The 144,179-nt window shown below is 37.2% G+C and overlaps 3 protein-coding genes, 1 long non-coding RNA gene, 2 other non-coding genes and 1 pseudogene across 12 annotated transcripts; 1 reads left to right on the top strand and 6 right to left on the bottom strand.

Moving 5' to 3' along the window:
* The first annotated feature begins 3,906 nt into the window (after positions 1–3,906).
* Positions 3,907–28,666, top strand: LOC132098892 (uncharacterized). The gene is made up of 5 exons (XR_009422992.1): positions 3,907–3,958; positions 6,104–6,171; positions 7,733–7,864; positions 26,229–26,386; positions 28,478–28,666. It is a non-coding gene; the product is annotated as an uncharacterized LOC132098892 (long non-coding RNA).
* Positions 9,006–26,352, bottom strand: LOC132098891 (protein shisa-like-1a). Of its 2 annotated transcripts, XM_059505163.1 has the most exons (4): positions 26,216–26,352; positions 19,502–19,715; positions 16,074–16,367; positions 9,006–9,568 (listed from the first exon to the last, which is right to left on the bottom strand). In XM_059505163.1, coding segments are annotated over exons 1-4 (576 nt in total). In that variant the 5' UTR covers positions 26,283–26,352; the 3' UTR covers positions 9,006–9,567. The 2 variants fall into 2 exon arrangements, with proteins under 2 accessions (XP_059361146.1, XP_059361145.1); XM_059505162.1 differs by lacking the exon at positions 9,006–9,568 and having other exon boundaries at positions 16,070–16,367.
* A 6,404-nt stretch (positions 28,667–35,070) lies between the features above and the next one.
* On the bottom strand, positions 35,071–89,734 carry LOC132098890 (N-acylneuraminate cytidylyltransferase A-like; annotated as a pseudogene).
* On the bottom strand, positions 86,995–87,135 carry LOC132099306 (U4 spliceosomal RNA). Its single transcript, XR_009423080.1, has one exon. It is a non-coding gene; the product is annotated as a U4 spliceosomal RNA (small nuclear RNA).
* Positions 89,735–91,116: 1,382 nt separating the features above from the next.
* LOC132099305 (U4 spliceosomal RNA) lies at positions 91,117–91,257 on the bottom strand. The gene has a single exon (XR_009423079.1). It is a non-coding gene; the product is annotated as a U4 spliceosomal RNA (small nuclear RNA).
* Positions 91,258–92,538: 1,281 nt separating this feature from the next.
* On the bottom strand, positions 92,539–96,186 carry LOC132098888 (ATP-sensitive inward rectifier potassium channel 8-like). Its single transcript, XM_059505155.1, has 2 exons — positions 95,424–96,186; positions 92,539–95,052 (listed from the first exon to the last, which is right to left on the bottom strand). The coding sequence occupies exons 1-2, from the start codon at positions 95,774–95,776 to the stop codon at positions 94,152–94,154; spliced, it is 1,254 nt and encodes a 417-aa protein (XP_059361138.1). The 5' UTR covers positions 95,777–96,186; the 3' UTR covers positions 92,539–94,151.
* Positions 96,187–97,279: 1,093 nt separating this feature from the next.
* On the bottom strand, positions 97,280–143,631 carry LOC132098889 (ATP-binding cassette sub-family C member 9-like). 6 transcript variants are annotated; one of them, XM_059505156.1, is made up of 41 exons: positions 143,369–143,631; positions 142,189–142,469; positions 137,081–137,249; positions 136,144–136,285; positions 135,931–136,052; positions 135,565–135,731; positions 134,566–134,808; positions 134,241–134,429; positions 132,384–132,554; positions 130,109–130,264; positions 129,887–130,021; positions 129,638–129,800; positions 129,394–129,434; positions 129,170–129,312; positions 128,967–129,075; positions 125,919–126,020; positions 124,556–124,628; positions 117,653–117,758; positions 115,068–115,106; positions 114,855–114,890; positions 114,065–114,166; positions 112,791–112,875; positions 112,544–112,624; positions 111,791–111,928; positions 111,517–111,642; positions 111,172–111,271; positions 110,807–111,084; positions 110,564–110,715; positions 110,386–110,455; positions 110,046–110,203; positions 107,780–107,872; positions 107,422–107,524; positions 106,545–106,646; positions 106,320–106,440; positions 105,267–105,397; positions 104,409–104,487; positions 102,592–102,700; positions 100,837–100,940; positions 100,475–100,608; positions 99,848–99,910; positions 97,280–98,733 (listed from the first exon to the last, which is right to left on the bottom strand). In XM_059505156.1, exons 3-41 carry the CDS (start codon positions 137,223–137,225, stop codon positions 98,596–98,598), a joined length of 4,749 nt encoding a protein of 1,582 aa, XP_059361139.1. In that variant the 5' UTR covers positions 137,226–137,249; positions 142,189–142,469; positions 143,369–143,631; the 3' UTR covers positions 97,280–98,595. The 6 variants fall into 6 exon arrangements, with proteins under 6 accessions (XP_059361139.1, XP_059361140.1, XP_059361144.1 ...); XM_059505158.1 differs by lacking the exon at positions 114,855–114,890 and adding an exon at positions 99,171–99,353 and having other exon boundaries at positions 98,593–98,733; positions 134,241–134,426; XM_059505157.1 differs by lacking the exon at positions 114,855–114,890.
* Positions 143,632–144,179: the final 548 nt, after the last annotated feature.

The following is a 144,179-nucleotide window of genomic DNA, read 5'->3' as shown; positions in this document are numbered from 1 at the left end:
AAAAGCCCCCCAAAAAAAACAAATAAAAAAAAAACATCTTTTCTAGCAACTCAATGCCATGTTGTATCAATGAAAAATTAAAATAAGTAATTGGTGTCAACAAAAATTGAAACATTACAAAACTAAAGTTATTTGTGTAAAAGCGTATTGTTGATTATTGCCATATAATTCACAAAAGTTAATGGAGTTTGTTGTGGATCCTTTATGTCAGATACGGATTAAACAGCGCAAATTACAGACACTGATGCACAAACGCAGACATGTTCTACATTTCTACAGTATAAAGACTGAATAAAACGTATAAACTCCTTGATTTCTCTTAAGCAACTTAAAATATGCATGCACAATAAACTTTTTCTATTTTTTTGTTTTATTTTTATTTAGAAATTGTATTTTGTAGTGTTGTCAGAGCTGAGTACACATCACTGTTTACAAAAATCTGAAACGTTCAGTGACTAACTTGTAATTTTGCATGGTAAATCTACCAAACACTGTACAACAGAAAAAAAGTGATAAGATGCAACTTATGAGATTCTTGACTTCAAGAACATGGACGTTAAATTCCCCAAACGAGCACTTTGGTGAAAGGATGCTGCAAGTCATTTATCATTTTCTTTATTTACAGTTGAACTTTAAATTTTAATATTTAGTCTAAAAATTCAACCAAACTCCACTGATTTGTGCATGGTTGTTATTCTATTTTGACAATGGTTTAAGATTAAATTCCAGACAGAATTCCTCTCCATCTGTCCTGCTTGCACTTCTTGGTCCCTTCTGTACACCTCATGTCTGCCTTCTTATGGAGAATAGTGCAGAAGGATGTGATGCAGTATGGGATACTGGCAGATTTAGTTTCATCGGTGTCAGAGGCAGTTCCAGAATTGGTTAGTCGCAGACTTGGAGTTCAACTCTAGGTCTAGGCTTGAGCGCTTCCTGCCAATCCCTGACCCCCAGCAGGTGGGATGTCATGGTCGATCCAGATTCCTAGAAATTGTGTTTGAGAACTACAATCTATTATTTATTATTCAATCTGAACCTGCACAAACACTATTTTATCATCTTGTATCATATTATAATACAATATTGTGAGAAACTATCCAGTATATTCTAGATTGATTCTGAGGAGACCTTTAAGGAATATATTATGAATATTTTGATTACTGTGATTTCAACAGTGTAATTTTAGTTTTTTTTTTAACTTTTAGTTTTATTAGAATTGTTTTAGTAATTTGCTTTTATTTTAGTTTCATTTTTAGTCATTTTATATGACTTTTATATGAATAAATATTAAACACATTTATAGTTTAATATTTAAAAATAGTTTTTATTTTATTTTCAATTTAGCATTTTCAGGTTTAGTTTTTCTCATTTAGTAAGTTTTTCATCTATTATTTATATTTTAGTTTTTTTTTTACCACACAATATTTATTAAAAATGTTCTATTAAATTAGGTCAAAACATAATTGCATTTGTCCTGAGTTTGCTATTGCTAACCTTCAGGTTTCAGATTTTGGCCTGGCTTGGCCCACTGTTGCCTGTTTCTAAAGACTGTGAGGAGTTCAGTAGTCAGTCAGATCACCTAAAGACTGCATGAGCACTACAAAAACCTTGGACATCTAGATACCAAATGTGAGGTACATTTGGTGAGGTACAGAAAACAAGTGAGCTCATGATTTGCTTATTGTTGTTGCAGTATGCTTACAATCATAAGATATAACAAAAGTGTATATAAGAACATATTCTTGAACATATGTACGACTCCTAGTGTCTTCATTAAAACAAACTTGGTACAGAGAGCAAATATTGTTTATTATACTATAGATTATTGAAATTCATATCTGGGTAATGATGACTTACATGGGTCAGTGGCAAATAATAGTGTCCACAATACAGAAAAAAAAGGCTGTTCTAAAAGCAGTTCTTATCACCCTGAAGAAACAGTGCATCGCTGCAATGCATGTGGAAAGCACCTTAGATGTAAGATAGCTCTAATCAGCAGACACAAGCAGATCCACACAGAGGAACGACCCTATAAGTATACCAAATGTCAGTCTACCTTAATTTGCTCAACTTCATGCAAGCAACACATGCTGATCCATCAGCCGGAGAGACCATTCCTTTGCACCTGTGAGAAGAAAACATTACGTTGCATGGATTTCAGGAAGGGTTTTTTTCCCCAGGGGCTTTGGCGTGACACCAGACAACCCACTCCAAAGAGAAACCATGCCTTTGTGCACACTGTGGGAAGAACTCTAATAAATAGAGCACTCTCTTTGTTCACACGAATAGACACAGCACTGAGAAAACTTTTCAATGCACCTTGTGCGACAAGCCATTCGTGTTCAAGGCCAGCTTGACCTGGCATCAACTCACACACACCAGAGAAAGACTATTCCTTTGTGCAGACTGCGGAAAGGCCTTTTTCACCTTCGGAGAGTTGCTCAAGCACCAGCGTTACCACACAGGACATAAACCTTTCCAACGGACAGACTGCAAAAAGAGTTTTACAGAAGCCTACTTGCAGGTCGACATGAGGCACCACACAGGCATACGGCCTTATTCATGTTCTCAGTGTAACAAGAGTTTCTTCTTCAGTTCTTCCTGCCTTAAGAGGCACCTGCGTATTTACACGGGAGAGAAAACCTTCCAGTGCTTGAACTGTGGGAAAAGATTTCAACAGTCATATTATCTTAAAGTTCAATTCCAGACTCATGTAGAAAAGAGATCTGAAAGCAGGACGTCTAATGCTTCATTGATGGGATTAACTTGGGGGAAAGGAATATAAAGTATTAGGATAAGTGTTTACACACACATCGTTATTTGTTTTTTTTTTTTATTTCATATTTGTTCTCATACACACACAGGAACCTGTAATGTAGGTCAAATTATGTTTTATATCAACATTAAGTGAAAATATACCTTAGTCGGAGTATATACTTAATTTAATTTTTCAGAAGTGAAAATTATGTGATAAGGAACACGTACAGACTGTCCAATGAATGTTTATTTATTTTAGTGTTGCATCTTGGCTAAGGTCAATAAAAAATGCGTTGTTGATTTATAACAAAAAACTGTTGGGTTTTCTTAAAAAGCACATGCTAAAACATTTTAATTTTACATATCTGTGACCCTGGACCACAAAAGTAAGTGTACATTTTTCGAAACTGAGATTTATACATCATCTGAAAGCTGAAAAAAAAAAAGCTTGCCACACATGAATGTATGGTTTATTAGGATCTGACAGTATTTGGCCGAGATACAACTATTTGAAAATCTGGAATCTGAGGGTGCAAAAAAAATCTTAATATCGAGAAAATCGCCTTTAAAGTTGTCCAAATTAATTCTTAGCAATGCATATCACTAATCAAAAATTAGGTTTTGATATATTTACAGTAGGAAATTTACAAAATTTCTTAATGGAACATGATCTTTATGCTAATGTTTTTTTGGCATAAAAGAAAAATCTATACGATTTTTGACCTATACGATTTTTTTTTTTTGGCTATTGCTAAAATGATACCCCAGCGACTGAAGACCAGGGTGGTCCAGGGTCACATATAACAGTAACTACAAACGTTTCACATTATAACTTTTAATTATGCATTATAAGGGTTAAATTACCTTACAACCAAACTAAAATGTGACATAACGTAATAAAAGACGAACCTCGACTGTGCATCGAAGGTAAACTGGAAAGCTTTCCATTGTCTTATTAGTTTTCCAGTGTAAGTTTAAATCACATTATATACATAGACCTTTTTTAACGAAAGGAAGATAAAAAGATAATTAATGTGCCTAATAAACTTTTATCCACTGCACTACCTGTACTGTCCGCTAGGTGGCACCAACACAACGCCATTTAAATGTGTTCCAGGTGTTCTCTGTTGCGTCAGTGTGTACAGCAGTCAGCAGCACCAGCAGCTCTCAATAATAATAACAACGAAAAAGGTAGGAATTGGTACGAAAACATTATTTATTTTTATTTACTTTCTGGCTCTAGATATTGTTAGCAGCAGATGTGATGATTTTGAAACTCAAAGTTACTCAAACCACAGCCTACTAATCAGCAAATCTAATTTGGGTTCAGCTGTCATGTCTGTGGTCCATCAGCAAAGAAGCATTGTTGAAAATATAATCAAACTAAATAGACAACTGTGCAATTGTACAGTGGTTGCATTTGGCATTGTTTTCTTTAATAAAACAAACCTAGAATCCAGGTCTTAAAAGCATTTCGGTGCCCAGTGAACCCTCTGATTCAGAGACCCCAATCAGAAGAAATGCAGTGCTTTTCATTTGATTGCTTCTGAAATGTTGTCATGTTTAAATTGTAATAATGATTTATAATATATTAATTCTTCTGAATTCATATGCCAGCTTTGTCATTACTTTTAATGTTAAAGTAATATTAATGTTAATCTTTCCCTCCAGTGAGTTGTTAACTGAACATTATATCTGAAAATCTAGTCATTTTGGTTCCTCAAGACTTGGCTTTTGAAGACTTGGAATATAGTGCACGAGTGTCATGGACTGCTTTTGTGAATGCTTGAATGGTGCTTTGGCATCCCTTTACAAGCTTGAAAGCCCCAGTACCCCTCGATTTTTTTCTTTTCCTTTAGATTTCTACAGTTATCATTAATGGACAAAAAGTAAGATTCCTGCCTTTCTTTCCTTTTTTCCCTGACAGCAAAGCATAAAATCAATACTGCTGTATTAGAACACAAAACAGCAAAGTGCAGACACTTGTGGGTGGTTGTTTGGAGTCCCTTGGTCCATTCATTCTGTAAGTGTTTCCAGCTGTGATGGGAGAGGCCGGTGTCTGCCCAGCTGCTGCGCACTGACCTTCCACTTACAGCAGGAGGGACAGAGTCATTTACTAATGAAAGAAGCATAAGGATCCAAATGACTTTGAAATACTTTTTTTGATGAGTGCAATTTTTACATCAACCTTTAAATCAGGCTCCAATGTGTATATGAGTTTGTTTCTTGATGGGAACAGATTTGGCAAATTTAGCACTCCATCACTTGCTCACCAAAGGATCCTCTGCAGTGAATGGGTGCCGCCAGAATGAGAGTCTAAACAGCTGATAAAAACATTACAGTAATCCACACAGCTAGTCAATCAATTATGTCTTGCGAAGGGAAAAGCTGCGTGTTTGTTGGAAACAAATCCACCATTAATGCATTTTAACTTAAAATCATTGCTTCTGGCAAAAATCCATAATAACTTTTCCTCCAGTGAAAAAGTCCAGGCCCTATTGTCCTCAAAATCCACCTATATATTTATTTAGAACTGTTTTGGACTGTTTTCGCATGTGAACGGTCCCTGATCTGTGCATATTTCTCTCCCGTTTCAGACAAGATGACTCATTCATGTGGAAATCAATATAATGAACAGAGTATAGACATCTAAGTTGTGAATTTATTACAAACATGCAGCTTTTCACTTTACAAGATGTAGCAAGTGATGTTATGCTCCAAATCTGTTCTGATGAAGAATCAAACAAACAAACTAACAAATATACATATTGGATGGCCTGAGGGGTGAGTAAAATGTAAGCAAGTTTTAATTTTTAAGTGCACTTTTCCTTTAATTAAACACAAGACTGTAAGAGATCCAACTTGTACATGTGATTTAATTCTGGAAGGCCTGCAGTTCTCTATAAAAGTGTAATGAGTTTAATTAAAGATGTGAGTGAAAGGGGCACCAATTTTTAACTGACAAAAAGGCTATTTAAATGTTTGTCCAATTTAATTTGACACTCATCCGTAACTTTTCTTTGAGTCTTCTCCTCATTAGCTTAACTACAGAATTTTAGCCAACACAAGGGCACGGTTCCCTCTCCTTCCATATGTGTTATCATCTCACCCTCTTACCCTCTCATCTCAAACAATCAATTACCTGGCTGAAGTAAGCTGGAAATTGCGTTTGCACCCATGAAAGCCCAAATAAACAAGATTAGACAGTGGTGATCGAATTCCATAGAACTGAGACCCTGATGAGGACAAATTCCCTCATCTGCCAAACTCCTGCCGCATTCAGCCGATGAATCTGTGGGAACAGCTCACGAACTGTGTCTCTGTTTGTGCTTTTGCTTTGTTTCAGAGAACAGATTACCATGGAACCTGGTATTCTGGGGATTTGTTACTGAAGAAGTGAGGACAGAAGTGAAGGTGTGTGTGTATATGAGATCGAATTCTTCAAGCACTAGTATAACTAGTAATCTTCACCTTCACCTTCACCACATTCAAGTACATGCTTTGAATCAGTCAATCTATGTACAGTATGTGGTATGTAATATTTATGGATTAATTTTTAGGGAATTAAGATATAATTGAGTTGCATGAAAATTTAGGAAAAATAGATTTCCATACTGTATCTTATTTTTGATTCAAAGCTACTTACAGTTTCTAGTGTTACAAGGTGAATATAAATGTTAAAATCAAACGGTGTTATAGAATAATAATAATAAAAAACACATTTCTATATTCTCCAAAAATTCCAAAATACATTTACATTACATTTATTCACTTAGCTGATGCTTTTATCCAAAGCGACTTACAATTGCCACATATGTCAGAGGTCACACACCTCTGGAGCAACTAGGGGTTAAGTGTCTTGCTCAGGAACACATTGGTGTCTCACAGTGGATTCGAACCGGGGTCTCTCACACCAAAGACATGTGTCTTATCCACTGCGCTAGCACCACCCCATACGCAGAAGAATTCACAGTTTGGGAAGGAAAACAACCGTGTATTTGCTTTTAAAATGAGGCAGTTTAAACGCAGCAGCATTAACTTTCTTATAATTGATTATTTAACTCACGACATTGAATTTTAATCATCAGATCAATGTATTTTTACACCTCAAATCAGGTTGCTCTGAAATGTATTGTTACCCTAGTTGCATTTGTTCATAGAGCATCCTAAATACATTTGAACAGGTGTGCAGTGGTACAGCGAATAACCTTTGTGAAAAAGCAAAAAAAAAACAATTTGTGGAAAATTGTGTCAGAAAAGACATGCTGTTAAGGGGCACCACTGAAAGATATTTTAATGACACTCAAACTGGGGCACACAGTGCATTTCGGTTTTAGGAAGTCATTCGTTTATGAAAGAATTCACATACAATCAAACACGGTCCCATGTGGGTCGTTGCCTATATGAGATTAATGTAACTTTGGTTTGTGTCTAGTGGGCTTTGTGTTATTTAATAGCTCTTCTGAGACCATGATAAAGTTAGAATGCATACATAAAGAGCCCTGCCTCTGCTTAATGAGCTAATCCGTTTAATGCTAACTTCACACCCACCAAAGAATCGCTTCCAGTCTCCCCTTTAGACACGAAAGACGGAAGCAAGACTATAAATAGACCTTTAATAGATTAATGCAGTTTCTGTGATTTGTTGTTGAGGTCGGATCCGAGGCGACTAGTGAGAAATGAAGGTGTTTATCTGTTGCTCTTTCTCAATCTCAATTCCTTCCCCTGTTTTTTTTTAATCAATTATGAATCTTCGGAACTCTCTCTCTCTTTTTTGTAGTTTCACACCTGTGTTTCTCTGCACTTTTCTTGTCATCGCTCTGGCTTTAATGATAAGTCTTTCACTTTCAAACACACAGACAGGGCCGAACTACCAAAATCGGCAAGTGGCGGCTGGGCCACTTTAGTATCCTGGGGTTCTGTGTTCAGAAATAGCCGGTTGCACAAACTCATTTGAGCTGTGTTATACCCTCAGAGACAAACTTCCAGCCCTGGAACCAATTAGTGCAGGAGTAGCCCCTTCACAAGTCCACCAGACACATTTTGGGCATGGAGACAGAGGCAGGTGCTACTCTGGAGAAGTAATCAACAGCACCTCTGTTCTAAGGTGAGATGGAAAACTTTGGAGAGTGCTGAGTCACACTTGTCTGACAGACTGGCGTGTGAAAGAAATGTAAAGAAGTCTCAGAATTCTCCTTTGAGATATTTCAGAGGTTTCAGAGGACATTATCATATTTGTCTTAAAGGCACAGAAGCAAAAATGGATTTAAGAGACAGAGAGAGGATGTAAAATGGACAGTTTTTAACAGTAATGTATAAATGACCTTTTGACTAGGATCAGGAAGAGAAAGCAAGAGATCTGATAGACATTCAAAAACACTGCAAAAGATAAATCTTTATTTCTCCCAGATTATAACAATAAAAAGTTAACAAGTGCAATTAGAACTCCGCTGACTCCCACCCACCCACTGACCCTATAATAAAAACAGAGAGAGTTTAACAGGTGGACGGCCATATCACACTTCAACTGAGGTACCAACCACTATCACAGAACAAGGTGCTAGGCATGTACTACAGATTTACCGTAAGGCAGTTTTTAACCATTATAACTTATTACTCCAAAACATAACACATCTCTCTTCCCTCCACATTGAGAAAACTATTAGTTTCACCTTAAATATATAAACAAGATCACAAGAATTTCTCCTCTATACACAACACATCTCAGCACGACGCTGTGTGTTATTGCAGGTGAATACTCACAGCCTAACAGTGGCTACTTTTACCTATGTCTAGTTGGTTTCAACTCAGTGCACAAGTTCAATAGGGATAAAAATGTTTTTTTAAATTTATGCATTTAGCAGACACTTTTATCCAAAGCGACTTACAGTGCATTCAGGCTATCAATTTTTACATATCATATCATGTGTTCCCGGGGAATCGAACCCCCAACCTTGCTCTTGATAGCGCATTGCTCTACTAATTGAGCTACAGGAACACAATGTTCAAAGTTTCAAACAAAATGTTGCTGTATTTCTAAAATGAAGTGAACTCACAGGCATCTGACTATCCAGATCTACACTCCATGAAGTCAAGTTTCAGGTTCTTATGGTCAATAAATGAATGTTCTTCTTTATTATCTATTGCTTTATGTTGAAACTATTTCCCCGGCCTAAAATTTCTGAAGTAACAAAGTATGGTAAAATGGTGATGTCACTTCTTGGAAACAGAATTAGAAAATTGAACAATGGTAAATGTGACCGTGCCTTAACACACTGTATGAAATATTTTTTTTTTAATATTAACTGCAGTTTAAAATGTCTTGATCCTGTTGGGTTAAATTCAAATCAAAATTATAATCTTTTCACTACTTCAAGAAAAGCCAACCAATAGCTTCAGAGCAGTGCAAACATATACTGTAGATATTTATCGACACAGCGGCCTCTGCTCTATCTTTTAGCAAAGTCCTATTCCCTGCATCTAAGTCCTAACATCTGTCATGACAAGGCAAGATAGTGTGTGTCAAAGACAACAGTCTCATTAAAGTCCTTCAACAGCTGTCGAAAAGTAGATCCAGCTGAACAAGCCTCTTTTGATTGGGCAGAGAAACTCACTTGCAGCTTTCAGTCTCAGCATCAGCGTCTTCATGTGGAGAGAATGCCATCCAGCAGAGCTGCAGGAGGTAGCCAGCACAGTCCGTGTCCTAAATGTAGATGGGACCAGCAGAAGAGTCTCTGAATATAAAATCTCCATTTCCTGGCTGTCCCTCCTTTGTCATACTAAGTATATCCTTGGGATCAAAGCTGGATATCTAGAGAAATGTAGAGAGAGGAGATCAAGATTAACATTTAAATCTTATTATAAAGATTTATCTGTTAACACCCATATTTGAGGTTTTATTGAGAGTATTAAATTCATGCAGAATTTTAGAATACAAGTGTGTATTCTCTGTCAGTGATGTATGATGATCTTTAAAGGGAGAACAGGATCTCCCAGTGGAACGGATGTGTTGATTAAGCCCTGTGGATGCTTTATTATAATCAGACAGCAGCTCTGTAGCCATGGGCAAGCCCGAGCACGATTGAACCTTGCATTCACAAACAATCTCAACCTGTTTACATGCTGATCTACATCACTGTACAGAGAGACAGCATCCTCACACTGGAAGATTTTGGATTGCTAATAAGGCCCAAAACAGAAGTCAGGCTGACACAACACAGATCCTTACCAACACTTTCATGAACAAAATGAATGTATTTTGGGAACCTCAGCTCAACAGACTTTTTTTTCTTGCTTAAATGCGAGCTTATGTGACACACTTGTGTGGTTTCAATAAAAGTTCATCTTAAGTGACAGCATTTGTGGCATAATGTTGATTGCCACAAAAATGAATTTAATTTTGTCTCTTATTTTCATCTACAATCTTGGATAGAGCGTGCCACTTATGCAAGTGTCCAATCCGTAAATTAAAATACTCACCAAGTCAAAAGTATAACCACAAGACATAAACAATATGCATGTTAACATGATTTTAGCATGAAAACTCACTTTCTAACCTTTTCCTTGTAAAGTCATCTAATTTTACAACTTTGCTGCCATGGCAACATAACCAGCAAAACTCTAAAATTAACATAATATGATGAGAACAGCTTTATAGCTCAAATAATGCAAACTATTTAATAAGATTAATTTATGTCAATGCTTTTATAAAATAGTTCCATTGTAAGTGCATCGTTGTAACCTTGATTTTTGCTTTATGATAAAAGAAGAAAAGGACAGTACACCTCCACAGTACTCTCTAAACATGTTTAATAAACATTATGGTCTTCGTCAAGTTGTCAAAAACATTGAAACCTGAATATGTGTGGGCAACAAAAAGGTTAGCTGTTAACCAAGTGAAGTGAAAGTGACATTCAGCCAAGTATGGTGACCCATACTCAGAATTTGTGCTCTGCATTTAACCCATCCGAAATGCATACACACAGAGCAGTGAACACACACTGTGAGCACACACCCGGAGCAGTGGGCAGCCATTTATGCTGCGGCGCCCGGGGAGCAGTTGGGGGTTCGATGCCTTGCTCAAGGGCACCTAAGTGGTGGTATTGAAGGTGGAGAGAGAACTGTACATGCACTCCCCCCACCTACAATTCCTGCCGGCCCGGGACTCGAACTCACAACCTTTCGATTGGGAGTCCGACTCTCTAACCATTAGGCCACGACTTTCCTTTCCTTCCCTTCCCTTTCCTTCCCTTCCCTTCCCTTCCCTTCCCAATAAGCTGATAACACAAATAAGCAAGAAATCAACTGGGGAGGACACATTATGATCTCAGAATATGATACACACACACACACACACACACAAAATATGCCACTGTCATCATTTGGCACTTATGTTGTTCATTTGTTGCTTTTTCCATTTCCCATAATTATATACAGTACAGACCAAAAGTTTGGACACACCTTCTCATTCAAAGAGTTTTCTTTATTTTCATGACTATGAAAATTTATAGATTCACACTGAAGGCATCAAAACTATGAATTAACACATGTGGAATTATATATGGAATTATATACATAACAAAAAAGTGTGAAACAACTGAAAATGTCATATTGTAGGTTCTTCAAAGTAGCCACCTTTTGCTTTGATTACTGCTTTGCACACTCTTGGCATTCTCTTGATGAGCTTCAAGAGGTAGTCACCTGAAATGGTCTTCCAACAGTCTTGAAGGAGTTCCCCGAGAGATGCTTAGCACTTGTTGGCCCTTTTGCCTTCTGTCTGCGGTCCAGCTAACCCCTAAACCATCTCGATTGGGTTCAGGTCCGGTGACTGTGGAGGCCAGGTCATCTGGCACAGCTCCCCATCACTCTCCTTCTTGGTCAAATAGCCCTTGATGCCTTCAGTGTGACTCTACAATTTTCATAGTCATACAATTTTGGGAAGTCGTGGCCTAATGGTTAGAGAGTCGGACTCCCAATCGAAAGGTCGTGAGTTCGAGTCCCGGGCCGGCAGGAATTGTGGGTGGGGGGAGTGCATGTACAGTTCTCTCTCCACCTTCAATACCACGACTTAGGTGCCCTTGAGCAAGGCATCGAACCCCCAACTGCTCCCCGGGCGCCGCAGCATAAATGGCTGCCCACTGCTCCGGGTGTGTGCTCACAGTGTGTGTGTGTGTGTGTTCACTGCTCTGTGTGTGTGCATTTCGGATGGGTTAAATGCAGAGCACAAATTCTGAGTATGGGTCACCATACTTGGCTGAATGTCACGTCACTTCTTCACTTCTTAAAATAAAAAAAACTCTTTGAATGAGAAGGTGTGTCCAAACTTTTGGTCTGTACTGTATATATATATATATGAATGTTGTTGGTTCCTTGCTTTTGTTAGTCGATTTGGATAAAGGCTAAATGCATAAATGTAAATAACAAAATGTTTTCTCTTGAAGTGTTGCTTAGCAAACCTCCATCTTGGCAGAGCATGAACGCACACTTGCGACTGCTGGTACACTTGACTTGAGTTACTTCGAAAGAGAATAAACATTTGGATCCCACTGCCACTTGAGTGAGACTTGTGAGCTTCATAAATGGAAATGTCATATAAAGAAAGAACATTTAGTCAACCCGTTCCCACAAACTAATCCTGTTTGTAATGACGAATGCCTGACTCAATTCGACTGGCTGATCCTTGCACTCCTCTGGACTTGGTCAGATTTTTAAATGTAGTCTGGGCAAATGTTTTGGGAATGTCCAAAGCTCTGGCCTACTTTCGAGAAGGGGGTGTTTGCACAGAGCGCCATGCTCATTTATAATGCATTACAGAATGCTTTTAAGCAATGTAGGCCAGGAGTGCAGACAGGTTTGTTGGTCTTGGAGAACACACCTCTGAGGAACACACCACTGTACATGCAGTTGAAATGTCACACACAGGTCTTTCCTTACTCCACAGCTGTCCTAGAAAGTACTCAAAATGGAGCATTTTTTTTCGTGTTCTGTCAACAGCTTCATCAATTGCCAGTTGAAGACATTATTACATTCTTATTTAAGCATTACGATGATATTTAATGTAATCACACACACACACACACACACACACGCGTGTGTGTGTGTGTGTGTGTGTGTGTGTGCGTGCTCTTGTTTTTGTAACATATCAGGACACAACTCTGTATAATGACATGGGTATGACACAGGTATTACCAGGAGAGGGTGACTTATGAGGACATAACCCATGTCCCCATTTTTCAAAACGCTTATAAATCATACAGAATGAGTTTTTTTGAGAAAGTAAAATTACAAAGTAAAAGTTTCCTGTGAGGGTTAGGGTTAGGTGTAGGGTTGGTGGAGGGCCATAGAATATACAGTTTGTACAGTTTAAAAACCATTATGCCTATGGGATGTCCCCACTTTTCACAAAAACAAACACACACACACGCATACATTAAAAAACATTTATTCGTTTGCAAAAAGAAAATGTGAATATAACAAGCTGGATATATTGTTACAATATACATAAAAAGTATCCATAATAATTGGGGACAATGTACTTCTTTGTATTGTTTTAGAGGTAATGGAAATGCCTGTTAAATTAATGTCCTGGCAGAAAATTACCAGTAAATTATACCGCTATAATGCTGCTTGCAGCTCCATTATGGATTTATGTGGTTTTCCACCCATTCTTACTGCTTCTAAGACCATTGCAAGCCATTTTAAAATTTGGTCAAAACCTCCAGTCCACAACCCCTGAGAAATGATTGTTTTGGGAGATGAGGCAGAGGCTTTCTGATGGGAAGTGCTCCAAGTTGGTGACATTCAAATGAAAATATCAGTTTTGTGCAACTGTAGACCTTACAGAGAGAAATAGCTTAATTAATATGTTTGCATTTCAGAAGACTATGGCTCTCAGTATCAAAGGCAAATTGACTGGTGATTTTAAAACAATGCTTGCTGCTACACTCCATTACATAATGAAAATTGAGCGTCGGCTTTGCATAGTGTGTCAAATTCTCAGCCTTTTACGCTTTTTAATTGGCTTAAAGGCTTGTGTTTAAAGTAGAAGTGCAGGCTCTATCTCCTAATGTAGCTTACCGCCTCATTATTCTTATTGAATGCCTGTAGAAGATGTAATGATGCATTTGCCATAACCCAATGATTGTCTGTAATTTCATTATAGCCTTTAGGGTATTCAAAATATACCCATTTTTTTCTTAATTGTTTTCTTAAAAAAAAAAAATTCATGGATCTGCCAACGTAATACCAATGCCATCTGGAACCATGATTAGAAAACTCCAAAACAGACAAGCAATTCTATCAGGAAAGCTACAGGAAACCGCTATCTTCACTCACTGGTTGGGAGATGTTTAATTATTATCAGATGGATTATCTCTTATTTGATTCTATGAAAAAATTGCATTTTATTCAGTGATGCTATTTAGTTTGCTGACAACTGTAGTCCAGAGCCTGCAGGTACCTTTGGGATATTCGATTACTGTTGTGTCTTACTATCAGAATTAATCTGACCACTCAGAATCACGGTCCATCACAAACTGTGACATTAATGACTAAGTCATAGTTTTACAGTATTATCAAAGTTGATGATTATAAGTTGATGATTTACAGTATTATCAAAGTTGATGACCACTTGTATTAGATTCCTGTAGACTGTTATTACTGCCTATGATCCCAAATGCAATGTTTGTATTTCTGTTATTTGTTTTCTGTTATTTTCTGTTTTTGTTCATACAATAAAAGTCAGTGTTGTCCAAAACTAGACTGGACCCCACTGACATAATTGTATGGTTAAAAAAAAAAAAAACTGAAAGAAGTTCTATATATATATATAAAGTGTTCAACAAATGAAAGAAACACATTTAAATCGAACTATTTGCGAGTATTGAGTTTGTCCCGTCATTTTGTTATAAGTTCAATATTTGTTATTTTGGTATAAGTTCATATTTGTTAAGTTCAAGGTGTTGATAAAAGTGCACATTAGCACAGCGATCGTGAACGCAGTCACGAGAGAAGCTGTGTTTCAAATGCTTTGATGTGAATTACATCTCAAGTATGCCAATATTCAATTAACCTTATCCTTGGAAATTCTCTTGGAGTCAAAAAGACAGATGAGTCCATCTGTCTTATCTTTAAAGCATCTTTAAAGTGCGAGACGCATCATCATCATATTACACGCTAAATTCCACTCGCCTGCCTCCAGACGTTTTGCTCTCAGATGACAGGACGGGTGTGGAAGGTGGGGGGCGAGAATCAGAGAATTGAAAGCTCATTGGCTCGTTCAGTTTGGATTTCAAAATGACTGGCCAAAAAAAAAAAATTAACTAGCTTCAAAAATAACTCCAGATTTGGACGTGTGCTGTAATTTCTTCGGGCATTTATGTTTCTTGTCTGTCAGATTGTGCAATCTGATCTGGGAGACATCTTGGGTAAAATGCTAAGACAGACATCAGTTATATCTTTTCTCTGACTGTATGACGTACAGTACACACTACAGTTCAAAAATTTGGGGTCAGTAATTTTTTTTTTAAGCAATTAACAATTTAATTAATCTGGGTTGCATTACATTTATTAAGAGAGAGGTTAAAAACATAATGTTACAAAAGATTTATATTAAATAAATGCTGTTCTTTTAAACTGTTTTTAACATTGATAAAATAATAAGACATGTTATGACCACTGAAATATCAGCTTTATAAAAATTACATTTTAAAATGTATTAAATTTGGACAAAGGCGTTTGTCATGTTTTTATAATATTGCATGGGCAAAGGTGCAAAGGCGTTGTTTGGCAGGGGTTTGAGTTGGATGCCAAGGGTCGCCGTGTCAAGGTCATGTCAGGCAACAGTGAGCGACAGATGTAACAGATGGCAGAGCAAATGCTACCTCATACTGAGTCAGATTAGCCAGCAGAGACTCATGTGGCCAGCACCTGCAGTTAGTAGAAGTTTCCCCTCAGTCTCATCTGAAACAGTTTCTGCGCTGTCTGAATAGTTCCTCTGCCTGAGCCAAGAATTTGCAGGCTTTTAAAAGGTCAGCTTTACACCATTCTTTTATTATCCATTTATGCCCAGCTGGTGAATTCTGACTTTTAAGTGTATCCTGGTGTCTATCAGACATCAGTCTACTTGAAAATCACCTTTGCTCACTTTGTGAACTAGGAATATCTACCAACTGTTGAGACATCTGCTGCACAGTTTCTACACATTTCCTCCTATGTGAAGTACAGAAATCACATGCAAACAAACAAAATAATGCACAAGTGACATGAATTGAGTCAGACTCATTGTCCATTCGCATTCATTAGTTTGGTTGACTCACCAGGCTGTTGAGGTCTGGAAGGTCAAGCGTGTAGGGCTCTGTGCTTCTCCTCTCAAACTGTGCCGTGCATGTTGGTGGTGACTCAGGCCTGATCCCATGTTGTGTTCGCCCTCCTGAGCCGTGCTGTGCCATTGACTCCTGGCCTGTTTGAGCCACCGTCCTCCCAGCCCCCATTTCTCCAGGTAGACCCGGCACAACTCATAGTTCATAGCAGAGTAGTACAGGAAGTCCAAAGCCAAGAGGACCATGACAAAAAAGCCGTAAATCCACACACCGATGAGGGCGGTGTAGTTACTAAAGTGAAAGAAAGGATAATGATGGAAGTTAGTGACCTACAAGGAATAATAATAATAATAATAAATAACAGGAATTATCATATCATTACAAGGAAGAATAGACCTGATTTTCTCCCCATTAAAATTAACCAATGCAAAGAAAAGAGAGGTCGATGCCTGTAAAAGTGCTGTAATTGCTTTCCACTGGCCTTTCTGAATGCTTTGGGAAAATAGTGTGCAGGTTTGGCTAACGCTGTACAGCTACCCAGTGGTTTGGGATTCTACAATGGGATCAATTTGTTCTAGAGCGGTGAAATAACATTTTCATGCTTCTCCAGAATCAGTGCATGGTGATAGACTTGCTTTCATGTCACTGCTTCCCATCATGGAGCTGAAGTTTAATTGATTTGTTTTGGATTTGTACTATGATGTTTCTCACAGAGATGCTTGACTGAAACAACAGGGCTTGGTTCTTCATACGTACACCTGAGGCGGTCACAGAGTGAGATATTGCAGTATCTTTTATGAAGGCTTAATGTCAGAGGAATTCTTTCATCGTCGGAACAGACAATTTGATCTGGATGCGCGGTTCACTTGGGAATAACGATTAGGAAGTTGCACACACAGCAGGCATCAACAGAGATGTTTCGGAAACTGCTGATGCAGGCAGCAACAATACAATCATACATCACTTTTGTTTTTATCAAGATATTGTGCTGCTATTTTTAAATCCTTTTAAAATGCATTCATTTCACTTCCTACAGTCATGAATATGCTAAAATATTCAAGATTAGGAGGTCATTGAAAAAAATTAATTCACTCAATATTTACAAAATATTTTACAAAAATAAATATATTATATCTTAAACTTTGTATTTCTAATTAATTATATTATCAACTTAGAAACTATTTATTAAATAAGAGTATTTTCTTGTAAAACATGCTTTAATACACTTTTTTTATTTACAACTTTTGAAAATCCGTTTTTATAGTGCGATTACACACACACACACACACACACACACACACACACACACACACACATTATTTTTAATGACATAAGTGTTATAGAATGATAAAATTTTTTTTATCGAAACCATAGTTTTTAACTTGTTTAAAAAATTAATCTCAACTTCTGTTATATTTATATTATAATATATTTCTATTATATTCATGTTTTATATTAATATATAACAATGCAAAGTATTTAACTTTTTGTTTTAATTTTTTTTTATTTACAACTTTCAATGTATTTTTATATATATATATATATATATAGAATAATAAAAAGTATTTTATTGAAATCATAATTTTTTACTTGAATTAAAGATGTGTATGTTTTGTGAAATACTTATTTCTAAGTTATCTCTCCTATAAGATATTCATATGATATATATTTATCACAAGTAAATATTTTAATTCATATTTACTTAATAATATACTTAATAATTTATTTGCAATAATAATTTGTCTTTTTGGTCAATTACAATTACTGAATATTGGATTTTTTTATAATATCACATATTTTTCTCACACAGTATAAATGGATCTTTATATACAAAAATAAATAGCTGCCTTTATATTTTAGGTAGTGGGTCCCTCACAATTGGGTCATCATATATGAAGGTCCTTGACTTCAAAAAGTTTGGAAACCCCTGATTTAATGAAAAATGTCCTAAATGAACCTGAATTTAATCTCTTCTGTCTCTTTTTCTCTGTCTCATGCAAGTGGTTTTGTATCTGCTGAAAATGCATTTTGAACCGCGTTTGCATATGTGTGAGGATGGCAGACAAATCTGGCCTGCCACAAAAAAGCAAGTTCATCTGATTGTCCCATTTTTCTAACCTCCCTCACAGTCAGCTGGAGGGATAAACAAGCCGTGATGATATTCAGAAGAAAGGCGTCACTCTACTGATCTCGGGTCTGGCTCACTGCACCGGAGACTGGGAGTCAGTTTTCAGACTTAGTTATTTTAACAGCCTGTGGGAAAATCTGAACGGCACTTCTAACCTTCTGTGGCCATTATAGCAGAGGAAGGGCTTTCACAAAACAGTGTACGGGTCAGAACCCTGTCAGAGGAAGTTTTAGTCGAGGCTGACTGGCTGTGGTAGGGTTTGGATGGATGGACCAGCTACAAATGAATATGCAGGAAGGATTAATCGAGGCCCATTTTTAGAAGTGTGTGCTGAGGGTAGATTACACTGTCTAAATTTGATCTCTTACCAATTAATAAAATAAAAAGTGCCAGAGAAAGTGCATGTGAATGAGAAATGTTCAGAGAATCTCAGATTATCACTAGCAGCATCAGAGGTTGTTAGTCATACCTGAGGCTATAAATGTCATTTAATTCAGGGATTTTCTAAATTTACTGTATATATTACGACAAACTTAACAATTTTACTTTTAACAATTTAATAACTTTAATATATTAACTGAATATGCTAAATGCAATATTTTTACTTCTCTTTTTATTAGAAATCTAGAGATTAAATCATGATTATTTTACTTTATAGAAGCCATTAAAGATGAATCTGCTTTTTTTGTGAATAATATGCTTATTTTTAAAGTGATCTCTCCTGTATGATATTCATGTTTTACAATCATGTTATAGTTAATATAAAGTATTTTCCAGAAAATATATGTTCATAATTTATTTTAAAATATCCTTTTAATTGCCAATATTCTATCATTTCATATTTATTAATTTTAGTCGGCTTTACTCAAATGGCATCTAATATTAACCTTGTAAATTGAACCAAATAATCATTAATTTCATATATTAATTTAATCAAGTATCAGTATTTAATTAAATGTGAACACTCCTGAATTTATTTATTATTTTATTATATTAAAATAATTATTTCTCATCATATATGTCATGTCAACAGTATATTTTTGAAATTTATTTATGTGTTTATATAGTTATTTATTTCATATTTTTTTTTATTTTTGTCTTTTTTATTTTTGGTCAGCCATAGTTATGATCAAAACAAAAATAATTTAAATAATTGTGTTTACAAGATCAACACTGCTTGTCAGCTCTTTATGGAAAAACTGTGGACCCTCATGCTGGTTGTGGGAAATTGGTTCAGAGCTCAACCAAAGCAGGGTGCATGTTAGCAAAATACTTTTATTTCAGAACAATTACTCACTTGTGAGCAAAGCCGTCTGAATTGGTGGTGAGGTTGACCTGCATCACGCTCTGAAATTCAGTTTCGTTGCAGCAATACTTGAAGGCTGTGTTGTTATGGTGACAGCAGAACATGTAGGTCTTGTTGTCCGAGAGTCGAGGGCAGTGGAAACCAAAGTGATAGCGCCCCTTGTGGTCGGAGTAAGGTTCACAGACTCTGAAGTGTGCTGAGAGAGCTGCAGAGAGATAAAACATGAGGATGAGGGAATAAAGCAAGTCATTCATGGGTCGATAGAGCTGGGTGATTTCAAACAGCTCATGATCTGATTCAAGGTAGAATGAATGACTTCTGATATGTGCTAGATAGAGATTATTGGGGTGGAACAGAGGGAGAGATTTACAGAGCAGATCTTTCATGTCTTTAGTAACTGGCTGCTAAACGCTGCCAGATTCATTTAATACATCCTTTCTGACATTCAGAAGTCTGTCATGTGGCACATTTCAACTCCAGAACAACATTCACTGTAAAAGTGAGAGTTTCTAATATCATAAGTAACATAACAACATGTTCGTCTCGCGCAGACTCTCAACTCATGAACTAACTCACTGTCAAACAATCCTGGCAGCAGTAAATGCTCAGATAATGAAGTTTGCAGAATCTTGGAAACATTTTAATGTCAAGGCAAATGAATGAGCAAGTATCTTGGCCATTCCTCTTTTTTTTCTATGAAAAATGCAGTGCTCATCAGCAGTGTCCGTTGACTTGCCCTCTAAAGTGCACCTGCTCATCTCTAAAGCTTCATATAGAGCTTTATGGAAAAGAAGAAAGCACTGTGCTGTCATTTGCATATAGATGAGAGCAGTCTGAGAATGCACTATTGGTGAGTGGAATGGACAGGGACACTAGAGTTGGATGTCAGTGAATTTGATGGACCTCGCTTTCCGTTTTTTCAGTATTAATATTTGTGCCAGAGGTGTTGTTGCTCTGAACTGTACACCCGAGTGTCAGTACTGTTGTGGGAGAAATTGCTGAGATTTTATGCACTGTGATATATTTATATATCTGTGAAAAAAAACAACAAAAAAAACAGCAGAACCATTTTTTACTGTTTTCACTTGTAAGTGCATATTTCTCTCCTGAGAATATATATATATTTTTTTACAAATATGCAGCTTTTTACTCCACAAGATGTTAATCGATTGTGTAGATTACTTTTGGATTATTGTAATGTTTTTATCAGATGTTTGAAATCTCATTCTGACGGCACCCATTCACTGTAGAGGATCCATTGGCAAGTAATGGCAGGTGATGTAATTTCTCCAAATCTGTTCTGATGAAGAAACAAATTCATCTATATCTTGCTGTGGGTGAATACATATTCAGCTATTTTTCAGCTATTTATTTAAGTTTTCCAGTTATTTCGAGGCAATTATTCTGATTCACATGAGGACAATAAATGAGCAAAGAAGGGGTTTAGGTCTGGAAAAGACTCGCAAGAACTGGAATAGAAACAATAACTTTAATGTTAATTGCTATGAATCCAAGTTGAATAAGAGAGGCAAAAATATTATGACACAGGAAACTATTTAATGTTTACCACATTTGACCCCTCGCTAATGACCAAAACGTCTAATTACGTGAGCATGCAAGCATACAGAGAGACTGGTAATGATCGGAATAAATCAGCGCTGACAGCAGCGTGGGCCAAAGAGCCCTCCAGTGCCACCTTTCACCCCATAAAGAGCCCAGTATTACAGGGGAAGTTATTTGGCAGTGCTCAGGTTATGTATCCATCAACCAAACAGGCAAAAAGTCAGGCAATAAGCACGTCTCTCATATTTGGAAAGGGGGAAAAAAGAACAAAAGAAAAACCTGGGGTGTGAAATGAAAACCACCTGTTGGCGATTTATTTTTTAGTTTTCTTTTCCACCATGGCAGCAGGAATATTTAAGTGTTTTTTTATTTTATTTTGGTATGCCACATGATCAACACCCATATGGCTCTCTGCGCTGATGGGCAACACCTTGGTTCATGCTCATTTCACCAGAAGTAAAGTGAGAATGAAATGTGAATGTTTGTGATGTCTACACCTATCTGACAGATCTGAAACCATAACATCAACCCTTGAAATCATATATGACCACAGAATCCATTTTCGGTGTGTACAGTACACTAAAACCTCAGTAAGGAGAATGCATTAAATTGAGCACAAGTGACAGTATTTATAATGACAGATATTTATAATGTTACAAACAAATTCTATTGTTATGGTTGTTATTGTAATTCTAATGATTACCTTTTTTATTTTGTAGTCTAAGGTGGAAACAGGCTTCCAGCTTAATGATGGTTTGGTGCTAGTTTCATTAGTGAAATATTCAGAAATAAGTGATGTAATTACTCCCCTCAGCAGTCTGATGACAAATGATGAGAACATAATAGTCTTCAACGAAACGGATATAGCAAAACATGAATAAATCTAATGCAATTTTTAGCATGTAAAAAGCAACACCATGGTTATTTATTTATTTATTTTTAGCAATTTTATTATTTTAATTCAGCACAATGTGTGTTGATGCAATATATGAATTGGTCCTATATGTGACCCTGGACCACAAAACCAGTCTTAAGTCGCTGGGGTATATTATAAGCATTAGCCAAAAAAAAAAAAAAATGTACGGGTCAAAATTATCGATTTTTCTTCTATGTCAAAAATCATTAGGATATAAAGATCATGTTCCATGAAGATATTTTGTACAATTCCTACCATAAATATATAAAAACTTAAATTTTGTTTAGTAATATATATATATTGCTAAGAATTGATTTGGACGAATTCAAAGGCGATTTTCTCAGTATTTCGATTTTTTTTTTGCACCCTTATATTCCAGATTTTCAAATAGTTGTGTGTCTCAGCCAAATATCGTCCGATCCTAATAAACCATAAATCAATGGAATGCTTATTTATTCAGCCTTCAGATTATGTATAAGTCTTAATTTTGAAAAATTGAAAAATTTGTGGTCCAGGGTCACACATAATAAATAAAAACACTAAACTAAAATGTATTGTTCATTTGTTTAATCGTTCATTGAATTATTCAGTCACTTTTACAGTATAAATAACTACTTTATGCAACTGATATTGTCATATGAACAACTAGTCAAAAGCAACCACGATTTAATGACTTGTGCTCAGTAAGTGAGACAGATTATTTCAGTATCCTTTCAGACATACAAGTTTTTGATTCACTGAAGAAGAACGACTGTGAATTCCCAGGTTCCTTACAAGTGCAAAAGTACAGTGTTTTATCCATGTTGGTGGAAGAATGCACATTCAGGAACTGTAAACTGAACCAAAAGTCATAAATCATACAGTTCATCTGTATTTCTTTTTTTAAACCATGGAATCGGTTCCCAGTCATACTTAACACTGGGCTTGGCAAGTGCTCTTCTTCAGTTTTTTGCTCTTTCAGATAGTTCAGTTGGGAGAGCTGAAAAGTGCTCCATGACCTCTCTCTTTGCATACAAAAGGCATACAAGACATTTGCTCAGAGAAAACCAAAGATGAATAGAGATATCGTTCATGATTATTGAAGTGAGCTCATTCAAGAGAGTCCACTAAATGTTTTAAAGATACTGATGTTGCCATAAATTGATAGGCTTATGACTATTAACCTCAAGGAATGGCAGATTTTGAATGGGGTAGAATGCCTCATGAAACCAATCAAGAGCTTCGTGGACTCATAAAGGTGAAAGTTCAAGTTCTTGTGGGAGTTTCTGCAGATGAAGGCAGTCAGCATGTGTTTTCTGGCAGAGAGAGCAGATCTACCTGCTTGTGTTTTATAATGATGGTGGACTGTAGCTCTCGCTCATTATAACTAGTTACATGATTGCAAAGAAAATTCAATGAAAGAAATATTAAATTATTTACAGATGTTTGAAAAAGGGCCTTGTCCTCAAGTTACTTTTGGGGAATTGTGTCTGTCTATGTTAGAATTAACATGTTCGTACTCACTGGAGAAAGGCAGTGAAATGGTTTATGAATGACACTTTGCACCATTTCTCTATGATGTTCAGCCATTAGGTTTGTGAAAAAAAGTAAAATTAAAACTTAATTTATTACTGTTACGGCAAATCTGAATTTCCAGTGTTCAGTATCGCATGATCCTTCAGAAATCATTCTAATATACTGATTTGGTGCTCAAGATTTCTTATTATTATCAATGTTGAAAACAGTTCTGCTGCTTAATATTTTTTGTGGAAACTATTTTTTCAGGATTTTTTCCAGAGATTTGAAAAGAACAGGATTTATATACATTGTCACTTTGATCAATTTAATGCATCCTCGCTGAATGAAAGTATTGATATCTTTAAAAAAATATTTGTATATATTTTAGTTTTTTTTAAATATATTTTCAATTAAAATTATATATGGATCAATATACAATATACAATATATAAAATGCAGTCAAGTATGCCAGAATCCAAAAGACTCCTGAATTGTCCACAACCTGGCACTCAAACTGGGAAATGCTCTGTGCAAATTGCATTCAGCTGATTTTTTGGCCGTGTTTGAACCGTTACCTGATTTGCATAATTTCCTTAGTGTATTGGATGCTAAAACAACACAAACGTAATTTGCAAATAAACGATTATCAACAGCCACAATTCATTCTTAGTGAATTCCCCCTGTGAGGTACGCCTGGCTCCACTTGTCTTGACACATTACAGAGTGAGTGAATGGGACTACAAAATAAAAAGGTATTTGTAAAAATATTCCCCAAGTATTTCTCTAAATATTTCTCTCATTCAATTCCTTTCCCTCTCTATCCTCTCTATTCTGTTATAACAGCATAGTCTTCAGAGCTCGATCCAAACACACATTTGTCATCGCCCTGGCCTTTAATATAATGGCAGAATCAGGCTTGAGGCTTTCATACTGGCTGTTTGTTTTATGGGAAATGGTTTTAGGTATGGAATTCATCTAAGGGCCATTTGATGAAATGTTCAGTGAGGATCTGTTGAGCAGATGAACAGTAATAGCGGCTTATGCTTTGCATAAAGATTTCCATTTAGTGAAAAAAGTAGATTAGATTAGGATTGAATTAAGTTGAATGTGAGTTGGATGGAAGCTGTTGAACCAGAGGTTTATTAAAAAGTCAGAAAAGACTTTCAGTACAGATGAGATCATTTGTATGTCAAATTCGTCAGAACGAACCATGTATGAATTCCACAGCTTCAAGTATGTGATCTAATCTTCATCTGGGACCTCATAACAAAGGCAATGTTATTTTATAAAAAAATACAAATATACAAATACATACAGAAATACAGTGTACAATAATATATTTGTTTCTTATGGTCAGGAATGCATCATTTTATGACTAATAAGATCTACATAAATCTGTCTTTTGCATGTTTTTATGCAGGATGGTTGGTAGGACACAAATTGCAATTCCTTTTTTGGAATAAATGAATACAAATAATAATTTGCATATACCTCTATGTACCATATTTTATAAGTGAGGGTTTTAAGATATTTTATTAATTGCATCCATCTTTTAATTGCCATCAATTTTTAATTACAACAAAAAAAAAATTTTTACACTGTGGCTGAAAGAGCTCAACATACTGCAACTTAAGAAAACATGTGCAAATAGAAAAAGAACCAGCAAATTAAGAAAACATCTTAATCAGTTTGACAACACGTGCTGAAAATACTCAAAATACAGAAAATCGTTGCACAATGGAAATGACCCCTACAACCATAATTAACCATGGATTATTATAGTTAAAGTGTAGTAACCATGTTTTTTGGCATATTGATTACCATTTGTTTAACCACATTTGTACAAATACCATGTTCAAACTATTGTTATGATGTAGCAAAATCATGGTTAATCTGTGGTTACCATGATCTAACTATAGTAATCATGTTTTAATTTTTTTATTAATTATTTTTATTTGTTTATTTCTTTAGTAAAACCATTGTTAATTCTAGTAAGAGAAGTTGTAAAAGTACATTAGCCATCTTTACATAATGTTTCACAGTTACAGAACTGTGTATTTTGTCAGCTTTAGGCTATTTAGGCTAATAATATCCCAAAAAGCTAAGGAATCACATGATCCTGATGTTAAAATAAACAAAAATCACCTTTCAGAGTAGACATTGATAAGCATGACCCAGTCACTTGTTGCGGTTCCCTTACATTTCTGATGTGGTCTGTGCATATTTACAATGCGTTTCTTATATACATGAAATTAATTTATTTTTACATTTTTACATTTTATTTTTCATTTTTCATATAATATTAAATAGCAGATTTTTTGACTGTTTGCTCTGTTACTAGATCAAAAATGGTAGTTGCTTCTTGGAAATGCTACACCAATGGTAAACTAACTTTTTAAGAAGTTTCAGTTTATTTTGTGCATGCTAAATGGCCCATGAATTGCTTTCACTGACATCACAGACATTATTTTACCCTTTTCACATGCTTGATGCTTGTCTAACAAATCACTGCACACTTTGCCGGGCAGAAAGAACAGCGAGGCCATTTTTCAATCTTAAGTAACTCAGTTAAATTAGAGTTTCTGCATAGTCTAATCCATCTCAGTCTGCATTAAATCCAAGTCATGGCTTCTGAGGGCACGTGCCTGACTCAGATTGTGTTCTAATGTAAAACGTAAACCTGCATGGAAATAATATTCATTTGCAATACTTGTTTGATATGGTCTTACCTGCATTGGACAGCAAAATAAAGATGACAGCCAAGGTGTTGAAGGACCAGTGGCTGTTCATGGTCATCTTTCAGCCCTCATGAAGAAAGTCAACACACACTCAATTCTCACCGCCTGGTGGTCATTTTATTCTGCAAGCTCTGAAAGAAAAAAACACACAAATATACAGGTGTGTAAATTTCATATTCTCAGAACAAGACAATAACAACTTAAAAATTCAGTCATCATTTACTAACCCTCATGTTGTTCCAACATGAAATGTAATGGAGTGAACAACTCATACATTATTTGAACAAAAACATCTGTTGGGGTTGAGTTACATGTGCAATAACTGATAAGAAGGAGCTACAGCTGGCATTACACTGATCCTTTCATTATTGTTGAACTTGAACTTGAACTTGAGATTAATGATGAAGACTTGAGATTTGAAAATATTGATGAGGGACATCTTGGTCTGAAAAATACCACACAGTATGGTATTGACAAATAGATACAGCATGGTAATGGTAATGACAAATAGATACAGCATGGTAATGGTAATGACAAATAGATACAGCATGGTAATGGTAATGACAAATAGATACAGCATGGTAATGGTAATGACAAATAGATACAGCATGGTAATGGTAATGACAAATAGATACAGCATGGTAATGACAAATAGATACAGCATGTTGCAAAGGATTAAATGTGATAATTCCTTATTGATGATTCCATCCATCCATGCTTCTCTCTTCATGTGCTCTCTGTGATGAAAAGCACATTTTATAACAAAGCGATATGAATAAAACTCTCCAGTCCCAACACAACATATCAAATCAAATCTTTCAGTCTAAAGCCTTTTCAAGGCCTTCACATCCTTTCAAACCCTGGTGCAACTGTCATGAGACAAATAAGAAAAACTATAAGATGCACCAAAGAGGATGTGTTTGAAATCGAATACACTTGCTACTACAGGCCATGCAGTATAACTGCGTACTTATTTTTATTTATTTATTTTGGTATTGTATATGGTCAGAGCCATGGCTTTGCTGTTAATACATCATGCGCAAAATGTGTATTTTACCATTACTATTGCAGTTTTTAATAAATAAAAGTACCAAAAAAAAAGCCAAAGCAATACTTTGTAAAACAAGATTTATAATAGAAAATATATTATGATTGTACATTAATATTGGTTAATTTAAATATTATAGATACTTATATATTGTAAGATATTAATTTAATAATTGTTAATAATTATTTAATTATAACATTACATTTTAATAATGTAAATAATAGCAATTCATGAAATCATTTAATGGTCAATTATTTAGATTTTATCGTTAATTTGTTATTTTAAATGATTATTAATTTAATTATATAATATTTTTTTTTCATTTGATTTAAGTCAAATGTAAAAATGTTCTAATGTTTGGCAGTCCGATAAATACATAAATAAATAAATAAATAAATAAATTCATAAATAAATAAATAAAGTGAGTGAGTGAGTTAGTTCTGGTTTATCTGTTATTGCATCATGTGGGAAACATTTTCAAATCCAGTTTATGTAATTTCTTTGTGTTTGTGTTTTTAATTATATTTATTACATTTTATATATTTATTAGGTTTGTTAATTTATAAACTACAATGTTCAATATATATTTACTTTAATTGTCAATTATTAATTTATTAATCAAATGTATTAATTTAATTGATTATTAATAATTTAGTTTTTTTACATTTGGTTTAGTAGAATTAAAAAAAAAAAGTTTGCTAGTCCATTCATAAAACTTAAAATCACTATTATTTAAGGTTTATTTGTCACTTCCTGTCTGTATGGTAGGTAAATATAAAGTAAAGTCAACCATATTGTATTGTACGCAATGTGATCAGGTTGTATGTGGAATTATTTGTCACATATTGTAGGTCACCCAGACTTCCCATGCATACAGAAAGTTCCCATACTGTGCACAGTATGTGTTCTTCATAATGCAAAAATAGTGAAAGCACTATGTTATACCTAGAGACCATAAGGATGCTGAAAGGGGACCTCATGGAATAGATGCATGTGATATATAAAACAGAGATCTTCAGGCAGGAAGAGGAGAAATATGGCCCTCAAGCACAACCAGCTATTGGTTAAATGGAGCTGCATTGCATTATACATGCATTGAACTAAAGGGGTTTATATGTGCTTAGTGTGTATGTGTGAGTGTGTGTGTTTCTCAAGATATATATTTGTCATCAATCTTACTTATCTTTCTCTGTGTGTTTATACAGTAGTCAGCATGTCTGTGTATGGTTTACAGCTACACTAACAGCCTGGTCTCTCAAAGCTGGCCGTCTGTCATAACACGTCACCATGCCAATCCACCTCTGTCACCCATGCAGGCCTAACAATGGCTTGTTGGCAGTGACAAACACTCCCTCTTGCCAAAATGGAGGAAACAAACCACACACACACACACACACACACACACACACACACACACACACACACACACACACTAAACACACACACACACACACACACACACACACACACACACACACTAAACACACACTAAACACACACACACACACACACACACACACACACACACACACACACACACCAAACACACCAGAAGCTAATAACGTATATCAGTGTTTGCACAAGCCTATGGCATAGATAAACACACCTTAGAATATCTGCTTCCAGGCATATCTGTAGTATTTTACATAACATTTGATTTCAAATTCTCCTGTTAACAGATTAGATTGTCCCTCAGAATAAGGTACACTGAAAAAAAATTCAACCAATTAAAGAAATTTAGGGTAATGATTCACATCTATATTTTTTAACTCGAGCCAATGAAAAATAAATAACTTGCCCTTTAATTGGATGAATTTTTCAATGTATGTTTGTTCGTATACAGAGTAGAAATAATCTGTAATCAAGATTATATATTGCCTCATGTTATACAGGATAATACAGTAATACAGGAATCGTGTATTACTGTGCAGTTACAGAATCATATTGCACAAAAGAAAAAAAAACACCCTTGAGCATCAACAATCAGATTTCCTGCTTTTTTGAATTCCAAATGAGGTAATGATTGTTTACTCAGTCACTATGCCTTAAGTCAAAGCTGATATCTTCATATCGGAATCGTATTAAAAAAGCAGCTCTGTTTGCGTTTATTGTTCCTTTATTACTCCACTAAGGTTTGAGGACATCTGTTGCACGGCTCAGGTGAAACCAAAGTTGCACTTCTATATGCTAAAAGCAGAAAACAAAACACATATGGTGGAAAAAAAAAACTGTCCTGTGCACATGCAACAGCTTTAGTGTTACTGTGGAAAGTCAGAGGCATTCAGGAAGTATGTGCACAATAAAGAGACTGAAGTATCTGAGAATGGAAATTATGTAATTGTTTGCTCACCATCATGTCGTTCCAAACTGTTTCAAGACTGTTTAAAAGTCAATGGAGTTTTGTATAGACAAAAAACAATCAAACAACTACTCTGTAAAACAAGTAATTGAATAATAAATATATGTTTTATAAATAATATTAATGTTTATTTATCATATATTCATATAGATTTCAATATCATACATATTTTAAATATTATGATATTTAATAAATTACAATTATAATGTTATTTAAATAAATGTATATATATATTCAGGTCCGGTGACTGTGGAGGCCAGGTCATCTGGCGCAGCACCCCATCACTCTCCTTCTTGGTCAAATAGCCCTTGATGCCTTCAGTGTGACTCTACAATTTTCATAGTCATGAAAATAAAGAAAACTCTTTGAATGAGAAGGTGTGTCCAAACTTTTGGTCTGTACTGTATGTGTGTATATATATATATATACATATATAATTTTTTTTTAAATAATATATTACAATTATATCATATAAATAAATATTACTTTAATAATTATAAATTGTACTTTATTACTATAACATTAAATAATCATTTACTTAAATTGTCAATTATTAATTTGATTTTATAATGATAATTAATTTTAAAATTTAATAATCAAATATTAATTAATTTTTTTCAACAGAGTATATTTTAAAGAAAATTTCAACTGTTTTTGTTCATACAGTAAAAATCAGGTGACGTCCAAAATAAAGTTGCATATAGTCATGTTATATTATTCTTCTTTATAAAACAAGATTCTAAAAATATTTTCTTTTGGTATCCATTGTAGTACTTTGAATGGCTCTTGTTTTACAGGTGAAAATCCGTGATTTTCCCCATTTATACCTGAAAGATTTTAGTAGCTAACAACAAAATTGAAAACAAAGAAAGATACAGTGTGTTCCTCAGATGGATCGGTCCCTCAGAAACAGAAGTGTGGTGCATATGGCTTTGAATTCTCTGACATTTGTGTCCAAATCTACTAGCAGTGGCTCTCCTGGCAGTACATCACATAGCACTTCACAGAAGCAGAGAAGAGTGTGAAGGAATTTCTTCTCCCAGAGGTACACTACACTGTGTTTATCTATCCCCTCCGGGACCTTGTGCATGTGTGAGAATGTAGGAGAGAATAGGAGACGCTCCTCTTGCCTTTGAGCGAATTAGTAATCACAATCTCTCTGAAGATCAATTCATATTTATGTTAATTTGCTCATCCACACACCCCTACCACGGACTATTGAATAATAGAGTAGCTACTTACTAATTGTTTATGTATGTTCTATTGCTTGTTAATTTTTTATTACAGAATGCTTTGTAAACTAATGTCAGTTTACATGGAAACAATACCAGATTGTGAGAAGATCATCATCCTTTGAGACAAATTCCTTTCTGTTTCAAGGGGACCTTTTTTTGTTGTTGACAGAATTGGGTGAGGAAGTATATAATACCTGAAGAGAGGTATCTGCCATTCATTGACATTGCATTGCCATTCATCTCAGTGGCAGTTTTTTGATGCAGGACTCTCAGAAGTAGCAGGGAGGGAAAATATATAACAAAGGACATGTATATGTTACTCGCAAAGCATACATGTCTACTTTTCTATGGAGAAAGATAGTTATGGCATCAGCAGTTGCTAGCTGGACCATGCTAACTAGCCAAACTTGTTGGGTAAAGTGGCCGATCTGACTGGAGAGACTCTATATACGTTCCTTTTAAAGGAAAATGAATGTGTGTAATACTGTAATAAAATGTCAGTCACTATATTAAGATTTTGGATTGTTTTGCTCTTTGATTTGCTCATGTGATTTGAATTTCAAAAATGTCCCTCAGTTAAGGTCTTTTGCTTTTTGCCTGGCTAGACCTTTTAAAAAAGCTATAAAACTTCTAGCACTCTAATGTAAAAAGATAAAGTCATCGGTCAACTCACAAAAAAAGCAGTCCATTTTAGTACATGTAAATATATGAGGGTAATGGAAAATAATTTTTTTCAAAAATGTAACACACTGTATTTCATGCTTTTGGTAGTCTAAAATAAAAAATAAAAAAAAACTCTAGACTGTGTCCGGGGATTAATGTGTTGGGATGAGTCGAGATGAGGAGACACTGAGGAGAGCGGAAAGAGTACATTTAGATAACATGAACTAATGTTATTAGCACTGCAGATGGTACAGTCTGCTCATCCCCATAGTTACCATCAATACCCCTTACCTAAACTCACATAGAATGGCACAGGGATAAAAACACATCAAACATCAGTCAACAGGCAATGTTGTCTTCTGCTTCGAACTGACTCTTTTCTATTCAGAATTTTTATTACTGCTATTTGTTTATAATTTAATAATTTATATTCTAAAAATAAAGTGACTTATTGTTATTAAAAAGTACATTTATCATAATGATTATTATTATAAAAATGTTTTTTTTCCTATAATAATAATAAAAATGAAACTATACAATAATAAGTTCTTAAAACAGTGGTGCATTGATGTGAAAACAACCTAAAAATTAGGAAAGTCTGGGGACCGTATGGCCATAATACATGTATTATTATTATTATTATAAATTAAAATAAATATTTTATCATGAACCTTTCAAATATTTATCTAATAACAGAATACTATTTGTAATGTTATTAATATATAATTTGTCTATAATAAGAATAAAACTACAGTATACATTAATAAAACATTATTATTATTATTATTATTATTAATATACTTTTTTCTTTTTCTTTTATTTATAATGTAATACATTTGTTTTTATTATACTAAATTATAAAGTAACTGTTGTTGTTGTTATTAAATGTTTTTTTATTTCAATAAATTTTTATTTGAATATCATTACATTTGTTTTGTATGTAATAATAATAAAACACTATACATTAAAAACTTTTTTTAATAAATTAGCTCATTGGTGGGGAGAATATGGTCAGAAATAGTATTATTATAATTTTTTTTTTTTTTACTATGACGTGTGTTTGATCCTAAATTTTTCAGTGATAGAGGGTGACTGCTCTGATTGTCCATTTATAAACAAGAGATCAACAACTGCACTTTCTCAGTCCATTTACCCAGTTCTCTGTCCAATTCAGCCCCTCTATTGCTATTGCATTGCTGTGTTTCTAAAGAGTTGTTTTATTGCTCTGTCAGTTTTCTGAGTACACATTAACATACATTGTCTTTATGTGACTTAGATTGCCCTGTGTGTACATCGTGAACCCGAGGGAAGACTAACCTGCAGTATAATGGACTGCTCTTAGCTTTACTCTATCAGTACCTCAGGCGTATCTGTGTTTAAAGCAGAGCATCAGGTTTAATGGTAGGACAGACGCTGGGTGGATCTCAGAAATGAGAAGATTTTCGCCTTTCAAGTCATGTATTCAAAGCAAACTGGTCAGAGACATCCAGAGCGGATTGTTTGTAATTGAGAAGAATCTCTTTTTCTCTCTGTCTCTGTGAAAGGCAGATAACCAATGCTGCTGGGGCAAAAGGGGGCTGAAATATGGCTCTCATTAATACTAGCCCCTTTGTTCTCCTCCTAAATGTATTTCTCACCTAAGAGAGATGACGTGTCAAGACTCAAATTAGGAACCTAAATTTGGCTTCTGATTCAGAGAGAACATTTTCTAGACAGTGTTTCCTAGAGGTCTAAGATTAAATAATAACGCCACATTTCTGAATTTAAACTGAATTAAAACTGAACCTGCTGTGAGGAGATGCTTCAGCTCATCTACCCAGGCTGAGTTTTTTTCCTTTCAAGGACATTTTTCTGTGCTATTAAAGATCAACAGTTGATATCTAATATTATTACACAGCTTTCTGGAATACTTGATTCTGATTGGTCAGTCACAGCATTCAGCTCCTAATGTACGCTGTTGTCCATGGCAATAGTATTTATCAGACAGCACATACAGGTAACTAAACAACACTGAATGTATAGTGCAGTGTTGTTACTGTTACTAAAAATAGTATTAAAATTACTTTTGGTAGTTTAAATAAAATATAAATATTAGATGAAAAACATAAGTGAACATTAAAAATGTAACCTTAGCAACTAACAGGAAAAAGTTTTAAAGCAGGCCTACTACATTTACTGAGGCACATAACAAAATGATTAAAACTCAATTAATGCAAATAAAAATATAAAATGATAGCTATTGCAAAATATGAATAAATAGAATAATATTATATAAATGAAACTAAATTAATGCTGCTGTAGTGAGAATGACCTCAGAGATCTTCCGTGTTAATAATACTGAAATATTATTACAGTATTGTTATTTTAATATGATTATTATATCAAAATAGTAATATAATTCATATTTCATGTCGAATATGTCTCACCCTCAGTTTTTTTTTATAATGACCAATCGACTGTTCATTATCTAACTGAATTAAGTTTTTATTTAAAACATTTGAAAATTATTAACAACTATTATTAAAATAAATTGAACAAGTTAATTGTTCATATGAATAACAAATTATTATTAATATGAAAAAAGCTTAATTAATATTAATGATTAATAAATATATATAATGATAATGTTTTAAGAAATCACAAAAATATATATTTAAATATTTATTTATTTTAATGATTAAAATGAATAATTCAAACCTAAAGCCAGAAGCTTAGGGCAGTAGTATTCTGGTCATGTTGACACTAGATGCGTCTGATCAAGCTGTGAGGGTTTCTGACAGCATGCTGTGGCACTCTGTAAAAACCAGCTCGAGGGCTCCGTCCAAAATCACTCATCACTGCTCAGCTGAGGACGCATACTGATAAACTGAAGTATGCTTGAGTACACCAACTGACATCCCAACCTCTCACAGACAAGAGAGCTGTCAGACACATGCGGACTCGTGCACAGTCTGAGAAATATCAGAGGGGAGGAACCCAATTAGTAGTTGTGAAGTGCTGCTGAGATGCTTCTGTTATCCACAAATGCACACAGAGGCTGAATGGATGCCCATCTGCTGTTGACTAAGACAGGTTCATTACATTTCCCCATGATCCCTTGTAAAAACAAAAAGCTCGTTTGTTTCCAAGTTACCAACTCTCCTGACGTTCCCTTTCCAGTGACGAGCAAAAGGAAAAATGTAGACACCCAGGAAACCCGAGCGTCATTAGCAGTTCCTCATTAACCTGTCTAATTATCTAAAGCTTGAATCCCTGATCTATTGATATCATTTGACCAAACATATCCGTTCCCACAATATTCCACATTAGCTCGAAACAGTCAGTTCCACCCATTCACCCAGTCAGTGGTCAAACACTGCAACTTGCCTGTGAGTCTGGCAAAAAAAACAAAAGGTCTATTCCAAGTATAGTACATGTGAGTTAAACATTTGGCTGCGCTTTCGAAAACTGAAAGAAACAAGCGTGTTTTGGGTTGATGAGAAGCACAGAGTCAGTCTTACCTCTTTCTGTGTCTCTTTCGTGTCTCTTTCTCTCTGGTTGAGCCAGTTTGCCTGATGTTACAGCATGTTGAATGAGACTCTCCGATGGAGTACGCCACACACACACATACACACTCTTCCTGCTGTTTCCACTGAGCGTTCAGCCTGTCATCTGAAAGAGAAGATGAACGGAGGTAAAGGGGAGGAGAGGAAACACGCACTTCTGCCCTCTACCTTCCATGCGCTGGGTCCCTGCATTAAACTGAGCGCAGAGAGAGAGTGAGAGGCAGTGTGTGTGTGTGTGTGTGTGTGTGGATTAGGTTTTGCATATACTGAGAGGATAGTAAAACCTGAAATCATGTACATTGTGTGGAGCAGCCAATGGTCCCCATGAGGAAAACATGTTAAATAATATTTTAATAAAAAGATTTTCGAATCTATTTAATTTTTTTTATCACAATCATTATGTTGTGCTGTTGTTATTTTGCACAATACTGTATATGAGTAACATATCGGCTGTTTGTCTGATATTGTTTTCTGATTTACAAAATTATACTGTATTTGTGGATTAGATATTTATACACGTTCGTTTTAGTTTGTTTTTACTTTTGCCATCAACTAATGCTCACTTCAAGTACATTTTTAAAAACACTAATAATTTAATAACTCCAAAATGAATATAGATTTTTCATACTGCAAACTATAAATGTATATTTAATGTATATTTACTTGTAGCATTTAAATTGATGGTTTTTATGTTGTTTTTTTACATTTATGACAATAATTATTATTATTTTAATTAATTACATATAAAATGTTAATATTCAGCCATAACATGGAAAATAATTAATTTATTGGTTCCAGCTAGACTTGTAATATTGGTGCATCGCTCCTTATATATAGATAGATGAGTGAGTTGTGTGTGTTTGTTTGTGAGTGGGTGAAGGCTGCTGAATCTGTATGTGTGCATGTATGTGTGTGTGTGTGTGTGAGAGAGAGAGAGAGAGAGAGGGAAAGAGAGAGAGAGCGAGAGAGAGAGTGAGTGGGTGAGTTCTGGATATAGTCCAACAGTTGAAGGCAGAAGGTCAGTATTGGCTCACTAATGAGGGATGGTCTGTGTGTGATTCTGACAGCTCACTAGAGCTCAATCAACAAGTCTTTCTCTAACACGCATACACACTCACACATGTTTGTTTTCGTGAAAAGTGGGGACATCCCATAGGCGTAATGGTTTTTATACTGTACAGACTGTATATTCCATGGCCCTACACCAACCCTACACCTAACCCCTCACAGGAAACTTTTTGCATTTTTACTTTCCCAAAAAAATTCATTCTGAATGGTTTGTAAGTGTTTTGAAAAATGGGGACATGGGTTGTGTCCTCATAAGTCACCCTCTCCTTGTAATTCGGTGTCATACCCATGTCATTATACAAAGTTGTGTCCAGATATGTCACAAAAACAAGTACACACACACACACACAATTGTCCTTCTCAGTGTAGCTCAAAATCAACTGTTCCAGGATCTTTCCTTCCTGATAATAGAAGGAGAAAGAGAGAGAGTGATGAATAGCATGAGTGTTTGTGTGAGGTTAAAATCTTTCTGTCCTCATATGACCCAAGTGAGAACATTCAAAACCCAACAGTAAAACAGTTCAGTTCTCTCAATTGTGAAGCATCAGTATCACATTCATTCTGCTTGATCTCTCTGTGAAGCTGGAATATAAAACTTTAGCTTAAAAGCTAGAATGGTCATATAAATGACTGGATACTCAATAAAAATAATGGAAGGTGAACATTGGTCATTGCAGGATGATGGAAGGTCTCTGGTACATGTTGTGTGGTCAGATTTATACATTCAGGTAAAATATATTAAATGTTTAGTAAAGATGTGAAAGTGTGTGAACATCACTGCCCACACTCCCAAATCAAGAATGAAAAGCAGGAAAGTTTAAATAAGCCAGATCTTGTATTTTTTACGAGTTGCACAATTCGTATGAATTTGTACAAATGACCTACACCTAACTCCGCCCCTAAACCTACCCATCACAGGGGTCTAGACAGATCAAACAAAATCGTATGATGAATTCATATGAATTAGCCACCTCATAAAATACGTACGAATTGGTCGGGAGAAAGCGTTGTTTAAACTGTTACTGTTTCTAATTTTCCATCTGTTTGTGTTTGAAAAGCAAGAAAGGCACTCTCAGATTAACCTTAATAGCACAATACTGTTTTTTTTTTTTTTTACCAAGGCTAATCGGAAAACATGCCTTAATGTACTTTTCTCCAAAAAATTACCTATACATACAACTGAACTGAACCCTAGTAGTAGTAAAACACCAACAGCATTTATTCCCTTTCACACAAATTATGATTAGTGCAGATTATCGATTAATAAAGAATTATTTTTGTGTGCTTCCTTGAGCAAAACTATGTAATAACCTCAACATATGTTTATCACAGTGCATGACTTGTAAATTAATGTATATTGATGTTTGCATCACATAAACAGATCCAATTGTATGGCTCTTCTGACATAGTAAACTTGCTCTGTAGCTCACCTGGTAGAGCACTGCATCCATTGAAACGTGAGCTACGATAAGCAAGCTAACATGTCATGGTTCTGTTTGCATGTTTTTATCTTATGTTTGCTTTTGTTAACACCATCTGATAAGTTTAGGGTAGGTATTAGTGAAGGTCACTCACTGGACATTTCACTTTGAAAGTGCCACAGAAAGTAACATTCAAAGTAAGAAATGTCTTTCCATTCAGTCTTTTATTGAAACTCTCCCACGTTCATTCACTAAAACAGCCTCACACACCTTTGCAGCACAATGCTTCGCTACTGCAATACACAGTACTGCATTGAGCACCTGAAGCAGGACAGCTGCATTATGACACACCTCTGCACACACTTGCACAGCCCATGAATACCCACACAAACTTTTATACAAGTGTGTTTCTCTTTCCTCAACCAACACACACACAAACCAGAAGATACATTTTGATATCATGTTCCCATCTAATGGCTTAGATTTGCTCCCAGTTTTTGAAAATATCTAAAATGTCACACCTACAGCAGAAAACACATTCACCGTTCACTCTGGGACCCTGACACAACTGAGCATGATTTGTTTTGATGAGCTGCACATGTGAAAATGTGAAGATGCAGCAGTATCTGATCACACGAGAAAATGTGTCTGTCAGCAAAGTCCTGATGAAGTAAAGCTTCAAATAAGCGTCGGCTGAAAAAGGAAAAATACATAGAAGATGCCTTGCAATAAAGTATTTTTTTTCTTTTTCAGACAACTTTTGATGACATTGCATGTATAGACTGGATCCAAAATTAGGTTATGGACTTTGATGGTTTACCAGAAATGGTTTATTAAATATTTAACTTGTATATAGATAAATGATCTGCACCACATCATTATTTCATGAAGATGTTGGTGGCATCTCATGTTCCACAGCAGGCATGTGTGACAGGCTTGTGATCTGTAGGTCTTCTTTTGGAGAGCAGAATGACACACCTCTTGAAGAAACGGCAGGTCTGAGGAAATAATGAATGGGTGAGGAGGATACATTACAGACAATACACAAAGATAGAAAAGAAAGGGAATGAAAGAGAGTAAAAATCTACTTTTTTGATGTCTTGTCATGCCTATTCTCGTTAGCTTCATATACATGTTAGAAATTATTTTTTGCTCATCACCCCCAAAGCAGCCCATATGTTTACTGTGGTCAACCATTTAGACACCACATCTAAAGAGCGACAGAAAGAAACTAAGAGGTAATTAGGAGAAAGACAGATAAAGATGGAAGAGAAATGGAAAGAGTAGAGATGGAACTCGAGGAAGGGATTTGCTCCTGCCAAAGTCAGGTGAAATACAGTTTAGCAAAGACCTCCTCCTCACCTTCCTGTTAGTGAAGCTGGCTTTTATCAAGATCAACGGCTGCCTGGAAGAACAAACTGAGATAGAGACTGAAAAAAAAAAACAACTTTAAAAGCCAGGCTGGTGAGTGATGTTTTGGGATTGCGAATTTCTGCCACAAATGCAAAGCAGCGCTCTCCTGAGGACCAATTGACAGAAAATGAATAATCAACTTATGTCCTATTGGTTGTTCTTTTGATCTTGATTTGGCAAAAGAAAAAAGAAAATAGCAAATAATAAGGTCCTAATCATACTGAGGGACAGCTTTGTTATTTACAGCAGAAATCACATTATTTTCTTTTTCTTCTTTTTGGTAAAAAAACTTGACGGCTATACTAGATTCAGACTTTTGGTTCTTATGAGACGGATGGGTTAAAATCTGTGATCTGAACACAGCCTCTCGCTCTCAGTCTAATCACAAAGAATACATTTAGAAGCACGTTTTCACTGATCTCCAAAGAACTGCTAATTAAAGGTAAATCAATCTGCACTTTGTAAACTAATGCTAATTGAGCATCGATTTAATCTACATCATTTAGCTCATTTGAGGCTTTATATGGATTACAGTCTTGTAAATGTGCCAGTATTTTATTGTAGCATATGGTGTGCTTCTTTGAGGAACAACAATGGAAGAAAATGCATATTAGTCAGTTCTGTGATAGTATTCTGGTCGTTTGCGATGAATCATTTTATAATAACTGATTTAATCATGATTATTGTGGAAAATCCGTCAGTGCTGATGCATATTGTGCTTTCAGACTGACATGAATTATTTTGCACAGCTTTGAGGCAGACGGTTATTGTTATATTAAAGTTGGCCTCATCAGGGGATGTGAGAGCAAACACTCTTCTTCTATTAGCTTTTCTGAAAGCAATGTGTTAAATGTCCTATAATAAGGACAGAGTGAGTAATGCTTTTTAGGAGGGGCTATGTTGGGACTTTATTTTGGATAATTTTACAACGCAAGTTGTAAGTTAAAATGTGGTTCAAAAGAAAAAGACTCATGTCAGTGCAATGTGATTCAAATGTATATATTTTTTGATATGTTTAAAGATGATAAGCACTGTCCTCACCACCTCTTTGTTGCCATGGCAAGACAAACAGAGCTACAAGACTTCAGTTAAAAGACTGAATGAGTGTAAGTGTCAGTCTACAGTTTATTATCCAGTGGTAGAAACAAATTATCTTCTGTCTTCACATGACATACCCCAAACATTGGGCACTGCCAAATAATCTACTATAGTATCATGAAATACTTTTGATTTATTCATTTAATGCTATCTATATGCTTACAAAAATGATTTAATCTGAATATACAGTTCACTGATCAAGTCATCATCAATGAAGGTGGCTTAGATTTGTCCAGATGGCTTTCCAGATGTTCACTTCCCTAATGATGAGTTTCATTTAACTCATTCAGCACTTGACAAGTGCACTTGAATTTGATCTAATGTTAAATCTGAGTAGGAGGAAAAAAGGAGAAAGTGAATGGACCTATGTGAGGGGTGTGTGGGTGGGGGAAAAGTTCTATTTTTGTTCTTCTTTTTTTTTTTTTACACAGAAATTTGAACATATGACTATAAGGCATTAAAGCTGGACTCTGAGGAGAACATGTCTGAAGATACGGATATATAATGCTTTTCAAGGCTCAAACACAGTACAGCATCAGGTGCCTGTCTTTAGTAACTATGGAAACACTTGGACTTTTCTTCTTTTTTTTTCTACTAAACAGCAGAACTGGATGAGCGTGCTCAAAAATCAAACTCAAAACCACTACTGCCTCTCCTATAGGTCTCCCTGTCTTTGTTTGATGCATAGTGCCTTCACCAGGTCATCTAGGCTTGGATTCACAGAAAATGCATGCTAGCATGTCCTTCGAGGACAATTGGTATAAATAGAAACGTCACCCCAGGCTCCAAAGTAACGCTGGCCGATGTCCAGACCTGTATAACAACTGAAGGTGACAGTCACCTTTCTAACACCAGACCTGGGAAAGTGACATTGCTGATGCTTTTCTGGTAATTATGACTGCTAATGATTTAATATTGGTACCTGCAGTAAGCTTGCTGATGGATATGTGCAGGTCATGGGATATTACCAGCCCCTCATGTGGGACGAAAAAAGATTAGAGGTGGATGGAAATAGATGCAAAAGTAGCTTTTCTGGCCAAGAAGAATCTAAAAAGAGTTTCTAATAAACGGAAATCCAAAATTCCTGGAATGATTATAAGAGTATCCTCGTTTTGATGCGATTAAGCCTATTAATCCGACCCAAGATTGCTGGAAGAGGACAGAGTTTAAAGGTGCATGCAAACATAAAGCAGCTGTTTTGGCCCCATTCTGCCGTTCATGAAAACTGTTATTAATTTTATTTATTTTATTTATTTATAACAAAAAATACGCTTTTCTTTTATAGATGAGTCATTGATCTGTTTAAGGCTTACTGCTATGCTCCTGCTTTTCGAGGAAAAGTGCATGGCGCAAAGAAAGTATTTATGAGATTAACTTACAGCATAAATGAAACAATCGCTCACACATCCACTTTACTCTAAAAGTTTAAGTATGGTATTATTTTTTTGCCATGTTGTGGAATCACCTGATTTGCATAATTGCTTCAGTGAACTGGTGCTAAAACAACACAAATGAACAAAGAAGTCAGTGGACGCAAGTGAGCATTTTTTTAACATTAATAAGTTGGATAATACAGTAAATATCGGTATTCATGGTCAGCTTGTCGGTTTCATACACTGCAGGGCTGACAGGATGTTGCGGTTACCATGGTGATGCATCTGCTCTTGTAAAGTGGGCCTTAGGATTCGAGAGGAATTCCATAAAATTATTTTCTCTTACTTTTCATTAGAGGCTGATTGCATTGGGATAGACTTATTTATTGTGGCTCATCTGAGTGAAGCTTGAGGAGAATCAAAAAATGTAATGACATTATGTTCTGTCAGTCATATCTTTTCTTCACCTCTGTCGTCAAAATGAACTGTTATAAGAATATTACATACTGTAGTTAGGCTCTCAAACACCTGCCAGCTTTTCCTTGAGAGGAATTGGTTGTGATGATGTTTATCTTTCTTTCATGTCAAATCTAGTAGATATAATGAATGCAGAATCCAGTTTATCCTAAGCTGAACCTTCTGAATATATGAAAAACCTTTATTTATACAACTGAACATAGGTTTATTTTATTTCAGCTTCTTCCATCCCACCCTTAACCTCTTAATCTCCACACACACAGGACAACAGGTGATGCTTCGAGGTACTTCACATAGCCTCATTTGCACTGATTGCAGATTGCAATCAACAGGTCAGATGAATAATTAAAGAGGAATAAGGATGGAGGGATTGAAATGATTATTGTAAGGAATGCAGATTTAAGCTTTGAAGGAATATCCTCAACAACACCATCATCATCATCACCTTTGTCCATCTTAATGATTGGTGTTTTTTTTATGAATTATGCTTCCTTTCAGTTAATCAGGAGTTTGCATGAGTACCCTTGCATTAAATCAGGCCTAATCAGTGTTATTAAATCCGCTCACTTTCTACTAGTGTCCGTGATTTGCCGCTGTTCGAGCGAGAGCAGCAGGAGTGTCCTTTATGCCAATGGCTGGTGTTTCATTGACCCTTGAATTGTATTTGCTTAAAGGTCACCATCTGTCAACTCTGGACCAGATGAACAGACTTCAGGACGGAAAATGTTATCATTGAAATGGCAACATGTGGATTGAGGGAAGTTTTGGGAGCTACAGGACAATTGGTACACTAGAGACAAAAAGGACCCCATTAAACAGATAATTCTTTTCCTTTGCTGAATTCTACTGACTATTCTCACAAAGCTCTGACTGGCATCGCTGTTAATGAGAAAACGAGATCAACAAAGTCAATAATCTTAATCAGGAGGAGCTATTTTGAGAATAATAAGGCTGAAAAGCAGGGGAATGTTAAAACCATTGATGACTAATAAAGCTTAAATGGATTTGTAGAACCTTAGTGGCTGGGGATGTGTCACAATCATCCTGTTTATGAAATTAAATAGATGTCATTGATGGAGGAACACACAATCGGGGGGTTTCTGTACATATGAGTAAACAAACTAAATAAAAAAACCAAGCCTGGCTCATTGGAAAAACATGCTGTTTGCAACTTTTTTTTTTTTTGCAAAATGATATTTCATCACACTTTCTATGTGAAATGTCCAGAGAGTGTCACTTACTGTTAGGCCAATGCTCTGTCACGTTTGAAAATAAAGTTCCAACTGCACTAAATTCTACCCTAAACCTAACAGAGTATTAGCAAAAACAAACCTGAGATAAAAGCATACCAGGGTGTTTTAGCTTGCTTCTACAAGTCTTTTCGATATTTTATCTTACTCTCGTACCTAATTGCTCTGCATTGCAAGTACATTACTGTACCAGGTGAGCTACCGAGCAAGTTTACCAAGTCAGAAAAGCCATATATGTAGCTGTTTGAGAGATGCAAACATCAAAATGTACAAGCTTAGAAATGATCCCAGGCGAAAAGGAAATATATTTAAATTGTGCTTTTTTTAAACATACTTAATATATTTTAATTATACTTTACTAATTGCATATTACATTTATTATTTTGAAACAACTTTAAGTATATTAATCATATTTCAAGGTATGCTGCAATTTTAAGCTGTTTGCAATGTTTTAATGTATGAAATTGTGTTAAATTGGAACCACTTCAAGTAGATTTAGTGCAATTTAAGTGTGTTTCTTTACAATTCATTTAAAATATACTTCTAATACTTCATTTTAATGTGCTTCATTTCAATATCATTTCAGCTCATTAGAAATGCATTAGCATTACACTACCAGTTTATTATAAAGCATTTTTTTTTTCAGTATTCAAAATGTTATAAAATATAAAATCATTAGATATAAATGTGTAGACAACATGTACACAAACACTTGAAATATAGAAAACTTTAATATATTGTTGTGAACATTACAAAATAATTCCCTAGAGTACATAAAAAAGTAGAGCAGCATATAATATCTTGACCAAAATATTATAATAACCTTGCTTGTGTTCTGCAAATGAACGACGCCTCATGGTGCCATCCCAAAAGCGGCACAAAATCACTCTCACAGACATTTTCCTGGACTGTTTCCAGCTGGTGAAACAACTTGCTAATCTAAATTCGATCAACTGAGTCTTTAGCTATTTTCAAAAAACATCTAAGGGTGTTTTCACAACTGCCTCATTTAGTTCGGTTGAATCGTACCAGAGTTCGTTTCCCCCTTTGGTGCGGTTAGTTTGGGCAGGTGTGAAAGCAGCAATCGCACTCGGGTGCGCACCAAAGGTGGACCAAACAAGCGTACTGTGACGAGTGGGCCTGTGATGTGGAGGGGCGGCTGCCATCCGTGAGGGAGCGGAGGAGTCGGCGCCGTTCGCCAGGGGGCCGGAGCCTCCCCTCTCTCGTCTCTGTTTCTCCTCCTTCCGTCTCCTTTTCTCTCGCCTCGTCTGTCCTACCCCCAGGTTCCCGCAGGTCCCCTTGAGTGGTCCCCCCGGAGGGGGGGGGGGGGGGGAGTAGAGCGCAGTCTCGTGGGTACCCCCCGGCCTGTGAGGGGCGATGGGGGTATGTGACGAGTGGAACAGGAGCGAGGCCGGTGGAGTGATTGGAGATGAACGACACCTGTTCGACCCACCGGTCTCGAGTCCCACGAAGGAGATGGAAGGATATAAAACAGGAGCGACGACAATGAAGGACAAGAGAGGACCAGGCCTGGGTTTTAGTTTGTGTTTGCTTTTTATTTGTGCGCGACAGTCGTCCGCGAGGGGCTGTTGCGCTGTTTTGTGTTTATTTTGTCATTAAAGTCTTTATTTGATTGACCGCCGGTTCCCGCCTCCTTCTTCCCGATGATTATGGAGTTTTCAATTGTTACACGTACCGAGACCTGCTTGAAGATGTGGTCTCGGTACGCTTCCAAACTAACTCTGGAGTGATCCGTTTGTGGTGAGAACGTGATCCGACCTTGAACAGACCCAACTGCAAAAAGTACTGATCATTTTTGGACTAAACCAGCTGCCGTAGTCAGCTGCGCTATGCATTATGGGATGAGGAAGTGTTTGTTGACAGTTTGCACTTTAGCATGGCAGCTCGTGGACAAACTTGGAGAAGTGAGGAGGTGCGGAGCCTCATAGAAATTTGGTCTGATGACCATGAGCATGTCAGAGAGAGTTAAGAAGAATTAATGCATGCCTCCATTTGAAGTTATGAGCGATGCCCGCTTGCCGTTTGCAGTGCATTAGAATTTTGTTTTCAAGCCACATCCGCACTTCATTATAGAAATTTATTGTTTGCATATTGTGGTGTATACAAAAAATTTAATAGATTATGGCCAGGGACAAAACCAGCCCGCGCAGTTGTCTTCATGTTGTTTGCTGGATTTTCCACTTATGTTGGAATTTTCCTGCACGTAAATTCTGACCAATCGAAAAGCAGTTTAGGAAATACGTCATGGCCAATGAGTGATGTGGATGTTGTCATTTGACTGCATTTTGGTTCGTTTCAACTGGTTCAGACCAAAGCAATCAGTGTGGTGTGAAAAGGAACAAAAAAAGCTGAAAAATGCTACAATGTATAATGGTTTGCCCTTGGTTCGGACCAAATGAACCGAACTAGAGATGTGTGCTTTCACACCTGCCTCATTAAGTTCGGTTGAATCGTACCAGAGTTCGTTTCCCCGTTTGGTGCGGTTCGTTTGGGCAGGTGTGAAAGCAGCAATCGCACTTGGGTGCGCACCAAAAGCGGACCAAACAAGTGTACCGAGACCTGCTTGAAGAGGTGGTCTTGGTACGCTTTCAAACGAACTCTGGTGCGGTCCGTTTGTGGTGAGAACGTGATCCGACCTTGAACAGACCCAACTGCAAAAAGTACTGTTCATTTTTGGACTAAACCAGCTGCCGTAGTCATCTGCGCTGTGCATTATGGGATGAGGAAGTGTTTGTTGACAGTTTGCACTTTAGCATGGCAGCTCGTGGACAAACTTGGAGTAGTGAGGAGGTGCGGAGCCTCAAAGAAATTTGGTCAGATGACCATGAGCATGTCAGAGTTAAGAAGAATTAATGCACGCCTCGGCTTGAAGTTACGAGCGATGCCCGCTCACTGTTTGCAGTGCATTAGAACATTGTTTTCAAGCCGCATCCGTGCTTCATTATAGAAATGTATTGTTTGCATATTGTGGTGTATACAAACAATGTACTAGATTATGGCCAGGGACAAAACCAGCCCGCGCAGTCGTCTCTCCATAGTTGTGTTGTCTCCGTGTTGTTTACTGGCTTTCCCTCTTATGTTGGAATATTCCCACACGTAAATTCTGACCAATCGAAAAGCAGTTTAGGAAATACGTCATGGCCAATGACTGATGTGGATGTTGTCATGTGACTGCATTTTGGTACGTTTCAACTGTTTCGGACCAAAGCAATCAGTGTGGTGTGAAAAGGAACCAAAAAAGCTGAAAAATGCTACAATGTATAATGGTTTGCCCTTGGTTCGGACCAAATGAACTGAACTAGAGATGTGAAAGCACCCAAAGACACATCTTTTTCATGAGAGCCTGACCAATTAATACTAGCATTCTATTCTATTCTATTCTATTCTATTCTATTCTATTCTATTCTATTCTAATCTATTCTATTCTATTCTATTCTATTCTATTCTATTCTATTCTATTCTATTATTTTTTCAAATTTATAAAAAGAAAAACCTTGCTATGTGTACTGTGCTAGACTAAAAGTGACTTGTCACATCACTTGTATACTGTTGCTTTTTTGTGGTCTGACTGCTTCTATTGTTCTCCTCATTTGTAATTTGCTTTGGATAAAATCATATGCTTAATGATTCAATGTAAACAGGTGAATTAGAATGTCATGGAAAAGTTCATTTATTTCAGTAATTCAATTTGTGAAACTTCAATGCAAACAGACTGAAGTAGTTTAAGTCTTGTGTTCTTTTAATTGTGATGATCTTGGCTTACATTTAACAACCCAATTAGTGAATTGTTGGCCTTCTGGAAAGTATGTTAGTTTACTGTGCATGTACTCAATACTTGGTAGGCGCTCCTTTTGCTTTAATTACTGCCTCAATTCAGCGTGGCATGGAGGTGATCAGTTTGTGGCACTGCTGAGGTGGTATGGAAGCCCAGGTTTCTTTGACAGTGACCTTCAGCTAATCTGCATTTTTTGGTCTCTTGTTTCTCATTTTCCTCTTGACAATAGCCCATAGATTCTTTATGAGGTTCAGGTCTGGTGAGTTTGCCGGCAAGTCAAGCACACCAACATGTGCCAAACACTGCAGGAAAATGAAATCAGCATCTTCAAAAAGCTGGTCAGCAGAAGGAAGCATGAAGTGCTCCAAGATTTCTTGGTAAACGGGTGCAGTGACTTTCGTTTTCAGAAAACAAAATGGACCAACACCAGCAGATGACATCCCACCCCAAATCATCACAGACTGTGGAAACTTAACACTGGACTTCAAGCAACTTGGGCTATGAGCTTCTCCACCCTTCCTCCAGACTCTAGGACCTTGGTTTCCAAATGAAATACAAAACTTGCTCTCATCTGAAAAGAGGACTTTGGACCATTGGGCAACAGTCCAGTTCTTCTTCTCCTTAGCCCAGTTAAAACACCTCTGATGTTGTCTATGGTTTAGGAGTGGCTTAACAAGAGGAATATGGCAACTGTATCCAGTTGTGTGGTGGCTCTTGATGCCTTGACCCTAGCCTCAGTCCATTCCTTGTGAAGTTCACTCAAATTCTTGAATCGATTTTGCTTGACAATCCTCATAAGGCTGCAGTTCTCTCTGTTGGTTATGCATCTTTTTCTTCCCCACTTTTTTTTCCCACTCAATTTTCTGTTAACATGCTTGGATACAGCATTCTGTGAATAGCCAGCTTCTTTGGCAATGAATGTTTGTGGCTTACCCTCCTTGTGAAGGGTGTCAATGATTGTCTTTTGGACAACTGTCAGATCAGCAGTCTTCCCCATGATTGTGTAGTCTAGTGAACCAAACTGAGAGACCATTTTGAAGGCTCGGGAAACATTTGCAGGTGTTTTGAATTGATTCGATGACATGATTCACCATATTCTAATTTGTTGAGACAGTGAATTTTTGGGTTTTTGTTAAATGTGAGCCAAAATCATCACAAATGAAAGAACCAAAGACTTAAACTACTTCAGTCTGTGTGCATTTAATTTATTTAATAATCATGTTCCACAATTTAAGTTGAATTACAGAAATTAACTTTTTCATGACATTCTAATTTATTGAGATGCACGTGTATGTCAGTGCACTACTCATGAGGCTGTAAGCGCTGACAGAAAAAAGGTTTCTTACAACATTTTACTAACTTTATTTTCAGCTAAAATATAACACTGCTTGAACGTATGTCGAGAACATTATAATGACCAGTTTTCTTGTTGTGATTATAACATTATCTAAAGGTTACAAAAAATGTTTCTTAAGACATTTGACTGACTTTGTTTACCCAAACTATAACATTTTTTTTACATTTATTTATTTATTTATACATTTATTAATATTTTATAATGTTACAAAAACATGGCTCATAACATCGTTCTCAACCTTTTTGTCCCCTATAAGGAAATATTCCAGAGCCCCAAGAACAGAACACAATACTTTTTGACCTCAGAAAAGCATAAAAATGATTCAAAACAGCTTTGCCATTATGGTGAGTTCCCATTCAAAGCAAACATGAGAATGGAGAGACAAATCTAAAATCTTAGGAGGAGAATGGTGTTCCTCTTATGTTTGTACATAGCACCATTTGACAAAGGAGGTGTATAGCACTTAAAGTGCTTCCCCTATGATTACAAGCAGTTGAACCGCTTTAAGTGCCATTTAGCACCATTTTTGTTTAGAGTGTATTGTTTAAGGAATCGTGTGTCTTTATTAATCGATAATCTGGCCCTGTTATCAGAATTCTCGTGAAAATAAATTTTACTCCCACTATAGTATTAATTTCAGCTTGAAACTTCAGGGAATTGTATAGTTATGTTCATTGTTGAAGAAAATTATAAACAGAAGGCTGTGATTACAATTAGCTTTTCTGAAATTCAGTTTTGTTGCATTCATCCCGGACAAGTCGCTGATTTGGTCGTTCATTTCGAGAACAAACCTGAGGTGTTTTTTTGCCCAGGCTTTTAATTTTAGCAAGAAATAGAATTATGATGCCATGTTGATGCAATTAAGATGATTTGCACACAGGCACTTGTTTACCTCTCGTTCTTGGCCAAAAGGTTTCCATGGTGACAACTGACTAATTTTGCCCCTTTAGAAAAGCTTCAGTTGTTCTTAAATATTCAATCAGTATATTAAGCAACAAGACCAAAGTCCTGACCTTCTGTCAGAGAGTAAGTGGCTGTCCTTACTGAAAGATACTTGATTTTGACAAGTCTTTTCATATCGCCTCATTGTTCCAAGTCCTGTTCGATGATCTCCTCTGAGATGGCAGATGGCATTTGGATTTCTACCATTTTCAGAGAGCCTGATCACTAGTGCCAGAGATTCCATGGCGGCTGTTCCACGAACACAGAGACTGCGAAAGAGGTCAAGTGCTCTGAGAGAAGTGAACAGCTTCTCAGAACGAGCCGGCTGTTAAGGGTCAGAGTAAACATGACAGGGTGGCAGATCACTTAAACTCAGTGCAGTAAATCTCTGTGCTCTGAATGAGGATATTTAAGGCTCGATGAAGCTTAAAAGGGAGCGATAGCACATTCGAAGTGATAAAACTGCCTCAGTAATCATTAATCTGCTCTTAATTTGTCTTAATCTTCTTTGGTGCTGTTACAACACAGGCTTCTACAACCATTTCACCAAGTGGAAAGCAAATAGACTTAGGTTAATGTTATATTACACAGTGAAGGAAAATTTAGGGGCCAATCGTTCAAACTCTTAGAAGTGTTTGTCATGATGTAGACACATTTGTTTTTGGTTCTGTTTGCTATCTCCCAATCCTCCAAACTTCCAAAGAAGAGTAATAACCTTGGGCTCAAGTTTCAGGTGTCCTCCAGCATTGAAATAAACAGAAACTCTAACTTGGGCTCACAGAAGGAATTTATGTATCTGGCTTCAATACAAAGAGACAGCCTGATAAGACCTGCAATGATCAGGAAGATTTGTGGAGTGAGAGAGAGAGAAAGAGAGAGAGAGACATTCTGAATGCGTTTGCCTGTGCAAAGCATCCTATGATAAAACACTGGTGTCTGGCATCTGTGTAAAATATATTCGCTTATAATAGTAGATCTAAAATCGATATCAGCCATAAATTCTTCCCATCTAGTTAAATTCACTATTTATTTTTTTGCTGTTTGGCTAACCAAATCACAGCAGTAGATAACAAACAGCTTGCTATAAATACAATATAGACTGAAACCAGAAACTCAAGCCAATCCCCCCCAAAATAGAAAGACAAAATTCAGAGATGGCTGGCAAATTGTAACCACTGATATTTTATGTTCTTTCTGCAATATTTTGGGAATCATACACATTAGGAAATAGTGTAAATGCAACTAAAAAATATGTAACATTCCTGAAGAAGTGCTTTTTACAAATGTCAGAGGTTCAGTTCTCTGGAAATGTATGCTGTCATTTAAAACTTGGGGTTGGTAAGATTTTTTTATGTTATTAATTTTAATGATATAAGACTTTTAGAGTTTTCAGTATCAATTTCTCCAGTCTTCAGTGTTACATTATCCTTCAAAAATCATTCTAATATGCTGATTTGGTGCTCAAGAAACATTTCTTCGTTCTATTCCTGGCTTGTGGACCTTTTCCCAAACCTTTTCCTCTCTCTCCTCTCAATTGCTTCCATTTTGCATCTGGTTTAACCTTGACTGAGGTAGTTATTGAATAGGAAATTATTTATTATTATTTTTTGTTTTTTTAATTGTAATGCTGACATAAAAAGTGGTGCAACTCTTTAGTAAAATTAATTCAGCAATTTCATGGGGGCAAATCAGCATGTTTGTCCTGTAAATTTCATTTACAATCTTTGTACCAAACAACAATCATAAATCTTTGGACAGAGATGCTCCATTTACTCTGCTCTCTCAGAGATTTATGCTGATATAGCTCATGTTGTTTGTGGGAAGTTGGCATTTTCTACCTGGTCCTTCACTATGAATTTCATGCATCACTGTGGGGTCAGATAATGGGAACTTTAAAAAGGCATCCATTATGTTGACTCAAGTGGTGAGAAGAAGGAAAGGTGGATAAAGGATGAAATGTCAGTCAGATGAAGGGGGGATGCTTTCGTTTTGTCCACAGCTTTTCAAATAATACCAATTCATTACAGTCAGATTACTGTCCTGGATAACCAGTGATTGGCCGGGGTTTTGAAGCTGTCACAGCTGAATACGTAGACGCTAGACAAAGAATCCACATGGATGAAGGTAAGAAATGAAAGAAAGTGTCATGAATGGCTTGATTAGAGTTAAAATACTCCTGTGTTATTATTGAACCCCATAATGAGACTCTGACTTCAGTCTCCTGGATGGCTATAAAAAGATCATTCATGCATGTGGGCAGCTTACTTGTCATAACTGCTTATATGGGGCCTCAATTTCAGAGACATAACCTCTCGATCGAGTCCTATTTACATTGGCATTAATGGAGCTGTCGTGCCCTCTCATCTCTTTGACATACACACAATACCTGTTGTCATACTGCTCCAAAATTGTGGCCCACAAGGCTTTGAGAATAAGCCTGTCATAGAGTGGCCTGCTTGGAGAGATAACACCACGGAAACTGTCACCGGGCAGGCTGTCACGACAGAGCCCGCAGACATCTGCAACTGCACCCACAGAACAAAAAGTCAGACAAACACAATGGCCTTCCAGTCTGTGGTTCGTGACAATGAGGTGAAGCATAATTAGATCAGCCAGCCGGATGTTTTCCTCTGAATGTTGGATGGAATATTAAGAGAAGTTGTTGTAATTTGGTTTTCTTGCTGTCCTTTTTTATGCTTTATGGAAAGCGGCATTTCTCTTCATTTTTCAGTATTAGCAGCTGACATTTTACAGCTGCATTTAATCTTTGGAATTACACACAATGCCTGAAGTCTGCTTTTGCACCAACAGTGCATGAGTGAAATGAACCGAGAACCATTCCTGCCTCAGCTTAAAAGGATAGATAACTTAAAAATGAAAATTCAGTCATTATTTCCTGATCCTTGTCAGATTCTTTCAGTGGAATGCCAAAGTAATATTGTTTATCAACTTGGAATGTAGTGACTTGGAATATTGGTATTTTTTTTTATATCTTTATATAGCTTTATATCATAGAACATGGCTTTTCATCTCAAAATATGACTTTATATCTCCCAGTTGTAACTTTATATATCACAACATGGCATTATATCTCCAAATATGAATTTGTTATGGAGAATACATATTTTCTTGTTCCAAAGAATACTGCTGTTTCACATTACCATATGTTACTATATCTGCCTCTGACCTGTGTGCTAAAAAGAAGGAGCATTTGATGCGTAAATAGGCCAAGTGAAGTATTATCATGAAATTATCAGACATTGCATGACCCCTGCATGCAGACTGTCAACAGACTAAAAGCAAAAGTTTACCCTGGTCTGAGTTTTTCTGTTGAGTGGTAAGAAACATTGGGCCTTTAATGAGGAAATAGAGACTCACAGCCAAGGGCTTGTAGGGTCAGTCTCATGTAGAAGCCCATGGTGGCTGGCAGAAGTCAGGTTCATTGTATGAAAACAAACATTAACCTTCAATAGTCCTAGAGTGAGAAAGAGAAAGGCTAAGAGACAAGAATTATTTTTTTTCAGGTCTTGCGCAAATCTTAAAAAAGTATTCTCAATTATTGACTCATTTTAATAACCAAAAAAGTAATATGTAGTTGTGCCACACATTGTGCACACATCCCTTTTTGAATGATTGAAAATAAATGCTTTTCTTCTATTTTATCCATTTTTACACGCATTTTAGTGTTGACTGCATTGGTCAAGCTCAACCAACACTGTTACCCATGTAACTGTAAGAGAAAAAAAAAACGTAAACCAGTTATTTTATTTGATTAATTAATAGTGTCAGGCCCTAATTTGTACACGTCTGTGGACAGTGACAGATAAATATTACTCATTTACTTTGTTAGTTTTTCCTTTTGTAGGGTAATAGTTTGGTTGTATGATTAAATATAGCTCCAGTATTGAAGATATGCTTGCTCTTCCCCCAGTATTAATCATTATTATGAGAATTAAAAAAAAATCAACATGTTTGATATTGAGCTGCTGTGTGAATTTCTGAATTTTCTTGAAGTTCACTGACAGAAATCTAAGGCATGACTTAGTAGTCTGAGGAGCGCTGGGCAAATACAGAAAATGTAAATCTCCTATGCACTTCAATATCATTCATCATGTTCAAAAATGATAGTGGTTTGATTTTAAAAGGATTTTCAAATGAAATCACAAGTTGTATCCAGTAATACAGGCTCACTGCCAGAGCTCAGAACGATTCTGTTAAAAACAGGAGGGAGTAAATCCTTTGTTTATCAGACATTTGAGTTTGGCTGGAGACTCGGTGAACATCTTTGACAACATCCATTCCACCCCTCTATTAGTTTGTTTACAGAAAGTTAATTCAATTGGAACCAAATGAAGCACACTTTGCAGGATATTTTAATTTAGAGTTTCAATAGGAAACACTTAAGAAAATGTGGAATCTGTTTTACAAACAACAACTTTTTCATTTTAGTTTCAGTGTGCTCCTGGTGTTCCTGAACTAATCTCTAGAGAATAAACGAGTGTGTGGACATTTAGATGAACATGTTTTAATTATATCTGTACAGTAAACTTGCCAAATGATGGATTGCATACTGAAAAGAAAACAAGGTTGATCTATTATTTAATAATCTGTGTCAGTGATGGAGCATGGAACATTGCAAGAGATAATATTTAAATTTAAACGCAGTGTCCTTTGGCCCTCTTCTTCTCTGAACATTGAACATGCAACAATTTAGCAGATTTGTGCATTTTCAGTAGCAGCAATAACTTTCAGACTGCCATCAACTGTCAGAAAATCAGTAAGCAAACTATGCGAAGTTTATTAAATTGCCTAATCATGAAGAAAAAGTAATGAGGTGACATATAAACCCGGGCCAGAACAATCTAAAGAAACATGCTGAGTTTGAGGCAACCTGAATTGGCTGAATAGAATATATACAGTAAATAAAAGAAGAAGAGCAGACTGCAAATCAAAGAGAACTACTATATGTGGAGCAGAGGGTCCATGGGGAAAAGATGGGTAGGTAATTGCTGTGTTCGTGAAAACAAGATCACAAAGAGCACCCATCCGAAAACGATGTGAGAGGCAGTCCTTGACATGCTTACTACAAAAGAGTGAATGAGAGCATCGCTCTTAAGTGAAAATAATACACAGTTTCACTCTTTCCCAATCACCCTTTCTCGCAGAGCACAATAACGCAATGAAAAGAGGCCTGAATATAGACTGCCACATAGAACACTGCAGCTTTGTTACAAAACCTACCTAACTGACTACCTAGAAAGCATTTTACGATGTCAGAGGTGTACTTCAGACTCTTAGGGTATGGTAAGAAACTGCAATTTACCCAAAAACTGAAGCCATGCTGTACTGCTTAATGACAAGAATCCTAAAACGCAGTGCGATAAGCTCAGTTATCATATATTCAGTTCAGTCAATTCTGTAAACAATAGTAGGACTTTTTGTATGGTGTGCATGCTGTACAAAGTTGGTCTAACAAAATTGCATTTCAATTCAGTCCATTTCAGTTAGGAGGCTGCCTTCCAGTGCATTGACTCTGACAGTGATTGGCAGTGACAAAGCAACCTCAAGTCATTCATTTTCAATGGGAATAGCCGACTCCTGAAGCCATGCAAAATCACCCCATACCCTGTTGTATAGAGCGGAATCATATATGTAAGTTCATTTTTAATTGATTCTAAAAGTGCTTGGGTTGTATAATTAGGGTTTATTCAAGCTAGTTTCCATGGTAGATTTCAAGAAAGATTGTTACCACTGGAGCTTGCAATTACCAACGCAAGTGGCAGCCTATCCAGCGCAGTCATTGTTACTCGTTTTTATTCATTCCTTCAATTAGATAATACTACTGGACTAATGTGTAGGGAATAGTGAATCAGTGTAGGTTAGTCCTCCTCATTACTGAACTAGCCTACATTGCTACTTCAACTTTCAAACCAAGCAAACCAAAATTTGTGAGGAGGACTTTTAGTATAGTGTGTGTGCTGTACAAAGTTGGTCTGCCAAAGTTACATTTCAATTCAGTCACTTATGAGCTTCAGGAGGCTGCCTTCAGGCATGTTGACTTTGACAGTGATTTGCAGCGACAAAGCAACCACAGGTCATTCATTTTAAGTGTGAGTTGCTGATTTCTGAAGCCATGCTAAATCCCAAACTGTGTCTGAAATCGGCCATAATAAACCCTGGCGTCTCAAGACCAGACTTAAGACCATTTTTGAAGGTCTTGTCTCGGCTCGAACGCAGTTTTACTCAGTCTTGTCTTGGTTGCAGACTAAAAGGACTTTAATTCAAGACCGGTGAAGACCAAAACTGTAAGAATTTCACCAAATTTGTCAGTGCATTGTCTGATTTATTTTTTAACATCATTACTGTGATTGGATGTAAAACTTCTGGCTTCAAATGCAATTACTTTTTTCTTTTTCTTTTTTTTTTTTGTAATACTGCTGTTGCTTAATTTAATTTAATAGGTAATTGTATCAACAATTCCCCCAAAATTAATACAAATGCCCCAAAAATGTTCAGATGTGATTGCAAAAGTGCTTGTATGAGATCTTTTTTCATATAATAATATTACCATATAAAATTAATTAGGCAATATCACAAAAGCAAGAGAGCTGTTTCCACGAATATGATTGCAAAACATAATATGTATTATTTTTTTCAGCTGAATAAATGATTTAGTGACTCACTCATTAAGTGATTTGCCGCCGCCTAGCCAACTGGCGGCTTTTAGATTTAAATTCATATATATTTTTTTTCAAAGTAATTTCTGTATTGAAAATTTTATTTTTAAAATATTATTTTCAACAATATTTATGCAGTTGTAATTGTACTAATTGAAATGTAGCTTCTATACCACTTCTGTAGTGTAAAGGTGATTTTTTTTGTTGGTGATTTAATTTGATTGGTAGCAGTATGGTTGCAGTACTTGTGGACTAATGTAGGGAATAGTGCATGAGGGTCAGCGGGTCTTCCTCAGCACACTGGAATGAGAGGGTCAGGTAATCCCACATGGGCCATGGCTATGTTAACTTTCAAAAGCAGTTTTCTGTTGTATAACGAGGTGAAACTGCATGAATTGCTTGAACTTGTTTTAAATTCTGTGTGTGGAAATTTTTTGTCTTCATGTGAAATTCCCGATAGCTTGGATTCCTTTTGAAATTATGAAAATAATTTATTCGTTTATTTGCAGCAACTTACAGGCTGTGTGCTACATGGCTACATCAAATGGCTACATCATAAAAGTTTCTGCCAACATGGTCATGGCACAAAAATACTTTATATTAATGTCTTTACATTAACTGACTTTCTAATATTTCTGTGTGTCTCCCAGTGGTTTGCATTTCATACAGTTTAGCATTTTGAGACTAATTTTCATAATTTTTGCTGATAATTTAGATTTTATTAATCTGTTTTTTTTTTGTGAACTTCAATTTGTGCAGGGGATTGTGGCTGATTGTAAAACACAAAGGATACACTTAATGCATCCTTCAAAACACAAAACATGTTGAACGAAAGACGTGAATAAAGGCTGCCCTTCAAGAACCCTTCAAATTGAGATGGTCTTCAGTGTCCGAAGGCGCTCAATTGAGACACATTCTAAATTTTTATAGGTTGTCTATTTGATGCCTGACTAAAATATAATAATAATTGAAATAATCTAAATGTATTTGGATTCATTAGCAATCCAAATTGTGGTGCTGTTGAATAAGAAATTGCAACAATCTCTTTAACTGCTTTATGTTGCATTTGTCTTACTTTGAAAACAATTAGGTAAATAAAGACAAATAAATAAAATACACATCACCATATAAAAAATGTGAAATCTAAATTTTTTCCTTTGTTTACAGAAAGCCTTCAGTTAGCAAGCCAACCGCTTTGCCTTCTATCTAGCGCTAACTTGATTAAAAAAAAAAAATAAAAATAAAAGCTTTTGATTGGCGGCTAGAAAAAAATATCAGTTACGTGCTACAATTTTTGGATTAAGTACTGAGAAAGGAGACATGATCAGAGCTCAACTTAATGCAAATATGCAGTGATCTGCTGCCCAATTTAGCCTACTAGCTAGCAACCAACAACACAACGGCTTGTGACATCCAGTGATTAAATAGTTTTCAGTGCGAACATGAACATTTAGAAAGGTTCCCATGTAAGCCGTACACAGGTTTTCACCTATACACACTGCTTTCTATGTGCTTGTCACTCTTGTAGATACAGTAAGAACACAAGTGCAGTTTCACCTGACAGTAAGTCTATACCCATACCCCCACACATTTGAAGTACTTTAGCGCTTAGTGAAAAACAGAGTGAAAAAAATAGCCCAGGCCTGGGATCTTTTCATGGCACATATTGCTACTGCCAGGTTTGTTTTAGTTACGGTGCTAAACAGAGAGACGGGCATGATGTTCCAGTCGGGCCCGTTTATACAAGCCCAGAGATAAGAGCCAAACACGGGTCTGGACTCTCTCACCTATTCCTCCTCCACACGCACAGTCTGTGAATGCTTTAGGATCCTTCGCTGAGGCAATTTGCAGTTCTGACCACTTATGTCACTGTGTTTACGCAAATTGCAGACATCTCAAACTATCTGTATGAGTGCTAATGGGGAAAAGACTAAACTGAGGCTTCAATATGCTTACATTTACAGCACAGCACAGCTGAGAAAATTTGTTGAATTTTTTAGGAACGGTATATGGTAGCAGTATGTTTTCCAGACATACTCTCCCACTTTTGAGACTGAGAGTCATGGAGACAGGATAGAACAAGACAGGACCATTGCCGGGTTGGTTAGCTGTGTGCAGAAGTCATAAAACTTTAACATCATCACAATCTCAGGGGAATGTATGACCGCCCTTTACACTATGTCTGGGAACACGGATAGCACTCAGCAGTGAACTCAGAGGTCACCGGAGAGTTTGGCTGGCTGGAAAGCCGTCAGGAGAGGACAGTATACTTCAGATGTCATGAAAGTTATTAAAAAATGTTAAATGAAAACAGTGCATGTATTAAGAAATGTGTGGTCACATTATAGCAATTTTGCAGGCAAAAAAGGTCACATAAAAGTCTTTTTAACCCTGCATGGGGAAATCTTTCACCCTCATACAAAAATCCTGATCAAATGGATTCCTATTGAAATTACGAGATTTTGTCTATGAAAATTCACAGAACATTGGTTAAAGTGACAGCACGTTAACATTTGTTCTAAACTGTTTGGGTTTGCTGATTTTTTCTTTCAAAGAAAAGAGTATTTTCTTCCAAATAGCTTTATCGCTATTCTTTTTTAAAGTACACAAAATGTGCACTACAGACTAATTGTGTGGTTAATAAAAAAAATGAAAGCTAAAAAATTGTCATTGCCAGTTTGCTTTCGTATGATCAAAGTCAAGGGGTCCAAAAATAATTTGTGATATTGTGGGTCATTTAATGTGAACTCATCTTTTAAATACAGCTACTATGACTTGATAGCAGCATAAAATGCAGAACAATTTTTAAAGCAGCAACATTCAAAATTCATGTAGGCTTGATTTGCAGAGGCAAATGTGTAATTGTAATTGGCATCTTGAGGCGTGAGAGTGGTGAATGCATAATTATTGTATTGTTGGTTGCTTTGGATACCGTAGATTCTCAATAATATGTTATATTAAGTTCTAATAGGAACAGACTGCTAGAGAATGGAACATAAGGCTTTCATTTGAATAAAAATGATTTATTGCTCTTACAAAGACCATCAGTGTCAGAGAAAACTCAAATACTGGTTTAAATTTGGATGTGGCTTAGCAACTTTCTTATTCTAGAAACCAAAGCATCCTTTGTGAATTCTTCATGGAGGCGATGTCCTCAGAGAAAAATACCCTGTTTTCATATTGACTGAAGAACACGGATCCGATCTTCATGAAAACAGTTTCAGTTGTTCAATGCACCACATTACAGAAATAAAATCAAGGCTGATTGCCTCCTACGCTGAGTTAAGAAGTGATTCTCTTTCAGTTCATTTGCCTTGTGATAATGAGTCTGATCTTTCATGCCAAATCATTTAACTTAATGAGCTAAATAATATATTTTAGATCGAAAGTAAGGTTTTTTTTTCTTTTTTTTCTTAACGAGCCAGAGGCCAAAATTGTAAAATATATTTTTCAAATCCAAAGTGCTGAGTATAAGACTGTTATTGAAAAGATTACATGTCTTATTTTCTTTCTCGTGTCCAATGCTGAGGTAATGTGTGGGTGTGTCCTGTGGGTAATGAAGGAACTGACCAATCAACACGCACCCCACTTCAAACTTAGATTCAAACTTGATTTTATTTTTATATGCTTGTTCTGTAAAGCACTTTGGTCTGTCTAGCGGCTGTTTAAATGTGCTATATAAATAAATGAACTTGAACTTGAACTTGAACTTCAAACACCAGTGAGAGCATCTTTGAAATTACGGCAAATTACAGGCAGCTGCATTGGGTTACACACAAGTTTTTTAAAAGCCTCTTACCTGGCATTAATTCAGGTATTTCCCTGTACATTTGTTTGTTTTCACCCATAAATATATTGTCTTTTGTGTAGTCTTTTAAAACATGCTTTGTGTAACTAAAAATAATAATAAAATACATTTTTCTTTTGTTTTATTTTATTTGATCAGTGGTTAAAGTGATGTCAGTCAGATATTTTTGAACATTTATTTTATTTATATTTGTATTATGTGAAGCAAGTTATTTTGAAGGGCTTTGAAAGTTTTTAAAAGATTATGAAGACGTTTCCACCAATGAATTATGTTCCTAGTACATATTTCCTAAGTTCATTTGACAGTTACTCTTTGTTTTACCCCATGTTTTATTATGGTTGTGACCAGCTAAAACAGTCCTAGACATGTATGCGTTCAGCAAGACCATAATCACGTCTAAAATCACACATTTTTTTTTGATACTCTGCACTGCATTCTGTTGCCAAAGATGAGATTTATTTTTAAAAAGTACATGAAACCTCCTGGATGGCCATATCAGCCTCATCATAGACTCCGACTATCTGGCTGCCTGGCATTACAAAAGTACTTTTTGTATATATATATTTTTTTCAATAAATCTCTATATCTCTCTTGATCTCTCTGCAGCTCTTATCTGCTAAATGGATTATCTTTTGAGAATGTAGCAATCAATACATGAACAAGTGAATGAATGAATGACCTCCTTCAGAGTTTGTTGATAACAAAAGAAAAACATATTAGTATAAGGATTGGTACAAAATAGAAGCTAGAGATAAAATTGAACAGGATGTAAATGTTTGTAGGGTGCTATTTAAAAAAACTATGTATTCTTTCCAACCTCATCTCATGAGGAATGTGGTTCATTTTGTATGAATTTGTATGATTATGATTCGATTTTTATAGAAAACCTATGATTTTGCAACAATCCATGCTATGATCCACCCATCAACCTCAGATGGAACATCACACAACCTCTGTTGTATTTTTGAGTATATCACAGATTCTGTGAATTTCTGTGAGAGCTTGTTGAATCTTTCTATGATCAAGGACTTGCTTCACTCTGCTTTTGCTCTCCCTGAGGCGATTTATAATTCACAATCACAACTTGACGTTCAGTGTTTCGGATGAATGTGACAGGCTTAGCTGCATAATGCACCTTATCATCAGCATTAAAAATACATTATAAGACACAATGTATTGTTTATCTTAAACTTTGCTTGATTTTATTCTAAAGGATGACCTGCAGGTCACATTTTATAGAAAAGTATTCATGATAAGCTGTTCTGATGTCTAAATTTCTTTTTTTGTTTTTGTTTTGAGATTTTCACCAGTATCACAGGATGCTGAATGAGACACAGCTAGGCTAACAGACAACATAAATTGTGTTGTATCATTGTAGGAGGCCAGTATTTGTGTTGGGTCAGGGGTTCGCACATCACTGGGGAGTGACAGAGAACATGGAATGAATTTAAACGAGTTTGTGGGCTGAGAGAGTTGAAACAATGTAGGAATCTGTGAAAAATGATTGTCGTAATGTCAAAGTTAGTGCTTCTCAGCTAGAAATGGTTGAGTACTTTTGTGCAAAGGAAGTTCTGTGCTTTTTTCTCATCTTTCTTCATTAAGAAACACTTAGGGTCGAAATTTTCTACAGCACTGGTATGTCGAAGAATAACCTTTTTCCAAAGGTTTTGTGCAAAGGCTAAACTAGTTAGTGCCTGTTCTGTTAGCATTATCTGTTAGCATTCCCATTCATCTCAATGGCCGGTTCAGAAGAAATGGGGGAACCTTTCATAGGTAAGAATGTGTTGGTTTGTGTTTTCATAGGTTTACTCAATTTTAAAGGTTTTTCCAACTTAATGACTATTGGTTAATATCTTGGTTAATAATTGTTGTATTGTGTTTGTTTAGAAAAATCATCTGCTGAAGTCTCAGTGTCCTCCAAAAATGGCATATTCGATGTTGTTGATGCTAACTAGCATGTTAACTCTTTTAGTTAGCACGTTTATCGGCAATGCTATTAGAACATCTAGTGAAGTGGTTTTGCACAGTTTAAATGTTTTGCCCAATCAATACCCTTTTAAAATTTGATTAATGGGGCACGGAGGGATATATGTGTGTCTTTACTCTGTCACATGTGAAACCTTCAATTTATCAGTTTTCTGTTAGCAAACAAACTGTCACTCTACAAAAAAATAGCTTACAATTGGCTTCGAATAACTTACCGAGCTATCATTATATACCTGAATGTATCTCTGTATATTGATGCATGAAAAACACAAAAGAACAAAAAATGAAATTAGAATTAAAACAATAAACCGCTTGAACCAAATCCTTTTCCCTGCTGGGCAGGTGGACGCCTGCTCTTCTGAAGATCTGAAGAGCTGCGAATGTGAATATGAAGATCAGAGGGAGAGAAGGAGACACCTGCTTGCCACAGTAACCACAGTGAAAACCAGTCACATACACAGGCTTTCATGAGCCAAAGCAACAGCAGCTTTATTGAATAGATCTCCTCACAAATTAAGTCTATTAATATTTATAGACTGTTTTCTTTTGACATTACATGACAATTTTCACAATGATGTCATTTCCACCAACCCAAATTATTTTGTAAGAGCATATGCTATGCAAGTAAGTAATTTGTATTGGTGTAAGACTGGAAATGTGCATTTATTGACTGTTTGGATTCTTGCTTATTTGGAAATGAAGACTAGTCACGGTGAAATACATCTACAACTGTGAGCATTTTAACCCGTTTGTGGACATTTCAGTTAATAATAGACCAGGCCAGCACTAGTTAATAATAGAATATTTACAAGCACCATTCTGCATCCCTCAGCTGCTTTTAGTTGTAGACTTGGCTGCTTACATATGTATTGGTGTTAATAGCATTTTATGGTTGAAACTATGTTTTAAAACTTTTTAAAGTAAAACTGATGAATCCCTTTTGCCTTGAAAATGCTAATTTCATAAATAGCATTTTATGTATCCTAAAAACACACAACTGAAGTATATTTGTACACTATTTGATAGCAAAACTACAGCCTGATTGTAAATGACCAACACATTCTCATGATAATTTGTAATTAGTTAAAGTTTTAGCAAATTGGTGATGAATTTGTGCATTTTGTACAATCTAATTTGTACACTTGTGTGACCTGATCCCTCTCCAGTGATAAGACTTAAGAGTGCAGCCTCATGCTTTTTTTTTTTTTTTTTTTAATTCTCTGTTTTCTAATAATTGTACAAATTCATAAAACATTGCTACTTCCCAAAACATTTTCATGTGAAATCTGGTTAAAATGGCATATAAAATTTTTAATATATGATTTTTCTTTAGCAAATCACATCTGATATTTATTTTAAGGATGCTATTATTTAACACGTTTGTGGTAATGAAGGTCACTTTATGGACATTCATGGTTATGATGAAAATAATGCTATAACTGAGGGACAGGATCTTTTTTCATCAAAATATATATTGAGATTACTTATTTGCACTCATTATCGGATAGTTGTACATTTATTAAAACATTTTTAAAGATGGTTTAAAAATTTTTTTTAAGATTAAGTCTGAATTCTAAATTAATTAATTTTAATTAATAATAAATTAATTCATTTTAATTCATGGTAAAAGTTTCCAAAACCATTTTAATGTTACTGACTAATAAAATAATTAAATAAATAAAAAACCTGGGCAGATATGAATTAAAGCTAATGTGGGATGTTTGACCAGTTGACTGAATTAGCCTGAGTATAGTTAATTGGTACTAAAATAAAAGAATACAACTATAACATCTAATCGACTGAATGCATTTGTTTATGAGCTGTGAGAATATTTCGGACTGGCCTCCTGCTTCCCATTACACTGAACTGAAGAGGAAGCAGACAAACCTCTACTACTGTGTAAAAAAGAGAAACCCACACTCGTGATAATCCAGAAGGCTGACAGAAAGCCCTGTGCTCCTGTCTGTTTCTCCTGAAGATTGAGCTACATGACTGTGATGTGGTGGGCAGGATCATACTGATTTTTCCCAATAATGCATCATAATGATGCAATATTCAGGCTTAAATGTCAGGAGCTGCAGCAGAAACCTTTAGACTTGACTGCGAGCAAAGAAGAAAAATCTCTTGTCTGACAAACATGGTGAAAAACAAATGATGAAACTGTTCTGAGTCGAATAAAAAAACTAATTGATGAGCACAAAATATTTCAGGCCAAAGCAATAGCTACATGTTACTTGAAAATATAAGGTAATGAATGCTCCTAAAGAAGCTCACTCATTCTCAAATTAAAAGTATTTAGTATCAAATTTTTACTGTGCATTTTTCTGAGGGAATTTGTCAGCAAAGTTGTCGGAGCCAGATTCTGTAAATTCAAGACAACTGCATTGTGATATTCTGTGATTTTTATTTATTTATTTTTTTTTCGATCCTTGGGTCAGAGAAACTGAAGTGAGTCAAGCTGAGAAACCGTCCTTCTATTACAGAAGGAAAATAGAAGCCTTTACCTATCTGTGAAACAGATATATACACACATATTATCTACATATACATATGTAGTACACTAAGAAATCTGACATCTTTAAGAAGCATGTAATATTTTATTGTTTCAAAAGCCTTTTTATAGGACAAAAGGCAATAGTTTGCAATACTTGAGCACATTTGATGGAGTCCAAATCACATTCTGCTTCTGCGTAAGGTTCACTGGATTCTTAAACTTGCTGAATGTGCAGGACAGCCCTCATTTTTTTCCCCTCAAAAACATATGATTAAAATAAGATTGCATTCAGCTTTTATTGAGGACCTGAGAGCACTGGTGAATTTCTAAATGGCCCGAGTCGAGTATTGTGTAGAAAGCTGTCAGGCTCTGCAAGCAAATCCATTTATTTTTCTGAACCCGCACCAACTCACTCACTTGTGTTTAAATGATTTGATAAGCAGCTGCTTTCCTTGAACCGCTTCAGTTAATGGACTTCCTGAAGGATTCTCATCGGTGGAGGTGCTAATGGATCTTTATTTCCCTCTTAAACTTTCTCACTCCTGGCGCTGTTTGCTTTCAGCTTGCTCCTTGGGTCGGTCTGAGATAGCAGTGCGACCGTCGCCCCTGCCAACAGTCACTATGGGATCCGAGAGTTGCTTACGTAAATGAGAGCGACCAAATAAGTGTTAAACACTACCGTGGGAGACAGACAGCACGCTGGCCATTCCCCTCAGAGCCCGACTGCTTTTAATGAGCTAAATTTTCAGTTTTAGCTTCGGCTGTGCACAAACAAAAGCCTCAGCAAGCAACAACAAAATAAGCTCAATATAAAGTTTGAATGACAGCTGAAAGAGCAAAGTCATTACGGAAAAGGCATTCACATCTCCATGAAAATAACAGATTTCATGTGGCCCCTGCATGTGATTTTTATGAGCTGCGGCCCCTGGAGTTCGACCTCAATGAACATGCTTACTCATCCTGTATATGCATTTTAGCAGATAGAAAGCAATTTAAAGTATGTTACATGTTGTAAATATGTACATTAACCCTTGACCTTAGCATTGCTAGCATAATGTTAATGCTTTAGTCTCTATGGAACAATTCTATAAAAAGGCAACAAATCTCTGAAGAGATTAGCAGAAACCAACAGAGACACATTGCCCAAGTCCAAGGAAAACAGTTTGTCTGTTTTGTGTTGTGGTTGTTTTGTCGTTAATATGAATAAATTACCAGGAGACACGGTTTGGTCATGACAAGACATGCTTGCTTAGTTTTCACATGACATACTCACAAGCATCTCACACTCCTCTTGAAAACAATAACTTGCTTATTTTCTGATCGCTCTCAGTTCTCACTCAAAATGACGTCCTGCAAGTCTGAAACTGCTTCTGAGTGATTAACACCTAGAAGAAAACATGAGTACAAAACTGTTTGGTAAGAGAATGATGCTAGTGATGCATTAAGATTTGCTTTAAAAAGATACTTAAAAAAAAAAAAAGATAATATTTAAAAAAGAATATAGATCTGTATATATATATATATATATATATATATATATATATATATATATATATATATATATATATATATATATATATATATATATATAAAGATGTATATGTGTGTGGGTGTATATTATAATTTAATTAATTATTGTATCATATTTCATTGTTTATTTTATTTATTTATATTTTGATTTAATTTAATTTCTACTAAAATATGCATTATGGATAGCATGCCACATTTGTATGCTGAAAGCATTCTAAAATTATAATCAAATTAGTCCAAATATTTCATAAATGAACATACATAGGGGTGCTGGATGTGTCAAGCTTCGTGAATGATGACCTTTCTGATTCTGCTGACTCTTCTACTTAGTTCTGTGAGCATGACAGCCACTTAATCAATCGCTAATAGTCTGTCCTTCTTTCTTTATGGATTCAGCCTTCTGTTATTGGTATAAAACTACCTTTCCTGCCCATATATTTTCCTTAATCTTCAGCACATTTTTATATTTATTATTCCCCAGTTTCTACAGGCATTTTGAGTGCCCCTTTTTCACATCATATCCACATGATAGTACAATTTGTTTGAGACAAAAGACTATCAAGTCTAATGTTCACTCATCTGTAGAGTCAATATAAATGGTCCTGTGTTTGTTTGTGAGAGAATGAAGGAAATTCAATGGGTTTGAATGTATCTCTCCATCTGTCTTGCCTATTGAAAAAGCTGATTTACATTGGTTATGTTCAGTGTCCCTATGTGCTTCATGAAAGGTGCACCCAGACAAATATTGATTCTTTTCTCCTTTTTCATACTTGTTAATGACTGTTATTGTTTAGTCAGCCTGCAGTCATGCTTGCTGCCGTGGTGCCATTTATCCACACAGAGAGTTCATGCGCTTATACTCCTCACCTGTCAGCAGACAGAAATTCTAGCAATCACTTTTATAGGATATCTGACTGCCAGTTTCTGTGATTTAAACAAATGGGCTAAAGATGCAAAAAAACCTAAAAATACCTTAAATTACTGAAGAAGCATCTTAAACAATGACTCCTATTTCAAATGCCTCGCATTAGCATTTGACTCCATAGAGTGAGGGTTTGTTAATGTATTTATTTACAGTTTGTTTATATATGAATGTATTGTTTTGATTTATTACATAGATATATCTGCCTATTTATAATGTTTATAAATAGTTTAAGATTTAATTAATTTATATGCAGTTTCTGTATATTTATTAATCTTTTAATTTAATTATGAATGTTTTTATTTATTATATAAATGTGTATATATTTGCTTTTATAAATTGTTTCATTGTTTTCCAAAAGCATCCCTAAAACTCAGTTCTTCAACTAATTTAAATTCACGCATTGTATATCAGGTGAGTTTGGTTTCTTAAACATTATTTTTCTTTCTGCAACGTGTACAAACAAAGGAGCTTTTTCTTTTCTAAGCTCAAATACACAATTCATTTTATTATTGTCCACTCTTCATTCTTTCTAACTACCTAGCAACATGTATTACTTTTCATGTGGAGGTCAAAGCAGTGCAAACAACTTGCATTGAACCCCTGTTGCGAAGGAGCCTTTATTTAATTTCAAAGCACCTTAACGTCTACTCCTGTGTTGAAGCGAATAAGGAGTCAAAGTAAAAACTCTGGCGAGCAGATGCGTATTGAAAGTTCAGTCCCTGATTGCCAGACCATCTGCCACCAGCCAAAGCTGTTCCACCTAATTGCAAGTGACAAAACACAAAGCATGAGGCATACATTTTGAATCGGTGAAGAGAATGATCATGCTTTGTTTTTAATTAAGGGGTACTGTAGTTGAACGTCTAGGGAAATTTCAAGCAGAATAGCAACTTTGTGTTTGATCTAGTTAACATCTGTGTGTTCCTGCTTTTGTGCTTTTTGATGAAAAAGTGTCAGACTGGTGAAATTTCATGTGTAATTGTCAGACACAAGACGGGAACACAGAGGTAGGTGAACGTGTAGCAGTATTTATTGTGACAGAGGTTCCAGACACAGGTGAAGTAACAGGAATAGTCTTGACACGAAGAAGGTTGGAACTTAGCTCTGGTTGTGATGGAAGTAGATGACAGAATCGGAAGGCGGCACAGAGGAACTGACGACGAAGGAACAACGGGTATCCAGGGGAGCAACAATGATAGCGAGGGTTCAGGTAAGTACATGTGGGTCAATGCTAGATCAGACGAGGAGTGAGGGGAAGTGATGGTCCTTATATGAGAGCCTGGTGATGATTGACAGGTGTTCAGAATTCTGGTGATTGTGAATGAGTAGGCGTGGCATGTGGAGAGGGTGTAGGCTGTGACTCCGTGACAGTAATATTTAATTCATATCTATTTTACATTTTGGCCAAATTGTGGCTAATATATACAGTCTCATTTGTACATATCTGTACGATCTGCTCAAAACCTAGTGCTTCTTTGTAAAAACAGGTATGTTAATATGAAAATGAAAATGAAAAAAAAAATAGTTACGCTTTCCCATAAAATCAGGTTGTGTATGCAAATCTGCTACTGCTTCTAGTCTCTGCTGGTAAATGTTAACTGCAATCGAAAGCATGTTTCTCCATTAACAGGAATTCAAGTTGTTAATGGTGTGTATTCTGACAAGAAACACCAAAATCTATTTTGCCAACTGGCAATTAAACGCATTAAAACTTTCAGCATCTGCTCCAAAGTGAGACATTCCTTTTGTGTTAACATGCAAACCTCTTCGGCAGAAGAAAATGTCAGCATGCAAACTGGTCAGTGTGTGTGAGTGGCTCATCTATGGCTTTGGGTTGGGTTTCTGGCAGACTGTTGCCCCTGACTCTCTGAGGTCCCTGAGGGAGACACTCATCCATTCTCTCCCCAGAACGAGGCTGGAGGCAGGTATCGGATTCCAGGCTTTCTTGCTTTGATCTCCCCTCTGAGAAAGCAGATCGAAACCCAACAAATATTCCCCTCCTTTACCCACAACATCAGCTCCTGCATTATTCAGTGCTGGAGACCTATTTAAATACCATGAACACCCTGCCCGCCTGTTCTCTTATAAAGGGCAGTCAGAGCAGATTCAAAGAAGATTTGAGCAGTTTAAAGAGATTATTGCAAAAATGGAAAACAAGGAGAAGGGCATTTGAGAGTGGAGTATGAGGGTTTGTTGCATTTCTTTTTGTTTTGTTTTTCCATCTTGTTTTAGAAACTATTCTGTTGACATGAGCACAATAGCTAGGTTATAGACCACAATTCTGTCACAACATTTTATATCTAAAGCATCAAAGACAGGTTGGAAAATACAGCAAAATTTTCTAGTTTTTGGAAAGAAAATCTATGAATTATTTACTGTGAAATATACATTCATATATATAATATTCATCAAGACAATAAGTTAAAGTTGTTTAAGTAAGAATATAAATCTTCATTCAAGTGTTAAGATTTGTCTAACAGTTTATTTATATTTGCATGTAATTTATTTATATAGTTAAATGTATATTTTTATTTATTCATTTTTGTTTATTTATATGCACAATATTTATTAATTCATGTTTGTATATTTAAATTTATTTATTTGTATAGGTGTATATAATTTTGTTTATTCATTTATATTTGTACATTTCAGTTTATTTATTTGTATAAATGTATTTATATTTGTACTTCATTCATTCATTTATATTTGTACATTTATTTATTAATGATTAATTTATTCATGAATTTTCTTTTTTATTATGAATTAAGCAAATGGATGATTTGAGTTGGCAGTGCAACTTTTCTGACTGAAACTGTGATTTTTCTTCCTATGAGGAATTTCCTGATTTATGACAATGAAGTTGTGATGGGACTTGCTTCAAATGAAGCATGAAGCCTAATATACCAGATAACTTGACTTGCAGTGTTAAAATGTAAAGCAATCAACAGCGAGACATGATGAATTCAATATTTTCCTGGTTAATGAGGCATTTCAGATGTCTGTCTGCCTGTCAGAAGCTCTTATGCAGGTGTTAAGTGGTATATGAAGAAATGAATGTTAGCACATTCTCATCAGATCACATCCTATTGTTTTCTAAACCGACACAAACTGCATGACATTATACAATATTACCCTTCCAGATTTGTTTCCATATCACATTTTTTGCCAGAAAGAAAAAGAAAAAACACACTTTGAATTGCCACATAAAATCCCTTTTGAGCCAAGGTCAATGCGGTTTATGTCCCATTTCAATCAAAGTATTACTGGAAGCTTCCTCCCTCCCTTCCATCTTTCATTGCACTCCTGATCTCAGCTTCAATGAGAGACCCTAGTCTGGGATTTCCGAGGGGAAAATCATATTTCAGGGAGCGTGGCTTCCTCCGTTAATCTATCTGATCAAATCTTTCAGCATCCAGTCACCTCCAAGATAGCTGTTTAGAGCGCCGCTGTTGGGAGCATCACATATTCATTAGGCCAGCCTTATCAGGGCCACAGACAGAATTTACCTTCTAGAGAGCGTCCACAGACACCCATTAGTCTGACTTACAGTGGGTTGCTCAGCTGGGCTGAATAAATTGCTTTCTACTATCTGCTGTGGACAATTTGTTTGGGATCATGATTTTTTTTTTTAGTAGAGCCACACTTTCCTGTTCATCTCCTTCCTCTCTCTCTCTCTTGCGCGCACACACACACACACACACACACACACACACACACACACACACAGACTCACTATCAGCTTATTAGTTGGGGAACTGGAGAAGAGATACTTTCAGAAAACCAGTTCTCAAACTACTTCAAAGAGGCAAAGGCCTTTGAGCTTTTGAGTGCTACTTTATTTCACAATTCCTCTATGGGGAAAATAAAAGCAAATGAAAAAGAAAAAAACAAACACACAAACGGTGTTATATGAACAAAAATTACTTAAAAAAATATATAAAACCCCTCTGTAAGTTAACTTACTATGCATGATGAAAAATTGTATTATGTTTAACAGGACTATAAATGTAATTTTACTGTAAAACACTAAAATATTGTTTGACGTTTTATTATATTCAACAATTTATATTCAACGCAATCGATGTACTTTTACAGATTTATTTGTTTATATTTATTTTCTTGGGATCTGAAATGTCTTAAGTTTACAGTGAAAAAGGTTAAAAGTTGCATTGCATCTGATTATTTTAAATTATGTTTTGTCTTAATTTAGTTATCAGTTATGGGATCGTTCAGATTTATATTGCAATATATTGTTGCAATATTTTATTGAAACATGTTATTGCATTTTTTTTTATAGCGAGGGATTGTGGTCAGGATTGGTTTTATTGTTACTTTCCCAACCCGTCTTATCCAGCATATCAAATTTCTATGCTAAATGCTGACATTGGTGGCATGCAGGCTTTTATGTGACCGATTAACAATGAGAAATCAAAAGCTTTTCCCACAAACTAATTATAAATAAATATTTAATTATTTTTTATTTGAAAGAGTCAATGAGGGCACATCTAAAAGGTCACACACTACTGAATTTCTGTCTCAAATAATTATTTTTTATTACACAATCAGACCGATAAAAGATTCTTCCTACATTTTAGACTTCAAGCAGAGATAATTAGCTCTGACTAAAGAGTTCATCTAACTTTATGAGGCACTTTTAAGCTGTGTGCCGACCGTTAAGATCCTGACCTTCTGACTAAAGATTTTAATTTCCATCCAGATCTGGCCTGAGATTAGCTTTGAATAACTAGTCTAAAATCATTACCACTACTAAGAGCTAAAGGGTGGGCAGCCATTAGGATTCACTGAATCATCGGTTCAGTATTGACTGATAAGCAAATAAATCAGCACTGACACCTGAGTCAATTGTAAAACAACACGTTTCGTATTCAACAGCCTTCCTTTTGGTTTGTCCTATCCTCAGCAAACATTTTGATAAAGAAAAAGATAAAGACAATGATAAATACTGTAGAAAATTAGCAGTAAGGGACAAAAGGTGGTTATTTGTTTTTAGTGTACGCCTTACAGGCAGGAAGAAGCTTTTAGAGTCTGGACACATTTAATCTCAAGTCATTTCATTAGGATAATCTGCTTCCTTGGTTTCATGCAGTTCAAAATACAAAACAGGGAATTACAGAGACACATGCACATGTTCAAAAATGCAACCATGCACTTTGTCTAATATCCAGAACCTCACTTGCGCAACCATAAGACACATACATGCATTGTATTATAAAAACAGCACAGACTTATATATGCATATAATAGATCCACAGTGCTTTTGCTGTTCCTGATCCATTAGATTCATGGCCCTGAAAGACTGCAATAAAAGCATTGAGGGTTCTTATGCAGAGGAAGTGATGCATCTTTTATAAGATCTGCAGGTGAAAGATTAGGAGATAATGGAAGATGAGAAGACTGAACAGGAAGGTTGAAGCAAAACAGGACAAGATGCTCTGTAACCTTTTAAATTCAAGTGCTGCTCAATATAAAGATTAGACTTCAGATACTCAAAGTGCATTTACATGTTGTGATCAATGGACTTTATACAGGCAGTAAAAAAGCAATGACCATACACTGAGAAAATGACAAATTGATATATATTTATATTATACTTTATAAAATGTTTATGTATTTATTATAAACTTATTTTATTTTAGGAAAAGCTTGCTGTGAACATTATTCCACATTCTTGAATTAAATTAGATATAATAATATACCCGTTTTGTCATTTTGCATGCTTTAATCTAATCACAAAAACAGTTGTGAAATTTTAACTACCTCTTTTTGTCCCATAAAAGTTTGTATCTTTACATAGTCTAATGTGTGGTTACATTTACCATTGTTCAGTGAAATTTTGGAGGTGAAATCATGGCTTTCCAATAGTGGTCTGCACATTCTGGAGTTTGAAGTTCATGTGAATTTGCTGAATTGACCAACAGACAACAGCTTGATTTGAAAATGACTTCTGTGCAAGATGTGTTTAATTGATTATAGACAATAGTCCTTTTTTTTTTACCTGTGAAATTTTGTTGACGTTTGGCTAATTTGACCAAACTTTTCCACCAGTAATAGTGACTGAGGTGTTCAGTGGCTTTGCTTTCCAACAAAGCAGATGGGGTACAGAGGGAGCTGTGGTGCTCATGGCTGGAAAAAGGCTAGGTGGCGGTAATGGGTTTTGGCCTGAAAAGGCTGTGTTGTGCTGTGCTTGAGGATAACTGACAAACTAAAGAGATAGTAAAGAAGAGGTTCATAGATTTTGATGTACTGTGAGGTCCTAAAGTATACATTTAAATCAAACATCTAAGCATCGGAACAAAGGATGATCATCAGTTATGCATTTACCTTTTAGATTAGTGAGTTAAACAAAATTTATTAAGCATATCTATTCTGACCTCTAACAGTCTTTGTATGCCCACTCATAAATCACTTGAGTGGAAATGATTTATTTGTGCAGCTTCCCCTTTTCCTTCCAAATACAGAAGTATTTATTCCACTCCTGAGCTGCAGTTGTCTGTCAGGTTTACTGAGGCCTGTCCTTGCTGGTATCTGTACCTGTCGGTTGTAAGGACGTGCTCGAGCTTCTAGGGCAAGCCATTAGCCAATGGAGCAGAAAAGCAGAAACCTACAGCGAAGGCGACACTGACTTCTTATGCCAATTGAGCACCATGATGGACTGTGCTACGTCTCAACTTATTCTCTCATGGTTCGATGGAAAATGTAATCAGATCATGAAGTTTGATCGAAGCCCTGGCTGCGTCCGTGGCTGTGATATTGAACCTCACCAGTTCTGTCTCCTCTCAGCCCCTGGTGGGTTTCAGCTTTTTCCTCTGAAAGCTTCCCTCTGTGAAGTCATGCGTCCTCCATCTCCACCTCTACCACAGGGCCTCAATATCCCCATGCATTATTTAATGGAGTTTTCTCAGGTAAAGGGTAGGTTCACCTTGGTGCAGTGAGGTGTTGGCTGGACAAGGCTCTTAGGGGAAAGAACATCTCATCTGAGCTCAAACGTTATTGAGCCTGTCACTCTGAAGACACACAAATACATCAGAGCAAGCAAGAAGCACAGAAGGATCCCGAGGGGGAGCCTTAAAGGGTAAAGCAATGAAAGTGGATGACAACATGGATGTCTCAAATGCGCTATGAGTCAACAGGGCACTTTGCTAATGGCAAACATTCTATTTTCGCACCAATACGCTCAGGATGTATAAAACCAAAATTTGCAGGGACGGAGCGATGGCGCACTTGTACCATCAACTGTTTTAGCTTCTTCAATTTAATGTCAATTGCATCCAATCATTTCATTTGTTGAGGTATTGCCGATGACGTGGGAAACCGAGGGGTCAGACTCATTAAATGCTCTCTGTAGTGAATGAAGCGACTGATTTGCACTTATCTGTTGAGAGTGAAATTTAAAGGAGCTCTGTTGTCTCATTTGGGAAATGGCAAACACGACAGTTTAGGTAATGGGAAATATAATCGGTTGTCGGATCATATCAGGCTTTTTCCATTGTTCTTTTTCCTCCGTCATGCAATTAATAGCTAAAATAGCCTTTTTAGTTTTTGGTTACAGATAATGAAATCTAATCATCCAGGTCACTGTGACCACAAAAGCTGTTTGGGATGAGGGACATGTATTATATCTATTGTTCCACCTAATATATTTCACCCTTAGTGGTGGAAGATCAATTTGATGGACACTGAAACAGTCATTATATGATATGAATTTGCAGGCTTTAGAAAACTTTCGGAACAGCGAATCCCTGCATTCTCATGTGTGCCAAAGAGAGTCAATAAATTAAAATGTGTAATGCTTTGCTCCTTCGGACACTAAAAGTATACTGAATATGAAATATGCAAGTTAAAACTAGCAATGTTCTGGTTTAAAAAAAAATAATTAAGAAACATTGTCAAAATTATTATATCAAATGACCCCCAAACTGAAAAGAAATTGCTTTTGGGACCATTCTCAGAATGTGAGTATTTTGTAAACATGCACTAGACATCTTTAAAAGTTGTGCTGCTTCTATCTTCTTTCCAGCATCTCGCTCACAAGTCCTATGTTGTTAAGATGTTGTATCAGCTTAAAACAAAATATGTTTCAATATGCTGCCTCTCCATTTCATTGCACTTTGTTGCACATTTTTAAACACCCTTTAATGTCTAAAATATGTGTTTCTCATGGCCAATGCTCAAATAAATTTTGTAGAGAGCATGTTTGCATTGAACAACATTCACAAGCAAAGATCTTTAAACCATCCCTTCTTAATGGATTATTAAATTTAATATAGGCTACAAAACAGTCAAAAGGTTCAAACATTTATGCATAAAGCTACTACCAAATGGTGTTTTCTATGGTGTTTGTGAGCTCCATTCACACCGAGAATGACAACTATATAGCGTCCATACCAATGCATGATAACATTCTGTTTATTATAAGCTCAAGCTCTTTAAAACTGGGTGAATTGTGATTGGCTGTCAAGGTTTATTTTTCATTAGATTGAAAAAAAAAATGGCTCAAAGTGTGTCCAAAATATTATTATAGTAATAATTGTTGTATGGTATGGTCTGACTTCCCAATATAATTACAATGATTGTTTTAAAAACTTTACTTTATTCTTAGTGTGAACAGGCATTAACAGTTAATATTTATAATTTCGTATCAAAACAATGTCATGCAGAAATATCTCATCAGAGCTCAGTCAATGAAGCACAACTGTTTAATTAACAAAGGCTTTATGGCTTTATGTGCTCCTCAGTATGTTAGTTAGTTATTAGGATGTCCATTATCAGAGTTCAATTGCAGTTTTTCAGGGTTTGGTTACCTCATGCATATCACAGATTTGTGAAAACATTAAAATTTTAATGTATAAAGCTCATTGTAAACTGCTCAAACGTTTGTCTCAGTGCAAGCCAAAATCTTAATATGACTGGTCCATTTGGATCATGATTTATTTGTCCCAAGGTACCTTAAACAGATGTCTCAACATGTTATTTCATTGCCAAAGCAATAGAAAAAGACAGTAATCAAGGGAATAAAACCTTTTTACAAGGAAGCAGGTCCACAGTTCAAGGAACACTATGTGCTACACCACAATGTTACTAGGACATCCCAGACCAGTCAACAGCAATCCTGCTGCTGTCACTGTCCAATAAAACCTCCATGAGGCTGACGAACGAGCGTGTCAGCGCGGCAAATTAAAGTGCTCTGACCTCATAAGAAGAAACCCTTACCTAAAAATACCAGTGGACTGTTATTTAGAGGGACAGGTGAGGTTGGGATGCTATTGCTAAAGAAGGAACATTAATCATCTTCACATCTGATGAGATCCTTTGCCTGGTCTCTATTTGATGGATGGGCATGTGTGTAATGCCAGGAGGGCAGGAACAGGAAGTTAGCTTGGGTGTGTCACTCTGTGCTGAGATTATTACTGTCAGCGTTACAATTACGAATGAATCACTGCCTGTGAATAAACTAAAATTCCCCAAAAATGCTGGACATCAGATATCCCATAAATCTCATTCTAAATGGTAATTTGGAAAAATGCAAACCATAAACTGAATGTGCATATAGGTGTAAATACCATGGCGTGTAATTACTCATTTCATTGCACCTTGAAAACTGCCATCTGATACAGGCACTGGACTATATCAGCACCACTGTACCTTTTCCTTAATCCTGTTTTCCATGAGGTTTTGATGAAGGTGTATTTCCATTACAGTAACATGATTAAATTTTAACGGTGAGATAAACAGATCCTATCCATGCAGAAATGTCATCTCTGGCCATTCTAAATTTATAACATCCCCATGGCTTAAAACCACCGTTAAAGTCAACCCAATCCCTCCAATCCCACCTGAGGCCCCATTGTAGAGCGACCTGTGACTGTGCTCAGAAACAGACAGGCTGAAAGTTTTTTTTTTTAATAAGATGATGGGTACTAGCATGAAGTGGCACACCTGTGGCCCGCACGGCGGCTCCCATCAGTTTTTATTGACCCAGGTTTATTGGTTCCAGTGGACAAGCGGGAGTCAGTGAGAGAGGCACCTCTGCATATATTGATCGTGCAACTTATTGCCTGACTGTTAAAATTCCAGCACTGTCTTAAAATCTTCCAGTCTGTTGGGTTTGTGTGTAATGTCAGTATCAAAGGTCAATTCGTTTCATTAAGGATCTGATCATAAGAATTTTCTCAGCTTTGCTACTCAAAAAAAAAAAAAAAAAATAATAATAATAATTTTAATACATTTAATCCATTTGGATCTTTAAATATATTCTCTAAAATTGATCGTTTCAGTGATCTTTTAAAACAATCACCACAGGATAGTCAAGCCTGCGCTTTTTTTTGGCACATCAACAACAAAAAATAGATGAATGAAAAAATAAATAATGGCACAGCTTTTTGGGGCCGTCAAAAAAAAAAGAACTTAAAATAAAAATCCACATTCAAATTTTTGGTGTCCGTTAAGGAGGCTGCTTTAAGGCACCGCCACGGGTATACTTTACATTCCGCGTTTTGCTCCGTTTCACACACAGCCTCTTCCACAAGCACAGCTTTCAAACGGCTGACGAGCTTGACAAGCAGTACCACTTCTGTCATCATTCACCTCGTGCATGCGCTGTTGACAGCCGCGCACCCCGTCCGCGTGAAGGCACTTTTTGAGACCGCGTGGACGGATGCGCGGCTGTCCGCGAGCCCTCTTGATGACGAAAATGACATAATGCGGACGACGCGCGGATGCATCATGCGGATGGTCAAATTATACTTTGGCCTTTATCAGTGGCGCACGAGATGCGATGAGAATATAAGTGTCATTGCATTATAATGTTTTTGTTAACCTATACAGTTGAAGCAACTAGATGCAGCGCTGCTGCGATGTTCATTCAAAATATTGCGGAAAAAGAGAATGTGGAGAAGATCTTGTTCACGTCAAAACTGAAACCAAGCCATTCACACAGAACGCATATTTCACGCATTTTCTAGAGGGATATCTTCTATCATCGTTGCACTCTCTGCGACAGAGCCGCATGTTTAGAAAGCCATGTAAAATTAAGGTGGGTTCAATTTTTTTCAAAAACATATCTCGAGACTTTTTGCTGGGCTTTTCCACATCCCACTGCCTCTCATGATTAAATGAAAAATGTACTGTGTGATTGGCTTTTACCCCTTTGTATTAAACTATGTATGTACACATGATGCTGTTTTGTTTATAGTTATTTAAGGTACTTAATTATAATTGGTTTATGAACTTTTTTTCAGTCTTCTTTTCTTATTCTTTGAATAAACGTGCGTTAGTAATATTTTGCCCAATGCGCCCTCTTGTGGCCTATTCATAGCCAAAAGCGTTTCTTCACCCTAATTTTCAATTCGAATATAATTTGAATTTTGATCATATTTATTTGCAAATTCGAATTTAGTTTTTCAGCCATTTTGACAGCCCTACAGCTTTTATTATTTTACTATTTCAATCTATGTAATTGAAATCACATTTTCAAAATGGATTTATCCATTGCTTATCAGCAGTAAAAAGTGTGTATGGTTAAAATATGGCTAGCTGTGGAATAAGCAATACTAAATTAACAAACATGGATGACACTGAAACCAGTTGAACATATCGATGATATGTAAACTTAAATTACTGTGTATTTAAAATGCATTCATTTTATTAGTACTATTTCAGTTAGTTTTTTTGTTGTTGTTTTTCTTCTGATTTGAATGTTATTTTATTTCAGCTTCATTTCAGTTACTGAAAACGATTAACAATTTAACAACCCTGCATTAGGTGCCATCTATAGGCTCTTTTGAACATCCAATGAAAATTTTCTTGGGCGCTTGGTCATCCTAACAAATCAACAACAGTTTATGATAGTCATTCTCTTAAGAAAACAAACTAAATTTTTTCACAAACACTGATTCATTCTGAAACAAAACAAAGCTACTCTAATGCAAGCATTTCCTTTAATCAGTTTCCTATTTTAGCCTTTGAAACCAACAGAAATGTCTGTAAGATTAACTCAAAGATTTAAATCATAATGCTGCTAACAGAACCCAAGTTATGATTTAACATTTAATTTCCAGGGAAATGTCTCATCTTCCCACTCTCTCTGGTTATGTAAGTTGACTTTGGCTGATTTTGTGGCTAAATTATATTCACAGGGCATTGCACTGCGCGCACACAACGACAAGTGCACAATGATAATGTGCCAGAGGACGACGAGAGAGAGTTAATTGGGTTTGCCCTCCCTCTTAGGATGCATAGATTAAGAGGAATCATAAATTAACATACCTATTGGGTCTTAATTGTGGCTGGTAAGTGGAAACCTCACCCTCATTATGGCCTCTGTGATTTTACCCTGGTGATCATCATTTAGGCATCACACAGAGAGAACTAAAGGTCATGGACTGCTGCCAAACAAAGAAATTCATGAGGGTGAAGAAACTCTCCATAGTGATTATCTACTAATCTACTAATTAGTAGATGGTAAAATAATCAAATTCAGATGATGGCTTGAGTGAATTTATTTTTTGATCTCACAAATGGACTGACTGCCACTTTATGCAGTTTTAAGTTGATGGTGATAGATCCAATAACAAACTGCTATATTTAATATTATTTATTTTTAATACTTCACAATAATCAATTAGTGTCAGCGACTGACTCAAAATCGTTTTAAAAATTAGGTTTTTGAAGAGTGTGGAAAAAAAAGAGAGCAATTTAAGTAAAATCAAGACTCGCATCATGTGGACTTATTCTTTGTTGACATTGTATAATTTTAGCAGCTTAATTTATTATTCTGTTGAATTTAAATGAGGCTGAGTGATTTGTTTGTACAAGGCTGCCCTCTAGTGTATATTTTGGGGAGCACAACCTACCTCCCAATACATTCGTTTTTTTAATCAAAGGAATAGTTTACTCAAAAAAACACATTTGCTCTAAATTCATAGAAAAAAATAAATAAATAAAAAATAACTAAAATTATAAAATGAGAACAGATTACCAAAATAATAAATAATAATCATTACTATATCACATCATTATTCTCAACATTAGAGATAAAATTTGAAAAGGAAATTCTTAAAACACCTTTCCTTTTAAAGGGATAGTTAACCAAAAAATGAAAATTGTGTCATCATTTACTCACCCTCATGTCATTCCAAACCTCTGACTTCCAATACGGAAGTCAATGGCAACCACCAACTGTTTGATTACCAGCAATCTTCAAAATATCTTCTTTTATGTTCAACATAAGAAAGCAACTCATACAGGTTTGGAACGACATGAGGGTGAGTAAATGATGACAGAATTTTCATTTTTGGGTGAACTATCCCTTTAAATATTTAATTTATTTGAGTTTCAAAATCTTGCATGACTGAACAGCTATCAAGGGTTAAAGCAAAAAATAAATCCTAAGTCTGAACTTTTTTCCTGGGGCGGGGCAGCGCATGCAATGTTTGTGTCAACTTTAATCTAAATTTAATTTAAAAGTATATCATTTCATTTTGTGCTCCATCTTTAATTTCGTAGTGCCGCAAAATACATTGTTTATGGCAATACGTTTTCATTATTTCAATGACGGCAGTCTTACATGCATTACACGGGGATGCAGGCAGACGCGTGAATAACAGCATGCGTGCGGTCACGCCATGTTGCTGTGTGCGTGGTCACGAAAACTTAATGTTTGCATGCATTTTTAAGCACTACAGTTTAAAACATCTGATTTTAGGCCGTTGAAACACAAACAACAGAGCTATATGCTTGCGCGGTCTCTGTTTCTGTGTGAGAGAAGAACGTATGCCGCATCAGCTGCTAATAGAGCTCGTAAGCATTTTTGCCACTTTATTGGCTTTGAACGATTGCATAAACACTTATATGCATCCAAATGCAAGTATCCTCATAAACACACTCATTTCTGTGACTGCGTGACCTACTGCCATGCGGCAGATTTATTTACAACTGGTTGAGTGGCACTATTGGGGGATCCATGGGTACCCCACTCAACCCTGCCAGTTCCAGGCTTTTTAAATCTGCCCAGTAGTTTGGGTACCTGATCTGATCATTTTTTTTCCTAACAAAAAAAAAACAAAAAAACTTGAAGACAATACATTTTACTCCAGAAGTACTCTCATTCCCAATGTGGGTATTTCTTTTTTTATTCTTCTCCCTACCATTGCTTTTTTAGTCCTTATATCCTTTGTTTCTCTTTTTATTCAATAATATTTTTACCTACTTCCCTTAAAATATCTTAATCTCTATACTAGGTCTGGTCTTAGTGGGCGAATGTAGTCTATCCATTTTCCCCATATCTTAACAAATTTCTCAGAATGTAGCCGAAGATTCATTGTTAATCTCTCCATTGTGTAAATTTCGTTCACAGTTCCCAGCCAATCATTAATTTCTGGTGTTTCAGGTTGCTACCATTTTCTGGTTATAACCTTTTTGCAAGCTACCAACATAATTCTCATTAAGTATTCATCAGATTTGTCTTCTGATTTAAGACTTCTAAGACCAAAGTATAGAGTTAAGAAACTAAATAGGATGGGTTCCATGAAAATACTCTCTAAACTCTTATGGATTTCCTGCCAATATTTCTGAACTTTAGGGCATTTCCAGAATATATGGCTATGTTTGGCTTGATTTGAGCCGCACAAACTCCAGCAGGTTGCATTTTTGCTTTGGTATCTCTTCTGCTCAGGGGTGAGGATGAATCTAGTGATATTTTTCCAACCAAATTCTCTCCAAATTGAGTGTCTTCCACTGTGATTTAAGAATACTTTCCCAATCTTCCTCTAGGATATTCAGATTTCCTTCCCATTTCCCATTTATTTTTAATATATTGGGTATTTTCAAATTTTTGGTTTTGTAGACTTTTATACAATTTTGTAATTATTTTTGTCATGTCCCCCATTTTATATATTGCAATAAACATTTTAATAATACTGTTTTCCTTGTCATTATATTCCCTTATAATATTATTAATGTTGTGTCTTATTTGTATGGAAATCCTTATTACATAACAGGTGTTCACATTTGAGTGTCTAAAAATCCAATACTTGCCCTTTATGTAAAAACGTACAGTATGCTGTGAGGCCTCGTTTATTCCAAGCTTTAAAGCTATTGTCTAGAGTATTTTGAGCAAATGTTGAATCATAGGCGGGCCATCTCAAGATTGATACCAAATCTATCAAATTATTATTTTTTTATTGTATCTTGCCAAATCTTTAATAAGTTAGTTGTCCACGGATTTAATTAATGTATATACATTTTATTCAAGTGTTCGTCTGCCATTATAGCTTGGATTGGAGGTCTTTTCAGGTTAGCATTTTCTATTTCTTTCCACCTGGCTTTAAAATCTGGATTACATAGACATAATACAGGTCGTAGTTAAACTGCACGATTATATTCCTCTAAGCATGGCAAGGCAAGACCTCCTTTTTCTTTCTGTAATTGTAGTGTCCTAAATTTTATTCTTGTTTTTTTCCCTTGCCATATAAATCGTGATATCAATCTATCCCATTCAGTAAAGTTTTGTTTGCTTATCTCTATCGGAAGTGTATGGAAGAGATCCTGGAAAGTATATTCATCTTAATTGATTCAACTCTACCATATAATCCTAGATATGGTAGAAGATTCCATCTAGCCAAATCTGATTTGATTATAGAATACAGTGGTTTGTAATTCACATCAAATAGTCTTGTGATATCTTTGGGTATTTGAACCCCTAAATATTCAAACATTTCTCTCCCCATTTAAACTTTAATTTTCCCTTTAAATGCTCAAGGAAAAAATTATCATTACCATGGTTAAACAGTGATATTCGTAATCTTATGAAAAAAAGAGACCACGCTTTAAAAATGGCATTATTGTCTAAATTAAATACAGATCATTTAATCTATAAAGGTCTCTGAAACAAAGTAGTACAAGAATTACGGAAAGTCAAAAGTATCACATTATACACAAATAATAGAGAGTGCCAAAGGTACAACCCTATGGAAACAATTAAATAATTTAACAAATAAAACTCATAAGCAGCAAACAATCAAAGAGTTACAAATAGATGGAAAAGTAATTGATGATAAAGGTTCTCTAGCAAATGAGTTTAATAAATATTTTATAAGTTCAGTAGATGAATTGGCTCAAAATTTTAAACCAGTATTATTAAATAATAAAGTGGAGGATGAGCTACCAAACTCATTTTTTATTAAGGAGATTGAAGAGAACAGAATAATTGAAATTGTAAAGCTTCTACTGAATTCAACAGCAAAAGATGTTTACAATTTAGATATGTTATTTCTTGGAAAAAGATAGACAGTCTTTGGATCAGGGTCATGTGATGGGAGCAGTATGTATTGATCTAAGAAAGGCATTTGATACAGTTAACCACACTATTCTCTTATCTAAACTAAGTGCATTTAATTTTAGTAAACTTTCAATTGAGTGGTTTACCTCATATTTAAATCTAAGAGATCAGTGTGTTAAAATCGAGGATACAAAATCATTGTCTATGAGAAATAAAATGGGGTTACCACAAGGCTCAATATTAGGCCCCTTGCTTTTTAGTATGTTTATAAATGATCTACCATGTTGTTGCCCAGATGTTGAATGTCAGCTTTATGCTGATCACACAGTAATTTATCGGCTAAGTCATCTGCCAAGGTTGCTGCAGTTTTAAATAAACAAATGGAAAGGATATCTATATGGCTTCAGGAAAATCATCTTACTCTGAATGTTAAGAAAACTGTCTTTATGTGCTTTTCTAATAGAAAGCAAAAAGAAAAAGTAATAATTCGAGTAAATAATAAAGAAATCGAGGAGGTAGATGAGCTTATTTTTTTTGGTACTGTTTTAGAATCACAACTTAAATTTGATAAACATGTAGAAATATATATTAGAAAATATATCTCAAATGAGGCAACTCATCTTTTTATGCATGCAATGATCTTGTCTCGCATTTCATACTGTATAACAGTTTGGACTCAAACAAGTGACTCCTTAATCAAAAAAATTGAAATGTTGTATAATCGTGCTCTAAAAATAATGGATAAAAAGCCAAATCGATGGCATCATTGCAACGTCTAAAACAAATTTAATATGTTAAGTTTCACAAATTTTAAAAAGCTGTCATACATAAAATTGACATGTGACATTGATGAAGTTTAGAGTTCAGATATAAACATTGATGACATTTCTTTTACTGTCTAAACCGGGCGTGCTAGTGCGTGCCAGGGCCAGTCGCGTTTCCACTGTCACTTCCGAGGCTTGATCGTGCCTCGTCGGGGCTTCCTCGGGGCAAACGGCCAGGGTTTTTTTGCCCGACGAAAACCTTGGGCCAAAGCAGACCAGCTAGGGCTAGAGTGGTCATGAACAAAGGCCACGCTCTCCGCGTCTGGAGAGCGTCAGCGCTGCAGATCATTACAGAAAGATAACAGCTTTAAGACCAGCATTAAAGACTTTTTAAAATAAGTTGAGCTCAAAACTCACTTTCAGCAGAATAACTTGATCTGATGTGGATTATAATCACCATACAAGGTAGAAATATTTATAAATGATGCAAAAGACTAACTAAGACGCTAAACATTAACATTACCATAGTAAACATGGTAAATATGACCGCTTGAAGAAATCAGATGTCAGCTTCTTATTCTCTATCACAATCGTGTAATTATTTAGTAATTTATATTATCTGTTGTAAGTCTCATCTCAAGAGTTTAGCTCCACGTAGCCCATCATAGAAATATAATGTTTTATGTTCGGGAGCTTTTATAAAAACAGAGATGATATCATTCATTCTAAATGTGACGTATAGGCTACTGTGACTACAAATAAACAGAAACAGACTCGACTGAATAAGCTGGCTATTTTTTATAAGCGTTAAAAATAAATAAAATATAAATACATTTATTTCTGTGTGATTAATTTTGAGTCCTATAAATTAATTCATTATGATCAATGTATCACGTATTCTATAGTAAAAAGTGAAGTGACATTCAGCCAAGTATGGTGACCCATACTCAGAATTTGTGCTCTGCATTTAACCCATCCGAAATGCACACACACAGAGCAGTGAACACACACACACACACACACACACTGTGAGCACACACCCGGAGCAGTGGGCAGCCATTTATGCTGCGGCGCCCGGGGAGCAGTTGGGGGTTCGATGCCTTGCTCAAGGGCACCTAAGTCATGGTATTGAGTCAAAACATTGATGCTTTTGAATTTAAATATTTAACAAAGCATTTTTATAATGTTCGTTTTTTGATCGCACTAGTTCCAGTGACTTATTTCTTAGTCTGATAACTTCTCTTTGTTAGTGAAATAATGGGGTTGCGTGATGTTGTTCCCGAGAGGCGTGCTTCAGGCCCTGACTGTGGAAACCCTGCGCTATTCTGGCCTCGGTGCTACTGGCCCGAGGCTATTAGCCCCGCCCGGCCCGGCCCGACCTGTTTTAAGCCCTGGCTCGCACTGGCCCGACAGTGGAAATGCGGCTACTTAAGAGTGGTTTTTCTCAGATCCTTCGGGTAGAGTAGATTCTTATGTTGTTACGCCTGTCACGTCCTTCCTGGTCAATTAGATTACTTCAAGTTGGCTGTGAAGTTTTAACATCACTTTCATAACCTCCTCTGTAACCTGCATCTGATCCTCCATTGTTGTTATCCGTTCTTCCATTTCCTCTAGCCTTTTGTTTGCTCTGTTGATGTCCTCTTTGAGCTCTTGAAAATCTTTCTTGTTGTCTTGACGGAATTCTTTTATTTCTCTAAATATCATCTTCAAATCCACTTCCATGTCCCCGTCCTCCTCGCTATGATTAGCTAATGAGTAATATTATTCGTTTAGGCCCTTTTGTCACTTTAGTCATGAGCGACTCGTTCTCAAGCTGCCATCTTGCTTTCGCCCACACCAGAAGTCCCTAAAGATGCAATTTTTAATAGTAATTTTAAAGAAATTGGTGTGTTTAAGTCAGTCTAATGAAAAATCATAACATTATCAAAATTACCAGATAAAAGGCTGATAAAGTAACAGGTTTTAGTATTTGTTATTGAAATTGAGGTACAATCTTTTAAATCTGTAATAGCAACAACAACTTTGCTGAGACACACCATGTTTTACTGAGCATTAGAGTTGTGACGTTCGCGAACGAACCGATTCTTTTGAACGGCTCATAAACATGAACGATGGGAGCCTAGTCGCGGCTGGAGGGGAGCCGTTCTTTTTTCCTATGCGTATTTCACACAGATGCACACAAATGAGCTCCTCCGCGAGACAGAACAGTTATAGGGGGAGGGGCGCACCCAGCGCAGGCCAACCCTTTATAGCGTGATGATATTAGTTTTTAGTTGTGCATGTTCATTGCAGCCCACTTTGTTATTCTAATTTTTGTCTACTTTAAATATTTTTTGTTTTCTATCAAAATGTTCTTGTGTGATAACAATGTTCTTGTGTGAAAGTGTTTGTAGTAAAAGCTGTTTTGCACAGAAATTCATTGCAGCCGGCTTTGTTTTTGATGTTTATTTGAGTAGGTATTGTATGAATAACATAAGTCAACCTAGCTTTACACACACACACACACTTTGTACTAAAGGTAAATCCAAAATAGTGATGTCACTGTCTAAGCAGAGGGATTTGTGCAACCCTATGGAATATAGTCCACACATGACAAATGAGGTAATAATCAATATTTCAGAATAATTCAAACTCAGATATTGGTGTGTGATATCTGAGTTTTAATTATTTGACTACAAATCTCACCTCATCATTCCTCCCAGTGATTATTTCCAGGATAAACAGATGCCCCCAAGCTGGCTTCTTAAATCTGACTAAATATTTAAAAAGAGCCAAAAGAGCCGTTCTTTTGAATGGCTCTTTGAAAGGAACGGATCGCGAAGATCCGGATCCCCTCAAAGAGCCATAAATCCTATCACTACTGAGCATGGCATTTGGCTGATGTAACTGAAAACACAAAACAAAAAAAACAAAGCTCATGTCTCTCCTAAATGTGCCCCCTCTTCCAACACCATTCCTTCTTTCTCCAGGAGTTCCTGCACTTTCTTCAGTTTGTCGTCGACTTCCTGTGGTCAGACCATTCTCTCTGAGAGTTTGTCTGCTAAGGCTTTTATTATGGTGTCTTTTTCAATCAAAATAACCTAAAGGAAAGGCAGGAAAAACAATATATACAAATTTTAAAATAGTGTTTATCAGAAGAAAGACATTATACAGCTTTAGAACATCTTAAAGATGAATAAAACAACATTTTATTAATTCAATTGGCAATTTAATGCTCATTTCTTTTTTTAAACTGAAAGATCAGTCTCCGTAAAGACTGTCAAAAATTGCCAGTACCGACCATATTTCAAGTCGTCACGGCGGGGTATTGGGTAAAGTTTTCAATTAGCAATAATCACGCCTCGGATAAACCTCATAGGCTACGATACTGCCACTGCGCAAAGATAATCAGCTAAAGGAGACATCTGTGTACTTATCCATCTGAGCCCCTGTGATCATCAATGGTGGGACCAGCAGAACTCACCAAAAATGATCAAACTGCACAACTCTAAACTTAAACTGTTAAAACCGGCAGTTTTAAAAAGTCAAATATCAAGTTGTGGATTTTATACCCAAATTATATTGAATTAAAAGACAAAAACAAGAGGGCTCCCAGTTGCATGATGGGATACAAAGCGGCAAAGACAAAAGAGGGATGGGTGCATTGTTTGTGTGGGGGTTGGCTGAGGTCGGGGGTGGGTCACACAAGGTTGGCAATCAAGCCAGAATCACCTTCACTTCCTCTTTCTTCAGCATGTGGATGACGGCCTGGTCTCTGGTACTGATGGACACCACCTCCTCTCCATTTGCTGAGATGTAGGTCAGTGAACATCTGGACACATTACACAGCTGAAGCCTCACAACTTCAGGTTTGTCCTTTCCGAAGTAACCATACCTGTATCAAACATACACACCCAAACACAGTTTGCTTAAATTCCGACTTTGTACTCTTTGCACTAACATAAAATTGCTTGGACACACTTGTTTCTTGACCTCAGCACTCTCGGTTCAGCTATAGGCCAGTCTATGTCAGCATCAATATCCACACTGTATCCATTTCATAGTACTTCATTTTTCCACCCTGTCAAATGTAAAACAAAATCACAGTCATGCCAAAATATTAAGAGATTCACTGAGGATATGGAGGATGAGTAATGGTGGCCTTAATGGTACTCATTTCAAATCCCCAAATATTACCTGAAGGAGCCCTTTTTCTATAAGTTCTTTGGTAGCAAAGTAAAAAGAGACGTTTTCACACAGTTCTCCTGCCCAGTCCTGCCGCCGCGGCCTCCGAGCTAGGTTCAGGTTCAGTGCCTTAGTACACTGAGCTTCTGTAATACAAATAAAAGATTAGAGTCTCAAACATGCAATGAATTCTACCTAAACTACAAAAACACTACTGTACACAAGTTTGGGGTGGCTAAGATTTGTAATGTTTTTGAAAATCTCTTATGAAAGTGTTAATAAAAAACATCTTACTGACACCAAACTTTTGAAAAGTAGTCCAAAACTAGTTTAAGGCTCTATTCACAAGCGTTCTTTTTAGAAAAAGAAAGAAAGTGACATGACATACGGCCAAGTATGGTGTCCCATACTCAGAATTCGTGCTCTGCTTTTTAACCCATCCAAAGTGCACACACACAGAGCAGTGAACACACACACACCGTGAACACACACCCGGAGCATTGGGCAGCCATTTATGCTGTGGCGCCCGGGGAGAAGTTGGGCGTTCGGTGCCTTGCTCAAGGGCACCTAAGTCGTGGTATTGAAGGTGGAGAGAGCACTGTACATGCACTACCCCCACCTACAATTCCTGCCGGCCCGAGACTCAAACTCACAACCCTTTGATTGCGAGTCCGACTCTCTAACCATTAGGTCTGAATGTGTACATGTAACTTCTGAATGTGTACATGTAACAGTATATTGCATAAACTGAACATTTACAGAATGCACTTCAACAAACCTTTCTTGACTTCTTGCCATCGGAAATGATGTCGCCAGACCACAGAGAAGACAGAATCACACCCTCCTTTGGTGATGTACTCCAAAGCCTCTTTAAGATGCTGAGGGTGCAGACAAGGAGATGTGGCCTGGATGTTACAGATGATGTCAACATCTGTGCAAGAACATTGCATTAACGGTAACCACTGTGCTTTTATCATGTCCTATTCATAGCCAATTTCAATTTCTGTGCTACACCAACTGTTATTTACTACATTGTGAAAATATTAGCAATTTCTAAGTGAAAAACAGCAAGTAATACTTTGAATTAAATGTAAAAAAAGAAATGTAAGTAGAAAAACTGAAATAGTATTTTCCTGCAATATGCATGCTAATTTCTTTGTTTTATTTACAACTTTGAAATTACATATATATATTTTTAGTGAACAGCATTTACAATTTTTTTTACACTCCAGACCAGAGACTGAAAGAGAATATTGCTCAAACCTAAACTATGAAAACATTCACCTTTTCTCTACAGATTTTAGAAAGAGGCTGAATCTAGCAAGGTTTTGAAGCTTGCAACAAGCTGTGTGTGTCTCTCTCAGGTTCTTTGTTACAGGGGAATAAATATATTTCATCAGAACCATATTTAAAAAAAATAAAATAAAAACACATTACTTCCCTGGTAAATATCACAATCAAAGGTTATTATAAACATTCCTGTGCATCATTGAATGAATATTTGTCAACTGCAGAGTCTGTTTTTCACAAATAAAGAGATGAATGGTGAAACTCTCCTTGTATACAACGGTATGACAGAACTTGGTTTACGTGGCTTCTTCTGTTTGTTTTACAAAAGCAGAAGTAGGTGGATGAGTGGACACTGTTGTTTTACAAGCTGCAGTCACCCCCTTAATAAAGAACGAACTCATGCAATGGGATATGACTGCAACAAAGCATATTTTCCAACCTGGGTGATGTCTAATGAACTCCTGAATGGTCTCCAGTGAGCTTGTGGAGTCTTTGGACACCTCTGGACTCATCCTATGCACTTTAGCACCCAAAGCATGCAGACGCAGAGTTCCAGGGCTTTTCGTTCATCCAGAAGCAATTCATGTAACGCTACAGCAATACAACTAATAATGTTATTCTGCGAGAAACGTAATGTTAGATGGTAAAACGCCATGTCGTCTTTTTTTAGCGGATTGGCAAACCAACGTTAAAGGTGCATGTCCGCATCTTGTCCGTAATCTTGTCTTTTTAAAATACTTAAACAATTCTCCATATATTCTTGATTTGTCTTGATGTATTTCCCTCTAATACGCTATAAATATTAAAAGAATACGCGCAACCGTTTCTGGTATAGACACAGTAAAGGTTTCTGGTTATGTCCACGTATGGCTTCCTCTTCCTCATCTTCTTCGGGTTTAACGCACTTGCATATCCTTAACGTTGCATTACTGCCATCTTCTGGTTCTAGTTATTTCCCATATACTTTTGTCATCATATTCTTGTCACGAGTCCTGTTTTAGTCAGAAAGCAAATCAAATATTTAATTCCTTGTTCACTCCTGCTGCAGTCCATAATATTCTTTACTCCACGTCATTTATCATATCCATACTCTTTAATTTATATTTTAAACAATAAGCATATGTTCTACAGTCTCAGGTATTTGGTACTGGACTATAGGTCACTGTATACTATAGTACTGACTGCTCCTTTATCACTGTTTTCTGAGACATCATGAAATAGTTATTCCTGTGCCACTGCTGAATCTGAATACCATTCAGTGAGTCTGAAAGCCATCTGAACATTATTGTTTTTGAGAAATTTGAATGTATTTTGATGTCATGCTATTACAGATCTTCAAGTGCCTTATATGTATCTCTCTTTGTTAAGCAACACTGGACTGATTATTCTTTATCAACACCTGTTATTTTATGTAAGCCTTCTTTTAATAAATACTATATAGATGTGCATATTAAGATTAAATATATTGTGTATTGCGAGACTAACCCCCACCAAAAAAACTTAAAAAATAACAAGTGTTATGGTGGGGACCCCAGATAAGTATTACTTCAATTTGCGCATTGACTTTAAAAGACATAATTTGTGTATTTGTAATTATTGCACTTTATAATGGGGAGTCACACTGAGAGCATTAAATGAAGAAACTGTTTAAAATTCACAAATAATACTTTCCACATTTGACACGATAATAATAAAGTTAAATGAATTGATATCACTCACAGTTTAATTTAGTCCAGAAAATCTTTGTATAGTAACATACTCATAACTAATTCGTAGAATTAAAAACCCCACAACTTAAACATTAATAAATTTTTTATATTTTTAATTTATAAAATCATGTCCAATATATAACATTAGAACACAATAAAATGCTTATAATATATATATTATCTTTAATTCACTATTGAATCAGTCTCCGTAAAGACCGTCAAAAATTGCCAGTACCGACTATATTTCAAGTCGTTACGGCGGGGTATTGGGTAAAGTTTTCAATTAGCAATAATCGCGCCTCGGATAAACCTCATAGGCTACGATACTGCCACTGCGCAAAGCTAACGAGTTTCCGTCCAGAGAGGGGAAGTCACCAAACAACACACCAGTTTCATCGATGGTGAGTGTACTTAACTATTCCCTCTCCCAGATATAGGATGGCTGCGAATGTGTATATGCAATCGAAATGCTACAGTAGACATACGTCGTGAAAAACAAGCGTTTTTGTGCTCGTTTTAAACAGAAATATAGACTACTGTTTAACCCCGCGCAGTGCATGCTGGGATATGCAGCCGTTTTCAAGTATACTAAGAACAAAGTGCCACAAATCCTTTAGAAGTGTCATATTATATATTAAAAAAGACGCATACGCAAATAAATCCATTTTTTTTTGCAGTTAGTGGCAGTGCTATGCAGTGAGTCCTTGTTTCTTTTTCACATCTATTGTGTGCAGCATGTTATTAATGCCAGAACTACAAGTGGATGCCAGAACTGCAAGTGGGCACCAGAGGGCGGTATTTATTTAAAAATAATGATCTCCACTTGACTATATTTAATTGTGTTTGATTAAAAAGGTGTAAATATGTGGGCTACGTTTACAATATAATAAATAATACGCATTAAAATACGAATTAAACACACTCGCCAGTAAAATGGACAAATTATCATTCGAGTTGGTGCAGCTGATGATTCAGTAGCTTGTCACTGGAACATCACGTTACCCTTTTGACATGTTACACAATATAAAACTCGGTCTATAAACGTAGCTGTATGTGTCGTCATATCGTGGAATTGTTCTAACAATATTATTCGGAATGTAATAACTTAAACGGTTTAGAGCACTAACTTTGGGGCCATTCACCATGTTCACTAAACGCTTGACTAAGTTAGCCAGTTCTTAAATATAACACAGCACATACATACATACATACACAACACGCGCACACACATACTTAAAAACGAATGCAATTTACATCATCAATCGTGTGACGTTTACCTGCCTGACGCTCAGATAATAATCGTTGACGTTGGAGATGTTCTTGCTAGTCGCAATGAAGCTTGGAGGAAAGTTTACTGCTAACGTCTGTAGTTGCACAACAAACCATCAGAGGTCGCCAACACATGCAATTTCTCCAGATCTCCACCAGAGGTCGACACGAGCACTTCATCAGCATCACAATCACAATTAATGATTTTTATTTGCTTCTTATTTTTTTCTAGTATCATTTAAGCTTTTTAAATAACCTATTTAATGCATTTGGTTTCATTTATAGAGTTAATTGAAATAAAAGTCCCAGAGCTTTATTGAACACACATGCCATTTATTTCAGATCAAATGAAAAAATAAAAGTTGTTTATTTAAATGTGAAACATTGTCATTGTCGTGCTGAAACAGAAGTACACTTAAAAATAAAGGTTGTTTATTGGCATTGATGGTTACATGAAAAAGTTAATATCCACAAAAGACATTCCATTCCACAAAATGTTCGTTATAGAAGAAAAAGGTTCTTTTGATATAAAAAATAAAACAAAATAAAAAAACATCCAAGTGTTATGTAAAAAAACAAGAACAACTTGCATACATCACCAGAGAGAAGTCTAATGTTCAGTCATGACATTTTAAAATTACAAAAAGAAAGTAAGAAGAATTGTTTACAATACAATCTGTAATATGCTTTTAGAAGCCAGATAGGACATTTCTGTTTCATGTTGACTAATTTGTCTAATTATTTGTGGAGCTCTCAGGAATTACACATTATTTGAAGATCATTATTTGAGCCTGGTTTCTCCATTTCCGTCACAGATGGAGTTTGGATTCCTTGCCACTGTCGCTCTTGAATCAGTGATGAACTGGCTATCACTGAAAATTTTACTTTACTGTTGTACTCTTGCATTTTTGACACACTATTTTTCTGTTTAACACTGTAAAGCTGCTTTGACACAATCTGTATTGTATAGAGCAGTATAGAAATAAAGATGACTTGACTTGATCAACAGTCATACAAGAAACCAATCAGAATCAAGGCCCTGTCCAAAGTGGCATACTTCTTGTGAACTTGTTTCCCAATCCTGTCCCTGGAGACATACCAACACTATGTTTTTCAACTCTACCTAATCAAACACCCGAATCAACTCATCAGTTCACTGGTTGACTCCAAGACCTGAAATGGAGGGGTCAGATAAGGGAGACATCCAAAATGTGTACTGCTGGTGTGCCTCCAGGAACAGGGTTGGGAAAAACTGCTGTAGGGTGTCCCATTCATTATTTTACTTTTCAGAAGATTGCTCGCTAGTGCAGCCTTTGCTGCACTATGCACTCTCGATGCACACTTCTGCTGAGTGGTCTAAGAAGAAGACCACAAGGGCTTAGGGTCTCATTTGGGACAGGGCCTAGTAATCCTAAAGACTGTGTTTTATTAAGGTTGGCGCTTAACTCAGAAAAGTTTATTTCAAGGGCCCAGTATGCCCAGAATGGGAATGATAAAAATAGTGAAAGAGCTTGACAAGGACCTAGAGAAAGACATGTGCCAGCAAGGTTTGGTCCATTCTCAGAGATGAGGAACTACACTCTGGGCAAAGCAAGAGTGGAATTGTTGCGGTGCATAGAGTGGCCCTTGCACACAGAGTTATCTGGCACATGAAGTTAATCTTGTGCAAAGAGTTGTGGTGGAACAACTTACTCTTCTTGAGCATCTGGATCAGGAAGGAGGGTCCTCGTCCAGCTTGTGGCCAGTTCAGCATGGGGTGGCCACCTTAACCATGTCTCCAAACTTTCAGTAGTCCACCGAATAGCTTGTTCTGGTGCATTTTATTACTGCTGGAGCTAAACTCTGCAGAAAAGTGGATCTTGTGGGCCAGAGTTGGGAATGATAAAAAGAATGAAAGAGCTTGTCAAGGACCTAGAGAAAGACAAGGACTTAAAGAAAGATTGGTGCAAATCACTAAGCTGTCCTTTTGTCATGTGACTGTTAGATTTGGTCCACCCTCAGGGGTGAAGAACTGCACTTTGGGCACGGCAAGTGTGGAATTGTTGCGCCGCATGGAGTTGCTCTTACGCATAGAGTTGTTCCGGCGCATGGAGTTCCTCTTGCGTAAAGAGTTCTGTTGTGACAGCTCACTCTTCTGGAGTGTCTGGATCAGGATAGATGGCTTCTCGTCCAGCTCGCGGGCACTGCAGCGTGGGGTGGCCACTTTGACCGTGTTTCCGAACTTTGAGTAGTCCACCGAGTACACCCCCTCTTCCTCGGTCACTATAGGTACAAATCGGTGGCCCCACAGGATCTCCTCAGTCACATACGAGGTGCGTGCTTGAGTGGAGATGCCCGTGGTCTCCACCACACCTTCCAGGATCACAATGACTTCCAGATCGTTACACTGCAGCTCCATCGCTGAGAGATCGTACAGTGGACTGTCCTTATCGATGACGTGACATATGATCAGGGGCGCCAACAGGAAGATGCTGTTGCTGGCAACTGCACTCTCTGTCTGGACGTCGATCTGGTGGATGGGTATGACTTCGCCCTCTGGAGTAGTGGTCTTCCGGACCACTTGGAGGTGCACAACTGCGTTGATGATCATGCTTTTACGCAGATCACCCACCCGGATCATGAGGCACAGGCGGTTGTTACGCACGGCGATGACAGCATGGCGGCTGAAGATGAGGGTCTCGGCACGCCGATGGGACTGGGCAGTTTTCATGAAGATGCAGCCCAACATGACAGCGTTAATTATTAGGCCGATAATGTTCTGTAATATGAGCACCATGATGGCTGTGGGACACTGTTCTGTTATCATACGCCCACCAAATCCTATCGTCACCTGCACCTCGATGGAGAAGAGGAAGGCAGAGGTGAAAGAGCTGGAAAAGATCAAAAGAAAACAAACAAAAAGTTGCAGGCTTCTAGAACTATTAAAATAATGGGAATAGAACAGCCAAGTAATTTCTCACTATAGTAACAATATTATCCACATAAATGAAATTTCTATAATGATTTTTAAATTATTCTTCTATTTGTTTTGTTTTTTAATTAAAAATTTCCTGATCACTAAATATTTTCCATAAGTAAAAAAAAAAATGTAATGTCAAAGTTTTAGTGATTTTTACTATAAATTTGTCGGATATTGGGAGATGCATACACACACACACACACATACATGCATACATACATGTATACACACACATGTCATGCTTCCCATTTTTACCATAACTAACGATTTAAACACACTTACTTGACATTAGTGACACACTGCTCTACGCCAGGTTTAGGGTTAGGGTCCAGATCCCCGTGCGCAAAGGCCACTAGCCACCAGAACATACCGAACAGCAGCCAGCTGCACAGGAACGTCATGGAGAAAATCACCAGGGTGAAACGCCATTTGAGATCAACCAAAGTAGTGACCACGTCCTGCAGGAATCTGCCCTGCTCGCGGATGTTCTTGTGCGACAAGTTGCACGCGCCGCTCTTGGCGATGAAGCGCGCTTTGTTCACGCGGTCCCTGAACACAGGTCTGCGGTGAATCGGCGACAAGAGCGCCGGGGAGAACGCGAACTCTTCGGGAATGATGCTTCTACGCGGCAGCATTATTTGAGCACGTCACTGCGAACGGTCAGGGAAAAAGGCTCTCCATACAAAAGCGCAGCTCCAGTTCAATAACCATCCTGCATCTGCCATCTAACTCTGCTCGGCTAGCATAAACCAAAGTTAAGAAAGTTATTTTCCATCTATCAGACCTTAACCCGGGTTCTTGTGTCAGGTTATACAGTAAATACCAGATGAATAATGAACTCACTCACCGCGTAAAGGCTTCAATAAAGTATCTTTATGATGATTGTGCTGCGCTCTTACAGGACTTAGACACATGGGCGGTACATCACTGTCCTGCTGCTTCCGAGAAACATTCACCCTGGAGAGAAGAATCTAAAACTAATTTAAAAGATCTAACTAAATCTGCCCTTTTTACGGCTTAAAAATTGTGAAAATATGATATCTTAAGATAAACTGCCAGTCGCAAAATAATTGCAGGTCAGGACAAGTTTGAAAATTTTAAATGGAGACAAAAAAAGAAAAAAAAAGAAAAGATAAAAAAGCAATGTATGTATCTGTGTGAGTGTAATGTAATGAGTTATTGTAATAGTGTAAGGGTTTTCAAACTGAATGATCTTTAAAAAAACTGCCATCATTTCTCAACGTCATCTTGTTAAAAACCAGTAAAAAGATGAAAGGAGAAGTTTAGCAGAATGTTCCTTCTGCTCTGTCTTACAATGAAAGTAAAAGGAGAATGGGGATGTCAAGCACTATAATTTGAAAAAAGCACCATAAAAGAATCATAAAAGTTGTCCATATGACTCGTGTACAGCCATTTTTTTTTACAATAAATAATAGTAATAAACCCAAATGTGCCAATTTTTTTTTTATTTATTAAAAAATGCTAAATGATCTTTTTCTTCTATGAGACATTAACATACTTAAGAATAGTTGTGTAAGGAGTTTCTCCTCACTGTTGTCTTTAGCTGCTAACTAAGAAAACGTTTTCCGCAAAACTGCTTCGCTACTATTTATGAAAAGTGCTGTACAAATAATTCTGAACTGATAGGTTTATATATCTAACTTTATCCTTAAAGAGGGTAAGATAAAAATACGCTGTCAACTTAATATAAAGTAAACATTATCCAGATATTTGCTTTGGCTTCGGTAGCTATGTTTCCACAATTTAAAAGTCAACTATTTATTTGTTATCTTTATAATAGCACACTTAATATGTTTCTCTCACATTACAAATGGGGTTCTGTGTATGGAAATATAGGAACGAGGCCAGATAGCACCATATTTGGAAGTCCTTGGCATCGATTTACATGAATTAGTCTAAATGTGAACAGAAGGGATCGCTGTGTAGCGAACTATTTTTTTTTCTACCCAAGGGACTTTGAAGTAATGCAAAAGTCAAATGCATTTTTTTTCTTCAAATTTTTTGCGTTTAATAAACAGTTTTCAATTTTAGAATTGTTTTACTGTTATTTCGTATATTGTTTACATGTTTCGCTGAATATTAGGCCGATGCAAAAGCAATCAACAGAGATAAGCAAACACACAAAGCAATTTTTATTTCCAATTCTTGTGTGAAAATACACCATAATACTTATGGTACAAATGCCATATTAATTACATATGTACAAATAAAAGTCAGTCCATCATTACGAACACGCAAATACCTGAGCTTAGCAGTAATTGTAGAAACACTTTAAACGTTGCTGCTGTTGGCTCGCAATGAAGATTAATTTTGTTTGAAGAATATAACTGCTCAAGTGTGACATCACAGCTTACTGCAAATATTAATCAGATCTCCAGCCCTGACAGTCAGCGTGCAGTGAATGGAAAGATTTCCCATGCAATGCATAATTTTACTTCAGGGACAAAGAGTCACTTACAACATAATTTTGTTTAGGTCATATTTGCTTGTTTCTTCCAGAAAACAAAGCGATCAGATAAAGAAAGCTGAAGTTTAAAAGGTAAAAGTGAGTTGAGGGTACAGGCTGGGGAGAGAAACAAAGGACGTTATGTGTACAATATATCGACTGGCTGTACAAAGACAGCAGATTCGTTTTGACATCCCCATAATAAAACGTCAGAGAGAAAAATCACATGGTTTGAAATTATTTTTTACTTGTAGTGTATTTGAAAAGCGTTGGCCTATTTGCTTAAAGTAGCCTATGCATAAAAATATAATGTAAACATTTTATGGTGTGTATATTAGGGCTTTCAAATCTGATAATCGCATCCAAAATGTTTATTTTTTATTTTTTATTGTTTTACATAATATAGACTATGTATGTGGGGTGTAAAGATGAATACATGCATATTTGATTAAGTAATAAGCATAAGAGGAATACTGTACGAAATATAAAATACAATCAGTTTTGTATAGGGTATGAAGAACACATTAGGGTTTATCTGGTGGACATTGCAGGACTCCCAGAAAGCGTGGGCTAATGATTCTGTCAAGAGTGCATCACAGGCATGTGAGGGTGCAGGCTTTGGGGAGCCAGCTATATTTGTCCTTCTTCCCTAAATCTGTCTCAGCAATGCACTTCAGACAGACAGACAAGAGTGTCAGGCTTCAGCCAGACAGACATGCTCTGTACAGTGTTGGTACTAATCAAAACAGAGTAGATAAATGTGTATTGCTTATGCGCTTCAGAGTACATGCATCATCAACTTAGAAAAAGAGCAAAAAAATGCTAAAAAATACAATTTATAATACACTGTAATACTGTACTTAGCGTTCATATAAAACAATAACAGTTCAGAGTCTGTGTTTAGTCCAGTCCTTTCTGATGCAACTTTTTTTTTATATATAAGGCCTTAAGTGGTATAAACCAATGTGGTAATGTAGATGAGTGAGTCTACATGTCGGCTTTGACGAAGGATGCAAATAAGCCATCCTCTTGTTCCATGAGAATCTCAGGTTTTCCATACTCCATGATGCTTCCTCGCTTCATCACAATAACTAGATCAGCTGTCAGGATAGTGTGGACACGATGCTGTGGAAAAAGGGCACAATCAAACCTATTTCTATTAAAGCATCACCTTAGCTGTCGGGAATGTTTATATATATATATATATATATATTTACATATATATATTTACATCCTCTATAGTGCTGTGACAAGGACAGAGTCTGTTTTCTTAGGACACCTGGTCAGGTAAGGGAATTTTATGTCATGTTCTAAAAAACAGTCTCACAACACCTTTACTGTGGCTATTTGTATTTTAAAAGATTAATTAATTTGTCAAACCAGAGGACTATGCAAGTGAAAAAGAAAAAAAAAGTTAAAAAAAAATAGGAAATCTAAAATCTAAATGTTGAAAAATAAAAATCCCTAGTCAAATCAGTCAGCTGGCTTTGGAATAGGTTTCAGTGACTGTGAGCTGAAGTGCTCTAATAGGTTGCACACATAGGAAGCTCTTGGTTACCAACCAATGTGCCAGGGCGTAGTCATCTAGGGGCGGATGCAAAGCACAGTTACTTGTGCGTCCGGACTAAGATGCTGAAGAGGCTGTCCTCCTGTGCCAAAAGGTTAGGAGCACTGTCGCTTTCTACCAGAGTCCCAGATTCAAACACCAGCACCTGCTCCGCCTCCAAGATGGAGGAAACCAGGTGCTGTGTCAGAGGAAGAGAGACAGGTGGAAAAAAAGGAGAAAGAAGAGAAGAAAAAACGTGATGAGGGTGAGGAGAGGAAAATGGGTGAAAAAGTGCAGCAAGCTGAGCAGCAGACAGAGATCATGCATTTATTCAGAGCTCAGTCAAGTTCTGTGGCAGTTTACTGGATGCATTTAAGTGACACAAACAGAGGCAGAAATGCCATTTTTGTGTATATGTGGCTCTGATTGACAGTTTACAGTACAAATGTGGCTGCAAGCTAATAATATTCTTAAGAGCCAATGTGTTAATGCCAAGAGATTGTTAGTGACTGATTGTCAGCTGTCAGAATTGGTGGAGAAAGTTGAGAACAGAGAAAGGAGTGAAGATGTCAAACCCTGGACAGTGTTAAAAGTCATTTTATACCTTTAAAGATCTATTTCTCTATTGTTTTGAGTATTTCTGTGCCGGTGTTGTTATATAGACCTACTAAAAGTTTACATATAGTAACTTACTGCTATAGTGACTACAGTCCGATCAGCAAATGCAGTCATCACCACTTTCTGAAGAATATTTTCCTGTTGAATTTACCACAAAAGACATTTTAATACCAAATCAATATAATATATCACGTTATGTAAGTAAAATGTGTTGAGAATATTGCTTTTAAATGTTTAGCAAATGATATAAAATGTAACTGATGTAAATTTGTCTATTGCAAATGTCTAAGAAAATTTAATCTTTGGTAAACTCATAATTGTGAGATAAGAAGACATTATTGGGACATACAAGTTTGAAATTATTATATAGTAATTCACAATTATGAGATTCAAAGCTAAAACTATGAGATACTAAATCAGAATTAGGAAATTAATGTAAAAAATTATGACGAAAAACTTTGAGATGAAATGCCATAATAATATTAGAAATCCAAAAGCTTTGTCGTAATTATGGCTTTTTTATCTAAAAAGTAAATCTTTAAAGTAAATCTGACTTTTTATCTCAAAATTTCGACTTCTCTCATAATTATGGCATAGTATCTCATAATTTCAACCTTTTATGTCATAGTTATGATCTACCAAGTCCTGATTTTTCTCTTATGGAAAGGAAATGGTCTTCCATAGATGCAGATGTGGTTGTACCGTGGCCATGTCTATAGAAGCTGTCGCCTCATCCATAATTAGGATGCTGCTTTTGCGGACAAAGGCCCGGGCAAGACAGAAGAGCTGTCTTTGTCCCACGCTGAAGTTCTCCCCTCCTTCTGTCACCACAGCATCTGGGGAAAGACATACGTACAGCATGATGCTTTACAGCTGTTCAGATTTATAAAATATCACTTTTAAATAAAACGGAATGTTTCGGGTTATCATTAAAAGGTCAGAAAATTCCAGCATTTCATTGCAATAGAGAATTTCCACTTGGAGTCAAAATCATGAGGTAACTGACATTATGGTGTCCAACCAATCCTGATAATGGTTGAACAGTTGGAGAGTATCATTCTTACCCAATCCCCCTGGAAGTGCTTTCACCATATTCTTTAACTGGGCAATTTCAAGCGCTTCCCAAAGCCTGTCATCAGTGCAAGTGCACTCAGGGTCAAGATTTAACCTAAAAATGCACATGTGTAAACAAAAGCACACACACAAAGAATTAGCAGCCATTCAGATTACCAAAAAAAAAACTGCCATCATTTCTCAATGTCATCTTGTTAAAAACCAGTAAAAAGATGAAAGGAGAAGTTTAGCAGAATGTTCATTCTGCTCTGTCTTACAATGAAAGTAAAAGGAGAATGGGGATGTCAAGCACCATAATTTGAAAAAAAGCACCATAAAAGAATCATAAAAGTTGTCCATATGACTCATGTGCTACATTCAAGTCCTCTGAATAGTCACCTTAAGTCATATGATAATTTTGTTTAAGGAACATATTGATATTCAATAGTCAATGGTTATTGAGTGTCTTGTCACCAGTAACTGACTTTTTGACATTCAGTATTTAAAAAGATTGGTGTCAAAAATGTTTTGTTTTTTCTTTTATTCAACAGGGATACATTAAATTGATCAAAAGTTTACAGTAAAGATATTCATAATGTTACAAAATAATATTTCATATATAAATATTACAAATGTTGTTCTTTTGAACTTTATATTCAAAGAATCTTGAAAAAAAGGTATCATTGTTTCCACAAAAATGTAAAGTAGCACAGCTGTTTTCAATAGAAATGTTTCTTGCATACTAAATCAGCATTAGAATGATTTCTGAAAGATCATCTGACACCGAAGAAGACTGGAGTAATGGCTGCTGAAAATTCAGCTTTGCCTTCACAGAAATAAATAATATTTTAAAATATTTCACAATATTACTGTGTTATTGTAATTTTGACCAAGAAAAATAAATGTTTTGAAAAAAATCACCTTCATGTTTGTTTTATGGAAAAGAGCAGCTTGAACATTCTTCAAAATAACTATTTTCTTGTTCCACTTAAGAAAGATGTGGCACATCATTAGCTTGAAGAAATATGACAGAATTACAATTTTCAGATGGACTATCCCTTAATAACACACTCAAGGGTCACAGTGTTAAAGCTACCAATGACTATAAGATAATATTACATATTCACACCTGTTTTTAAAACAGTGGGAAATGGATTCTGGCTACAGCTTTTTCTTTTATGGCTGTACATTTTCCAAAATTAAAATCAAGGAAAGATTTGCTGTACTAATAACTTTTACGCTCCGTCCCCTGGGACCAATCATCCATTAGGCCTGATTTGTATAAACATCATCATGACAACAGCTTGCCCAAAACCATTCCCAGATGACTTGTGATGGTGGTTCAGTTTTATTTTATTTCTCATCCCTTGGAGGCCTCTTTAAACAAACCCCATATGCTCACTGTCTTCAGAAACAAACATGACACTTAGTCTCCGTGAGAAGTTTAACATATTGAACATCCAGTAAAATAAATACTTAACACTGTTGGAAAAGAAACATATAGAGGGAAAAAAATACTAAATAGATAAGAATGTATAGCTTATTCTGAGAACAGCAGATTTATGCAATGCCAATATATTGGAATGTCCCCTATTTGTTTTGTAAATGATCTGTGCTTATGCTGGACTTCTGATTAAAATGTCAGGCAGGAGTGTTTGGTCTTGGTCCTGGTCTTGTCAGTTTAGCCTCAGTGAGTGCATGTGAGGTGCATGTGAGCTACAAATGTACTTTTTGTCTGTTGAGGGAGCATGTTTGCTTGTTTATACCGAATGGAGCCGCTGAACAGCACTGGATCCTGTAGAATGATTGAAAGACGGGATCTCAGGGTTTGGAGTGGAAGCTTGCAGATGTCAATGCCATCAATAACAATCTTTCCTAATAATAAAAAAAAAGATTGTGACACACACTATTTTGAACAAGCTTTTATTTTTATATTTTCCATTTTTCTCTGTATTTCACTTGAAGTTTTGGTAATTTTGTTGCTTCTGTCATTTTTTTATGTTTAACCTTAATTTATTTTTATTTCAGTTAGTTGCCAAAGAAATCCAATTTCTCATTTTTGTTTGTTTTTAAGTTGAAGCTTTTCATCTAATATATATATATATATATATATATATATATATATATATATATATATATATATATATATATATATATATATATATATATATATATATATATATATATATATATACAAAACAGTATATTTATTGATTTGCTTTTTTTTAAACTAACTTTTAAATGTTTAACTAACAATATAAATGCTGGTTTATATTTATCTATATAATTTATTTTATTATATTCATAATTTATTTCAATTTATTTTTACTACTATTATTATTTAATTAATTTAGTTTTAGTTAACAACTGGTTTATGTTATATCTAGCTTATATTATTTGAGACACTACATTGAAATAATATTTTATTTCATTATTGATATTTTTTTTTATATATATATATATATAATTTATTTTTATTTTTTTTACAAAGATGTGATTTTAGCTAACAATAGCATCTTTGGTTTATATTTTATATTTAGCTGATATTCACTGCACTGAATATTAGATTTTTTTTATTTCCTTTTTTTAAACCATTTAAAAGGTGTTTAAAAATTGTGAGAAACATTTTTATAATCAGAATTCACATAAAACATGCACTTTCCATCATATATCAATTTAATGTCATAGACATGCATTAGTTACCCAGATATTTAAACTTTAAGATTTTTATTTAGTTCCTCACAAAATCTCAATCACATTAACATTTTTCATCTTTCCTTGAAGGATTGTTTTTATTAGTTTTGGGCATTCGGGTCAGTTTACAATGACTTTAATACATATTGGTCTGTAGTGGATATCAGGAGACCAAACACAGCTCTTAAGATTTTCATTTTAGCTTTATATGGACACAGTGAAGAGAGAGTCTGTGCACTTCTGATTTAAAACATCTCTTACAGCCTTGCTCATGTGTACAAAACTGCGTCACCTGTTTGATTTGGCTAAAGATTTATTTTGGCTAAGAGAAATATGTTAATGCTGCATGCTGGATAATATGATAAAACTCATGGAGAAAATAACTGTGATGTATTTCTGTTTGTCATAATACAAACAATACCCTTAAAATAACTATTTAGTTATAACTGTTATTTATAGCATTGCCTTCTACTTCTTTTTTTATTATGAAGAAAAAAAAATTTAGCATTCAAATGCATTAGTGAACATTGTACTAAATATATTGCATCATCAATAATGACAGTAAGACTCAACAGATATCTATGGTTTATGTCTAAATATAACATCATGGCTGCTTGTCAAATTGACAATAACCAGAAGTATAAGAATAAACAACACAGACAGAGAAATAAATGTTTCTAGGGTAAGCAGCTGAGGACGTTTAAAATAGCTTTATCAAAAATGTCCATGGCTTTTCTTTTATATTTTCCTAACAATTTTTTTCTTCTCTAGGGATCCACAAGCAGCGTCTCACCAGCAGTAAGCCTGACATACATCTGAGCGCTGTAATGCTCAGCGTAACATAAGATTTCATTAAATAGAGACTTGAAAGTGTCCTGGGAAGACCTACCGTCAAAAACATCCACCATGTTGAAAAAGGCCAGAGACAGCGAAGACTTTCCACTGCCTGTTCTACCACAGATGCCCACCTGGGACAGAAAGAATAAGACGTAAGCACTTGACACAGCCTGACATTTTCAGATTGCTTTTGTATAAACATGCTCAGGGCTGCTGTTCTCCTAAATTACACAAACTAGTGTGGACAGTTAAAGTTCCCATGTCACAATAAGAAGCCGTCTGTGCTGTCATGCTTGTATATTGAGAGCCAGGGGGTCTCCTAAAAACAAGACTAATAAAGATGCAAGTGGATGATGGACTTTTGCTACACTGTGTAGTTGATATTCAGGCAGAGATTAACTGTGGTTTCGCAGAGCACTGAAAAAATTAACACCACAGTGACAAAACCTCAACTGAGTGTTATGTGCTGCAACAGTTCGATCGGTATCAGGGCTGCCAAATGCTCAATGTCAGCTTCGGTTGAAGGTTGTGACATCTAGGACCTTATATTGATACTTTTAAGGGCAACGGACAACATACATTACAGCTTGAGGGTAATAATAATGTTTATTCATTGAAGTTTATTAATTGAATATAGTTTTCATGTTAATTTTTAGTTTAAATGTTAGTATTTATATAATGTACTTTTATCATTTTTATTCGTTTTTTTATATATATATATTTCTATTTAGCCTTCATTTATTTTATTTCAGTTTTAGCAGTTTTAGTTAAGTAGTTCAGCTTAAACATATTGATTTATATTTAGTTGCCAGTACAACATTTTTAATTTCTTTAAAAATAAGAAAAAAAATGTGGATAAAAAAAAAAAATTTTTTGGAAATTATTTTTCTGAGAGTGGCTTGTTGCGTACCTTCTGCCCAGGGTTAATGTGTGCATTGACGTGTTTGAGGACAGGTTTGAGCATGGTGTCATAACGGACACACAGATCTTGTATCTTGATCTCACCATGCTGTGGCCAGTCTTCCGGTACCTGTGAGACATCTGAAATTAAAGTAGTTTGATCGTTATTTTATATATTCAACAGCGAGACCAATATAGTCATGCTATAAGTTACAAGAGCAAAACTGACATTTCCGACTGGTCATGTGATCTCAACGTGATGCCATCATGAATGGCTACCACGCTCCTATAGAATAAGATAGCATTTCTGAGCCACTGATTGTGTCTGGAGGCATCATTTCATTTAAGTGCACATCATTTTAGAACTATTAATTTCTTTAGGCGCAAAAACTTTTTAAGTAGAAAAAAACGTACTGCCCCTTTAATCTTTAAAGCATGTTTTGCAAAAGAATTTCATTTAAAGAATGGTTAACTACAGAATGTTCTTTCCTGCCCAGTCAGTGGATTAAGTGCCGCCACACATGACTTTATCTGAGGAGAGTATAAAGTAGACATAACACTGATACATCAGTGGCAACAAAGAACCAGAGCACTGCAAGTGAGCACTTTAACAAGCTGCAATTAGCACAGCTATATATGGTGACCAAATGTCAGAGCTTAGTCTCATGCCTACTGCTATCCAGCTCAGTTTTCCATTATGCCACTGAGGAAATGGAGAATAAGCCATTTTTTGAGGCTAACAGTGGCACTAACAGGATAATGCAAAAACTTCTTTTTCTCAGGGCCTTCATCTCTTGAGGCAAGTTTAGATGTACTAAACGTCCCTTCGTGAAGCTCTCAGTGGTTTGTGTCAGGTCACTCTGTCCTAGTGCACTACAATGTGAGGAAACACACATGTAGCAGCTCTTTGGAAGCCAGAAAGCTGGAAATATGGGCTTCAATCTAGTAAATCTAAATCTTAATTTAGAGACAAATTAATACTCTGGATGATCATCGAAATATATGTATTCTTTATTATTATTATTAGAAAAGATACTAAAAGTGTCAGGGAAGGATTTATTACTCATGGATCCCTCATAGTTCTCAGATTCTGTGCTCAGGAAGCTGTTGACTTTCTTTACTGCAGCCATCTGGACCTCCAGGTCCGCCAGATTCCTCACCACCCAGTTCAGGTAGTTTGTCACCTTAACACAAAGCATGTTGAGGACTTTTAAGTGCTTTTAAATCACTGATGACCACTGCTTCATGCTAGAAATTCAATAAAGCTGTGTTTGAATGGATAACTCACAGTGAGGGCATATGTTAGACCAAGTCCAACCAGACCAGACTGAGATGAGGTCCAGATTGCTGCCACTGCTGCAGTGAGGACAATCACAGCACCCAGATAATCCTGAGAGGAAAATACAAATGCAATTATATAGGGATTTCAAGTTATCAAAGTTTTACTAGTTGATAATAATATTAATTAAATGTTACAATTATCTGTACCAATTTGGTTACTAAAATCATACTGTACATGCTTTTTTAAAGAAAAACTTAAGTATTAATATAAATATTATTGAATTCAATTTAAAAGAGTATCTCATGAGAAAAATTTTCTATCTATTTTAGTCCTTTAAGATAGTTCTTTCATTAAAATTTTAACAATGCAATCATACAAAAACATACACACACACAAAAAAAACATGAAGCTCGACCCCTAACCCTTAGCAGAGTGTAAGCATATTGTACAAAAACGTTCAAATTCTTGTTCAAATTCATATGAATTAGTCACTACTATGGTAAAATGTAAAATAATTATGAATTGCCATGAGATCGTGTTGATATTTCTACTACATTAAGTAAAAACAAGTAAAATTTGTTATATTTCAGTAAAGCTTTTTTGTGGTTATTTTAGTGTTCAGTTTCTAATTTCTCTCTTGTGTTTACTTTCACTCAATGTTATTTATTGTTTTATATAATTATAATTAATAGACCAGCAAGACTGTAATTTTGAACATTACATACACTACTCTTTATATTAACGTTGCATTTGAAAGTCAGATGATTTCTTAACTATTTCTACCACAGTATCATTTTGGTAAGAAAGTGCAAGTACTTTTTCCCCTAATATTGTTTCTTCAGATCCTCACATCTGAAATCCATTAAAACTCAAATTTACTCACAGTTCTGACCTCCAGCCACCGGTTGGCAGCAGAGAGAAACAGGTAGGCTGTGTTGTTGGTGTCCGTTAGCTCCAACATCCGCTGCTTAAAACGAGCCTCGTGCCTGGAAACAGAGACCTTTTACTTTGTGTCAAAACCATTTATTACGTGATACCGAACCATGACCAACTTGAGCTAACACAGCTGTGAAGGATGAGAACATTCAATTCATTCAAGTAAACACTCTGGAGACTTAATTCTGTTCTCACTCATATGCAACTGCTTAGTTCTGCATCCAGTCTTGGAAAATGGAGAGAAAGAGAAAGTGTGGTTCATGCAAACAGCCACGTTGCTTTCAGGAAACCCACAATTAACTGACCTGAATGCTCGAATGGTGGTGAGGCCCTCTGCAGTCTCAGAGAAATGACAGAGAAGAGGCAGCTGAGTGGAGTCATCGAGATCTTGCAGATCTCTGAAGGAGAAAAAGAGAAAGAGTCAATAGAGTCTGGTTCTGTATGGAATTACATTTAGTTCAATAATAATGAACGAAACTTTATAAAACTGAACGTAACTTTTTCAGAAACTATCAAACATATGCCTTTACAAAAGAGGAAAAACACAATGAAAATGAAAAAAAAATGAACTCCGTCGCACAAATGTAACAGGCTCTTCAAATATGCTTCATTTTTGTTAATGTTTTTCAAAGATTTGTTTTCGCTGATCGTGGATTCTGAATGCATTGCCACAGATTTCGCTTTTGCTTCGCAGTTTTTTGTTTGGAGTTTTGACACAAACCTCTCGTGGGGGCGGGGTTAACAGTGATCTACTCTGATTGGATAGCGAGCTTTTGATGGACAGGTGCTCTCTGACCAGGAAGTACAGACGTCACTCAGTGGCGCGCACCAAGCATATTGAAAGCTCTCGCGGTGATTAAATCTGGTCTCTACCCCAAAAAAATTTTTCACAGACAAAGTGAAAGACATTTATTTTAAGCTCATACACAGGTTCTAGCCTGTAAAGAAGTTTATACAAAGATTTAAATCTGACATTGATCTTACATGCTCTTTTTGTTCGAGTTCTGAAGAAACTGTACACTTATTTTGGTCATGTCACTGCACTCAGAAACTTTGAGATGACATTGGCGTGTTTGTCAAGATTTTGCCAGGCTTCTCAGTACATATGAAAAACATTATATTTGGGTATTAATGACTCTGACCCCACAAACAAAAATATCAGTTTTGTTATTAATTTAAATTTTTTTCCTAAACAAATTTCACATTCACAAATGCAAATTCTCCAACTGTAAACCTGTCTTCTCTGTTTATCTAAAAGAAACGGAAAACTATTTGAATGTAATCTCAGTATCTACTAATAAGAAAGCTATAAGGACTGTTAGAATTTGCTCCACCTTTGATCATGTGTAATTTAGTTTAGATTTTGGCCCTCTTTCCTTTAGATCTATTTTATTCTTTATTGTTTTTTTTGTGGTTGATATTGTGTGATGTATGTTTATACTTTTGTTCTCTGCATTAATAATAAAGAAAAAGAAAAAAAGCTGATTTGTATGCAATATGTCGTGCCTTGTATTACTAAATATGTAAATAATATTTGACCTTCGATCATCTCAGTTTGTAAAGATGAGCTCTCAGGAGGAGATACGGAGCGGCATCGTCTTCCTCCTCCGCTTGTTCTTCAAGGCAGCTTGAAGTAAGCTTGTGTTATTGAAGTAACCAATAACATCAATACATGTTTTTAATGTTACAGTGTGCAACAGTTGTTGCGGGTAATTATTGTCATTTAGTAACACAGGCTTACTTCAAGCTGCCTTGAAGGACAAGAGCTCATCTTTACAGACTGAGACGAAGGTCAAATATTATTTACATATTTAGTAATAAAAATCACCGTGAGAGCTTTCCAATATGGGCGCCACTCTCTGGTGACACTCACTCAGAGGCGCCTGTACTTCCTGGTCAGAGAGCACCTGTCCATCAAAAGCTCACTATCCAATCAGAGTAGATCACTGTTAACCCCGCCCCCACGAGAGGTTTGTGTCAAAATTCCAAACAAAAAACTGCGAAGCAAAAGCGAAATCTGTGGCAATGCATTCAGAATCCATGATCAGTGAAAACGAATCTTTGAAAAACATTACCAAAAATGAAGCATATTTGAAGAGCCTGTTACATTTGTGCAACTGTGTTAATTTTTTTCATTTTCATTGTGTTTTTCTTCTTTTTTAAGATTATCAGATTATCAAAAAAGAAAAGAAAAGTGGTGACTTGATTCTTTTTATCAGTTCTTGATTGGACATTGCACTCAAAAATGAATGCTGGCTTATAGTCGATTGTAAGAAAGTTTTAATTCAAGAAAACTAATCGATTAGAGAAGTCCAGCATATGTCACCAGAGGGAAAGTCTAACATTTTCACCAGAAGATCAAGAGATGACATCTTTATTAAACATTATGAAGTAAAAAACATTAACTTAATTCAAGTTATTTTGACATGTATAAGTAAAGTTGGGCTTACTTAGTACAGTTAAAATAATCCTATACAAAGTACTTTAGTAGAGATAACATTTCCAATGTGAAATCCATAATTGAATCATGTTTAGCCAAAGAGTGCATTCACCCTTCAGTGAACTACTTACTTGGAAGCAACCCGAAAGTACTTCTGAATGAAGTAGAAGGCCACCATGAGGGGCACCAGTGCAATAAGGAAAGCAGGGGTGACAAAAGCAATGACTCCGATTGCTGAGAGACATAGCAGAATGGAGCGAGTGAGAGACTCCAGTGTCTGGGGAATGTGCTGTGGATAGAGAGCGAAAAAGACGCACATTAGCACACACACGCCAGATTCTTTATCTCATTAATATGATAACGTTGACTGCTGCAGCACTGAGGTCACATGTTTGTGTGGAAACCCAAGGCTGCTCATCTCAGCGGGAAGCAATGTACTTGGCACTTGAATCAAACAGGGCTTTCTCTCACCTGATCGATGATGTTGGTGTCCGCTGAGAAACGGTTCAGGATTTGTCCAAGTGGGGTGACATCAAAGAATCTAACAATGATGCAAAAGGACATTTTATAATGATGTTCCTTGTTGAATCGATATCACACTGTCTCTACTCTGCTTTCAAATAACTGTAGCTTTCATAATAATATGTACCTGATGGGAGCGTGAATGATCTTGTTGAGGAGGTTGTGATGAAGGTTTGTAGCTGCAGCCACTCCTAGAAACTCCACGGTTAGGGAAGTGATAAGACAAAGTGCTATCGCAGCTCCACACAGGATAATAAACACTGGCACGTAGGAGCGATGCTGTAAAACACCCAAAGAGCTCCACTTCAGAATAACTATAATGTACAATATTAAAGACAACATTTGAAAGAGGAAAAGGCAGTGATGTCACCTCAGCGATCTGAGTGTCATCATTCTTTGTGTAATTGGTTGCATTGACAAATGGATCGGCGAGACTTTGGTTATGTGGGTTTGAGGATGTCCAAGCTGCTAGCCAATAGTCGATGGCCACCATAACCGAGTGCTTGGCCAGCTTTGACGACACCATCAGGAAGACCATGAGGAAGCCACCTGAGGAAAGGTAACGGCAGCACATCTTCCATGGGATCTTAGAACGGCGGCTGGTGGTCATGGACATGTTGTCATCGTCATCCTCCTCCACCTCCTCCTCTATGAAAAGGATGTTCAAGATAAATATATATATATATATATATAAAAAAGAGGAGATGTAGGGCTGAAACTTTGATGAACAATTACCTTCATCCTCATCGTCAGTCTGGCTCTTTGCCTCTCTGGAATAGAAAGCTCTCCTCAAAGTCTTCCTCTCCAGAATGGTCTGACTCTCCATTTCAGTCTCCTAAAACAAAGCAACAGAAACATTTTTGTTTTGTTTTAAGCCTGGAATGCACTACACAACTTTTGCCCAGTTTTTTGACAAGTCAATGATAGTTGCCATAAGTCATAGCCAGTCTACAGATTTTGGGTGGTCAGAAGAAATGCATAACATATGATTGTTCTCTTTAACTATTCAAGACTTGGAAAATATGTTATGCCTAGTGTTTTAAAAACTTGAAAGTGAGCTGGGATTTAAAGCAGAAAGACCTTTTCAAGCTCCTGGTCTTGTCTGTTCATCAGGGTCTTCCAGTGCTCATAGAGTTCCACATCATGAGTCTGGATGTCCTTTAAGGTCCCCTCTCTCAGCACTGAACCGTCCTTCATGGCTATTATCTACCACCCAGTGAAATTAAGACAAAGTCAAAAGCCATTCGTTTTTGATTATTTTCAAATGATGTATCTTTAATTACTCAAAACATTCCCTTTTTCAGAGTATCATGAAGAACTAGCCTTAAAATGTCAAAGAAACCACAGTAGTTACCCAGTCAGCATGGATGAGGTACTGCAGCTTATGAGTGACCAAGACCACTGTCCGTTTGTCATCCTGAAGGAACTTCAGTATCCCCTCCTGCATCAGATGATCACTGAGGTGGATGTCCAGGGCAGAGAACGGGTCATCCTATAGGTAAGCAAACCCAAAACTAGAGTGACTCTTATTAAAAGAAACATTTTTATTTAGTGTGAAGAACATCTAAAGAATAATCGTTTTAACTATAAAGAAGATTTTTGTGCAACGGATGTTAAAGGTTCTTAATGATACCGACCTTTATTTTTAAGAGTGTTAATACAAAAGAAATTACCATTTCAATTCAGAAAGCTGTTCAGCGGCAGAGAATAACTATTTCAATAGAAATGCACTTTAAATGTGCTTAAATCACTTCTTGACTGACCCGAAAAGACATTGAATCAACTCTGTTGACTTTCTAGGATGTCAGACATAATGTCACTCCAAGCAATGGTAACTGGAATGAGGTGAATTCATGATCCTGTCCAGAAGGGTGTGTGTTTATGTACAATAATCCAATAACAGCCCTTACACGTCACTGTGTTTTCTGCTATCACTGCCACAACTTACCCTGTGCTACCATGTTTAGTCAAGAAATCTCTTCTGGGCAGACAAATTTAATTAAAACTGGTGTCATTCATAATACTCAAACGTGTGGTATATCACTTGTACAGGGAGGAGGTGAGATACTATCATGGAGTTATTTGTATTGGAAAACTTGGTTCCTACCAGGAAAACAATGTTGGTGTTCTGATATAGAGCTCTGGCCACACAGATCCGTTGTCGCTGACCACCACTGAGATTAATTCCCTGTAGGATTACAACACGCCAACACCACTTAAACACTTTTGATTCTGATGACATAATGTAAACGTCATGGTAGTCTCGATTACAGCTCTTTATTTGATTAGAATCACAGCAGCTGAGGTCAGAGAGCTGGTCTCAAGCCCAGACACAGTGCACTGTCCTTTCTTACCCGTTCTCCGATTTCAGTCTGGTCTCCAAAAGGAAGGAGGTCGATATCTGGTTGAAGCGAGCAGGCATCAATCACAGCTTTGTATCTGTTCAGCATATTGAGAGTTTAAAAACATAAGAATATTTTTATCAGTATTAATATTTTTAATACTGATAAAAATATATATTTTTATATATTAATATATATATATATATTATATTTTTATTATTTTTAGTTTTATCATAGTAGCGATCTATCCTTGAACATTGTAAAAAATATTAAACCAACAAAACTTGGAAATGTGGTGCAAGCGCTGACAGATTTAAAATCAAAGGGGTGTTAAAGCCGTAATGACAAGTTCACAGCACTTTTTCAATCATATTGACCTTAGTCAGTGCAGTCTCCAATTTCATTTCCACAATATGAAATACTTCAAGTAAAAAGGTATATTCAATGACTAAAAAAATAAGAATATGCCTTTAATTTATCTATTGAGATATCCTTAAATGTGCGAATTCTCTAACAGAATGCCAAAAAATGTGCAACATTAAAACATTGCAGAAAGGTTAAAGGAATGTAAGCTCAACTGTCATGCACAAACTAAAACATATTCTATTGAGGCAATTTAATTATTTATTTAATTAATGATCTCATATGGGCTAAGTTTCATCATTTCAAGTTATAATTTGGTTTATGATACAATGTCCTTTTTTTAAAGAAAAAATGTGTATCGATCAGTTGTCACAATGCAGGAACATTCTTTAAGAAAGTAAATAATGCCAGTTTTGATATTATGTTGGCTTTATGATGAACAAATTTAAAAAATCTGAAACTAATAAAATCAAGTAAAAAAAAAGATGTCAAAAAGAAAGATGCTGTTCTAATAAATGGAGATTAAATAAAGATTTAAACGAAGATCTAAAGTACTAGGTATATGTTCCTGAGTGGAAAGGGGTAGTGATGAGAAAAAAATTATAAAAGTCTTAATTTTATCAATTTTATCCAAAATAGTTATGTAACATTAGAGCATGAATGCAAATTTTGGGGGTAATTAAAAAAAAAGTGCACCAGTGATTCATTCACAATAAGACCAGGAATATGCATAAATTGCACAAGGAATTATGCCTTGAAGTAAATGGGGTCAATTTTGATTTTATGTTGACTTTAAAAATTAGAAATGAGAGTTGACCCATGACAGAAAAAAACGAATAATTGTGACAAATTAAATAGATGAAAAAGATGTTCTAAAATGATAGCATTTTCTACAGTGAAGTTTGAGATATTTTTAACCTTACCTCTGTTTATTGAAAGGACTTCCAAACGTGATGTTTTCCTCTACAGTGGCGTTGAGCAGCCATGACTTCTGCGCTGCATAGGCCACAGAGTACCTGTTTTTACTGAGCCATGACAGAATGAGAAACAGAATAAAAGGAAACAGTTGATAAACTGGAAATGTGGAAAAACATACTCAGCGTGCCATCAAACCAAGCACTAATAGTTCTGATATGAAATGAAGGGGAAAAAACCTTGTTAATGATTAGATTAAAGCTACAGATGAAAGAAATGCAGGGAGCCCTTCACTGTGAGAGCTGATTGGTGTCTTTACAACATTTTCTCCTGCCCATTCTTATTCATAGACCGCTATAATTAAGCCATTTCTAGGTTCAGTTCTGCAAAAAATTAGATTTTAAATGTTGGCCCAATATGGCAAGTTCCGGCACAACCAATGAAATCAATGAAAATGGCTACAAAACCCCAACAATAAACTGGATGATATTGAGGACGACTTTCTCTTGTCTGTTTTGCTTTCCATTGGAGGGGACTGGCTGTAACAAAACCAAATATTGTTTGAAATCAATATCAGTACAAAAATAAAACCCAGTTTGTCCAAGAGAGGTGAAGACTCCCAGCATTTGTACTCACTTTGCACTGCACATCACACAAAAATAAACATTGCGACCCATTATATTTAAGCCAGATAAATTTAAAGGGATAAAATATATTGGTAGATGAATGCATGGGGTGGGGTGTGGCGAGGGGGGATGGGTGACGCCACATCTGCTGAAAGGGTTCGCAAACGGGTACCTCGGTTCTTCGTGAGACAGGCCGGTGTCTTGCCCGCTGTAAGTCGGGTACATTTCAACACGTTATAGCTTAGAACAGTAAAACGGTTCTAGTTAGCAGCTAGCAAGCCAGTAATCTTGTTACCATGTTACAAAATGTCCTCAATGTTGGTTTATAGGTCATTGTTTTGTGGCTGTGTAGCATGTAAGCATGTGAAGACCCCCGGTAAAATACCTTATGCTCCCATCGTAGAGTACCTCATAATCAGGCAGCCTGATTGTGCACACCATTGGTGAAGAGGACACAGAAACACACACATACACGTGACTAGAGTTAGTGAGTGCATCAGGATGTGTGCTGTTCTATAAAAACAATAACATACTCTCCTCATGAGGTGAAGAGTTATAGTTTGAGCAATACATCCTCTCCAGAAACTGGTTTAGTGATATATAAGAAGCATTTTGTTTTAGCTGGAGAGTAATGTCATTGTCCTTAGAGAACTTAAACTGGAAAACGCAGACCAACTTTCATTGCACTGTTCGCAAACACCGTAGTCCCTGACAAACTGAGACTGAATTTACAAGTTATCAAAACACAGTTCAACTCAATATTGCGAACTGTCTTAAATTAGTTTTTATTAATGTGAACTGAATGCAAATATTAACTTATTATAGTGGCCCGGAATAGTATTTGGGAACAAATGGTTTTTGTCTATACAATGAAAGTCAGTGGGGTCCAAAGCTACACTGGGCCCTCTTTCATTGCATGTACAAAAAACGCTAAACATTTTTAGTGAAATACAACACAAAAATTTGATATAGGATTTAATTTGAAACATTTTTCACTTAGAAATTGCTATGTGACATTTAGAAAAGTAAAAATACTTTTGTGTGTGTGTGCGAAACATACTATGATAATCTTTGTTTTATTTACTGTATCATCTTTTGTGTTCCCAAGAAAAAATAAATAAAATAAAAATTATGGAACAACATAAGGGTGAATGACAGATTTAAATATACATCAGGGGCGGACTGGCCATCTGGAGCACCGGGACTTTTCCCGGTGGGCCGCTAGCCAATGTGGGCCGGCCCACCCGGTACACAAAAATAAATATATATATATATATATATAAATATATTTATTTATTTATTTTTTTTTTTTTTTTTAATTGACGGAAATCATAATATTACATCTCTTTTCTACGCAAATGGATGAGTGAGTCGATCGCGCAGCCAACAAGCGCGTTTTCGTCTAATTTAGAGAGAGACAGATTCATCTGGTACAGCGAATTTCTCTGAGCAGCAGGCCACTGTATACGTTCACTTAAAACATAACCGACTGTGTTTACGAAAATACTTGAAGAGACAATTATTTTGAAATAATTGTGTGTGTATTTGTTCATTCAGAAGTTACGATACCCAAAAGATGAATTAATTCTTTGTACGCGCATTGTCTGAAATGCTGCTCACAGCGCGTGCTTTGAACGAGTGCGCCCAAGCTTCGAACGGGCGCAAATTGTTTAAAAAAGTTGAATCAGCAAGATTTAGAAACAAGTGAAAACGATCAACTACGATAACATTTCACCCCTCCAAGCGAGTGAACAACGCGAATTTTAAATCGCTATTCACGATAGCCCGTCGGGAAGAGCAGTGATACATTTTGGAGCCAGACTGCAAAACACAATAGCCCCGGGACGTCGGGCTAGCGATTTTGCGAGCCCTGCACCTCAGATCTATCCAGTTTGTGAACCACGGGTTTCCACAATGTTTTCGTTAAACAAAATAAATGATTATTTTAAAAGATTTACTCAAGAGAATAATCTGTTCACGAATCGGATCATGAACTTATATTACCGCATATTCATGCATCTGTTAACTGAATGCAAAGTGTGAGTTCTAGGAGAATGTTTGTCTCGTGATGAACATGTATCGCTCACTAGGAGTCGCTAAATGAACAGCTGCAGCACGCAGGTTATCTTTTTTTTTTTTTTTCAATGGAGGATCAGTTGCCCTATTGGTTAAAATCCCCAAACAGTATACTTAAATATCAAATAAATAAATTACATCAAAACAGAGGCGTTTGCGTTTTGATGTGGTGGGCTGCTGTGGGCCAGAAAGTCCAGGGCCACTTTTTGGTCCCAGTCCGCCCCTGATATACATCCTGATTTTTTTTTATGTGTTTTAGCATGTTAATTCAAACGTAAATTTAAAAAGTCCGTTTTGAAAAAGGACAACAAATGAAAAACCATTTAGATGGTTTAGTGCAGTTATAATGCAGTTAACACTTTTAAATGTGACTCAAGTAAACACTATTTTGGATCCACTGTATATACATTTTAAGGACTTGGACTTTCTTTAATCGCTGGATTATAGGAACCATGTAGATCTGCTTGGCTTTGCATACAAATGCTAATCAGAGACCATCTCCAGCATGGAGATGGAGAGATTCACAGAAAGAAAAGCATTTCATTTGTGTGGTGATAACAGATGACAGAATGACATGAGGGAAAAAAAGAGAGAAGAAATCAGAGAGCAGTGTAATGAATGGAGTATGACAAACACACACACACACACACCCAAGGAGTAAGACGGCCCTCACACACATGGTCTATGTATGCACACAGTGGTACATACATCATAATAATAGCGGATGCAGTGGACAGTGGGCTATTTATGTTAATGTGTGTTTGTACAGATGAAGACTTTGATTAGCATCTGATGGATCTGGCATGCATATGTACTCCCCTGTTTTCTACTACATCAATGCAAACATTGAACTGCTTTAGAGGACAGTATGTAGGCAAATGTGTCAGTTCTCACTTGCTCCAGTAGACTTTCCCACCGGTCGTCTGCATCTCCCCGAGCATGGCCAATAACAGGGATGATTTCCCACAACCCACCTGGCCCACAATCATGGTCAGCTGACCTGAAGAGGGAAACAAGGTGAAGATTAATCATAGTTCTCTTACGAGAGCTCTCTCGTACTGCGTCTTAGCTAAGACGCTATGGGAAAAGTCTCTTTTCACGAAATACTGAAGCAAAAAATTATCCTTAATTTTGTATTTTTGTAACGCGCATTTGCAGCAGTACACAGCCATAGGCGAGACGGCTCGTTCGCTCATTGGCTTGTTCTGCGGCAACTGCACAGCCTATCGAGCGCGGGCTGATGCAACATCAGACCAATAAGGGCGCTTCGCACCCTTCTTGCCACTTCCCGCCGAAACGGGTGTGGCCCAACCTATAAAAGGAGCTCGAAAAGACTGACTCACCTGATTTTTCATCTCTTCAGCGAAGCTCTCGCATTGCTGGATCACGGAGGAAGCAAGCGCCGTCTGAGAAAGCACATCAGCAGGACGAGCCATTCTGAAGCTGCTGGGATCGCCGCCTTCCACTGCCGTTCCTGCTGCGCTATCCGGCGCCTATATCCTTTCAATTCTGTTATATCCAAGCTGTTCTTTATGTGTGTGTGTGTGTGTGTTCGCCCTGTGACACACACTCATAAAAGAGCTCGCGTCTTTTTTAAGATGCCTTCCTGCGGCTCGTCAGAGCCCCACTCAGCGAGTGAGACCGGTAGGTCATCTGTGTCTCCTGCCTGGGTGAAGATCATGCAGCGCTCGCGCTCGCTGACGGCGGATGCCCCCACTGCGAGCTGTTGCCATGGTGACTCTGAGGACTCGCCTGGCCTTTTTCTCTGAGCCTGCATTCTCCGCTGCGCTGAGGCGCCGTAAAAGCATCGCTTCCAGCGGATTCCGGAACCGTCTTCAGCTCAACCGAGCTCGCCGGTTCGCCCTGCTTCACCGCCCCCCCCTGCATCGCTTCCCGGTGGGCAGCGCCCGCTGTTTGCCGGCGCGTCGTCCGAGGAAGTCGATTTCAGGCCCGCGTCGGGGGAAGAGGACACGCGCTCTCTGCTAGCTTCGTTCGTCTGTCTCACTAGCATTCTCCACACTGATGATGCTAAAAACAGGTACTACCACTCACTTCCGCCGGTGAAACAGGCGATAGCGACGCACCTTTGTCCGCCCTCTGCTGGACGGCGGCAAAAGCAGTGTTGCCATCTAAAGCCATCTAAAGCCTGCTGTGTGATGCTGCGTCGGCACTACTAACGATGGCGGCTTCATCGAAGCGCAGGTGTACGAGTTCCGCTGTGGCCGAGCTCTCACCCAAGCGCGCCGCTGTTTCAGTTCCAGGAATTGTGACTGTCTCAGCGTTTTCTGCAATGCGCAAGCCTGCACAGTTGCCCGCTTGCCTGCACACAAAAGCCGTTATCACAACAGCTTCAGCAACGCAGCTCGAGACCCCCGTTCTCGCTCTACCGGCCGTTGCCCCGCGCCGCGGGGACCGCGGCAGAGGATTACGGTGAGGCCGGGAGCCCCGAAGCCATCCTAGGAAAGCCATCTACGCATGCTGCATGACGCTGCGTCGGCACTACACACGATGGCTGCTTCATCGAAGCGCCGGTGTACGAGTTCCGCTGTGGCCGGGCTCTCACCTAAGCGCGCCGCTGTTTCAGTTCCAAAGATTGTGACTGTTTCAGCGTTTTTTGCAATGCACAAGCCTGTACGGTTGCTCGCTTGCCTGCACACGAAAACCGTTATCACGGCTACCCAGATATTTCCCGAAAAAGGTGTAATTTCTGGTGTCCCGGCCACGGCCGATGGTGCTATAAATGTAGTGACGATGCCCACTGATCAGTGCCCATCTCCACATATAAGCACAGCCCTTCACACAGGGCTCGCGCCCATAAAAGCGACTCAAGTCGATCACGCGCACTACATAGTAGACGTGCCCACTCCTCAGTGCCCACAATCACTATGTCACACACGTCATGTGGTTTCTGTAAAAACGAAACCCGTGCACGTTCGTCCGGCCACGGCCGATGGTGCTATAAATGCAGTGACGATGCCCACTCCTCAGTGTCCATCTCCACATGTAAGCACAGCCCTGCACACAAGGCTCGCGCACTTAAGATCGACACAGATCGGTCGAGCGCGCCGCATAGTAAACGTGCCCACTCCCCAGTGCCCACATACACTATGTCACATACGGCGCGTGGCTTCTGTAAAAACGAGGCCCGTGCACGTACGCTCTGCACAGGCAGACAGCGAGTTGAAAGTGGTAAATGTGCACATATGCAGCCCACAGTTACTCGCAGACCACACGGGACCTGCTCAGCCTTCCCCCAGTCGGTTAAGCGCCGGGACGGGGTCGAGGAGGAGCGATCTGCCCGCTGTGATCAGCGCGCTCCCCGCCTCAAATGCGCAGCACACCCGAGCGCCGCCGTTGCCCGGTCAACAGAGCGCGCTTCGCATCCAGCCCTTAGCCATTCATGCAGATGCATGGTCAGCGCTTCCAGGGGTTTCGGATTGGGTGCTAGGCATTATAAAGAGAGGCTACTCGCTACAGTTTTTTTCGACGCCCTCCGCGCTTTTCAGCGCGCGTCGAAACTACGGTCAAAACAGAAGTAGCACACATACTTCGGGCCGAAATATCAAAACTGTTGAGCAAAGGGGCTGTAGAGCCTGTGTCTCAAGCTCAAAGCGAGGGGGGGGGCTGTAAAGCAGATACTTTCTGGTGCCCAAGAGAGACGGGGGTCTCAGGCCCATACTGGATCTAAGACAGCTGAACAAGGCATTGATGAAACGCAGTTTCAAAATGCTTACGACCAGGAAACTCCTTGCGCAGATTCGCAGAGGGGACTGGTTCATGTCAATAGATCTGAGGGACGCGTATTTTCAAATACGGATAGCGTCAAACCACAGGTGATATTTGAGATTCGCCTTCGAGGGCCAGGCATACCAGTTTACAGTCCTCCGTGGCTCCTCGTACGTTTACGAGGTGCATGGATGCAGCGCTCGCTCCTCTCAGACTCAGAGGCATACAAGTGCTGAATTATTTGGACGACTGGCTGGTTCTGGCCCGATCACGAGCGGATCTCGTGGACCACAGGGCCGTTTTACTCGATCACCTCGAGAAGCTCGGCCTCAGTGTCAATTGGGCGAAGAGTTCGCTGAACCCCAGTCAGACGATCCTGTTTCTGGGTATAGTTCTGAACTCGTGTTCCATGACGGCGCGGCTGTCACCACAGCGCGCGATGGGCATTCAGCGCGCAGTGAGTTCTTTCCACTGCGGTGCGACCGTGTCGCTCAAACACTGTCAAAAGATGCTGGGTCTCATGGCCTCAGCATCTCCGGTTCTGCGGCTGGGCCTGCTGCGCATGCGCCCCCTGCAGTTCTGGCTGAAGGCTCGGGTGCCGCGAAGAGCGTGGGCGTCTGGCCGGCTGCATTTCATGGTCGATCAGAGCTGTGTTGCGGCTCTAGCACCTTGGACAGCGAACGGCTGGTACCGATCAGGTGTAAGCCTGGGGACTTCCCCGAGTGTGAAAATGGTGTCGACGGACGCCTCCACTTCGGGATGGGGAGCGCTGCTCGAAGGCAGACCGTCCTTTGGCCTGTGGTCAGAACGGGAAAAGCTCCATCATATCAACTGCCTGGAAATGCTGGCAGTGGAGAACGCGCTGATGCGCTTTTGTCCCCATATCAAGGATCACCACGTCGTAGTCCGTGCGGACAACATGTCCGTGGTGTCCTACATAAATCGCCAGGGCGGTCTCGGGTCCCGAAACCTGTGCAGGCTGACGGAACGCCTCCTGGTTTGGGCTCAGCGCAACGTGCGCTCGCTGAGAGCAGTGCATGTGCCTGGACTGCAGAATCTTGGTCCAGACAGGGTGTCCAGAGGCAATGTTCCTACGGGTGAATGGTCTCTACACCCGCAAACAGTCCGGCTGTTGTGGGAGAGATTTGGCATGGCGGAGGTGGACCTCTTTGCGTCCCACGAAAACGCTCACTGCCCCGCGTTCTTTTCCAAGAACGAAAGCGCGCTGTCACAGAGATGGCCGTGCTGCCCGCTTTATGCGTTCCCTCCCGTCTCCCTCCTTCCGCAGGTGATAGAACGGGTGAGAGAAACGAGATGTTCGATACTGCTTGTAGCACCTCTTTGGCAGAACCAACCATGGTTCCCAGATTTGATGCAGTTAGCAGATGTCGCCCCGTGGCCGGTACCGTTGAGGAGGGACCTCCTCTCGCAGGCCAGGGGCTCGATTTGGCATCCTCAACCGGAATTGTGGTCCCTCCATGTGTGGGCGCTCAACGGTTACCCGCTGATCTCGCAGTGGGAGTGCTAAATACCATCACTCAGGCTAGAGCTCCGTCGACACGACGTCTGTATGCCTCGAAGTGGTCGGTGTTCTCCAGCTGGTGCACAGCTCGAGGTTATTCACCCCTTAGTTGTGAGGTGACGGAGGTCCTCTCCTTCCTACAGAAGCTGTTGGATAAGGGCAGAGCCCCATCCACGCTTAAAGTTTATGTGGCGGCCATCGCGGTGTTTTCTGAAACGGCGTCCGGTCAGTCAATAGGAAGGAACGATTTAGTCATCCGGTTCCTCAGAGGAGCTAGGAGGCTGAATCCTCCCAGACCTCCGTCAGTCCCTATGTGGGACATCGCGGCGGTTTTGGAGGCCATGAAGGGTCCCCCTTTTGAGCCTATCCAATCGGTTAGCCTTCAGCATCTGTCGCTCAAGACAGTATTCTTGTTGGCTCTCGCTTCTGTGAAGCGTGTGGGTGATTTGCACGCGCTCTCGGTGAGCCTGTCGTGCTTGGAGTTTGGGCCCAATGACTCAAGGGTCATACTCAAACCTAGGCACGGTTATGTGCCAAAAATCCCTCAACACACCGTTTCGGGCTCAGGTTATCGCCCTGTCTGCCCTGCCGGTGTCAGGGGAGGATGGAGACTCAAGTCTTCTTTGCCCTGTCAGGGTTTTAAGAGCTTATGTGTCTTGCTCTGCTGCCTTTCGGCAGACGGAGCAGCTGTTTGTCTCATTCGGTGGACATTCCAAGGGAATGGCTGTTTCGAGACAGACTCTATCCAGATGGATAGTTGACGCCATAGCGTTAGCTTACGCTTCCAGGGGCCTTCAGTGCCCGTTGGGCGTCAGAACACACTCCACAAGAGGCGTCGCCTCGTCGTGGGCGTGGTCTACTGGGATCTCCTTGCAGGATATATGTATGGCGGCAGGTTGGGCCTCGCCGTCTACATTTATCAGGTTCTATAACCTGGAGGTCCCCGCCTTGCAAGCAAGGCTGTTGTCGGTATAGTCGAATCAGGGCCCTGAGGGGAATTCTGAGTTCACGAGCGCTATGCGCTGCCGACTGTTATATGGGCAGTATTGCGTAAGACCCGCATTGCCACATTGGTCAGGCCTTGCCTCGGCTGTGTGATGTCATATTGCCGCATCTACAGATGCTGCTAGATATAGGACGGAGGGCTTTTTCCCTTTTCTGTCCTGGACTCTCTGTGAGTCCCTCAGGTTACTGTGCACTGTAAATCCTGGGCGTTGCTTCAGGTTTATTGGTGTGTGATCCCTGCGCGCACAGCGTTTTACATTGGGTTCCCGTAGCGTCTTAGCTAAGACGCAGTACGAGAGAGCTCTCGTAAGAGAACGTACTCGGTTACTAAACGTAACCTCGGTTCTCTCTAGAAGAGCGAACGAGTACTGCATTCTCTGCCGTGCGCACGATTCACTCTGGTTCGCTTCGGCGATGAAATAAATCAGGTGAGTCAGCCTTTTCGAGCTCCTTTTATAGGTTGGGCCACACCCGTTTCGGCAGGAAGTGGCAAGAAGGGCGCGCTCGATAGGCTGTGCAGTTGCCGCAGAACAAGCCAATGAGCGAACGAGCCGTCTCGCCTATGGCTGTGTACTGCTGCAAATGCGCTTTACAAAAATACAAAATTAAGGATAATTTTTTGCTTCAGTATTTCGTGAAAAGAGACTTTTAGCGTATTAGCTAAGACGCAGTACTCATTCGCTCTTCTAGAGAGAACCGAGGTTACGTTTAGTAACCGAGTATGTTTTACATGAACAGGTTTTGCCCCCTATGGACAGGTTTAAGTACTGTTCACTGTCAGCAGAACAAGGGAAAAATTACAGCAGGCAGTAGTTTTGCCAATCCCTTTAGTTGGAAACAGCTAGTTAGTGTTCAGTGTACTAATTTAACGAGGCTGTCAAACCACTAAACCAGAACAGTAAACCTAAACCAAGACAATAGCTATTAAGAATTAATAATTTCAGCTTTTTTATTTTATTTAATGCAGGGTAATTTCTTGTCAACATCAACCGGCCATTTTGGATAATTCTGGTGCATTTGTATCACATTGTGATTTTTGTGATTGAACTGTAGATAAATAAGCAAATGATTAAACTTTCTTAAACTAAGCATAACTGATAAAAAAAACTTTAAGTATGATTGCTTTTGAATAAATTAAGAACTCTTGATATCATCAATTATTTATTCATTATACAGATTATCTATAAATAATGAATAAAAACCTCTTGATATATAAGGATATTTATTATAGTTACAGATTATTTACTATAAATAAAAAACAAGCACTCTTGATATCAAGGGAATTTTTTTATTATATTTAATATTAAATAACAAGTATGTTTGATATCTAAGATTATTTATTATATTTACAGATTGTATATAAATAAATAAACTCTTAGTATATAAGGGTATTTATTCATCTATTTATTATAGTTACAGATTATTTATTGTGAATAAACAAGCACTCTTGATATCAATATTATAACAAAAAAAGATTGAATGAATGATTGAATGAGAGAATTCTTTGATCATCTAAGAGTTAATCTCTAGTAAGCAGTGTGTACCTGTAGGGATTTGGATGTTGATATTTGAGAGCGTCGACAAGTAGCTTCCCCATGTGAAGAAGCCATCAATCACCTGAATGAGACATTCACCATACAAACAAAAAGCAAGGGTTTAGAATGATGGAAACAAACCAGCATAAAGCAGAATGCATGTCCATACAAGCAGCTTCTGCCACGCTTACATCTTCCGGATGTGTTCTGAATTCTAGTTTCCAAATGTTTATTTACAATAATGATAACACTCTCATCCATCAGAGCTGTACAGTAGGCCAGAATACTGGGAAAAGGGAGAACACTAAACAATCAAAAACATCTGTGAGGACAAGAGAGCAGGGAGAGAGGGTAAAATGGGAGTAATGGTTGAGAATGACTGAAGTGAAGGAGTGTAAATGTCAGAGTCGATTAGGTCATGTTCATAACAAAGTGAGCGGATGTCACCGTGGGAGAGTAGATGAGGACGTGTGTATTTATGTGTTCAGCCACTAAACTCATTAGATAAGAGACTTTTGTCTTCCAGAACCAGTTGCATTTAAAATAATAATAATAATAAGAATGGAACTAAATGATTCAATACCAATAACCAAATGAATACAAAATCAAATGTTTTTTGCAATATATGCATCAGAAATACTTTAGACACAGAAGTTGTCATAACAGCCGCTGTGCATTAACATAATCAATCAGTGAATATTTAATTTTATTTTATTATTTTTATTACTGTAGTTACTAAGCTGAGGTTAGTGAACACTGTAATACTTGTTTACCAGTCCATGCTACATTCTTTGTCCTTCAAACTTATAAATAATAAAAAAAGAATCATTAATGGAATCGTTGAGGTACAGTATGTAAATCATTAAGCAGAAACAGAATCACAACCAGGATCATTAAATTATTTACAATTCCCAAACCTAATATAGAGGGATGGCGAAGGAATTGGACACTTGGGGGACTGAGAGACAGAGGCGAAACCAAAAAAAACCTGTCTTCCTGATTTTTAGTCCCAGTTTTTCTTCTCATGGGAATCCCATGCTGCACTCAGAGGGAAGCTGAACCCAAACCCACTATGTCTGAGAACTATCACAAACCCCATATGGAGAGTAAAAAAAAAAAAAAAAAAGCTAAGAAAGAAATGAACATGCTCAAAAAAAACAAACAAACATCATGTGTGTTAAAGCATGGCATTCAAAGATTTCCTCCAGCACGTTAGGAGTAAAACAATCTATTAGCCGTGACTTAAGGGTCACTGGCATCTGGATGAGAACATGCAGATCCTGAATTGTCTTAATGAACTTTAGCACATGCTCTGTGAGCGAGAAGCGTTTGAGAATCAGTGGTGTCTCTGCTGAGGATAGTGATGTCTGACCTGTACGGCGACATCTTCGGTCTCTGTGGGCCGCAGCTGCCTGCGCATGGGCTGCTCGTAGTTATCCATACGATAACGGCCCTTCCTGTTGATAGCCTTCGTCTAAAAAGATAAAGACAAAAAGAGAGATTGAAGGAAAATAATTAAAGATAATTAAAAAGAAATAATTAATTTAAAAATGCTATTTTTGATTGTGCTTTTAGGGGTTTGACAGCTTCAGATCACTACAAACTGTCTTGTTCATTGTATAGAAAAGACTCTTGCAATATTGTGAAATATTGTACCTTTTTGGATCAAAAAGGGCAGTTTGAGGATAAACATGATTAAAAGAATCCCACCCCCAGAAATGTTAACGTTTTATCTTTGAGGCATCAACTTTTAAATTGTCAATTTTATTATAATATCCGAACAATAAATGTCATTTTAACTCTCTTTTATGAGGTGTGACAGATCACCAGAAACTCGTACCACTATAATAAAACTTATGCACTATGATATAAATAATTCATTATATAAATTATTAATAATGTTATTTTTTATATCTTATATTATTTTTATAATTAATATATGCATAATATTTCATTTTTTTATATTATTTAATAATCACTAGCTTATCACTAAAATAGTAAATATATGCACAGTAATATAAATAATTACATGCATTATTAATAATTATTTCTATATTTTATTTTATTTTTTATATGTAATAATAATATTTAGTAATTTAATATGCAGTGTGACTGATCTGAAGACACTTATATTGCTATAATAAAGCCTATTGCTAAAATTATAAATATGTTGTTAAACATATAGTACATTGTAATATAAATATATTGAATATTTAAATAATAAAATTAATTAATAATATTTTTACTTAACCTATTATTTATGTCTTGTAAACTTCTAATTCCCTCCAGAAAAAATGATTTTAAATGATTGTACTTTGAGGATGGGTTGGAGATAAAACATAATAATTAAATAATTAGCATAAATCTCAAAATATGTTTTCTGTATTCAAAACAACTTAAAATGATGGAGCAGCTCAAATTTTTACTTCTGTGTTCCAGTGACAATAAATAATAGCACATGGACTCTTAAAAACATAATGACAGAACTGCCATTTTGGATCAGCAAACAACCATCACGACACTCAAAAGCTGCTGTCACGTCCTAAAACAAGGAACATGAGTTTCCGCTTGCAACTAGTCAAGTGATTTTCCTAGCTTAGCACTATTTCTTCCCCTGGAACCCCCTTCTTTCTGTCACAGTATACATTTCCATCCTCAGCCTCACTCTCTCGTTCCCTCCCTTGCTCCAGCTCTGCTCCTCTCTGGGGACGGGTAGTTTATGTCCTGTCATATATTTGTCCCTCTGTCGGAGAACAGCTGAGGGCCCCTGCACTGACCAGAGAGAGGAGCTTCTCTTTAACACGTATGAGATCTCAGCTATGCTGGCTCAGGAATGACCAGCTCCCATTTCAGACCTCTAAACGTGGGATAGTTGTCTCTAGAGACATGACCGTGTGGAGTCTCATGTTTGCTGTTATTCGAGGTCATTTGGATTATGACGTCAAGTTTATCTCCATTAGAATCCCCCCTGTTTTTGCAGAGAGACACTTCACGGACACAAATATAAGAGTTTTGAAAATATTTGATGCCACAATTGACTTCAGTTGCTCTGTCCAGAAAATCATCCCTGGTTATTTAACCCTAAGTGATAAATATAACAACTTTAATTAAGCAATTAAATGTCAAAAATGTAAAAAAAAAAAAAAACTGAATTTCCAGTGAGATAATACAAAAACATTGATAATGATTTGTTTCTCTTGTTCAGTTACAGGGCAAGAAAAGTCCCAGTTAATCAACATATAATATTTCTCCCTTAAAACTGATCCAAGAACATTCCATCCATTTTTAAACTTAACAAAAAGCTATTTAGATGCCAAATATATTACGGAATGTTTTCCAGAAAACTAAAGAATATAAAAATGAGTTTATCACATGGCATCCCAATTAGTTTAGGTGTACCATATCACCCAAATTGATATCAGCAACAGTTCCTCTAAAGCCTGGCTCACACTACAGGAGTTTTAAAATCATAACCGATTTTGAAATCTGGTTGCAGCACACACATAAGGAGAATCTTTGCAGATTATCTTCCCTCAAATATTAAACATGCACACACTACAAGATTTTAACATCGTGGCACATTACACACTGCAAGATATCATTAAGATTATCAAGCCAGAGGAGGGAGCGCCTCACGTAATCTCAAGCAGCAGATCGTCACTGATTTTTAATTTTTTTCACTTTGTGTACTCACCCGGTGCATTCAAAACTGAGGTGATTTCACTCCAGTTCTTCTATTTCTCCTCACAGTTGTGATGTGATTTTGACACATTATACAGACAGAGGAAACTGTTTCTTATACAGACAACTATCTCCACTATCCAATGAAGCCGTACATCAGCTGTTTTGCGCACTGGCTGTGAAAGTACTGATGTAATCACATAGCCATCATCATCCTGATTTAAATCCTAAATATCAAACATGTTTGATAATAATCGGTGCTGCCCCGATTTGTGTGCGAGCAGATCGGGAGGTACGAGATTCGATCGGTGAACGCCGCACATTACCAGATAATCCACGCCGAACATCGGGACAGATCGAGATGCTCGACAAGATGTTTGCTCCGATTCTCGGGAGGGGGAAATCGGGGCTAAATCGGGCTAAAAATCCTGTAGTGTGATCCAGGCTTATGAGCATCTTAATTCTTACTGAACTGCTCCTCATTCCTCATAAAGCTCTGCTGAACGTCAAGGCTTGGAATAGTTTGAGTGGTAAGAAATGTCACATAGCAAAATCTTGTGGGCATAACAGGTCGAGAAGCTATAATATTGACAAACCAAGCAGCATTCTGTTGGTCAATACAGCGAAATCACATATCTAACATGAACCTGTTGCAAAATCTGCTTGGAAACCTTTTGCCCTCGAGTGATATTCTTAATTATGTTGATCCCGGTTGAAATTACTGGATTTGAGCACTCACATTCCCATGGTGTTTGTATTTCTTGCCGACCTCTAGAGACACTTCTGCATTTCTCCAGCTGTCATCTCCAATCTCATCGCTTTGCAGGAACTCACTGAGCTTCTGTACACTGCAGACATGATGATCAGAACCAGATGATCAGATCCTTCCAGAAAAGCCAATATTATGAAGTAATGTTGGATTTGATAAAATGTTTGATTTACCTGACAAGGGCCTTAACGGCAAACCTGACCACCGTGGATAACAGGAAGAGTGGAGTGACCAGGATGTGGAATAGAGCCAAAGAGGCAAATGCCCTGGCAGGACTGAGCCTTACCTCTTCAACATAGGCATGTGTGACAAAGGTCTACAAGAACGAGAAGAGAATGTATCCTCTACATGGTGGACAAAATACAACTAATCAAAACCTCCACGATGCATCTCTTACCGCCAACACTGCAGCAATGGGGATGGCGACGTTCATAAATACTGTGGAGATGAAGAAACCGCATTTATTTTCCAATAGATGCGAAAACTAAACAGTGAAAACAAACTATCATCTATTAGAACCAAATATGATTTATTGCAAAAAGTTTAGTGAATGAGAATATGGATTGGGGGCGGGGCAATGGCAAGGGAAGGGGTTTATGTATGTGGGCGGGACATGTGATGGAGGGAGGAGCCTCTCATACTGGACATTGATGTGTAGAGGGAGAAAGTCTTGAGACTGGTCAGCTCTTTTCCTCGGGTCTCTTCTACACGGTCACAGAAGATGTTCTCCCAGGCATAAAGCTTCAGCAGCTTTATTCCCTTCAAGATCTCTGTCGTCTTTTTAAGACGGTCTGTTGAGTAGTCCTGAGAAAATATTTTGAAGACACAAACATGGACTTGTTGGTGTGTTGACAGCATGCACATTCAGAAAAGGTGTAGGTAAAGCTTACCAGCGTGCTCTTTTGTGTGTCTGCCAACTTTGTAGCGATGAGGTACTGAACCGGGGCCAGTAGCAAAATGACGCCAGCCCCTATCAATGCACTTTCACCCAACAAATAATACAGCAGGATGACTCCCATAATGATCTATGAACAGAAAAAGTTATGTTTTGCTTAAGAACACCAATGATTTAGTGTTTCCACAAATGCAGGAGTGTTTTTGCTATGAAATACCTGAACTGGCATGGCCCACAGATTGGGGCATAAGAAGAGAAACCACATGAGCTGATTGGTTTCTATGGCAACAAGATTGTTGATCTGGCCGAGGGTCATCTCTCCCATGGACATGTTTGAAGTGGAGAGACGCAGAATTTTATTGTAGATCATTGCCTAGAGGACAAGAACCAACACATTAATAACAAAAAAAGACCTTTAATACTAACTTTGATGAAAAGAAGACTAGATTAAAATAGAATACAATGCAATATGACAAATTAGATCATAACAGAACAGACCAAGTAGAACATTTAGTCAACAGTGTTGTTGTGGTACAAATAATATTTATATAACACTATAGTTTCCTAATATTTTGAACTAATTCTAAATATAATTACATTATTAATTAATTAATTAATTAATTTATATTTAATTAAATTTTAGTTTTAGTGGTTTTGTTGTGATTTTGTCATTTTTTGTTTACTTTTTTAAATAATTCTATTTAGTTTCATTTAATTTTAGTTTCTAAGTACTTCATTTAAGTTTTATAAGTTCTTCATGTAATATTTATGCTCTTTTCAGCTTAATTTCAATTAACAAAAACATTTAATAGTTTTAGTTTTAGGTTACAATAACAACACTGACAGAATAGAATAGAATAGAATAGAACGGAGGGAAAGCGGATAATATCAGAACAGACCCAAACAGAATCAAGCATAACTGAATCGAACAGAATAGATTAACAGAATAAATTAAAGGGATCATATGATGCGATTTCAATTTTTCCTTTCTCTTTGGAGTGTAACAAGCTCTTGATGTATGAAGAAGATCTGTAAAGTTGCAAAGATAAAAGTATCACATCCAAAGAGATATTCTTTATCAAAGTTCAGACTCTGCCAAGCCCCCCTAAAACGGCTCATTCAAAGACACACCCACATACCTACATCACTATGTGGAAATATTTGCGTAATGCAGCCTAAATGTTCATGCAAAGAAAGAAGGCATGGTTTCAGTTACTACAGTTAGTGTTGAAGCAGTCATGTCAGGGAGATGCTGTGTGTATTTAGACGAAAGCAAAAGCACTTTATTTGGCCTTCCGAAAGTAGATGCATTTAGGAATCTTTAAGATTACTTAAAACAGAACAGCAATGCATTTTATGGACCCCCTTTTCGTAAACCTAGATGAGGAGATCATTCTGACTTTGCTACAACAATCCGGCATTTCTTAATCAGCTACTGGAAGTATGTTATTCGTTTTAAGTATTTGCTATTGACTGTTCAAATGCGGAGTTTTTCGCGCACGCGCGCGCGCGTGTGTGTGTGTGTGTGAGAGAGAGAGAGCGAGAGAGAGAGAGAGAGAGAAATGCTCACACAATGGAGTCAACTGTCTTAACCGTCAGTGGCTTATGTACTGTAAACACATACAAGCTTCATCACTGTGTCTGTTACACGACTCTGTTCCTCTTTCGGGCTTGAACTGATGGTAAAATTAAGGACATTATTAATTGTCATTACATTTATTTTGAAAGAAGAAGCTTGCGATTATGGAAAGGTGCATTACATTTCCTACAAGTGCTTGCGGTGTTCGGCCAATCACAATGCACTGGGACAGTTGGCCAATCAGAGCAGACTGCTCTTGTCAGAAGGAGGGACTTTGCAGAAAACGTCACGTTTGAGAGAGGCGGGGCATAGAGGACCTACAATAATGTAGAGTATTTGAAAAGTAATGTGTTTTTAGAACATTAAGGCATGCCAACAATTTCTACTACACAAAATAACGATCTTTAAAAAAGCATCATATGACTCCTTTAATATAATTAGAAACTTAATTGAAATGAATAAAACAGATATAATATGGGACAAAGTAGAGTAGAATAGAATCAAACAGGACAAATAGAATAGAATAGAATAGAATAGAATAGAATAGAATAGAATAGAATAGAATAGAATAGAGCAAGGATCCTCAAATCTGGCCCACAAGATCCACTTTCCTGCAGAGTTTAGCTCTAACCCTAATCAAACACACCTGAGCATGCTAATCAATGTCTTCAGGATCATTACAAAAACACAGGTAGATGAGTTTGATCAGGGTTGAAGCTAAACTCTAAAGCGTATTGGCCCTCCAGGACAAGATCTGAGGAACCCTGGAGTAGAGCAACCTTCCTACTAAGGTAAGAATTTGTCTTATGTAATATTTTGTATTCTACCACACAACTTGAAGTGAGTAGTGCCGATTGATGAAATAAAAATTAGTTTGATAATTCACTCCATGTTTGACCTTCAGTAAACTTACAAGCAGCGCTCCGCGCAGGTTAATGCCGGTTTCTATTGTGACATAGTAGGAGGCCTGCAGGAATGTTCTCTGCAGCACGAGTGCCAGGAACAGCAGAACCGCTAGAACAGACGTATTCTGCAGCAGCTCAGTCGAAGACATGAAGTACACCCCTAAAGTCATGTTCGCTGTCTGACAGGAGATAAACAAAGTATGAACACACACGCATAATACTTTGGCATTTTAGCCCTCACTGATGTCATACACAAGCACAGATTCACACACACACTAAAATAAAAAGGAGTCATTTAAACAGAGTGTTGCTGGCACTTTGTTCAAAAAGTGTGTGTGTGTGTGTGTGTGTGTGTGTGTGTGTGTGTGTGTGTGTGTGTGTGTGTGTGTGTGTGTGTGTGTGTGTGAACAGAGTGAGGAATTTTCCTATCACAAAGATATGCACGTCTGTTCTGGCTTCATTTTGTCAAACACATTTATACAGCGACCCCCCCAAAACATATTTGGATTTAAGATTAAACTAATTAAAAATTAGTTTTTTTTTAAATTATAAATTATAATACACTATAAAATAAATAACACACACTGCCATTCAAAACATTGGGACAGAAAATATATTTTAAAGTTTTTGAAACCGATCCCTTATACTCACCAGGGCTGTATTTATTTGATTAAAAATACAGCAAAATGCTGTAATATTGTGAAATATAATGAAAAACATTCAGTAATTGTGAATTTATTTGATTAGAGATTTTTTGTAACAATGTAAAAGTCTTCACTATCATTTTTGATCATTTTAATGCATCTTTGCTAAATAAGCACTATTATTTTTTTAAACAAAAGGTATTTTTAAATGTATATCACTGTGTGCTTATAGACATAAGGCATGATAAATGCAATGATATCATTCATTCAATCAGCTGAGTTTTTTTTTTTTTGCCCTGAATCCATTCTTATCCAATGCTCATGAGAGTGTTTTTTCAAAAACACATGAAATCATGGTCATCCAAGCAGGGAAAATCTAATAATTGCTGTCATCTCAAGGCGATGACATACGGTCCTTTCATTATTAGCACTGACGCCTCTGTGACATCACACAGGAAGTGATAAATAGCAAGGCAAAAGAGCAGATAACAGACCATAGATCACTCCCATCAGTCATGTTGAACCAAGTAAAAATAAATAGTCTAATTAGTATCATAACCAGCAGACCAATCATTTAATTAAGTTATTTAAACAACATCCTAAATTATTTAACAAGGCACATTCTGAAAGGGGTCCAAAGTAAATGTGGTTATATCAAAGTGCTGTGAGACAGTGACAGGACTGTAATTATTATTATTAATACATTAATTTCCTTTATACCTCCATTTGCCTGTTTTACCATATCACTGGTATGTGTTTGGGATAGACAATCGTATGTACTCTAGAACTGTCCTATTTGTACTATGGCTTACATGGCTTGAATACGTCTGTGTAAATAAATAACTATAGTCATGCCCGTTTATTCTAAAAATGAATGCCTTAATTAGTAATTCTGTCTTCTGTCTTCCATTACAAATATCTAAAGATTTGGACTAAATATTATATAAAACTGGACAAAATATTAAGCAAAAACCTACTTTTTTTTTTGTTGTTGTTTTTTTTTTTTTAAAGCAAGACTTAATATCTTAATGTCATATTGCTCAAGTAAATGTATCTTGAAATGTATCTTAGTATAATCATCGTTTATCAGTAAGAATATCTAATCATTCTATGTAAGTAAATCTTTTTTTGCAATGTTTTCTATTCTCACAGTCCCATGAACTTGTGCGACACACACAAGACAATCATATTTAGCACTACAAAATTAGATGAAACGCACACCTTATTTGTCCTGTCAATCTCTGTTGAATTATCAAGGTGTTCCACAATCCCAGAGATGCAAAGTGGCCCAGCAAAGCCCAGCAAGTCTGCCATGTACCGCAGAGTGCTGCTGAGGAGTATTGGCCCCCCAAATGCCCGGTACATGGATTTCCAGATGGATGGGGATTTATCTTGGTCCTCTGTTTTCTGCTGTCAGAATTGGACAAGCAAAGAGACAGTGTTCAGCTGACACTTCTCATTACTATAGTATGTCATCAAATATACAAATATTGTTTATTTTGATTATGAATTATAATATTATAAACCTGTGATCATCTGCACATACCCTCTGTTCCTCATAGGAGTCTTTCAGACGCATATAGTTAGTCAATGCCCTCATTGCGATTGGAAGCTTTCCAATCTTCTTCAGCTCAATGGGTCTCTTCTGGGCTTTAATGATGAGCGGGTTCATCCACCAGTATGTTGCTTTGGAGAGGAGGTTGACAAAGGGCTGGAGGAATCGCACACCCAAGTCCTGCAAGTCTTCTGGGGGCTTGACCTTCTGGGGGTTCGCAAAGAACACGTACTTCTGCAGGTAAGAGAAAAAAATTCAAACATGCAGGTCATATGGTTTTTGAGTAGAATGTAATTACCCTGCTGAACAGACTAGCATGTTATGTTAAACTGCTTAAACAGCCAGACTATCACAGTCAAGCAGTTTTGATGGTGAAAATCATGGCTATATTCCTATCAGCTAATCCTTGCCAGTCCAAACTCTTTTTTTTCAGCAGGTTAGTGACTTTTGTTAGTATTATAAAACTGTCCACAATTAATTTGATAGTATTATGAAACTATCTACAATTGATGGATAAAATAAAATACAATAAGTCTGCCTCAAAGGGATTGTCCACCAAAAAAATAAATTCTTTCATAATTTTCTTACCCTTATGATCACGTTTCTCAAAACCTGTATTACTTTTTTTTCTGTGGAATATAAAAGTAGATTTGCTTCTCACTGACTTTCATTATATGGACATAAAATACAAAGAAAGACCATGGGAACTGACACTGTTTGGTTACCGACATTCTTCAGAATATCTTCTTTCGTGCAGAAGAATGAAATGAATACGGGTTTGGAGCAACATGAGGTAAATGATGACAAATTTTTTTTTTCAGGATGGACTATCCCTTTAAATTAAAGGATCAAATAAAAGGAAAATAGAAAAAAAATAAAACATTGAATTACTGCTTCAGATTAGAGGCATTTAGAAAATAATTTGTATAAAATTTGTATAAAAAAAAAATTAAATAAATGCTTTTGCCACATGACCCTAGATCAACTCACCCTGACTCTGATAACGTTGATCTCGACAGCCATGAGCAGGCCGTACAGCACTACAAGCAAAGCTGTGATACAGAAACGGAGTTGTTGCACCCCCAAACTCGCCTCTGCAAACTTCCATAACTTTATCATCTTGGTGATGAAAGCCAGAATCCAGTAAATAAATAAGGCTGTGAAATAGTATTTCTGAAGTTAGGTCTCATGTTCATACAGAATCCCAAGGACAGACCATTATGTGTTGCCAAGAAACACACAGTCAGAAAGTGTTTGCTAACCATTATGAAACAAGCAGCACTCAAAGTACATTTTATTATTAACTGCCAGCATTTTTAGCTGCACATTTGCATGCTGAAATTGACATTGACTTACCCAGCAGCAGTTTGGGGAAGTTGGCTGTTTCTATATTGTGATAGTATACGACTGATGTTGTTGCCGCTATGAAGCCCATCAGTGCTGGCATGAAGAGGTGCAAGTGATTGGACTCCATCTGCCTAAAATGATCCATTCATACACCCAGACAAACATAAATGCATACTGGTCATAAACAACAAATATATTGAATGTGTGTGTGTTGAAACCCACGTATTGGAGACGATTCCCTCGGCGATCTCACACACGTGCACAAACAGCAGTGTGAAGGTGAGGATCCAGCGCAGGCTGTGGCCAGGAAAGTGCAGCCAGGTGTTATGATGGATCTGCACCTTTGAACTCTGGCTACCCCAACCTGGACACAAACACACACGTGTGTTTCAGTATACCATAATATAAATATATTTATTAATATATCTTTCTTTTCAACTACATTATCTGGACCATATGACCCAGCCAGCTAACAGGAAATGTTCTCCGAACGTTCTGATGAGGTCCTCTCAAAGTTATTAACTAACATTCTTACAATAACATTAACAGAAGATGAATCCAAAGTTAGTAAGTCATTGATGTTCTCAAAATGTTAGCAAAAAAACGTTATTTATAAATTGTTCACAGAAATTTGTTTTGTAAACACTTCAGTTGGACACTCATCTAGCATTCGTTAAATGTCACTAGAGGTTTCAGAATGTTCAGATAAAATTCAAAACTAATGTTCCCATAATGTTTGCAAAATTCTAAAATGGAATGAATTTGAATGACAAGAACAGGAATTTAGTCAACTGTTATACAAAGAAATTCATGCCTCATACAAAAGGCGTTCAGTTTAAGAGTTCCACTTCATAAGATTAACATTGTGGGGCTCCAAATGAATATATAAATTAATTAATTAATAGAACAATAATAAAACAAATAAAAACAAACAAAAAAATTAAATACAATTTATCAATATTATATTATATTATATTACACATTTTATTTCCTGTCTAACCACACCTATTGTCTTTTAATACAATAAACCAGTACAATAACACTAGAGTTCTCAATTGAAAGGCAGTTCATATTAAATTCTGAATGGAACACAACCCTGTAGCGAACTGCAAAACAAGCACGATTGTTTAAGAGGCAAAAAAGACAAGGGCATTCATACCAATGAACAGGATAGGGAAGGTGATGAAGAGAAGAAATACATGAGGGACGAGGTTGAGGGCATCCACGAAGCAGCCATTGTCCAGGACTCCATTGTCCACACTGTAGGCACTACCTCTGTCGTTCCCACAGAAAGACAAGGCCATGTCACCTGACTGGGCTAGAGGAGCCTGGGCATGGTTAAAAAAGGATGCTTGACGTTAGATTTAATTATAAAGCATTCAATAAAGGTAAATGTAATATATATATGTATATATATATATATATGTATATGTATATGTATATATATATATATATATATATATATATATATATATATATGTGTATATATATATATATATATATATGTATATATATATGTATATATGTATATATATATATATGTATATATGTATATATATATATATATATATATGTATATATATATGTATATATGTATATATATATGTATATATATATGTATATATGTGTATATATATGTATATATATATATGTATATATATATACATATATGTATATATGTATATATATATATATATGTATATATATACATATATATATATATGTATATGTATATGTATATATATATATGTTTTAGTTTACATTTACATTAATACATTTGGCAAGAACTTTAATCCAAACATATGTGCATGTAAAGAAAAGTAAAGAAAGGTTTTGGCTAAAACTGCTAATATTATCAGCATATAATGCTGTGAAACCCTATTCAGTATTAAACAATTTATTCCTAACCATAATGTGAAAAAAATGAAAAAATGAAAAAAAGGACATCCACTAAAGTAGAGTGTTTTCGGCTGGTCACGTGATCACAACATGTCGGCCCTCATGAGGCAACTCTCCATATATAATAAAACAGATTATGCTACTGATATGACTGGGAGCATAATGCCATAATTGTAATAAATACTTAGTGCAACATTAAGATATTCCAGGACCTAAAATTGTCATGTATGGTCTTATTGATATTAACAAAAAACATTCTACATAAATCAAAAAATGAATTGCTGTCTCAGGGGGATATTGAGTCTTGGTTGACATTAAATGAAAATAATTACAAAGTAAAGCCCTATGTATGACACGTGTATTAAATAGACTACAGTACAATAGCCTCCTCATTCACACATTTAAGTAAAACTCTGCTGTTCATGGATATTATTATTATTATTATTATTATTATTATTATTATTATAGGATACCACCCACTCTGACAGCTACTCAAATCCCTATGTCACGATCATTAGATGGAGTGCCCATGAGCTTCAGTAGAGGGCACTCCAGTCAGGACCATTCCACCCATTCACCACGAGTTGTCACTTGGACACTAGCACCTCTCAAACTGTTGCACCACACCCGAACTAAATTACCCATGAGTCACTGCATCACAATCATCCTGCCACACCCGCACCTCATTCATCAGCCAATTTCCTTGCCACACCTGCACCTCATTTACACACACATAAAAGCAGCACACTCACTCACTGCGAAGTCTTGTTTAGCCAGTCTGACATTTCCGAGCGTTTTCCCTGTGTTTATTATTCTTGTGTTTTGACCTTTGGACTGTTTATTCCGACTCTGATTCTCCGCTGCCTGTCCCTATCCCTGCTTGTTTCTGGTTACGATTCTGGTTATCCCTGACACACCTGACACCATTCCTGATCTCTGCCTGTATGACCATTCTGTTTAATAAATGCTGCATATGGATCCGAACGCCTCCGACTCCTTGTTACAGAAGACTTCGCTAAACCAGGATCCAGCAGATTTAAGGAGTAAATCCAGGTCAGCCATGAATCCTGTAAGCCAACTTATGCGTTTACGTCAGGGAATTAGGCCCATCGAGGACTATGTGAAGAACTTTATTGAGTTTGCATCTATCATGGACGAGATGTGCCTGATGATATTTTTTCGTGGTGGCCTATCTGAGCCACTTGGCTCACTAATGCCTTTGCATGATCCTCACTGGACTCTGCAGTATTATATTGATCTGGCACTCCAACTGAGCAGCTCTGCATATACTGTGGGTGTTGTGGAGGAGGAACACAGCACTTTTGCAGTATCCACCACTCCTGAGCCTTGTCCTGTTATGGCCGCCAGCCCAGCGCCACTGCACAAGATGGCCGCCAGCCCAGCGCCACTGCACAAGATGGAGGCCAGCCCAGCGACACTGCACAAGATGGCCGCCAGTCCAGCGACACTGCACAAGATGGCCACCAACCCAGCAACACTGCACAAGATGGCCGCCAGCCCCGTCGACTTTCCAGAGTCAAGTCAGGTCCCCGTCGACTTTCCAGAGTCAGGTCAAGTCACTACTAACACTCAAAAGTCAAGTAAAACAACAGTTAAATTTCATGAGTCAAGTCAGGTCCCCGTTGATTTCCCAGAGTCTAGTCAGGTCACCATTGATCAGGCTCCAGTGAACTCTCCAGAGTCGAGTCAGGCTCCAGTGAACTCTCCAGAGTCGAGTCAGGCTCCAGTGAACTCTCCAGAGTCGAGTCAGGCTCCAGTGAACTCTCCAGAGTCGAGTCAGGCTCCAGTGAACTCTCCAGAGTCGAGTCAGGCTCCAGTGAACTCTCCAGAGTCGAGTCAGGCTCCAGTGAACTGGAGGCTCCAGTGAACTCTCCAGAGTCGAGTCAGGTTCCAGTGAACTCTCAGGTGCTCATGAACCCTCCAAAGTCAGGGTTAGTCACCGTCGCCCTTTCAGAGTCAAGTCAAGTCACCGTCGACCTTTCAGAGTCAAGTCAAGTCACCGGCGGCCTTCAAGGACAGAGTCAAGTCACCGGTGGCCTTCAAGGACAAAGTCAAGTCACCGGTGATCTTCAGGAACCGAGTCAAGTCACAGTCGATCTTCATGAGCAAAGTCAAGTCACCAACGATCTTCATGAGCAAAGTCAAGTCACCAACGATCTTCATGAGCAAAGTAAAGTCACCATTAACCTCCGTGAACTAAGTCAAGTCACCGTTGATCCTCAGGAACCAAGTCAAGTCACCAACGATCTTCATGAGCAAAGTCAAGTCATCAACGATCTTCATGAGCAAAGTCAAGTCACCATTAACCTCCGTGAACTAAGTCAAGTCACAGTTGATCCTCAGGAACCAAGTCAAGTCACCAACGATCTTCATGAGCAAAGTCAAGTCATCAACGATCTTCATGAGCAAAGTCAAGTCATCAACGATCTTCATGAGCAAAGTCAAGTCACCAACGATCTTCATGAGCAAAGTCAAGTCATCATTAACCTCCGTGAACTAAGTCAAGTCACAGTTGATCCTCAGGAACCAAGTCAAGTCACCAACGATCTTCATGAGCAAAGTCAAGTCATCAACGATCTTCATGAGCAAAGTCAAGTCACCAACGATCTTCATGAGCAAAGTCAAGTCACCATTAAACTCCGTGAACTAAGTCAAGTCACAGTTGATCCTCAGGAACCAAGTCAAGTCACCAACGATCTTCATGAGCAAAGTCAAGTCATCAATGATCTTCATGAGCAAAGTCAAGTCACCATTAACCTCCGTGAACTAAGTCAAGTCACAGTTGATCTTCATGAACACAGCAAGTCACCAACAATCTTCATGGGCACAGTCAAGTCACAGCTGATCTTCATGAACCCAATCAAATCACCACAGATCTACCAGAGCCTCGTCACATCTCAGCCGAACTCCCAGAACCTCGTCACATCTCAGAGCTCTCGTCCTATCCTGTCACGGCCAGGGAGGCCGTCAATGAGCTCTCATTCATTGCGGTCTGGGCTACGGAGACCATCCACCAACTCTCTGTCTGTCCTGTCATGGCCACGGAGGTCCTCCATGAACTAACCGCCTGCCCTGTAATGGCCACGGAGGCCAGCTACCATCTCATCACGGCCACGGAGGCCGCTATTAACCTGTCAATGTTCTCTGTTTCAGTCCCACCTGAGCAGACTTGCGGTCCGGTGCCATCGACTCCACTGTGGTGGTCCTCTGCTCCGCCCTGGTGGGCTTCGGTCACGTCTGCTCGGCTGTGGTGGTCCTCTGCTCCGCCCTGGTGGGCTTCTGTCCCGTCTTCTCAGCTGTGGTGGTCCTCTGCTCCGCCCTGGTGGGCTTCTGTCCCATCTTCTCGGCTGTGGTGGTCCTCTACTCCTCCCTGGTGGGCTCCAGCTCCACCTGCTCCACTCTGGTGGGCTCCCACGCCACCTGCTCTGCCTTGGTGGACCCTTGTTCCCGAGTTAGGGCCATGGCGGGCTCCTGTTCCCGAGTTAAGCCCATGGCGGGCCCCTGTCTCCTATGTCAGGTCCAGAAGGGGCTCCTGTTTTCCTGAGTTAGGCCCAGGAAGGGCTCCAGTTCTGCCTGCTCTGCCCCGGTCCCCGACCACGGCACTTCTTCATGGACCTGGCCTTCCATCCCTCCCCCTGTTCAGCCTCCGCTCCACCGCCCTCCTAGATTGTTTTGAGCGTCTGGAAGCCGCTCCTTTTGGGGGTGGGGGGGGCTATGTCACGATCATTAGATGGAGTGCCCATGAGCTTCAGTAGAGGGCACTCCAGTCAGGACCATTCCACCCATTCACCACCAGTTGTCACTTGGACACTAGCACCTCTCAAACTGTTGCACCACACCCGAACTACATTACCCATGAGTCACTGCATCACAATCACCCTGCCACACCTGCACCTCATTCATCAGCCAATTTCCTTGCCACACCTGCACCTCATTTACACACACACATAAAAGCAGCACACTCACTCTCACTCACTGCGAAGTCTTGTTTAGCCAGTCTGACATTTCCGAGCGTTTTCCCTGTGTTTATTATTCTTGTGTTTTGACCTTTGGACTGTTTATTCCGACTCTGATTCTACTCTGCCTGTCCCGATCCCTGCTTGTTTCTGGTTACGATTCTGGTTATCCCTAACACACCTGAAGCCATTCCTGATCTCTGCCTGTATGACCATTCTATTTAATAAATGCTGCATATGGATCCGAACGCCTCCGACTCCTTGTTACACACTGACAGCCTGATGTTGTATTTCCTCTACTTATGATCTTTATCTAGCACGAACTAAAATAGTAACTAAAATAGTAGAACCCACAGTGAAAGCCATATATAATTATTAGATAACCACTTACCGAAATATTGCTCTGCTTTAGTAGCTTTTCATGTCCGTTGCCTACTGTTAAGAGTGTTACAGGGAATATTATTTTTAGCTGCGGTGTATCAGCTGCTCATGGTCTCTCTCTCTCTAGCTCCTGGATCGTATTTCCAAACTTGAACAGGAATGTTGGCATGAATGTACGGACCCTCTTGAGAAAATACAGATCGACTGTGACACTATGGCTGCATCTCAAAATCTGTGAGCTGCCTGCCTACACAGCATTTTCGGGGTGTGCGTGACGCCCAAATAAGCTGTCTGGTTGAACAGAGAGAAACTGGAAAACACAGAGTTGAATAGAATAGGAATGTTTCAATTATTGGTCGACCGAAAAATTTATAAAAATTGTTATATAAATGGTAATAGAAAATATATACACTAAATTATTTATATTAATAATTTTATTTAATGTTTAGTATTTAAAATTCGAATGATTCTGTATAGATTTCATAATCTATTTTATTTTAAATATCAATAATGTAAATTATATTTAAGAGAATTATGCTCAATGACAATTTAAACATTTTGAAAAAAAAATGATTTATTTATTTCCATTCTACTTAATCTCTAAATAATTCCTCATGAAGAAATTATTGAGTGGGCAACATAATTTAATAAATAGTTTACAAGCACATCCTGTCTAAGTGCACCTTTTGCTCATTAAGTTTCTGACAATGTCATACCATTTATGTTTTCCCAGCATGCACAGGGGCAAGAACGATTGTGGAATAATTTTTACCAGTTTGCCAGATTGATTTACATTTTTTTCTCTTGATTTTTTTCACCTTGTTTAGTAGCTTATTGTCTTGTGGATGTCACGATGTGTTTAATGCTCTATTAAAATAATTTGTTAGTTGATTTTCCTTGGCACGTTTAATACACCAGGTTTTGAGATCTGTGTATGGCACTTCTATTTTTTTTCCAGGAGTGTTGGTGAGAGTTGGGTTAAATATGCATTTTGCTTATATTATTAAAAAAGAAAAATTATGTAAAACAAGCTTAACGTTACCTCACAAAGAAACAAAATGCGTCCTTGATGCGTCCTAGTTCTGATGTTTTATAAGTGACACTTCACAGTTCAGTCATTCAGAATCAACCTCTAGGATTTGAATGAATTAACTTAAGATGTAAAGTACCAAAACTGCGGACACACTCACCTAGATGTCTCCGGTTGTAGGTTTCGTCATCGATACATGCAGTAAACCGGCTCCAAAATCAGCGGTTAGACAGTGAACACGATGGTGTTGTGTCTCCTTGTCCTTGCGGTATTGAAGGAAAGCGCGCCGCGCATCACTGATTCGGCATAGCGTTGCTATGGCGTCAAGTATGGAGGAGGGATGTCTGCTACGCACGAGCGTGTCTGCTACTGATGTAGGTCACAATTAGAATAACTGGATCATACTGAAGATTCACTGATATGTGCATAATATTACTCACTACAACTAAAGAGGGTTTTATACAATAAAATATAAAGAAGCTTTTATTCTTAGTTTACTGCATGCATTTCTTTTGTCCCGTCTATAAAAAATATTAATTCTGTCAGTTCATGCTGTCTTTGTTCTTCAGCCAGTTTCATGGGAGATCATTTTTGTAGTTCTGTCTGTCTGTCCGTCCGCCCGTCTGTCCATCCATCCATCCATCCATCTCGTTCACACCCCCTTAAAACGGCTCTTTCTAACACGCCCCCACATCTCTACATCACTATGTGGGAAGATTTGCAAAATGCCGCCAAGATGTTCCCGCAAAGAAAGAAGGCGTACCTTTTACCAATATTTTGTATAGAAGGCGTATTGTTGTTGCCACCGCTGTCGTGTCATATAGACGCTGTGTGTTTGGTTGTGAAAGAGAAAATACTTTGTTTTATGCCTGGAGCTGATCGTGCTGGTCGCTAAGGAAATACATCAACTTTGTTGTGTACAGATAATTGCTTATTTTTTATTTTTATTGTTACTTCATTCTAACATTATA

The sequence above is a fragment of the Carassius carassius genome, chromosome 22, assembly GCF_963082965.1.
Source record: "Carassius carassius chromosome 22, fCarCar2.1, whole genome shotgun sequence".
In the NCBI taxonomy this organism is placed as follows: Eukaryota; Metazoa; Chordata; class Actinopteri; order Cypriniformes; family Cyprinidae; genus Carassius; species Carassius carassius.
Note: the sequence above shows the minus strand (reverse complement) of the source record. Positions and strands in the feature narration are given on the sequence as shown.

What these genes read in the sequence shown, in the direction of transcription:
- LOC132098888 (XM_059505155.1), bottom strand. Translation starts at nt 95,776, where the DNA reads ATGCTGCCGCGTAGAAGCATCATTCCCGAAGAGTTCGCGTTCTCCCCG. An exon ending in CAGTGTGTCACTAATGTCAA is followed by an intron (nt 95,053 to 95,423) that starts GTAAGTGTGTTT and finishes GATCTTTTCCAG; the next exon opens with CTCTTTCACCTCTGCCTTCC.
- LOC132098889 (XM_059505156.1), bottom strand. Translation starts at nt 137,225, where the DNA reads ATGGCCTTGTCTTTCTGTGGGAACGACAGAGGTAGTGCCTACAGTGTG. An exon ending in CCGAAGATGTCGCCGTACAG is followed by an intron (nt 124,629 to 125,918) that starts GTCAGACATCAC and finishes TGTCTCATTCAG; the next exon opens with GTGATTGATGGCTTCTTCAC. An exon ending in CAACATCCAAATCCCTACAG is followed by an intron (nt 117,759 to 124,555) that starts GTACACACTGCT and finishes TTCCCTCTTCAG; the next exon opens with GTCAGCTGACCATGATTGTG.
- LOC132098891 (XM_059505162.1), bottom strand. Translation starts at nt 26,282, where the DNA reads ATGACCATGAACAGCCACTGGTCCTTCAACACCTTGGCTGTCATCTTT. An exon ending in TATTTTGCTGTCCAATGCAG is followed by an intron (nt 19,716 to 26,215) that starts GTAAGACCATAT and finishes ATCTCTCTGCAG; the next exon opens with CTCTCTCAGCACACTTCAGA. An exon ending in TCAGACGGCTTTGCTCACAA is followed by an intron (nt 16,368 to 19,501) that starts GTGAGTAATTGT and finishes CTTTCACTTTAG; the next exon opens with TAACTACACCGCCCTCATCG.